The sequence below is a fragment of the Psittacula echo genome (genome assembly GCF_963264785.1).
Source record: "Psittacula echo genome assembly, chromosome: 5".
NCBI classification, from domain to species: domain Eukaryota; kingdom Metazoa; phylum Chordata; class Aves; order Psittaciformes; family Psittacidae; genus Psittacula; species Psittacula echo.
The window spans coordinates 5,672,159-5,813,042 of NC_137739.1; the positions used below are offsets into that span (position 1 = coordinate 5,672,159).

The 140,884-nt window shown below is 48.9% G+C and overlaps 3 protein-coding genes across 7 annotated transcripts; all 3 read left to right on the forward strand.

Annotated features, from left to right (window-relative positions):
• Positions 1-2,982: 2,982 nt before the first annotated feature.
• LOC308221719 (lysosomal alpha-glucosidase-like) lies at positions 2,983-13,140 on the forward strand (the record flags this gene model as incomplete). The annotated part of the gene is made up of 20 exons (XM_080618905.1): positions 2,983-3,005; positions 4,094-4,619; positions 4,795-4,940; positions 6,056-6,221; positions 6,671-6,767; positions 7,722-7,841; positions 8,046-8,164; positions 8,235-8,366; positions 9,074-9,184; positions 9,993-10,106; positions 10,249-10,333; positions 10,687-10,804; positions 11,148-11,281; positions 11,385-11,536; positions 11,662-11,810; positions 11,895-12,036; positions 12,238-12,336; positions 12,463-12,627; positions 12,701-12,847; positions 13,078-13,140. The coding sequence occupies 20 exons, from the start codon at positions 2,983-2,985 to the stop codon at positions 13,138-13,140; spliced, it is 2,808 nt and encodes a 935-aa protein (XP_080475031.1).
• Positions 13,141-13,774: 634 nt separating this feature from the next.
• On the forward strand, positions 13,775-52,889 carry INTS1 (integrator complex subunit 1). 5 transcript variants are annotated; one of them, XR_013956778.1, is made up of 50 exons: positions 13,775-13,909; positions 14,007-14,297; positions 14,873-15,069; positions 15,272-15,409; positions 15,862-16,021; positions 16,394-16,499; positions 16,779-16,965; positions 17,107-17,252; positions 17,553-17,694; positions 18,039-18,215; positions 18,497-18,605; positions 19,180-19,300; positions 19,965-20,042; positions 20,571-20,728; positions 21,879-21,975; positions 22,343-22,434; positions 22,761-22,821; positions 23,205-23,402; positions 23,640-23,769; positions 23,945-24,124; positions 24,216-24,365; positions 26,480-26,659; positions 26,839-26,943; positions 27,795-27,962; positions 28,305-28,416; positions 28,857-29,018; positions 30,203-30,349; positions 30,754-30,852; positions 31,225-31,349; positions 32,039-32,293; positions 32,947-33,106; positions 33,700-33,840; positions 34,246-34,420; positions 34,507-34,630; positions 35,156-35,274; positions 36,309-36,396; positions 37,025-37,251; positions 38,242-38,365; positions 38,855-38,988; positions 39,372-39,564; positions 39,827-39,954; positions 40,450-40,562; positions 41,113-41,226; positions 42,100-42,170; positions 43,280-43,371; positions 43,488-43,597; positions 44,004-44,190; positions 49,801-49,853; positions 52,617-52,674; positions 52,875-52,889. XR_013956778.1 is itself a non-coding variant. In XM_080617263.1 (47 exons), the coding sequence occupies exons 1-47, from the start codon at positions 13,852-13,854 to the stop codon at positions 44,117-44,119; spliced, it is 6,558 nt and encodes a 2,185-aa protein (XP_080473389.1). In that variant the 5' UTR covers positions 13,775-13,851; the 3' UTR covers positions 44,120-44,577. The 5 variants fall into 5 exon arrangements, 4 of the variants coding, with proteins under 4 accessions (XP_080473389.1, XP_080473390.1, XP_080473391.1 ...); XM_080617263.1 differs by lacking the exons at positions 49,801-49,853; positions 52,617-52,674; positions 52,875-52,889 and having other exon boundaries at positions 44,004-44,577; XM_080617264.1 differs by lacking the exons at positions 49,801-49,853; positions 52,617-52,674; positions 52,875-52,889 and having other exon boundaries at positions 28,860-29,018; positions 44,004-44,577.
• Positions 52,890-53,204: 315 nt separating this feature from the next.
• Positions 53,205-77,373, forward strand: MICALL2 (MICAL like 2). The gene is made up of 17 exons (XM_080617267.1): positions 53,205-53,418; positions 59,388-59,436; positions 62,936-63,077; positions 65,901-66,061; positions 66,705-66,826; positions 67,192-67,860; positions 68,068-68,246; positions 68,733-68,808; positions 69,123-69,238; positions 69,735-69,884; positions 72,603-72,658; positions 73,065-73,188; positions 73,780-73,870; positions 74,237-74,310; positions 74,643-74,757; positions 75,697-75,743; positions 75,841-77,373. The coding sequence occupies exons 1-17, from the start codon at positions 53,276-53,278 to the stop codon at positions 75,933-75,935; spliced, it is 2,409 nt and encodes an 802-aa protein (XP_080473393.1). The 5' UTR covers positions 53,205-53,275; the 3' UTR covers positions 75,936-77,373.
• The last annotated feature ends 63,511 nt before the right edge of the window (positions 77,374-140,884 follow it).

The window sequence follows — 140,884 nt, forward strand, 5'->3', positions numbered from 1 at the left end:
TATGTATATGTATGTATATGTGTGCATGTATGTATGTATATGTGTGTATATGTGTGCATGTATGTATATGTATGTATGTATATGTATGTATGTATATGTGTGCATGTATGTATGTATATGTATGTGTGTATATGTATATGTGTGCATGTATGTATGTATATGTGTGTGTATGTATATGTATGTATGTATATGTGTGCATGTATGTATGTATGTGTATGTCTGTATGTGTGTTGCTACAACCGGGGTGTGCAGGGCCGAGCACTGTGACCCGGTGTTTTTTGTGCGTGTGTGTGTATGTATATACGCATGTATGTATTTGTGCGTGTGTGAGATGGTGTGTCTCCCTACAACCAGGGTGTGCAGCACCAAGCATATGTATGTTTATATGTATGTGTGTGTGTGTCCCTGCAACCAGGGTGTGCAGCGCCAAGCACCATGACCATGTGTGTGTATATGTATGTATGTATGTATATGTGTGTGTGTGTGTCCCCATAACCTAGGTGTGCAGCGCCAAGCACTGCACCCCGGTGTGTGTGTCCTCATCCACTTGCCCCCCCTCAGCCTCCAGGCTCCCTCTGGCCCAGACCAGCCCCGGAGCGTTCTGCTCCCTCACACCAGAGGGCTCATCCTCCCCTGGTTCGGTCCTAGAGCCTGTGAGCACTGCAGCAGGGCCAGATCCTGACCTGGAGCCAGATTCCACACCCAGCTCTTGCTCTTTCCCTGCGCAATTGCACAAGCTGTTAAGACAGCACCTTGACCCCAGCGATCCCAGGCCTGTTGGATCCTGGGAGCATCCAATAATGATGAAAACACATCCAAAACCACGTAATAACCCAGCGGTTGCCCAAACCCAGCTGTCTCCATCGAAACTGGGCTCCCTTTCATTTTTCCATGCTCATAACTCTATTAGAAGGTCTGCGTCTGCCCCATGCAATTTGTGCTTTCCAGCCTCAGGGACAAATAACTTTGTTTGAGGAGATCTAAGGGCCATACTTGAGGCTTTGAGTAAGATCCTCTCTTTCACTGCTCCCTTTGCACAACCCTAGCTGCAAAACATGGGCAGCTCTACATCTGGCACAGCCCCATGGCTGCATGTGGCAGATACACCTCCCTGCTGTTAAGAAACCCCATTTCTTATTGGAACTGGAGTAATGAGGGTGGTTAAAGCTCCCGGGTGGTGGCAGGAAGCTTCCACCCAGTGTGCCTACAACAGCGTGGGCCTCCACCTCTCCTGGAGCTGCAGACTCTGGCTGAAAACCTGCCCTGGGTGCTGCAACAGGGTGAGCTTGGGGTTGGAGGGCAGATTTCAGCCATCCCCATGGTCTCCATTGTTGCCTCTGAGGTTTGTCTCCAGATCTCGTTTATGTCCTGGTGGCTCAGAGAGTCAAGACAAGCAAGCAGCAGGATGCTGGTGGCGGGAGATTTGGGCCACTGATGTCCCCAGCATGGCCTCCTGGCCCTGTGGTGGGCATAACCAGGAGTGGCTGAAGCCATCCTGCATCATCCAAGGCTTTTCCCTGAGAGATCCATGCAATGATGGTCTCCAAGAGCAGGAGGGATGGGCTGGCTGTATCCTGGGTGGGGTGTCACCTTCTGTGGTGACAGACCCATGCATGGGGCTCACCACAACTGAGGTGTTTTCTGCGGTCTTTGCAACAACATGGGTTTGCCAGGTCGCATATAGCATGGGGGGGGTGATGTGTAGCCTGAAATCCTGTTTCTGGGTGAATCGCTCTGTTCTCAACAGCTCTCACTTTCCGTTTTAATTCCCTGTGGAAAGCAACTCTGCTCCAAACGTCTGTTGTCCTTTGCTGCTGACCTTTAGACTGCAATGGCCTTTATAGTAAACAACGAAGAGCTCTCCAGTCCCCTGAGAGTGCGAGAGCCTGGGCTTTCCTGCAGTTATGGATGCTTAAGGATGAACAGGGGTGCATAGGAGAAAGGACATCCTGTGGAAACCTGGATGGCCAAATGGCTTTGTTTTGGGTCTAGCCCACCTGTGTGCTCAAAACACACCCAGCATCACAGTTCCCTGAAACCATGGTGCTGGATTCAGCACAGGCACCTCTTTCAGGCCGTTTTGAGCGAAGTGCTCTTACCCTGAAAGGGGACATTTATACTCTGAGTTTTGAGACCCTGAGGTACTGCATGCAGCTCTGGAGTCCTCAGTACAGGAAGATACGGACCTGTTGGAATGGGTCCAGAGGAGGGCCACAGAAATGATCAGAGGAATGGAGCACCTCTCCTATGAGGAAAAGCTGAGAGAGATGGGGTTGTTCAGCCTGGAGAAGACTCCAGGGAGACTTTATTGCAGCCTTTCAGTTCTTAAATTGGGCCTATAAGGATGGGAGAGACATTTTAGCAGGTTCTGTTGCAATAGGATGAGGGGAGATGGTTTTAAACTAAAATGCTGGATGTGAGGAAAAAATTCTTTCTAATGAGTGTGTTAAAACACTAGCACAGGTTGTCCAGAGAGGTGGTGGATGCACCAGCCCTGCAGACATTCAAGACCAGGCTGGATTCGTTTCTGAGTAACCTGATCTATTTGAAGATGTCCCTGGTCATTGCAGGGGGTTGGGCCAGATGACCTTTGAATGTCCCTTCCAAACTAAGCTATTCTATGATTGTATGACCCTGAGTGCATCCAGGCTGGGAAAAATCTGAACAATCACTCATCTCCCATAATCTGCACCTCGTGGCGTTCGAGCAACATTGCGTGTATATATATATATATATATATATATTAAAACATACAAATACAAAGCACACAGACCAGAGGAGCAAGCAAGCGGCTGGCAAGTGTCCTAGGAGGCGTGTGTGGAGGCGCAGCTACTAGAGAGGAGCGGTAGGAGCGGGCGTCTCGTAGGGTTTTTACGGCGGAGCAGGCATTGCTGCGGCGGCTGAGAGCCCTGCCCGCTGCCTGCCCGCTGCCTGCCCTCTGCCTGCTGCCCGCTGCCCGCTGCCCGCCCGCCCGGAGCCACAATGTCAAGAGGAGACACGTGTATGTAAGAGCCTGGCGAGGCCGGAGCGGAGCCCGGGCATGCGGGGCAGGGGGGGCCCGGATCGCGGTGCCTTCCCCGGGCAGCGCTGGGGACCCCACAGCCGCAGGCGCTGGGTGTCCCGGTCCCCCCACTGCGTGCCACGGCTGCGGGGTGGCACCGCATGAGCATGGGGCCGTGGGCTGGTGCCACGCCGAGGACCCCGGGGGTCGCATGCAGGGTGGGTGCTCCTACCCCTGGGGACTCACGCGTGGGGAAGTGACCGGCGCTTGCATAAGGCTTCGGAGCCAGGCCGTGGCAGGTTGAGCCATACTGGGGTCGGGGAATAAAATCTGCCTTTTGGAGAGAGCCGTTTGGCTGAGCTTTTGCAGATTGCAGGGAGGAGGTGTGCAGGGTCTGAGTGCTTATGGCTTGGGAGGGAGATGGAGAGGAGAAAGTTGTGTCTCTTATTTAAGGTGCTGAGACTGCTCCCTGCACTCAGCAGGAGCGTGGGGGTCTCTTTTGCTTACGATCTAGGAGATGTTTGCCTAAGAGGTTGTAAAAACCAGGTCTGTCAGTGGGAGGCAAAGGCTGACTGCATATTCCTTGCCATCCCTCACCCAGCCCTTCCTGGGGCTAAAAGCTCTGACTCAGGGCTTTGGGCAATGGCAGAGGATGCTCTGTACCTCGGAGCCGCAGCTCCCAGCACCACAGCTCTGTTCCCATGTGCAGAGGGAGCTCGGTTTTGCTTGCAGCTTCCAGAAACGCTGCAGCCCATAAATTCAGACCTGGCGAAAACCTGAGGGGCCTCTTTGCCAGCCCCAGGAGCAGGCAGATGCTGCCTTGTTCCTTGGGGCTGTCAGAGGGTTGTAGGGCAGCATCTCCCCACACTCCAGAAGGGCCAGGCCCACCCGACCCTGGCAAAGCCATCCTTTGCCAAGTTTGCTGCATGTGTCTTAGCCAAGGGCACAGCCATCACAGTGCAGGGTGCCGAGGTGGGCAGGCTTTGCCTGACCCACAGGCACTGGTTACGGGAAAGCAAGCCATCCTTGAGGCTCGGTGAGCTCCCCTATTCCATCTCCTTCATGTTTGCCTCCTTCTCCCCCTCGCTCCAGCACCAGCACGATGAAGTCGTACCAGAAGCTGACGCAGCCATCAGCATGCCGGCTGGAGGAGGAAGGGGCTGCCCCAGTGCCCACCGGCCATGGGAAGCTGGCCCCGTGCTGGGTGGGCAGCGGGCTACTGGTGGCCGCCGTGCTGCTGAGTGCCGTCACCGTCTGGGTGCTGCAGCAGGTATCAGTGGGCTGGCCCCGACCCACGCTGCCCCCCAAGTGTCTCCTGGTACCCGAAAGCCACCGCTTTGACTGCTATCCGGAGCGGCGCGTGGTGGTGACGCAGCAGCTCTGTGAAAGCAGAGGGTGCTGCTTCATCGAGAGCCCACCGCCGGCGGGGGACAAGCGAGGGGTGCCCTGGTGCTTCTACCCCCCCGACTTCCCCAGCTACACCCTGGAGAGCCTCAATCAGACAGCGCTGGGCATGGTGGGGTTGCTGGTGCGGAGGGAGAAGGCCTATTACCCCCGGGACATCGAGATGCTGAGGCTGGATGTGGAGTTTGAGACGGACACGCGGCTGCACATCAAGGTGAGCCTCCCGCTGGCTGCTCTCCTGCATCCCTCCATCCCATAGGTGACCCTGCTGAGACAGAGTCTGCAAGATCCTGTGCTCCAGACATGGCTGTGTGTGGCCAATGAGCGTCTCCAGCCCTCTGCCCTCTTGCTTTGCTGGTCTTTTAAAGCGTTTTTTCTCCATTTTGCAGATAACGGATGCGACCAACCCACGGTACGAGGTTCCTCTCGAGGTTCCCCGAGCAGTGAAGAAAGCAGGAAATCCCATCTACAGCCTGGACTTCTCCTGGGATCCCTTTGGGGTGGTGCTGCGGCGCAGAGCAACAGGGATGGTGCTGTAAGAACCCACCTCCTCTGCGTCCTGCAATGGGTGGGGGGAAGCTCATCCCACCATAGGCATGCTTCAGCATCATTCCCAGAGGGAATTCCCACACTACAAGATCTCCAGCCGATAATCACTCTTTGTGTTCATCTTTCCATGGAGTATGTGGCTTCTGCCCCCACACTCTGGCCACGTTCTTGCTGTGGCTGTGGCAGGGCTGGGTGGGATCAGCACCCATCCAAAACCCTCCCAGTGCCCTAATTCCTCTCCATGTCCTACAGCAGCCCTTGTGCAGGTCACAGCACATCACCAATGAGGGACCTGGTGGCTCAGGGAAAGGGCCACAAGAGAGTTGTAGCTTTGCCTGTTTCACCCTGGTTTGGGGTTTCCCTGGCTGTCCAAGCAATAGGGACACACACAGCTCCAGGCTTTCTGTGGAAAGGGACTGCTTTGCTGCACTGCTCAGTCACCTCCAAAGCTTTGCCCACCCTGAGCTGTTGGTGAGCACTCACAGCTGGTCAATGTATGGCCAGGGTGTTTTGAGATCCTATCCTTTCCTCCTTCCTGTTTGCTGGTGCCTGTTGTCCATCCTTGAGAGGTGCTTATCAGTGACAGCAGACTGAGAAACCCCACCACCATTGATGGTTAATAATAACCTGGGTGGAAACTTCTGGTGTCAAAGGAAAGGCCGTGCCATGCTGGGTCAGGCTGGTTCAGCCTCGGGCTGTGCCTCATGTCCAGTCAGACCTGAATTTGCTGCCTAGGCCAGTGTGTTGGGGCTGGATGTGGTGTGGGACACATAAAGCTGCACTGACCCTTGAGATGCTTCAAGAGCGAAGGGGTCAATTGTTGATGGGCAAGTGGATCCCAGGATCCCTCTTAGAATCATAGAATCAACTAGGTTGGAAAAGACCTTAAAGATCATTGAGCCCAACCATTACCCCAGGACTGTCAAGCCCACCACTAAACCATGTCACTAAGAGCAAACTGATCTCTCCTCATGGCTGCCCCCTCACAATCAACAGTCACATCCATCCCTCATCTGCCTCCTCATAGTGGCCCACACTGTATAGCTGCCACCCCTCATCTCTCCTCTTGACCTTCTCTCTCTCTCCTTGTCACCCCGGCAGGCTCAACACCACTGTGGCCCCATTGATCTTCGCTGACCAGTTTCTTCAGATATCCACATTGCTCCCATCGAAGTTCCTCTACGGGCTGGGGGAGCACCGCGGACCCCTCCTGCACAGCATGGACTGGAGCACCCTCACGCTGTGGGCCCGCGATGTGTCTCCCACGGTACCATCTCCCCCCGTCCCCATGGGGATGCAGGGGGTGAGGAGAGGGGGTACCACTCTCTTACCACCCTGGGAAAGCACATCAGGGGGTGGACAGCAGGAGTGGGAGAAGCAGGGGGTGGTCGGGGCTGGCAGGCAGACACGTACCAGGAGGATTTCAGTGCAATTGCAAAATGCTCTTGGCACTTCAAGTGCTTTCTGCTCCACCCTGCTGCTCATGCAACGTGTTGTGATGAGGCAGGTTTCCCCCTCGCCCAGTCCAGCTCGCTCTCAGCCTCAAAGCTGTGAGGAAGAAGGAGCCTCCCAGCTCTGAAACCATCCTTATCCCTCGCCTTGTCCTCTATGGGCAGCAGATGCAACTTGGGGCCATTCATTCACCCCTGGTGACATGGGGGCTCTCCTGCTTTGCCCCGGAGCTGCTCTCTCTCACCCATCACCTCCTCTTCGCAGGAATCATTCAACCTGTACGGTGCTCACCCCTTCTACCTGCTGATGGAGGAAGGTGGAGATGCTCACGGGGTTTTCCTCCTCAACAGCAACGCGATGGGTAGGTGAGCTGGGACATCTCAGGCCAGCTTGTCCCTGGCAGGTAGGGCCACATGGGAGATGCTGGAGCAGCTGGTTTGGGAACTTGGGGCGAGAGGAAGCCATGAAAGGGAAAGATGTGGTTTGATAGCTCCATTATTGAGCATCGCCATCTGTTTCCTGGCTACGGCGAGGCTCTTTAGCAACTGCCGAGCAGTTTAACCACACACCCAGCTACCAAGCTGCCATCAGAAAAGGAAGTCCCTTGTGTGTGGGTCTGTGCCCGTTCCCCCTCCACCCATGACATCCTTGCCCCTAGGCCTGGCAGTGTGGCACAGGGCGCAGCCGGTGATGCCATCTGCCACCCGTGCTGTTCCCAGCTGTGGGATCTGCCAGCTGGTAACACAGCAGCTCCCGCGGGCTCCTGACGTGTTGGGAATGGCACCGGCAACCACCCGTGTCCCCCCCGGCAGCCGCCGCTTGCAGCCAGCTGGGTCGATGCTGTGACACTGCATCTCTCATAGCTCCAGCTGCGCTCGCTGTAGTGCAGGGATGCTCCACAGCAGGAGCTCCTGTGAGATGTAGCCTCATGAGCTGATGTTTGAGGGCCCTCTCCTTTTCCTTCTAGGAAAGCCCTTGCTCCCACCTGCTCACCTGTACAAGTAGCTCTTGATTCCCTAAGGAGGGGGTTTTGCAGGAGGATGTGAAAGTAAGCCCTGCATGTGCTTGGTCTTTAAGTGGAAGCTGGGAGAATGGTGCAGCTTTAGGCTTAAATAGCAGTTTTCTAAGATAGCAACCTCCCAATGTAAGCCAGTGATGATTTAAGCCTCCAGATGCCCATTTAGCATCCACTAAGCACAAGGCAGGGATTTCTGTGTTCCACTGCCTGTGGTGCTGCCTGATCCCTGCCATGGGAGTTGGGATCTAGGAGTTGCTCCCCAGTTACCACTGTCTTCTTCTCTTCCCCTCACCAAAGAGGTGGCTCTGCAACCCGCTCCAGGCCTGACCTGGAGGACCATCGGGGGGGTGCTGGATTTTTACATCTTCCTGGGGCCCGATCCCAACATGGTCATCCAGCAGTACCAGCAGGTGATAGGTAAGTGCCTGCATCCAATGGGGCCATTTGCTGGCACATTCCCCACACCCCATTTCCATCTCAACCCAGCTTCACCACTGCCCCCAGCCCTCCCAGTTAGGGAGGGGTCAGCAATCACCCCCTTTCCCCCTTCCCTTCCCATCCTTTTGAGATGCTGCTGTTATCTTGGGACACCCCATCCATGCTCCTGCTTTCCCGCTGCAGGTTTCCCGGCCATGCCACCCTTTTGGGCTCTCGGCTTCCACCTCTGCCGCTGGGGTTATGGATCCAGCAATGAGACCTGGCAGACCGTGAGAGCCATGAGGAACTACCAGATCCCTCAGGTAGCTCCTCAGACCTATGCAGGGGGGGGTTCCAGGCTCCATGACCCATCCCTGAGCCTCTGTCCCACAGGATGCGCAGTGGAATGACATCGATTACATGGATGGGTACCGGGACTTCACCTTTGATTCCCAGAAATTTGCCTCCCTCCCGTCGCTGGTGGAAGACCTGCACAAGCATGGGCAGCGCTATGTTATGATCTTGGTACTCCTCCTCCTCTCCCCCTGTGCTGTTTTGGCTGCAGAGCCAGGATGTGATACAGAGGCATAAGGGAGGCTTGTGGTCATCTGCAGCCCCAGGGATTTTTATCCAAGACTGATCCCCACTGGAACTGCCACTGGAAATCCCCTCAGTGTAGGGACCATGGAGGCATGGGTCAGGTTATTGTGTTGTGCTCCTTTCTGCTACGGGAGCACAGGGATGCCCCTATCCCCATGGCTAAAAGGATGGAGGAACTGCGGGTCAGGCTGTTCAACTCGTGGTGCTCACATCCGCATGAGTGCTGGGATCTCATGACCTGGCTGTGGTCTCCCTTCTTCCCTCCACAAGGAAAGGGGGTACTGCTTCTGCTTGCTGGGGGTCCTGGGGAGGGAAAGGTTGTGTTCCCTCCCTGTTGAACTCCCCCTTGTATCCCAAGCCCACCTGTGACCTGACATTTCTTGCATAAGCACAAGACTTCTTGCATTTGTTCCCCCCTTCCTAAAACACCCTGGTGGGTCCTGGGGACTTGCAGAAGTGGTGCTTTAGAAGTGTTGAAGCAAGTTTCTGTTCCCCTTGGGGGAAACAGCCACCATGTGTGAGCTCTGGCTGACTCTGTCTGGGTTGTCCCCTTCTCTGAATCACACCATTCTGGCACGAGGAAGAGGCTATGGCCTGCCAGGAATGGCACTAACGCTCTGCTCCATCCCCAGGATCCTGGCATCAGCAGCACCAACCCCAATGGCTCCTACTGGCCATTTGATGAAGGCTTGCGACGGGGCTTGTTCCTCAACACCACCCAAGGGCAGACGCTCATCGGGCAGGTGAGGAGCTCTGGAGGGAAATCCCAGCCCTGTGGCATTAAGCAATAGCAGGGCTGGGGTTTCATCCCTCACGCTGGAGGGAAAGACAAGTGGCCAAGGGACCTCTCCGGGATGATTGCCAGGGCTTGGCTCAGCTCTCACCCCTGTGTGTCACCTCCTGGCATCTCCAGCACCCTCAGGAGCCAGCCCCTGCCCCAGCAGAGGAGCCCGTGGATGTCATATGAGCTTAATGGAGTTGGCAGTTCTGCCCAGTCTGGTCATCTGATTTCTGTCCCTTCCTGTTTCTGGGCTAAGGGGAGGTTGTCTGTGATGGACACGTGCCTTTGGATCTGCTCCGCAGTGATTCCCTCACAATTTGTCCCCTTTGGCCATTTGCTCCCACCAGTTTTCCCTTGCTGTCTACAAGGAGGAGGCTTTTAACGTAGCCTGAAAACGTGGAGAGAAATGAATCCACTAAAATTCCTGGAGTGAGGAAAAGTGTGAAGAAATCATGGCCTCTCCATGGCATGCCCTGGGCTAAGTGGTGTCAGGGCTTGTGCAAGAGGAGGCAGAGCAGCTGCTCTATCAGTTGCCACTGCCCACCAGACATTGGGGTGTCCTCAGCATCCCGATGCTCCTGGGTACCATGGAGGCAGGAGGGATGCTGTGTGTGCAGCATCCAGGACTCAAAGCAGTCAGCCTGGGTTTATTGCCTGTTTCACCCCTGGTTCTTCCAGCATGCTCACACCCCTGCAGTACCCCGTTCCGTGTGGTGGTACCCCACAGACCACTTGCTCATTGAAGCCATCATTTTGTGATGTCCCCACAGGTCTGGCCTGGCTTCACTGCCTTTGCAGACTTCTCCAACCCTGACACGCACCAGTGGTGGCTGGAAAACCTGCAGCGCTTCCATGCCCATGTACCCTTCGACGGCCTCTGGATCGTAAGTCCCTCCTTGCCCCCGTGTCACTCCCTGCCAGCAGCTCTGCTCACACCGTCTGTTCCTTTCAAATGCGTTTTTCCACTCTATCCATGAATCCCCAAAACTTTCCCCTTGAAATTGCTCCACTGTTTTCTTTGCTTAGGACATGAATGAGCCGTCCAACTTCATGGATGGGTCTGAAGAAGGCTGCCCACAGGGAGAGCTTGACAGCCCACCCTACACACCGGGTAAGGAAGGAGATGAAATATAAGGCTGTGCTGGTAGGTACTGTGTGCTTGGAGATCACTGGCAACTGCGTGTGATAGGGAAAAACCATTTTTAAGAGACATCACGTCTCTGTTTCACACACTGAATGTCTCCATCCCTACTTCCGTGTGCCAGTATCCACACCAACCCTTCTACACTTGTCAGGCCATATCAGGGACCAGGATAGGACCATCTGCATGAGCTTTTGGTGCCGGTTTGGCAGTGGTTGGCAGCGGTGGGAAGGATGCCCCAAAGCCAGTAAGCAGAGCAGGGGGATCTGCATCCCCTGCAGCCCTCCCCACCATGTGCTGACAGCACCTCTCCCTCCTGACAGCCGTGCTGGGCGATTCCCTCTCTGCAAAGACAGTGTGTGCCTCGGCGAAGCAGAAAGCCTCGGTGCACTACAACCTCCACAACCTCTATGGGCTGATGGAAGCCAAAGCCACAGCGAGGTACCCAAGCATCCCGCTTCCTGCCGGCCTGGGGATGGGATGAAATCCTACTGCTCACAGCTGTGTAGGGAAAAGATGGGGATTTGAGTGCCTGACCCAAAGGGCAAATGCTGTGGCTGCTGACAGCCTTTGGGATGGGATAACCCAGCAGAGGAGGGAAGCTGACACTGCATATGGGGGATGAAGCCGGTCCTGGCGCTGAGCCTTCACTGTATTCTGGCCAACCCTCTAGCACTGCAGGGCTGCCATGGTGCTGACCCCTACCTCCTCTATTGTGGGTTAAGGTAAATTCTTGGGGGGCTGCTCTCACCTCCTGCCTCTGTCCCTTCCTGTGGTTTTCCAGTGCCTTGATCCAGATCCAGGGGAAGCGCCCATTCGTCATCTCCCGCTCCACCTTCCCCAGCCAGGGCCGGTATTCGGGGCACTGGCTGGGTGACAATCGGAGCCAGTGGAAGGACATGTATTACTCCATCCCAGGTGGGTGGCACGGCATGCAGGTCCTCCCTACCAGCACCCCCAGCTCCATCGAGCCTCCTGTTTGCTCAGAGACATCTCGGAAACTCCCTGTCCCTGCCCTCAGGGCTGCTGAGCTTCAGCCTCTTCGGCATCCCGCTGATCGGGGCAGACATCTGCGGCTTCTCCGGCAGCACCTCGGAGGAGCTGTGCACTCGCTGGATGCAGCTCGGTGCCTTCTACCCCTTCGCTCGCAACCACAACACCCAGAACGAGAAGGTCAGTGGGAGGCATTCCATGGGTGAGATGCGGGATGTGGGATGGGGGATGTGGGATGCAGGTCAGGGGCAATGGGGATGCCTGGAGAGGCTGGGGATGGGGATGACTCTCCTTGTCTCCCCCAGGCCCAGGACCCAACGGTGTTCAGCCCTGCTGCAAGGACGGCCATGAAGGATGTGCTGCTGACCCGCTACTCCCTCCTGCCCTTCCTCTACACCCTTTTCCACCGTGCCCACCTGCAAGGGGACACCGTCGCCCGGCCCTTGTTCTTTGAGTAAGAGCATCCCTACCAGGAGCTGTGGAGACACTGGATCACGGAGAAGTGGCTGATCCGAGTGGCATCTCCATCCTGCCGCAGGTTCCCCCAGGATGTGACCACCTTCGGGCTGGACAGGCAGTTCCTGTGGGGCCGGAGCCTGCTGGTGACACCAGTGCTGGATCCTGGGGTGGACTCAGTCACGGGTTATGTCCCCCGAGGCACGTGGTACGACTTCTACACGGTGAGGAGCACCGCGGCGCATGGCTGGGGTTGGATGGTCCCTGCTTGACCATCTCGGGCTGTTGATGGGAAGCCACAGCTGAGCCCAGCAGGCCCTGATGGAGGAAGGGGTGGGGATGGCTGGTCCATCCCAGACCTATGCCCAAAGCCCTGTGTTGTGCCCCTGACCCCCTCGTACCTGTATCTCTTGCTGCCTGCCCAGGGCTCCTCAATGAACAGCAGTGGGGAGATGGTGAAGATGTCAGCCCCCTTGGATCACCTCAACCTGCACATCCGGGAGGGTGCCATCCTGCCCACCCAGGTAAGCACGCATCCATCACCTCCCCAGAGCTGTCCACAGCATGTGTGTGTCCCCCCTGCACCTCAGCTCCCAGACCCCCATCCCTTGTGCTCACAGCCCTACAGCACTCATGCCTTTGAACCCCAGAAACCAGGGACCACCAGCAAGGCAACCCGAAGGAACCCCCTGTGCCTCATTGTGGCCTTGTCTTCGAGTGACACTGCTTGGGGGGACCTCTTCTGGGATGATGGAGAGAGCCTGGACACCTTCGAGCGGGGCAGCTACTCCTATGTGGTGTTCAATGTCACGCAGGTGGGATGCAGTGTAGGGTAGGGGGGTCTGATGGTACCCAGCCACCCTGAGCTTATGCTGTCCCCTCCTGCAGAACATCTTCACCTCCACTGTCCTCCATGCCAGCGCTGAGGCCACTGAAGTCACCATTGGCACACTGAGCATCTTTGGGGTGCGAGAACCACCCAGCAAGGTCCTCCTGAATGGTCAGGAGAAGCCCTTCTCCTACCTGGACAACCAGGTATGGCCGCATCTCGGGTGCCCTCTCCTGGGGAAGCCCCATCCTTGGAGGTCTCCATCCCTCCTCTCCTAGCCGTAAGGGCCACAGGCACGGTTGATGGCTGAGGAGGTGGCTGTCCTGCCGTGTCAGTGTTCAGGGGGAGTGGAGCTCAGGCAGGCTGGGAAGGGGACAGGATGCTCCACGTCCCCAGGCTGAGGCTGTACCCCAAAATGTTTCCTCTCCTCCCACAGGTTCTCACTGTGAGTGACCTCGGCCTTAGCCTCAACCAGGGCTTCTCCCTGCAGTGGCTGTGAGCAGGGGGCTGGGTGGTCACCCCCACCTAGCCATCACTGCCTGGAAGCTGCTGGGTGCTTCAGCCCTTGAAGCTGGGATGCTGCTACGGAGGAGGTGGTGGGGACTGTTACCTCCTGCCAGTGGATGGGGAGCCTTGGAGGGGAGGCTTGGCCACCATGTCCCCCCCTCCTGGTTCCCCTGTGTGGTGTGTGTGCCTGCGGTCCCTGCTGCAATAAAGACACGTGGAGAACTTGTCCTGGGAGCATGACATGGGGATGGGATGAGGGCATGGGGGGGATGAGGGTGGGGGGCAGCCGGTTGCTTTGATCACCCCCAGTTTTATCTGATCTCAGTCCTCCCATCCCCTCAATCTCAGCTGCTCAATCTCAGCAGCTCAATCTCAGCCCTAATCTAAGCCCCCCAGTTCCAACTCCACATCCCACTCCCCCACCTCCAGCCCCTGATTCCAGCCCCTTGGTCAGTGTCACCAAACCACCCCCCACCCTCACCCCCAATCCCTGTCCCTCCCCTAAACCCCCCCCCGAGACCCCAGCGCTCTCCCATCTCCCTCACCCCTGGGTGCAGGTCCCCCTCCAGCCCGCTTGGCGGCGCTGTCCCGCGGGGCGGGGCGGGAGCGCGCGTCTTTCGCCTCCACCCCCGGGGCGGGGGCCGGATGGGAAGTTCCGCTTCCGAGAGTGGCGGCCGGGTCGCGGCCCGTCGGCGGTGCCGTCATGAACCGGCCCAAGGCGGCTGCCGTGCGGCGGCCCAGCACCGTGCCCAAGCCCTCCGGTGAGTCCTGCCGGGCCGGGGAGGAGGGCGGCGGGAGGGAGGCACCGGTGTTCTGCGGTGTCCGGCGCTGTCACGTCTGCTCCCTGTCCCCTTGCAGCGCACCCGCCGCCGGGAGACTTCATCGCGCTGGGCTCCAAGGGGCAGAGCAGCGAGGGCAAAGCCGCCGTCACCCTGCTGAAGTCGGCGCCCCCCGGGCTGCCCTCCGAGCGCAAGCGGGACGCGGCCGCCGCCTTAGCGGGCCCGGCGGGGCTGACCGGCTTGACCAAGCGGCCCAAGCTGTCCTCCACGCCGCCCCTCAGCGCCCTGGGACGCCTGGCAGAGGCGGCCGTGGCGGAGAAGAGAGCCATTTCACCCTCCATCAAGGAGCCCTCTGTCATCCCGATTGAAGGTGAGGCCTCAGAGTTCTGCCGGCACAGGCAGGTTGGGGATGCGATTTTCCCTTTCCCTACTGCTTCAGCCCAGGAGCCTTTCTTGAAGCCCACACACTGGCTTTGTGTGCTGCACTTAAGGGTTTCCCGTGCTGGATGTAGGGCTGAAGTCGCAGTTTTGTCTCCTCTCCTGGTGGCATTCAGTTGTGCTCACTGTCCTGCCTGACAGGTGTATAATAGCAGTATCAAAAGGCTCTCTGAGGACGTCTTTGAGTGTGGAGTGTGGTGTTTTATTGATATATTTCTTTAGCAGAGTCTGGATCTGCATGGGGCTTGCTTTTAGAATTGTCATTCCATTTTCTGTTGTTTGATACATTTGCAGAGGAGCGTGCTAGTATGAACCAACTAAATAATAACCAAGGGGCATTGTCAGGTGTGAATCAGGGCTTTTCATAGCAATTGGGTTTGGGAAGAGCCATTGCAGGGGCTAAAGGTGAGCTGGTGCGTGCTCTGCTTTCCTGGTGACTGGCCCTGCCAGCATCTTAGGGCAAGTTATTGAAGGTAAATGCTGATGCCTGTGTGTTGGTGATTGCAGTTGTCCCCACTGTGCTGCTGGATGAAATTGAGGCAGCAGAGGCAGAAGGCAATGATGACCGTATTGAGGGAGTGCTGTGCGGAGCGGTGAAGCAGCTGAAGATGAACAGAGCCAAACCTGATACCACGCTGTACCTGAGCCTCATGTACCTGGCCAAAATCAAGCCAAACATCTTTGCCACTGAAGGGGTTATTGAGGTGAGGGCTGTGCCTCTAAGTTTGGCGTATCATTGCAGCATAGTTCAGTATCCCTCAGGTGAAAGCTTAATCTGCGTGTCTTTAAAATACTGTATATCTGTGGCGAGCTACTGCAATTTGTATTTCTTTTTGTAAAGCTTTTCTGTATGCTTTCTTGCTAGAGGGCTTGATTATCACTTTAACTTTGTGGATGGTATTCCAGGCACTGTGCAGTCTGCTCCGAAGAGATGCTTCCATCAACTTCAAAGCCAAAGGGAATAGCCTCGTGTCTGTCTTGGCCTGCAACCTTCTGATGGCAGCTTACGAAGAGGATGAGAACTGGCCGGAGATCTTTGTCAAGGTTATTGAACCAAGGGTGCTTCTGCTGGGCTGAGGCAGTGGTGGGCAGACTGGGTAAAACCAGCCAGGGTTGGGAAATAAAAGTGTCGCAGGATCTTCTAATTTGTCTGCAGGGATTAAACCAGCCCATTAATTTAAAAGGCTAAGCTTTTGAAGGACCAGCTTCTATATTTTGGCTGTAGAAGCTGTAAAATCTTTGCTAAGGATTAATCAGCTGTGTTGCTTGAGAGAGTCGGTGCCTGGTAGTTTGGATTGTGATGGTTGGGATCTTTTTGCTCTAGTGTGGCTTTCCTGCAGTCGTCTGATCTGTTTTCCATCCATGTAGGTTATGCTGATTTCCTAATTTGCAGCTGTATATTGAAAGTAAATAAAAACTGGGGAAGCTTACAAGTACCCCTTTGATTAATCAGTAAAAATAACAGGCTTGAGCGTGGTTTGTGCTCTCTTCTGCAGGTTTACATTGAGGACTCCCTTGGTGAGCGCATCTGGGTGGACAGCCCTCACTGCAAGACATTTGTGGATAACATCCAAACAGCTTTTAACACAAAGATGCCTCCTAAGAGCATGCTCTTGCATGGAGAAGTTGGACGTAGCGGAGGGGACCTTAGTGCTGGTAAGAAGGTGTTTGGGAAGCAAGAACAGAGAGGGGTGGGGAGAGTATGAAGCTTGGTGAGCTCATTGACTGGTGGAATAGTTTGTTACTTGATGGTGTCACATAAAGCAGACTTTGAGTTCCAGGCATTGCTTTTCCTCTCTTTGGGGCTCTTTCATTTCCTGGGGACGTTTGAGGGCAGGCAGTGAAAGAGGTTTGGGGAATGTGCCTCTGTGTGTGTGTGGTACAGTGTGAGGAAGCGACTAGTTGTGGCTTCCTTCAGTGCTGCTGAAGGGAATCCTTGAAAGAAGCTAATCACATGAGAGTATGAGTGAGTGCTCTGTAGAAAAAGGAGTTGTCTTATGAAGCATGCTGTGTGCTGGTCTCTCTTAGGAAGCAGCCCACACCCTTCCATGACTGAGGAGGAAGACAGCCAGAGTGAGCTGCTGATTGCAGAGGAGAAAATGAGTCCAGAGCAGGCGGGCCAGCTCATGCCCAGGTACAGTGCTTCTTGCTCTGCTGATGTAGCTGTGTGGCAGATCTGTCTTTGCTCTCCCACTCCTGCAGTGCTGCAGTAGGGAGCTCCTCTGCACTATCTGTCCTGAGGCACTTGCTAGAGGTTGTTGAGCATCAGATAAAACTGGTTGTAGGAGGAAAGAGTAGACTTTGTTTGTAATGCGTACCACAAACAAGAAAGGATGCTGATCTCTGAACACAGCAAAGTGGCCACAGCATTGACTTGTGTGGAAGTGAATAAAATGCAGTTTGTGCGGCCCAGGTATGAAGACCTTGCAGAGAGTGTGGAGGAATATGTCCTAGACATGCTGCGGGACCAACTCAACCGGCGCCAGCCAATGGACAATGTCTCCAGGAACCTCCTTCGGCTGCTAACAGCAACCTGTGGCTACAAAGAGGTGCGGCAGACGGCTGTGCAGAGGCTGGAGATGTGGCTGCAGAATCCGAAGGTAAGGATAGAAGTTGTTGAAGCAGCACAACTCTTCTGGACCTGGTCTGGAATCCGGCCAGGAGGGCAGCATACTGTACACTGCGTAAGTTTCTGAGCTGTGATGGTAAGTGACAATAGCCTTTCTGCTCTTCCTTTGCAGTTGACCAAGCCAGCTCAGGACTTGCTGATGTCAGTCTGTATGAACTGCAACACTCACAGCTCAGAGGACATGGATGTTATCTCCAACCTGATCAAAATTCGTCTCAAGCCGAAAGTCCTTCTCAACCACTACATGCTGTGTGTCAGGTGAGTGACTGGGACTGCGACAGGAAGGGGAAGCACTCTGGAAGATGTGTCCAGGGCCCTGATGGACTCAGTGTCTCTGTAGAGTGTTTTTAAATGCCAGCTTGGACCCTAGGGTGTTGTGTGTGACATTTAGATGGATTTCAACGGCCTGGAAATCTTTGTAATCCTTTAATATTGCTGGACATATGTGCTGCTCCATCCTTTTCACTTTCATGTGCTAAATACTTCAAAGAGAAATCGAAACAGTGGGTCTAGCTGCAATGAAACATCAGCTCTGATACCTCTGGTCTTCCCTTGCAGAGAGCTTTTGAATGCACACAGGGATAACCTGGGCACCACAATCAAGTTTGTGATTTTCAATGAGCTGTCAAATGCAAGAAATCCCAACAATATGCAGATCCTGTACACTGTGCTTCAGCATAGCTCAGAGCAAGCTCCGAAGGTAGGTGTAGTGTCTTATATGACTGATGGTATTCCCAGAGCCCCACCGGAGAGATTAATTGATTTGAGGCTCAAATGAAATCTTTTCACATACAGCTGTGAGATCTGTATCATACTGGTTTGAAATTACATTATTACACTTGTCAGGAATAAATGTACATGGGTATTTTCTAACTCCCACATTCTGAGTGACCAAACTTGTGGTAATGAAGTTTCATGAGAGAAGGGTTATTACAGTTCCCTAGGGGGTCTCGAGGACAGGCACTGTTTCCTTGTGTCTTTTAATTTTGTGGATGAAGATACCTTACAATACACTGAAAGTTTTCTCTTTCTGTATGGCCTTAGTACCTAGCAATGGTGTTCCAGGATCTTTTGACCACTAAGGATGATTACCTGCGGGCTTCACGGGCTCTGCTGCGAGAGATCATCAAACAGACAAAACACGAGATCAACTTCCAGGCCTTCTGTCTGGGTCTTATGCAGGAACGCAAAGAGGCCCAGTATGCAGAAATGGAGTTTAAGGTACCACTGTTTGACCCTAGTGCTGCTGGGTGTACCAGTGATGTACTGACTCTTGTGCTGCTGGGTGCACCAGTGGTGTACTGGGCTCTTCTGTAGCTGCTTTTCTGGCTGCTCTTTCTTTTGTTCTTTGTTACCTGAGTGAGTCAATATTTGTGTGTCTCATAGCATTGCTTCCGTATCCCATTTCCAAACATCCATGATCATAATCTTCCATGACAAAACACTTTTTAAAAAGGCAGCTTTAGGTATTACTGATTCAATTCACCTTTTGCTTTTTTAAGGAGCGGTTTGTCATCCACATAACTGATCTGCTAGCTGTCTCCATGATGCTTGGTATTACAGCCCAGGTGAAGGAGGCTGGAATTGCTTGGGACAAAGGAGAAAAAAAGAGTAAGTAGAACAACTCTGAAGATGGGCAGCTTGATAGATACCTCCCCCTGAGGTTGGGGGAACATTGCAACTAGGGTTAGGAAGAGGTATAAGTCTCCATTCTGAACAGAGGCATGTGGGTGCTCGCTATCATCCTGAGATTGACTGAGCTGGGAGATGTGGCATTTGTATGGCTGGGTGCTTCCTGTATCTATGGAAGCAGTGGTTGAGAGGCTGGGAAAAGAGAACTGTGTATGGAGAGGCCTCAAGCCTGGAGGGGCAGCCATTAGGATTACTGAGTACCTAATGCTGAGAAGACAGACCTTTGGGGTGGCACTGCCCAGGTATCTTCTTCTCACAACACTAATTTATCCATGCTACATCTTGTGGTTTTGCTGCAGCACGCATCAGAAAGCAAAGTGTGTGTGGTGTCCGTGCTGGGATACTCAAGGCTGTCCACTGTACCTCTCCCCAGTTTACTGTTGATGCTTCAGAGCCCTGGTTACTATCTGCTCCTAAAACAGCCCCCCAGTCCTGCTTGGCTCTTGAAGGGGCTCTTCATACATGTGTAGTTTGTAACCTGGCTGTTTTTCAGACCTGGAAGTGCTGCGCTCTTTCCAGAACCAGATTGCTGCTATCCAGCGAGATGCTGTCTGGTGGCTTCATACGGTTGTTCCATCTATCAGCAAGCTGGCTCCAAAGGACTATGTGCACTGGTAAGAGACACAGCTTGGTAATCTGCAATGCATAGGCAGTTCCTTTCCCAACAGTGTATGACATTTTGTGAAAAGCCATGTGTATGCCAGGGTTTGGTTGGATTTCTCTCCTCCTGTCAGACAGAGAGCAGAAACTGTTTTAGCAGTGTTTAGGCTGGGACTGTCTCCCTCTCTGCAGATCCATCCTCTTACCAGAAATATATGATGGAAAATATTCCTGATTTGAATTATTTGGGTCCACCCAATAGGGAATTTCCAGTTTCCTGACTAAGCATGATCCCTGTGGACTCCTTGTTGTTCTTTTGTCTGCTATAATTTTTCAGGCTGTATGATTGTGGGCTCCATAGGTAGTGATGTCTTCTCTGCCTGCTTCTGGCAAACAGCTTGTGTCCTGGGCTCTTGGCACAAGGCGTTACAGTAGTAGGTCAAGCCAGAATTAATAGAAAGTGGGATATGTTATTGAAAGTATAAAAGCTGAATGCCCATACTGTGCAGTTCTCTCTGTTATGATTCATGTCGTTAACTTTTGCTAGACTAGCTTATCTTGGGAGGCTCCTTCATGTGTAGGATGGGAAGCATTAGCAGGAGTCTGGGGAGACTGGGCTGTTGAATGTGTTCTTGAGCCTCACATAGATTATGTTTACTGCCCTCTTCGTCTCTACAGCCTCCACAAGGTGCTCTTCACAGAACAGCCAGAAACTTACTACAAATGGGACAACTGGCCCCCTGAGAGTGACCGCAAGTGAGTGCTTTCTCCACCCATAGCTGGGTACTGGCATGGAGCTGCTGTAGCTGGAGGCAGAGGAATGGGTGTTTTCTGGCGTTCCTTATATAGCTCTGTGTTGGCAAGACTTGGAACTGTGCTTAGATTTTCTTCATCTGTTACATTGCCTTAAGATTGAGGGATGTTGCTCCATTCTCCACCTGATCCTCTTCCTCCTTTATTCCTGTTCCCTGTGCCAAGCTGTTCTGTATCTTGATGCTGTAATTGTAAGAAGGGCAGTCCTGTGCTGTCTGCTTTACTGGGGTAATGTTAGAGAGCTCAAACTCAAGCAGGCTGAAATGTAGAGGTACAAGGCAATGTGAGCAATATTCCATAAAGCAGGTTGTTTCAGGTAACTGCATTTGGAGCTGGAGACTTGGGAAGGGAATGTGAACAAAGCTGTGATTTCTCTTCTGCTCAGATGAGCTGTAGGGTCTGTGGGAGGTTTCAGGAACCCTCATACTGCTGTCAAAATAAACCTGATTGATGTCTTAACGTCTCATGCAGCTTCTTCCTTCGCCTCTGCTCCGAGGTGCCCATCCTTGAAGACACTCTGATGCGGATCCTTGTGATCGGTTTGTCGCGGGACCTTCCTCTTGGCCCTGCGGATGCCATGGAGCTCGCTGACCACTTGGTGAAGCGGGCTGCGGCTGTGCAAGCAGATGGTAAGACTGCATAAATCTCCAGTCAGCAAGTGGTTCCTCCTGTCTGCATGTCCTGTTATTGCCACAGCTGGCTGTGGCAGCTCCTACCACATACCGGAGAGCCTTTGCACCATTTAAAGCATGTTTGAGTCGGGATAGCTAAGCATTTGGCTCAAAGCCAGGCACATGTTGCTGTAGCTTTCTCACTAGAGAATCTTCTTATTTTCTCCTACTGTCTCTCTCTGTTTCTAATTTTCTGTCATGGAGTGTTGGGGAAATTACTGGTTGTGTTGAGGATGAAGGACTGTGAATAACCAACCAAAGCTTGGAGTTAGCATCTTAAAATGCAGTTTAGTCCTTTATACATACTGTAAAATGAGTAGAAATTTTTAGACCGTACAAAAATGAAAGGGTTGGATGTCAAGGTAATTAACCTATGTATAGCATGCTCCTCATAAGTCCATTCAAACACTGTTACAGAATAGCAGTTACAAAAGCAACCTTAACTCTTAACCCCTGTTATGAATTCATTCAGCATTTGTCCTGTCATCCTTGGAGCTAATTCAGTTGAGTTATATGGGTTTGTGTCAGAGTTGAGGGGGTTGTCAGAGTTTGATTCTAAAGCATCTTATGTGCTTTTAGTGCTCACTGGTTAATAGCAAAGTCTAATCCAGTGCAAGTGGAATGAACTAGACTTTGCTGTGAAAACATGTCCAGTCTCTCAGCATAGCATATTAAATGCTGCACCATTTCAGGTACTGGAAGAATTGGAGTTAGAGTCAGTCTGAAAACTTGCAACAAAGTTGAATAGCATTTTTAGTTCCTCTGAGCCCCAGAAGTTCTGAGCAGATTTACTGCTTACGTGAAGAAGTTTATCTGAGTTCTGAAACAGGTATCATATTGGATGCATTTGGGGAAAAAAACCTGCCCTTAAGAATTTAAACCAAATTGGAGCTGAAAAGCTCGATATCCTTATATATTGACTTACAACTTTAAGTGTTGCTGCTTTTTAAAGTGTTGTTGGGTTTTGTTCCTGTAATATCATGAGAACAAGCCCACAATAACCTAGTTGCTTGAAGTGAAATTTTTCTTATACTGTAAGGCTTTTCTTGAAGGACTTTCAGCCAGGTAGACAGGTCAATAACTTGCTTAGTCTTTTCTTCTCCTCCAGATGTCGAGGTCCTGAGGGTAGAAAGAATCCAGCTGATCGATGCAGTCTTAAATCTGTGCACTTATCACCACCCAGAGAATATCCAGCTACCCCCAGGGTAAGGCTTATCACATAGACAATCTTGTTGCTCTTTTTCACTTGGTGACTAACAGTCCTAACTCACAGATTTTGAGATGCTTTTCCCTACTACAGTTTGTAATAACAGAATCATGAGGAAACCTTTCAATGTTCAGGTGGGGATTTCTCTAGAGCAATTAAGACCTAATTAAGACCTGATTCATGGAATGGGCTTTCCTCTGCAAGAACTCTGACCTTTCTGCTTGTGATACTTTCAGTTGAATCTATCTATCCCTCCTGAAAGAGGCTGAATCTTTAGATCAGTGCATGATTAAGGAGAAAAGCAACCTTGAGACAGGCTTAAGTAACCAGATCTGACAGCTTGTATTTGTTGATGGCTTTTGCAGGTACCAGCCTCCAAATCTAGCTATTTCTACCCTCTACTGGAAGGCCTGGCCTCTCCTGCTGGTAGTGGCTGCATTCAATCCTGAAAACATTGGTGAGTGTGGACATCTCTCAGGATACTGGTTCTGCTGCAGAAGTTGTGCTTTGTGCTGAAGTCTGGATGCGTGTGTTCAAGGCATGTGCTGGGTTGGTGAGACAGCCACAGTTAACTAACTGTCTGTTCCCTGTGTGTGCAAAAATACACAGTGTGGAGGTTTAGACCAGCTTGTGGCTGGAATTGTGTGGTGTGTGCTCTGAAGTGTGGTGGGCTGTTCTGAAGTGAGTTTGTTGTGTGTCTCCCCATTTTGGAGTGTGTTAGAATATATATAAAGACCCTCACTTTTTTCCTTGTATTCCTGATTGCTGTTTTCTCTGCTGCAGGTCTGGCTGCTTGGGAGGAGTACCCTTCTCTAAAGATGCTCATGGAAATGGTCATGACCAAGTTAGTATGGTTAAATCTCTACATAAGTCAAATAGACCACTGAAAACATTTATGTCTGAATGAAGTTTGTGTCACCTGGCTCATTCCTTTCCAGTAGGACTGATGTAAAATAATTTGGCTGGCAGCAACACTACAGTTTAAGTAGGAAAGGTACTTTCCTCCAACAGAAATACCAGAAGTAAGGAATAAAGCTTAAAAAAGGGAGGGATAACTGTGGTGTGCATTGCTGAAAAGGTTTCAGTCTCCCTGGCCCCGTTGGGAAGCTGTCTTGTTTCTTTCTATGTTGCCTAATGGAAGCTGAGGTTCTGGGGACTTTCTGCCTGTGGTTCATGAGTTTTGAATAAGCCAAGATAACAATTTTCTTTTCTAACTTATTTTCTCAGTAATTATTCCTATCCTCAATGTACCTTGACGGATGAGGAGACACGCACAGAGATGATCAATCGTGAACTCCAAATCTCACAGAGAGAAAAACAGGAGATTCTTGCATTTGAGGGTCATCTGGCTGCTGCATCCACAAAACAAACCATTACAGAGAGCAGCAGCCTCTTGCTGTCCCAGTTGACAAGTCTGGACCCTCAGTAAGTAACCTTCTGCAGGCTGGTGCCATCATGAAATCCCAGTTAATGCTCATCAGGAAACTGCTGCTCATAGGGTGGTTGATGTGGGCAAGAGGAGCCCTGAGATTTGGTAGCCTGGGGTCCTTGTCCTGTTGCCACCTCCATGTCCCACTCATATACTACTGGATTGACTGATCCTCATCAACACCAGAGTGAAGGTAAGTCTGCCTGGTGGATAACTTCTTGTTTCTCTGGCAGGGGCCCTCCACGGAGACCACCACCACATGTCCTGGAGCAGGTGAAAAGCCTGAACCAGTCGCTTCGCTTGGGCCACCTCCTGTGCCGCAGTCGGCATCCTGACTTCCTTCTCAACATCATCCAAAGACAGGTGGGCTGCCTCGATGGCTTGGCTGTGTTGGGATCTGGTCCCTTGTCTCAAACTTGAGCAGAGTGAAGGGCAAAAGGAAGCTAAGGGGAAGGTGGTTTACTGCTCTGGAATAAAATGGTCAGTGTGCTACATCTATGTTCTGCTGCTGTTGCATTGTTATTCTCCTGCTTCCTAGGCCTCATCACAGTCAATGCCATGGCTGGCAGATCTGGTTCAGTCCAGCGAGGGTTCCTTGGATGTCCTACCCGTGCAGTGCCTTTGTGAGTTCCTGCTGCATGATGCTGCTGATGAGTCAACCTCAGGTGAAGAAGAGGAGGAGGGCGAGAGTAAGGACCAGCGTGCCAAGAAACGCCAGGTGAGTATTCTCTTAGGGATTACTTCTGTTACCTACTTTCTGTGCCTCCCTGATTTGACTTTACTGGAAAGGCCAACTTCTTGTTCCACAGAGACAACAGAAACAAAGGCAGCTGCTTGGACGCTTGCAAGACTTGCTTTTGGGTCCCAAAGCAGATGAGCAGACAACTTGTGAGGTGCTTGACTATTTCCTACGACGCTTGAGTTCCTCCCAGGTGGCCTCACGGGTCCTGGCCATGAAGGTGAGCAGAATGAAAATCTTCTTGACTAAAGTTTGTCCAAAGCTGAGGGCAGAGGCTCTTATGAGTTAGGAGCCAGCACAGTGTAATTCTTTCATAGAATCATAGAATCACAGAATAATCAGGGTTGGAAAGGACCTTAAGATCATCCAGTTCCAACCCCCGTGCCATGGGCAGGGACACCCCACACTAAACCATATCACCCAAGGCCTCATCCAACCTGGCCTTGAGCACTGCCAAGGATGGAGCATTCACAACCTCCCTGGGCAACCCATTCCAGTGCCTCACCACCCTCACAGTAAAGAATTTCTTCCTTATATCCAGTCTAAACTTTCCCTGTTTAAGTTTGAACCCATTACCCCTTGTCCTATCACTACAGTCCCTGACGAAGAGTCCCTCCCCAGCATGCTTGTGGGCCCCCTTCAGATACTGGAAGGCTGCTAAGAGGTCTCCACGCAGCCTTCTCTTCTCCAGGCTGAACAGCCCCAACTTTCTCAGCCTGTCTCCATGCAGGAGGTGCTCCAGTCCCCTGATCATCCTCGTGGCTCTCCTCTGGCCTTGTTCCAAGAGTTCCATGTCCTTTTTATGTTGAGGACACCAGAACTGCACACAATACTCCAAGTGAGGTCTCACGAGAGCAGAGTAGAGAGGCAGGATCACCTCCTTCGACCTGCTGGTCACGCTCCTTTTGATGCAGCCCAGGATACGGTTGGCTTTCTGGGCTGCGAGCGCACACTGAAGCCGGCTCATGTTCATTTTCTCATCAACCAACACCCCCAAGTCCTCCTCTGCAGGGCTGCTCTGAATCTCTTCTCTGCCCAACTTGTAGCTGTGCCTGGGATTGCTCCGACCCAGGTGTAGGACCTTGCTCTTGGCATGGTTAAACTTCATCAGGTTGGCATCAGCCCACCTCACAAGTGTGTCGAGGTCCCTCTGGATGGCATCCCTTCCCTCCAGCGTATCAACCGAACCACACAGCTTGGTGTCATCGGCAAACTTGCTGGGGGCGCACTCAATCCCACTGTCCATGTCACCGACAAAGATGTTGAACAAGACCGGTCCCAACGCCGATCCCTGAGGGACACCACTCATTACCGGTCTCCAGCCGGACATCGAGCCATTGACCACAACTCTTTGCGTGCGGCCATCCAGCCAGTTCTTTATCCACCAAGTGGTCCACCCATCAAATTGATGTCTCTCCAATTTAGAGACAAGGATGTCAATGCGGGACAGTGTCGAACGCTTTGCACAAGTCCAGGTAGATGACGTCAACTGCTCTGCCCCTGTCCATCAGTTTCGTAGCTCCATCATAGAAGGCCACCAAATTGGTCAGGCAGGATTCCCCTTAGTGAAGCCATGCTGGCTGTCACCAACCACCTCCTTGTTTTTCATGTGCCTTAGCATGTCTTCTAGGAGAATCTGCTCCAAGATTTTGCCAGGCACAGAGATGAGACTGACTGGTCTGTAATTCCCCGGGTCATCCATTTTCCCCTTCTTGAAAATGGGGGTTATATTTCCCTTCTTCCAGTCGTCAGGAACTTCACCTGACTGCCATGATTTTTCAAATATGATGGCCAGTGGCTTAGCAACTTCATTCGCCAGCTCCTTCAGGACCCGCGGATGGATTTCGTCAGGTCCCATTCGTCATGTTGCCCTTCTTCATAACTTGTCTTAGTCTTCAGACCCCATGAAATGCACTCTACTGCCTACTGCTCAGAAACCTTCTCTGTTCAACAGCCAAGTAGTACTTTTCTTAAGATTAGATTTTGCTGTTTCCTGTGAAGTTCAGGTGTAGATTCAGCAGATCTTGTGTTCCATGGAATAATTGGCAGGAGCTGTTGCCTGTGGGCAGTGTAAATGGGTGACTGCTTGGTGCACTAGAGCATAGTCAAGACAAGTACAATTGCATAGAGCTCAAAAAGAATATGCTTAGAGAAGACTGAAACTTCAAGTAGAGTAGCTGTCAAACAAAGACATTATTTGAGATATGAAACCTGCTATGTGCTGCATTTGGATTGCTCCGTGATGTTTGAATCTTGTTTCTATTGTATTAGTATGAAGGTAGCAGTCCAGCTGTGGCTTCAAATGCAACCATTGTGTCCATGTGACTTCTGCAGGGCCTGTCCTTGGTGCTGTCAGAAGGGGGACTGCGTGATGGAGAGGAGAAAGATCACCCCATGGAAGAAGACTCTGGTGATTCTGAACTGCTGCAGGGATATCAGTGGCTGCTGAGAGACCTCCCCAGGCTGCCTCTGTTTGACAGTGTTAGAACAACAACAGCTCTTGCCTTGCAGCAGGTAGGTGTTAGTAGCTGGAAAGGATAAGTGACCAGCTTTCTCTTTGTCCTACTCATGCTAAAATGAATCAGAGCAAACATGCGATATCAACATGTTTATATGCTCACAAAGAATTTTTCTTATGTTGATGCTTGTTTTGATTAAATCTTGATTTCTAACGAGAGGATTTCTCATTCTAGGCCATCCACATGGAGACAGATCCCCAGACCATCAGTGCTTACCTGGTGTACCTCTCGCAGCATGCCCCTGTGGAGGAGCAGGGACAGCACAATGATCTGGCGCTGGTGAGAGGCCCGGTTGTTGGGGCAGAGGGGTTGCATGAGGGAGACCTGGCCTGTCTCAGGACAGTGGTGGCTTGCTGTACCAGCAGGATGAGTGGTTTGGGAGCATGTGAATCTGATAACTGCATGTTTGCGTTTCTGTGTACATGTTGGAAAGTAACCTGTGGCTTTGATTTCATATCGTGAAATGATATCGGAGCAAAGACCTCCAGTCCAGCTGCCCATCAGATGGGGATTGCAAGAGTGAATAGTGGTTTGAAAGAAATCCCACCACTTGGCAGTGTTTCACGAGTAAGCAGGTGCTAAACCTTCAGTCCCATGTATCTGGGGAGAGAATGGGAAGTCAGAACCTTAGTGGTGGGCTGTGCATTTCCCTGTCACCAAAATTCGATCTTTTTCTTCTTTTAAAAGGTTTTGGTGATTTATTCTTTTTATCAGTTTATTTTTTTTTCCGTTGTTCTATCTCCAGGTGCTTTTTTTTCATTGCTTTTAAGGCTCATGTACTCTTTCCCCCTCCATAGAACTGTTTGGATACATGGAGAAGGTTAACTGATAAGAGTCAATAGGTCAGTTTCTTTAGAGAAATGCAGGTTTTTACTGGGTAATGCTCACTTTGTTATGGGATGCATCAGAATGCAGCTGTGCTACAGCTGGGACACTGCAGTGTTATCACAAGATGCATGCAAAGCACTGGCGTTTTCCCTGTTGTGACAGTTCTGCTCTTGCCTTTACACGTTGATCTTCGGAGTGGTATTAACTGGGATGATGATGGAAACTGGAGGATGTGATGCAATGAACAGGAGAACCTGGCTGTGTTGTTCAGTAAAGACCTCAGGGATCTTTTCTCCTTGCAGGATGTAGCCCGACTCATCGTGGAGCGCTCTACTATCATGTCTCACCTCTTCTCCAAGCTCTCATACTGTGCTGAGTCAGATGCAGTGCTTGTTGCTCTTCTCTCCATCTTTTCTCGCTACATCAAACGCATGCGCCAGAGTAAGGAGGGCGAGGAGGTGTACAGCTGGGTGAGTGCCTTCCTGCCTATCTCTAAGCAGGTAAAAGAAACCAGACAAGTTAACAAAAGAGAAGCCCTTTGTGGGTATAAACCGTGTCTAGTTCAGTTCCCTCAACTAAAGGTAATTGGATGTTGGGATAATATCAGAGCCAGTCATATGTGTACATAAAAAGCTTTTTTAACTTCCTTGAGTAAATTTTGTAGCCACTGTTGGAGATACTGTGCTGGGGGGGAACTTTGATCCAACTAAATCTGTCCAGTATCATGTTCTCCTTTCATCTGTATGTCACATATCCCATTCTCCTTTCTTTCCCCACCTTTGTTCATCCTCATTTTTTCTGCTTTTTCCCAGTCAGAGTCCCAGGATCAGGTGTTCCTTCGTTGGACTAGTGGGGAAACAGCCACTATGCACATCCTGGTGGTTCATGCCATGGTTATTCTCCTGACACTAGGGCCACCTCAAGGTTAGTGAAATGTGCTCAGATATATTCAAGGGGCCATGGACAATACAGAGACTTCTCTATCTGCCGTCTCCTAATAGGTCATGGTGTTAATCCTTCTACTCAGGGGCTTGTCCCTTGCAGTTCTTGTTTGTAGCTGTAAAAGGTATTGGAATATTGCTGCACAGAGTGATTTTCAGGCTTATTATTTTTGCCTTCTGCAGACAGGAAATATTAAAATGCTGTTTCCCGCTGTACTAAACAAGAGGGACTCCGAGACTTACTATAGTATGAGAACTGGGCGCTCAGATTTGTAGTTCATATTTCCACTTGATATTGCTTACTGTCAAGTTGTTTCTGACAGCTGAACAAAGAAGTGTTCTGGTGTATTGATCTGTACAGAGAAGGGCAGGCTGTTCTAGGTGCTTATGAACATGGGAGATAATTTTGTATCCACTCTTAAGCAGGGGATGGTGATTTTTACACCTTACTGGATATATGGTTCCCGGAAAAGAAGCCCCTTCCTACTGCTTTCCTGGTTGACACCTCAGAGGAGGCTCTGCTGCTGCCTGACTGGCTAAAGCTACGTATGATCCGCTCAGAGGTCCCACGTCTTGTGGATGCAGGTGAGCCTGTGAGATGTTTGTTGGTGGTTCAGACCCTCCTGAAAGGAAAACGAGAGGCTTCCCTGCTCCAATACTCTGTGCACCCAGCCATCATACTTGCATGCCTTTGGATGGGGCCATCAGTCACTGCAGACATTGCAGCTGATCAGGGAGCTTGGATTTAGCAAGCAGTGTGTTTAAATGCAATCTAACGTACAACAGATTCTTTGCTACATCCCTTAGGGCTGCCAAACAGACATACAGAATATGAGCTGGTTGTGGGCACGGAATGTTAAGGGATGTCCCAAGGTGACTCCGTGCTCGGCCATGATGTGCAGTTCATGTACAAGGGTTTGAGAACAGGTACACTCTCATTAAGCATCAGACCCTGCAGGTTAATCCTTACAGTATTAACAGCAGAACTCAGGGAAATCTGAGACTAAAGGGGAGGTCAGTGCCTTTGGTAGGGCTCCTTACTGCAGTATGGAGGGCAGTTCCTCCCACTCTGATCCAAGTGCTGAATCTTGCTGGCTTTTATGTACAGTCACTATTACTTTTAGAATAAGGGAGGGAGTCTATATGGATGTTACACTTTCCGAATATTTTAGAGGAAATGGGGACTATGAATTGGAGTCCCATCTTTGTTACAATTCAGATTGAGCTAAGCTATGCAGTCACCAGACAACAAACAACACTGCTTCCATAGGGCATGCTGTGCTTGCGATGTGTAAAGCAGTGTTTGAAGGATGTAAGCTGTGCCTCTAGTTACTTTTGTCCTTGCACGGCTCATCTGTGCTCTATTTCTTCTTAGTATTCAGAGCTTTCGTCCCTTTCTTACTAATTAAATGACAGCTGTCTATAGACAGTGATTGAATTATTCAATAATTCCTGCCTGCAGCCATCAACAGATAGGGTGGAAGTTATTTTTTAATATGAATGATTGGGTTACTGAGGTTTTGATCAAGTTAAACAGAAGATCAGATTAAACAGTGAGTGAATTAACTGCAAGATGCAATAGGAAGGCAATGATATGCAGAGGAAAGAAGGCACAGTAGGCAGCTGTCAGACTTCTGGCTTTAGGCTCTCTGCAGTCCTGTCATTAAAGTGTCACTTTTGGTCCAGCCAAAACCACGAAGATCAGGTAATAGAGATGACCCTCTGTGGGCAATTCAGAGGTCTGAGGACTCAGTGGTTGTGTATTTCAGCCCTGCAGGACCTGGAGCCACAGCAGCTGCTTCTCTTTGTTCAGTCGTTTGGAATCCCAGTTTCCAGCATGAGCAAACTTCTGCAGTACCTGGATCAGGCAGTATCTCATGATCCACAGACACTGGAGCAGAACATCATGGACAAGAGTAAGAGCTTCAGATAAGGCTGGCAAAGCATTTTACTTGAACAGTTTTCACAAGTATCTCATATGACTTCTTTGGGAAAATCAAAACTAATTCAGCAAAGTGTCTGCCCAGGCTGCTTTGGCACTGTGTTGTCACTGTAAATATCTCCCTAGAGCTTGTCTGGATGGCCTTTGGCTGTATTTCCTGAAATAGAAGGATTTTGTAGGTTGGATTGTAAAGAGTCCAAAAAGTAATGTGGAAGCTATCTTGTAAAAGAAACAAGGTTTAAAAGCATTGTGTTCACAAAGTCCACAGGAGCAGCAAATTCTCCTCAGTGTGGGAGCTGTACAAACAGCAAACAGTTCTGTCCTGGTTTACTAAAGAGGGCAACATGATGATGTGTTCATGGTTTTTTGCTTTTTCAGACTACATGGCTCACCTTGTAGAGGTTCAGCATGAGAGAGGAGCAACAGGAGGCCAGACTTTCCATTCCCTGCTCACTGCCTCCTTACCAGCCCGCCGAGGTACTGCCTGGGATGGCCTGAACGGCCAGATATCAAAGTCGTCTTCCAAACTTCCTTGCTGTTGAGAGGGACAGGAAGAGCTGTCTTCAAAAGGGGTTGTGTGGCAATATATCAGCAAGCTACAGTTAGACACGAGTCCTTGTTAGAGGTTTTTGCTTCTGGCAAAGGGAGAAATTGCAGTATTTTTGGAGTTTACTACAATGAGTTGTTGTGAGTGATATGGAATAATAGGTCTTGCTCGGCCTCAAGAGAAAAGCTACTAAATTCCTCACTAGTTAGAGACTGTAAAGTTGAAGGTGATCCAGTGTTGGGCCTCCAAGTGCTAGCTATTATAACAACATTTATCTTTGTTTTCTTTTATTCCTCTTGCAGACAGCGCTGAGACTGCAAGGTCAAAATCCAGTCCTGAGAACTCTCAAGGCCAGAGCCGGATCCGGGCCTTAAGCCAAGTGCGAGTTCTGGGCCCAGAAGATGATCTGGCAGGCATCTTCCTGCAGGTACTTGTATAACCTCTAGCTGATAAACTGCTTCCCTGCAGGAGCTTTACAAAATCTGCTTCTCTTATTCTTGTGTCTTCTGACCCCTTCCTACTGCACTGTTTGCAGGCAATAAGTATGAAAGCCCTGCATGCAGTGAGGCTGCACCATTACAGCCGGGTGGGATTGATACTGGAAGGATTTTTTCCTTTTAGTTTGGACATTATGTGGCTTTTGATCATGCCTAATGCTGTCAGTGCCTCTTGGCATGTTACTGTCTCTGTACCTTGTTTGTCTGTGTATAATGCCTTTCCTCTCAGCACTGGATGGAGGATTTGTGAAATGCTCTCAAGGCCTAGGCAGCAAAGCAGTGTGCAGATAGCGTTTGTACTGTCTTGCCTGCTTGCAGAGCCTCCCTCTCTCCATTGACTCCAGAAGGAGTCTACAGGGAATTAATTGGCCAAGTTAGTTGCCAGTATTTGGGTGGTATGGTGATTCCCCCACAGTGTCAATGTTGATAGTCATGTTGGGGTTGCATAGATGCTGTGTATATTACTGTACCAGGAACTAAAACATTAAATAAGCTGTATCAGAAGGTTCCAGTTAGACCACAGTCAGTATAATTGTACAAGTTAAATCAGTCCTCTGCTTCAGGATGTTCATGGTATAGCAAATTCTTTCATTTCTTATTCCTTTCTGTATCCTACCAGCTTTTCCCACTAAATCCAGACCCACGATGGCAGAACTCAAACCTGCGCCCGCTTGCCCTGTCACTACAGCAGGCCCTGGGGCAGGAACTGGCTCGCATCCGCCAAGGGAACACGCAGGTGACCGGAATCACAGCACGACTTCTCCAGGCAGTAGCTGCACTCATGAACTCACCGCACAGTGGAGCGTTGGTGATGGCGATGCATCGCAACCACTTCATCTCCTGCCCCCTCTTGCGCCAGTTGTACCAGTATCAGGTGAGTGGTGTTAAGATGAGGATCTTTGTAGTATCTAACAAAGAGGGGTGAAGAGGAAGCAGTCTGCAGTTCATCTGCTCTGCTAGGTGCAGACTGTCTACCTCTGTAATGCTGAGCATGACACAGAGGGAGTTAAGTTGCCTGGACATACACATCTGGATGCAGGCTTGCCACATTAGTCTAGCACTGCTGGGAACTGGGGCTTGCATGCAGGGTTAGGTGTATCTTACCTAGGCTGGCAACTGTGCAGCATGGTGGATTAGCAGCTGGTTGGTTTTGGGATCTCTAGTCTATGCTGTTTCAGAGCAAGGATGTGTCTTGCAAGCCAGGGCATTTGCAAGCAACTTCAGAGCTGAAGTCTGTTCCTTAAAGAAGTCTTTAGAGCAGGCTGAGATTTATTCAATGAAATAACTAATTTCTTTTGTCATGATGAAAGAAGGCACAAAGTTACTCTTGGTATTGTGTGTGTGACTGAGTCTTCTGCTTTGCATTTGTACACTAGAAACCACTGTCTTATGAGTGAGCTATGATGCAACAGCGTAGGTGTGCTCTATGTATTCTTGGCAGTACGTGCCACTATCTGCATCTTTCCTGCTATTTTTGTTGTATTCTTGAAGTGTGTATAAGCAAGTGTCTTTTGCTGTACTCCCCAGCGCTGCATGCCACAAGATACTGCTTTCTCCTCGCTCTTCTTCAAAGTCCTTATGCAGATGCTACAGTGGTTGGAGAACCCTGCGGTGGAAGATGGTCCTCTGCGTGCTCAGCTGAAGGCCTTTGCTGTGCAGTACTCCTCAAGGCACAGGATCAGTGATGGTACTGGCATTGTGCAGCTTATGGGACTTGGAGTGGACAAGAAAGGGACAGAAACAAAACTGCCCCCAGGGTAGAAAGTGTAGTGGGCTGCCTTTTAGAGAGATATGCTTAAGAATAGTGAAGGGAGGTTTTGTCACATGCTGTACGAACTCCATGGGGATGCAGACAAGTGACTTAGCTCTAGGGGCTTGCAGTAGACAACTGGCAGCATGTCACCAAGCACAGCAAATCTTTCAGGGAAAATTTCCAATTGCTCAGGCTGGGAATTCTGTGCTAGCTGTAGTCCTGAAAGATGAGCCTGCCTCTAGAACAGGGTCGCATCATGACTTGTTTTACCATCTGCCATCTCATGGGAGGAAGAGTATATAACCAATGGGAAATGGGTTTGTGGTTCTAGAGTTTTCTCTTAGCCACATGTCCCTGTAACATGCAGAGGAGCTGTCAAGAGTTTTGGTGGGAGTAAAAAGGCAGTAGTGGAGTGTGTTTGTATTCTTGAGTAGTTGTGCCCTGGAGCTTCATGGGCATCTGGAGAAGAGAAGCCTGACCTGAGGCTGGCTTGGCCCTGTGATGCCAATGCTGTGATTTCTTTGCAGTTCGAGGTGGCTTCTTGCACCTCACAGAAGCTCTGACTTTCCGTCGTGACCCTGATCTGGTCAGCTCCACGGTACGTGCCATCATTGCAACCCTCAAATCAGGAGAGAAGTGTAATGTGGAGCCGGAGCTCATCAGCAAAGGTATGGCTGTCCTTCTGCTCTGCTTCCCTGTTGCAGCAGCAGGTTGAACTTCCAGTCCAGCAAGGGAGTGCCTACTGTGCAGGCTGTGGGAAGCTGCCTTCTGCCTGGATCAGAAAATGTGAACTGATCTAAACTTGGTCCTATCTTGTATCACCTGCTTACCATGCACTGGTATGTGGGTTTGTAACCTGTGATCTGGGGCTGGGATTAAGTCTCTCAGCAAACTGTTTCTACTAACAAAATGAGACATAGAAGTTGTCTATCCCAGATAAAAATAGGATTCCCTTTTTACTGAGCCAGGCGCTCAGGAATGCTGGGCTGATTGCTTTTGTGATACTCTTATAAGATTCTTCAGCTTTCAGCACATCCTGAAGTTAATGAGTGACATTTTTCTTCCTCTGCTAGTCCTTCAAGGTCTGATTGAAACTCACTCTCCATACTTGGAGGAACTCCTGACTGTCCTCTTCTCAGCTAATGTTGAGACCAGGTTTCCTGCCATGAAACCAATTGCTGTGGTGAGCTCCTTGTTGCTCCAGGACAAAGAAGAAACACCAGTGAAGAAGGAGATGGACAGTTGCAGGTGAGCCTAAGACAATGATGGGGAGATTCCCTGATAGGTCTGGGTTCAGAACATCACTCCTGATACTGACTTTGTTTTCTCCTCAGTACTGAAGCAGCTTGGCTAGGGCCCTCCTCTGGCCTTCTTAATGACTGGCTGGAGATGTTGGACCCAGAGGTGATCAGCAGTTGCCCTGACCTCCAGCAGAAGCTATTATTCTCCTGGAACAAAGTAAGAGTTCTTGGATAGAGGGACTACTGTGCCAAAACCACCTTCCTGGGGTGCTGACCTGCACCTAGGAACAGGGCAAGGGGTAGTTTTGTGGTTTTCCACATATTGGTATATCAGTTCCAAAGCAGTACAAGATGGCTAGGAGGAGGAGTCTGATGTGTCCTTCTTGGTGCAAGGCTTATGTTTCATCTTATATTACCTCAGCTGTGTTCTTTTCAGGACCTCGGAATGCATTACAGGCACAACATAGTCCCCTAACAACCCAGCCAGCTGTGTTTTCATTGGTATTTTTGCAGACAGATCAATAGTTTCCCCAAAAGTGCTATGTCAAGGTTAAGATTAAAACCAAATCTCATGGCCAATGCCATGTTCTATTAGAAAGTACAGCAGAAAAAGCCCGAAATCCACCTGTTGTCTTCTGTGCTGCCTGGATTATCATCCTTCTGTAGTATACATAGTATTTCCTACATCCACCTTGCAGCAAGGATCCATTTCTTACATCTTTGCCTTGTTTGGTCCTTTCAGGCAGGGTCCCAGGTACCCTCCTTCCGCCCGTATCTCTTGGCTCTTCTGACTCACCAGTCCAGTTGGACCACACTGCACCAGTGCATCAGGCTTCTGCTCTGCAGAAACAGGGAGCAAAGGTGAGCCTTGTTTTTTTCAGGCCTAGCAAGGAGTTTTGAGTTGGGTGACTCATTGCTTTGGGAGAGAACAAACAGGAGTTGAGAACAAGAGCTGCCACATTCCACTGTGCATCTGCCAGGAGATGTAACCCAGCCAAAAACAGGCTTTGTGAGAGGGATGTTGATTTCAGTCATGCTGATTCGTGTACCTTTATATAAATATTGCCTGCTGTTTGATAGAAGCAGCACATAAAGATTTAGCTGTGTTCTAAACAGGAAGTGCTAATCACTGGGTAATCCATCTAGCATTGCCCTTGTTGATAATCTTTATGAATATGGGGTTTGTGAGATGCCTTGGATAGCGAAATCACAGCAGTCACTACCTGGGCAGGCTCTTTGAATCCTTTAGTTGTACTAAACTCAGTTACCAGTCTTTCTTTAACCGCCTTCCTTGCATCAGTCTCCCAGTTCTGATCTCTAAAGCAGCCCTAGCTCTCAGCTTCTTATACCATTGCTCTCAAATACTTGAGTGCCACTATAGTAGTATCTTGCTTAAACTTGTTACACTTACGGACCAGATAATGTTAACACCTAATAGCAGTAATTCAGGACATGAACAAATGAGCAGGACTTCTAAAGCTGGTAGTATTTCAGTTTGCTAATTACTCTGTTACTGATCTCTTCCTCACTAACAATTTCATTCATTTCTGCAGTCCAGGATAACAGCCAGGATAAGGATGTTCTGTTCACTGGGACAGTGCTAATTGTGTTGATGACCAACTTGTGGTGCAAGACTCCATGTAGCTGCACACTTGCTGAATGTCATTTGTTCAGCTCTGTACCCTGTGCTGTGCTTATTGAAACAAATATTTAGTCATAATCTGGGAACAGAACCAAACCCCTCCTTGGGACTTAATGGATCCTATTTTTACATTTGCAGATGTTTCTTTCTTCACAGCGCTCAGGATGTTTAGAGACGCTACCATGTGTTTGTGTGCTGCCTGAGGGCTGTGTTGTCTCTAATGGCAAATCTGTCTTCTTTTGTCTTCTGGCAGGTTTGACCCAACTGCATCCTTGGATTTCTTGTGGGCCTGTATTCACATTCCTCGGATCTGGCAGGGCAGGGACCAAAGAACTCCTCAGGTAGTGGTTCACTTCTTCCAAGATTCCTCTCTGGATGGAGTTAGAGACAATGCTTTGACAATGCCTGATTTTCCCATGGCCCAGAGATGGCTGGAGTGGTAGAGGTGCAGCGTGCCAAGTTTGCTGCCTGTACCTCAGCTGGTTATTTAGCTGCTCTGTTATGTTACATATTACAGTGGCAGTTTTGAGTCCAAAAAGCTGATATGAACACACATAAATTTGCCCACTTGGCATGTCCCCTACAGCAATTGCCACAGTGTCTGTTAAAGATCTAGGAACAAGGATACAGTGGTGAGCAAGCTAAAACCCAGGGTGGGGTAATTCCCATTTTACAAAGGAAAGGGGTTTGCATCTCTTTGCCACAGAATTTCTTTGGTTTGGTGACTGAATTATGGTTTCTGACCCATCACAGATGCTGGGATGGAAGTAAATGAGTTCAGAAGTAGAAGACGGGTAAAGACATTTCATTTGGGGCTGTGAAGCGTGCTTTCAGAGCTCTAGATATGAGGCAGTTCTTAAGTCTAGTTCTAAGAGATGTTCCATTTCAGTTGGGTAAGGTGTGACCAGAAGGAATTAAGGATCTAGGGATTTACTGTGGATTCATTTTGGGTTTTCTCTTGCATTACAGAAGCGCCGTGAGGAATTTGTGCTCCACCTGAAGGCATCAGAATTGATCAGCATGGTGGAGCTGATCCTGGCTGAAGCAGAAACCAGATACCAGAACACTGAAGAGGCCTCCTGCACACTCATCCAGTCTCGACTGCCGTTGTTGCTCAGTTGTTCTCATGGGGACCTTGAGAGCATCAAGAAAGTAACGGAGTATCTGACCAGCTGCATCCAGCAATGGGGAAGCAGGTGGGGTTGCAAATGGGGAGCACTGTCTATTGTAATTCTAGTTACTTGAGCATGGGCAGCCAGGTAATGATGAAACTTGCTAGCATGTCTTCATGAAGAATATTGTGTTCCAGAGTCCATATGAAAAGTCTGTGCTGTCCTCCCAGATGTTTTTCTGGGGAATAATAAGTAATTTTAAGTGGTACTTGGACCAGGAAGGTGACTTTAAAAGTGAAGTCTAAGGGCCCTTTTAGGACATCAGGATGAAATGCTTGCTATGCTTGTTTTTGTTTTTTCTTATAAGACAATGGTTATTTTTAATTACTGCTTCCTTATGTGGGATTTCTTGTCTACTCATCCCTTGAATCACTGCTCATAATGCATCCTGCTTCTGCACCATTATGATTGCTTTCTGAATGGAGACTAGATTGCTTCCTAACAGCTATGTTAGCACTGTGGGAAGAACAGGAAGATGCTGTGTTTGTGGCAGTGAAACAGACTGACCTAATTCTAACCTCATTGATGGTGGTGTTAGAAAAGATACTGAGTAATCTCAGTTGCCACTGCATTGTACTGCCTCCCAGTACAGCCTGTGCCAGGATTTTATGGAGGGCAGGTGTGTAGAGAAGATGCTGGCTAGTCTGAATAGTTCTAATTCTGACTACTCTTCCAGTTGGGATGGGAGTGACCATGAGTACCATGTGCAGGAACTCTTCACTCGAGATGTAAGCAGAGCTTTCTTGTCCTGTGCCCCTTTGTAACTGCAGTGTTCTAACTCCAGATGGTCTAATGATGCATCCCCATAGCGTGTGGATGGATCCCTGTAGACTCTGAATGATTTGAGTAGGTCAGAAGAAGCAAGAGCTGAAAAAGCACTGGTCCGCATTATCAGTGGCTGCTCTTTTACATGGTCTGCCGGCCATATGCAGGAAGGCTGTTACTAATCTGATGGGTCTGAGATGTCAGAACTAATATAGTAACCAGTTGCTGACCTCTCCCTTTTTTCTTCAGCTCTGTGGGAAAATGCTGCCAGGACCTTCTTCTTCAGATATACCTGCAACTACCTGAGCTCCTTGTGCCTTTGCCTGAGATGCTTCTCACCAGTGAAGGAGCCAGAGACAGCAGCACTTGCAAGGTAAAGTTAGAGATACAGGAAGGCCCCTTTCTAGTTGTATACCCAGAGTGGATGCTATCTTGATGCCCAGAACTGACATCAAGGACTGGCAAAGGACAGTCCTGGCAAAAAAGATAGGATTGGCAAAAGCTTCCTGGGTCACTTGGTTTCTTTACCTTGCTCTTCTGTTGCTCCCTCCCTGCATGCACTCTTAGGAGCGGAGGGTTCAGGTCTGGTTCATTTTGCAATGTCTTTCCATGAAATAGTTTAAGCTCCACAAGCTTCTGTAAAGCACAAGTGTGCAGGCACTGGATCCTGCTTTGATGTCTGTAGGGACTGTGGACTTCAGATCTTGTGCCAGCTGGTACGTTGCATCTGCTCGCAGATTCTACTTGAAACTGATTTCTGTTACCCCCCTCTGTAGTTGGAAAGGAATTGGGAAATGCTGCTGAAGAGCCAGGGGCTTGTGCTTTAAACTTCTTAACTGTGTACTCACTGCTTTTCTTCTAGCTCGATGCCCTGGTTCACAGATTCATTAACCTCCTTGCAGACACCAATGACTCCAAGTCATCAGAAAGCCGCGTGTGGGATGCCAATATGGCCTGCAGGAAGCTAGCTGTGGCTCATCCCATCCTACTTCTCAGGTACTGCTCTTCCCTTTCATCCTCTGTGTAGCTGGAGTTCATTGAGAAGTATTCACCCATGTCCTAGAAGGGGAACAACCTTGCTGCAATCATCGTGATTGTGATAGAATCCATGTTCAAGGGCAGCAAAGTGGTACCTCTTACAATGAGGCAGCACCTATTTTGGCTCCATGTCTGTCCAGGAGCAGTCCTCTTGGAATTGGAAACTAGAGAACAGAATGTGAGTGGGAAATAGGGCTTGCTGATTCTATGGATACGGGGATGAAATCCAGAACCCTGGGAAGAGGATAAGGGACGCTTCCTTCCAGGAACTGAGGTGTAACAATATGTAATTGTTTCTAGAAAGAGGCTAGATCAGGATTTTCTTGTGTTTGGTGTTTCAGGCACTTGCCAATGATTGCAGCACTGCTGCACGGCCGTGTTCACCTCAATTTCCAGGAGTTCAGGCAGCAGAACCACTTGACCTTCTTCATCCACGTCCTGGGGATCCTGGAGCTGCTCCAGCCGCAGGTCTTCCAGAACGAGCACCAGGCGGCACTATGGGACTGTCTCCTGTCCTTCATTCGTCTGCTGCTGGTAGGAAAGTCCCTGCTCCCCTTCCACGTTCGGGCTGCCAGCCACTAGATGGAGAAGCTCCTGTAACACAGGGCAAGCCCAGCTCTCTCCTGTTTGGAGGGAAAACTTTCATATACCTAAGAACAAGAAAGTACTTTGGAGAGCTTAAAGAGGAGGCAGGAGATAACGAAGCTACCCCCTGGTACCTCAGAGGTGTAGGATGGGGCAGTGCCTCACTGTTGTTTTTCTTTTGTTAACTCTCATCTTCTCAATCCTTCCTCAGAACTACAGAAAGTCCTCACGGCACCTGGCTGCCTTCATCAGCAAGTTTGTGCAGTTTATCCACAAGTACATCACATGCAATGCCCAGGCAGCTGTCTCCTTCTTGCAGAAGCACTCGGATCCACTCCAGTAAGCTTCCTTACTCCAGTAGCCCGTGGTTTATCTGGTGGAGAACTTGCACAGTCAGGCTGCCATGAGCTAATGGGACAGAAGACAGCATATGAATGTGACAAAGTAGCTATTAATATGGCACTTTTCACCCTTAGCTCCCTGATGCCTCTACTGAGATGAGCAGCATATCCCTTCTTATTGGTGAAAGCTTAGTCCAAGGAGGTCAGATAATGATTTCAACTCACATAATGGCATAAACCTCCTAATGAGGCCCTATAGTGCCCTGGAGTCATTTCCAGAGGGCCAGCAGGAGGGTCTTTTCCCTCAGTGGTGGCTGCAGGGTCCCACCTGCAGGTATGGGGGGAAAATACATTTGAGTTCCAGTTATGACAAAAGGAAAAGTCTTGTTGCTGTTTCTGAGAAATGATTCATTTTAGTGTACATACATGTGCTGTTACTTTTCCTTGTGCCCTTACTGCTGTTGAAAGCTAAACATGACATCTCTTCCCCCAGTGACCTGTCATCGGACAACAGTGACCTCGCAATGTTGAAGTCCCTCCTGGCTGGGCTGAGTCTGCCTAGTAAGAGTGGTGTCTTGGATAGGGGCTCTGATGAAGAGAAGGATGGTGAGTCTGAGTGGGGGGAATGTTATTCCAGCTGAACTTGCAATATGTTTTGGAGCACAGATGCTTTTATGCGCTGTATGCTGTGCTTGTTCTTCTCGTACCAGCCTAATGAAAGGGTATTTAGAGTGGAGGATGTCACCTGTATACTCATACAGTTTGGAACCGGTATCTGGGATGGGTCAGTGGTATGATTACTGGAGCAGGAAAACAGCTCTTAACAAAGGCAAATTTCATTGTTGTGGGTTTTGCCTTCCTTAGCTACACTTAAGGATTTACCTATCAGGAGATTCTAAGGGTAAATCCACTTCTCCACTGTTTACAACTTGCATGGGAAAAACACTCCGTATTGAAACAGCTTGGGAAGGTTCCTTTGTGTCAGCTGAGGGGTACCATAAGGTGCAGTGATGCAGTGTGAAAGCCAGGAACTGTATTACAGTATTGCTGATTGGCTTGTGATACACTGCTGTACTGGTAGGGAATACTGGACCTGTCTCACTGTTAAAGCTACCTGGACTCTGGGGAGTGACCTGTTCTCTCTCTTTTCCCCCAGATGAAGCAGCAGCTGGCTCTCTCCCCCTGGTCAGTGTGTCTCTCTTCACTCCTCTCACGCCAGCTGAAATGGCCCCATACATGAAGAGGCTCTCTAGAGGCCAAACAGTTGAGGGTAAGTGAGGACCTGCAGAACTGTACAAAGATGCAGGGCAAATGCAGGCATATGCCAACCCTGTGACTTACCTGTCAGCTACAGGCTAGCTTCCTTGTGTTTGGAAGTCTCCAGCAGTTAGGATGTGGTTTTGTTTCGTTAGAACTTGTCCATAACTTGCTGTGACAGAGGCTTATGATGATGCTGTTATCACTTAGCAGTGCTGCTCTGTTTTGGGGCTCTTCAAGCATCTTGTAAGTGCTCTGGGAGATAGAAGTAATTCAAGCAGTTCATTTAGAGCCAGATCTGCAGTGCTAATAGGAATGCCATTTTTTTTAGTGATATGAAAATACCAAACTGATGAGAAGCAGGATTTTGTTAGAAATCCCCAAAGGGCCTTCATGGAAGAGAACGGTGTTAACCTGACATATGGGAACAACGTGCTTTTTCTCCAAAGGTCTCTGAAATTGCAGGTGTCCAGTGTTCAGACCTAAGTTGTAGTATTGGGGTGACAGTTTTCTTTCCACACTAGAAGTAAGGGGAAGAAATCCTGCTTGGACGTGTTTTTGAAAGAACCTTTCTGTAAAGATCCTTCAGTTAACTTCAGAAGAGGGTGTTTTGGAATTGAAACCTCACACCCCACTCCTTCTCTTGCCTGTGGCATGACAGTGCTGGTGACTTCTGGCTGTGCAGGTTGGGATGTGCTGATCTGGCACGTGACCTACCTGTTCTCATGCTTTTTGAAGAGCTGTCTGTATTACATTAGTTCTGTGTCATAAAGACAGGTGGGAAAACTTGACTGCTTGGGAGACTGGATTTGTAGGGAAAACGAAAAAGATCCTGTGCTGGATCAGTGAATTTCAGGCACCTCTTTCAACCTGTGTCTTCCACCAGACATCCTGGAGGTGCTGACAGACATTGATGAGATGTCCAGACGGAGGCCAGAAATTCTGTCCTTTTTTGCTGTGAGTATTATAGAATCACAGAATAGTTAGGGTTGGAAAGGACCTTAAGATCATCCAGTTCCAACCCCCTGCCATGGGCAGGGACACCTCACACTAAACCATGGCACCCAAGGCTCTGTCCAACCTGGCCTTGAACACTGGCAGGGATGGAGCATTCACAACTTCCTTGGGCAACCTGTTCCAGTGCCTCACCACCCTTACAGTAAAGAACTTCTTCCTTATATCCAATCTAAACTTCCCCCCTGTTTAAGTTTTAACCCATTTCCCCTTGTCCTGTCACTACAGTCCCTAATGCAGAGTCCCTCCCCAGCATCCTTATACGCCTCATTCAGATACTGGAAGGCTGCTATGAGGTCTCCACGCAGCCTTCTCTTCTCCAGGCTGAACAGCCCCAACTTTCTCAGCCTGTCTCCATACAGGAGGTGCTCCAGTCCCCTGATCATCCTCGTGGCTCTCCTCTGGCCTTGTTCCAAGAGTTCCATGTCCTTTTTATGTTGAGGACACCAGAACTGAACACAATACTCCAAGTGGGGTCTCATGGGAGCAGAGTAGAGGGGCAGGATCACCTCCTTCGACCTGCTGGTCACACTGCTTTTGATGCAGTGTCTCAAACTGCCACTGGAAGGAAGAGGTTCTTCTCACCAGAGTCTGTGTTGCACAGCCAGCTCAAGTACTACCCTTCCTCTGCTTTTTGGGTGGTGGTTGGAGCATCACTTCAGTTAGGCCTTCTGACAGCAGGCAGTATTTACTTCCTACCCTCTTCTCTCCGTTGCATACTGGGTCTGCCATCATCCACTTTAACTTTTCTTTGTCAGAGGAAGAATTAACCCTCTGTCTTCTTCCTGGTACTGGGGAGACAGCAAAACAGCTCTGTTGAAAACACTGCAGCCAGGGGAAAACTCAGCTAACCCACGTGGAATAAGATTACAGAAAGATGCTTTAAAGTGTTCAAAAACAGGATAATCCTTCTTACAAAGAGGGATTTTCTGGCTCAGCCAGTACCTGCTGGATGTGTGTTGGGCTGGATTGGTGCTGGAGGGGTAGTAATGCAAGTGTGAGGCCAGCTTTCTGGCTGGCCCTGTGGTCCTGATTTGTGCATCTTCTTTCAGACAAACCTACAGAAGCTGATGAGTTCATCAGAGGAGTCCTGCCGAAATCTGGCCTTCAGCCTGGCTTTGCGCTCCATTCAGAACAACCCTAGGTGAGGCCCACTGGAACTCAAGCTGTCTCGAGTCACTGATGGGCCCTAGCTGCTCATCTTGAATGCCTGTTGATGGTGATCTGGACTGTACTGACACTGTCATGTTTTACTCCCAGCATTGCTGCAGACTTCCTTCCCACCTTCATGTATTGCCTTGGCAGCCGAGACTTTGAGGTGGTGCAGACAGCACTGAGAAATCTGCCTGAATACACACTTCTTTGCCAAGGTAAGTTGATATCTGTCACCTTTGGTGCATGCTTGGCCTCACAAGGGTCAAAGCTGGGCTCCTGTGCTGGGAACAGCCTCCCTGGGAAGTTGCCAAGGGTCAGGGTTGCCTAGACCAGGCCATCAAATATGCAGGTGATTATATCAATAATAGCTTTGATCTGAGCATCACAGGGGAGATTTGTCATAGAGGCAAGAAAGGCTTCCTTGGAGTAGATTTGATCCCTTATAACCTTCTCCGAGTTGTGATCCCTCGTGTGATCACATAACCACAGAGCTGTTAAATGGTGGATTGTGCCACCTTCTTATGGCACAGCTGCATTCATCCCCATGTTTGTTGGTGGATTGCTCTTGCTGGCACGTTGGAGCTCTTGGGTCAGTCCTCACGCTCTCTTTCCCTTTCACAGAGCATGCCGCAGTGTTACTGCACAGGGCCTTCCTGGTGGGGATGTATGGCCAGATTGACACCAGCTCTCAGATTTCAGAGGCCTTGAAGGTTCTGCACATGGAGGCCATGATATGAACATGTGGTTCTGGGACCTCCAGTTCCAGAGGAATTAATTGAACTGGACTCAGCAGCTGCGTTGAAGTCCTGTAAGAAGACAGTGTATTTCAGCCCATGTGCTGGAGATGTAAAGAGGTGATGTAGCAAGCCAGACTGCTGGAAAAGGAGAGTGTGCTGATGAAGAGCAGAAAGGGGCAGTCTGTCTGGCTAAGACATTATTGCTTATCTCCTGAACATTGTGCCAAACAGGGACCACTTCCTTCATGGGGTCTTGGGGCAGTGGCCGTTGGTTGGTTGTTTTGTTGTGTCTCCAAGAAGGAGAGCTGCTGGAAGAGCAGAAGGGAGCGCTGGCCCTTGCACTTGAAGTCTGCATTCTCTTTGTTGGAGGGAACATGCAGATCTGTGCAGGGGGAGAAACTATTTTGTTTTCTGGGGATGGGTGTTTGGTTTTTTAATTAAAATTCTCTTTGTTTCCATTGTGCCTTGCTCTGCTTTGTGCTGCCTTGGGTGTAGCTTCACATCCCTCTCTCTGTGTTCTTCCACCTCTTGTTATTCTAGACAAAGCATCTCTGGAAGACCTGTCTCCATGGACAAATGCTCACAGAGCTGTCTTGGCCTTTTACAGAATGTGTGGCAAAGAGGTTTAGAAAGGTCAGTGAGGTGTCATAGGTGAGTTTAGTCAGCACCAGCTGCTGACAGGATGACTTTTAAGAGGTTAAAAACAACTGCAGAAAACTTCTTGGTACCTCTGCAAACATCCCAGCAACTGGCTGCTATCACAGTGGAGTCTTCAGACAAGCAGTCGGATTTCCTCTTTGGGATCCACCACTTCCTCCCTGTGACTCTTCTGACCACTGCTCTCTGGTCCTTGTGTGCTGATAGGGATGGTGGCTTACTTGCCAGCTGTCATTTGAGAACAGAAGAGGAGGTGTCTTCCTTCCCTCTGCTCCAGAGAAATAACTGCCATGTATGTTTGTTCTCCAGTCTTGCTTAAGTCTAGTCACCAGTTTGCTTTCATGTTTGTCTCTATTTCTCTGGCACTCCACTTTGTTAGTAGAGAATTTGTGTAGTATTCTGGATAGATGGTTGTAGACAAGTGTGTCTCCTTGCTGGTAGCAGGAGTTGTGTCCTGATGGGTGGAGAAATACCATCCATCCTTGCAAATGAGGAGCACCACAGCTGAGCCCTTGTGCTGATCTGTCAAAATAGGAATGAATGTCCAGCAGGCTTTGCAGAGAGGTGGAGAAGAAGAGGGAGAGATCTGAACCTCTCATCAAACGTAAGATGCCTTGCCTTTAAATAAAGACTAGAGCCATCACTTAAGGATGCAACATGCTTCCTTTCCTCAGCAGCATCTGCTTCACATCCAGAGCCACTACTGTGGCAATTAGCTACATATAAATTATGTGGAGAAACAGCTGAAGATCGAGTAATTGAAACGGTTTTCCTGAGGGGCTCAGTGACAGCAGGATTAATGCCTGTCCAAAGGGTTCCCAGTGAGATTACCGACTTCTCTTACCTCAGTCCCTTATCAGACATCATTAAGGCACTGCTCTGTCAGAGCAGGGAAGTGGTTCTTTTGGTGCTGCTGTGGGCCTAGAGCAACTGGGAATTTGGGGGACTGGCTGGAAAAGGGCTTTTCACAGGACTTTGAATAAAGGAGCAAGAATGATGTCTCAAGGCTTACCGCACAAAGATGATGAGTCAAAGTAGTGGTGCTTCAGTGAAGATCCTTCCTGTAATGGGGCTTTCTAGAAATCAAGCTCCAGGGCTACAACTAGAAACACTTACGTGTAAAAACAAATTGTGTGGCTGGCCCCATATTCTACTCTGGTGATGCCTGCTGTGAGCTGACCAGCTCCAGGATGCCAGGTTTGGAGGAGCAGGGCATGCTTGGATGTTGGCAGAACTACTTGATGATCAGGACAGCCAGGCTTTGTAGGGCAGTGTGGAGAGAGATGTCTGAGAAGAAGGTGGAAGGAGGATCTCTATCAGCAGCAGCAGACATCATCTTTTGGGAGATCAGGAATCAAATTCAAAGAGAAGGAACATGGGAAGAAGTTACTCTGCAGAACTGTGCCTTCCTGTAGATCTCCCAGTACAGAAGCATTGTCTATAACTTCTTGATCTCTCTCCTTTTTGCTGTATTCAATGTTCCTATGATGAGTTTGCTCTGCTGCCACCCTCTGCTTGGATGCAGTGGAGCTGAGCGGGTTGCCCTGGCTTGAAGCACATCACCAAAACCAGATGAGTGCTGAGAACAGAGCTGTCAAGGGGTGCCCGGCTGTGCAGACAGCTCAGGGCAGGAGCTCTTTCCTCCTGTCTGAGAAGGCAGCTGTGACAGCTCTAAAACCCTTAGCGACGGCGTTACTGATGCCCTGACACTCGCCCGCCTTCTAATCTGTGCTGTGTAACTTTCATCTCCGCCTGGCTGAGCGCTTTGTCTCCTCCCATCCCTGCTGAGCTGACAGGGGGTATCCTTCATGGGTCTGCCGGGCTCCTCCTGGGAGCTGGAGCCATCTCAGTCTTCAAGGAGAGCTGGTGGAGAGGAGTGGTGAGCAGGTTTGCAGGGCTGTTCCTGGCCCAGCCTGTGGAGGTGGTGGCATGGTGCAGGCAGGCTGCAGCACAAGAGCCAAGGCTTGAGAGGAGGGGGATATGACGTCTCCTCGCCCATGTTGTGATGGCATTCAGGTCAGGTCCTCTTGAAGCCCAGCTGCTTCCTCACAGAGGTGACCAGGTCCCACCTCCTGGTGCGGGAATCAAGGGATCACAAATCCCCTACAAACACCAGGCACCTTTTGTGATGGTTTCCTGATGCAAATCATTCCTCTCTGCTGCAAAGATAAAATGTTTTTCTGACCCAGATGTGGCAGCCTTTGAAGGGAGATGGACACTTGTCCAGCATGCACATGATGGATCTTCACTGCACCGGCTGGAGGCATCTCTAACCTGACCATACCATGTTCTGCCAGGTCTGGTGCAGGGCATAGAATCAGAATGGTTTGAGTTGGAAAGGAGCTTAAGATCACCCAGTTCCAACCCTCTGCCATGGGCAGGGACACCTCACACTAGACCATGTTGCCCAATGCTCTGTCCAACCTGGCCTTGAACACTGCCAGGGATGGGGCATTTACCACTTCTTTGGGCAACCTGTTCCAGTGCCTCACCACCCTCACAGTAAAGAACTTCTTCCTTATATCCAACCTGAACTTCCCCTGTTTAAGTTTGAACCCATCACCCCTTGTCCTATCACTATAATCTCCTTCAGATACTGGAAGCTGCTCTGAGGTCATGACTAATGCATGCTCCTGACTCAGTGGCAGCTGCCTCTGGGGCACGCTTGGTGCTGGGGAGCTGGAAGAGTCCCAGCACTGAGCTCAGAGGCAAATCTGCCCAACCTGCTACATCAACGGCGGAAATACAGGGAGAGGTGTACAGGTTACAGCAGCAACTGGGATTTTGTGGTTTCAGCATTTTGCCAGCCATTGAAAAAGAGGAACAAAAGAGAAAGAGAACCTCATTCTGCAAGTAACAGCATGCAAGAAATCTCATGGGGGAAAAAAAAGAAGAGGAAAGCCACCTCCACTACTAGCTGCCTGTGTGTAAATGTGGGCTGTGGTGTCTATTCCTGGGCCCCCGCCATCCTCTTCCTCCAGCCAATCTCATCCGTGACCTCCGTCAGTGACAAACGCCATCCCTGCCTGCCCTCAGTTAACTTCCTTCTGACCACGCCACAGTTCAGGGTGGTGTGATTCATGCTTAACTCGAGCAATTGTTCACCAAAAGCTGAAAATGGCTAGAGTTGTTTTAGCTTTGGGGATGTCAAAGCCAGCCCCACACCAGCTGAGTAGCCTGGCTTCTCTAGCGATAGTATTTACCTAAGGGGGGCTGAATTTTAAATCTCTGCATTGCCTCTCTGTGTATTTAGCTAATTTGGCCCTAAAGCAGCAGAATATAGAGCTTGTGTTTTCCCCTCCTTTCAAATTCAAGAGACCTTTATAATACTGTAGCTGCCTGCCCTGTGTAGCTGGTGCTGTATTGCCTTTGGCATTACCCTGTTTGCATGAACAGCATCTCTAACACAAGAAGAAATTGGGCAAAAAACCATCAAGACCCCCAGCAACAATTAAAAAATTCATTAAGCTACAACAGGCCCGCCACTGCTGGGTAATTATTAAGCTGTAAGAATTGCTAATTGTCTTATTAGCATTAAACAATTATGCAAATAATGGAAAACATACCATAAGAGTAATAAAATTACCTCCCTTTCTCTCCTTTTTTTTTTAACCAATAATGAGATTTAAAACCTAAAGTGATGCTTATGGTTTTACTTGGAACGTCTTCAGAGAGGAGTGACACCTGTAAAGGCACTCAGCACCGGGTGAGTAGGACACCTTGAACTGCAGCTACCATGAGGTGCCTTGTAGAGCTTGTAGTGCTTCCCTGTTCTACATCAGTTCAACATAGGGACACACACATGGCCTTGAAGGACCGTGCAGTGGTCACACTGCTAGGCCAGGACCAAAGAGTTTGAATAGACTTCTCATGGGTGCCCCTGTTTTCCTCCACATAAAGCACATGATGCTTCAGGTTTTCTTCCTGGGTGGAAATAATGAAATTTGTAAGTTTTCTCATCAATTCAGGACAAAAGTGCAAAGTTCTGGCCTTTAAAGTTATCTCAAGGACATCATTACTATGAAGTTAGTAACCTGAGGTAAGCGCTGGACTCTCTTCCAAAGTGAGGTTCCAGCTGGATTTTGGAGGTCAGCAGTAAGTTGAATGATGAGTGGTCTTTGTCTTCTTGCGAAACGAGAACGAGTTCTTGTTTATCCCCACCACTAGCAAAAGGAGACCTCACTTATTCATGTCCACAGTGAGCTTGGAAGAGACAAAGTGCTTCTTTGTTTCACCATGTTAATGCTGTTAATCTCTAACAAATGTTATTGGTTTGCAGGCTGTAAACTCTGCTCTGCTGATAAGGCACAGCATTTCAAAGCAGCCAGGGTGGGTCCTGCTCCCATGGTGATGCAATGATAAATACAGGTCACCTCACTCAGTCTTGTATTCAAACAGGTTTTCATTGCCAAAACACACCTTCACTTTCGCTTTCTGATAAGAACAGTGAAGCGGATGGGGAGGGCATTCTGCAATGGCAGTGCATTGATTGGGGATCAGCACCACGCACTTCAGCCTTCTTGGAAGAGGAGGGGAGGTCACCTAAAACAAACACCAATCCCCAGTGTTCTTGAAGAGCTGCTTCTAACTCCCTGGGATACTCTGGTACCCCACCAAGCAGCTGTTTGCGGCCTTTTCCTTCTCACTTGGTGTGTAAGATGCAGCACGTGAGGAGCAGTTTCTCATCCTTGTTGCCTGGGAATCACTTCCTGACATTGACCTCACCTCGCTGTTTTGGAGAACAGGAAAGCCAGTGGGCAGGAGGGAAAACGTGACATTTTTTCCACGTGGCATTGTGTTGTACCTGGGCGACAGGACACAGTGAGCTCTGGCGCTCACTGATTTTGAGGTTCTAGGGTTACGGATTTACCATTGATGAGCTTCTGAGAGGTACGTGTCATGGAGAGATTCACTGAAGGGCCAGTTCCCATAAATTCACGTTTCACTTTCACATTATTTGAGTGGGAATTCGTGTTCAGACTTGAATTTCGTAATAGCTTTGTTTATTCTGGGCTACTTTGCAGGTCAAACTACCAGACTCGGAGGAGAGGCGGGTGTCGTGGGGAAGCATTTCTGTGTGAGTAGCTGTGAAACTGTTGGGGCTTTCTTTTCTCTGGCTTAGGCCTTTCCGTCTCTCTGGAGTCAGCCTGGCTGCCTTCTGGGAAGGGAGAGCTGATGAGGCATGTTACTGATGAGATGCATACTTTTTCCTTCTCGTTTTGAATCCCTCAATTTATTACAGGTCATTGGCATGGGAATGTATGGGAGCTTTTGGCTACAACACACAATTCCTGTTGTTGGGAGTGAACAGCCCTGTGTACAGCCTGCAGCACAACGACAAAGTAGCTCAGTTTGATCAGCTGATTTCCCACAGTAGTTAAAAGATGTGGTTTTTCTGTAACGTTTCATTCTCTTATGAGAAAAACTCCTTCATTTTCAGCTTCATGAGGCCCCACATTGCCTGGTATAAGGAATCCACCCTTTCCCTCTAACTGAAGTCCTCAAACAAACATTGGTTGTTTTTCTTTGGGCTTTAGAGTGGTCCTAGTCATATAGTTAAGTTTTTCTCTCTACTAACACTAAAGTCCAGTCTGCTGCATATAGGAACCAGGATAAATTTAAGAGGCAATGGCAGAGGGTGGTCCCCATCACTCATAGTCAAAACAACCATCAGGAAGCACTCAGCATTTCTCTATTGCAGTTTGGTATCTAGGAAGAGAACTGAAAAGGAAGAGAAAGAAAAGGAGATGTATCTCCTTTAGTAGAAAAGAATAAATCAGTCCATGTCTGTGGACTGCTACTCTCCCACAAGCTTCCAAACATGCCTTAGGAAGGGATCTAGGGGATCCTGTGCTTGCAGGACACGCTCTGCTCCATGAGCTGGCAGTGAGCTGGTAGGAAATCTCACCCAGCAGCACTAGGAACAGCTCAATGGGTGTGGGTAAGGTCCACGAAACAGAGGAGGATATATAAGGCTCCTACAAGGAAAAGTTGTAGAAGGGAAAAGTACAAAACAGAGAAGGGATTTGTAAGCATCATCCCACGAGGAATATCCTAGGAGAAGAGTGGTTGTGGGTAATAGTAGGCAGCTGCACAGGCAGCTCTGCTCCCTTCCTGCCCTGTTCCTCCCTCGAGTGCTTGTTAGTTTACCTGTTGGTACATTAAAGACTCATCATTGCTATAAACTCCCGCAGAGCTTCCCTTAATCACCAACTAAGAACACTGCACCAAGTCGCTGATGCCTGTGTTTTGAAAAGCCATTATTGGGCCAGTAGTAATACTATTACTGCCTTAGCTAACTCCTTCAGCAATGTCATTTTAATCACCTTAGTGCATAATGCAGACCTGATTCTTCTGGTGTACCAAGGGCTGTACCTTCAACCTAACCCTCTGTGGGATGCACAGCTTGGAGCCAGCAGCTAATAGTTTCTTCTGGTGTTTGCAAGCCTGGATGCCTTCCTGATACAACTGTTGTGGCCAAACACAGATGACCAAGCTCAGTGCAGGGAGGGATGAGGTGAAATGCAGTGGCCTGTGATGCACAGAACATCACAGCTGGTCTCAGAGTCCAGCCTGGCTTTCTGCTCCATGGGTCTGTGTCTCCTGCTACCCAGCCCCAGCTGCCCCTTCCCAAAGCACAGGGTAATGAGAAGGGAGCAACCACATCGACTCATTAAGCTGGGTTTGTGAGAAGACAGATTGTCATGTTAAACAAATATAGTTTTTAAAAAGCTCAATATCATTCCCTGGGCCGTGCCCCATCTGGGCCATTAAATCTGAAAGGGGTAACTACAGCTGTGTCAAAGCTGAGCTCTGAAGCTGCTTCTCACTGTTTGTACTACCAGCGATTGGCAACAACTCCCATTTTCAAACATCATTTTCTTCTCCTCATTTCCCAGCGCTGCACTGTATAGATTGCAAGCACGGCGGGGGGCTGTGCGCTGCTAAACAAAACAGTCTTTGAGACTTACAAAAAGAAACCCCACCAAATGCATTTCCTAACCCCTTTGCATCCTCCTTATTTCAAGCCCTAAGCTACCTGAGGACAGAGGATGGGAAGGGCTGCCCATCATTAGCCAGTTGGCTTTCTGTTATCAATCTAATGAAAAGGTGGTGTGGAAATGAAGCAGGACAGCTCAGCTTCCAGGGCTCCAGCGCTGCAAGTTTCCAAGAAAGCAAGCATCTTTTCCAAGGGAGTGGGTAAAAAAAAGCCTTTTGAGTTAATCCAGCATTTCTTTTGATTGGTCCCTTGGTAGTCTGATTAATTTTGAGTGCAGATGTTCATGCTTTCCTTCACAGAATACACCCAGTGCTCTGGAGCAGGCTCACTGTGCTGTGCTTCCTCCTTGCCACACCGTTCTTGTTACGGTTGTGCAGCAACATATGCTAAGGCCTTATTACAAGGGATTCCTATAAATGGCATAAAGGATTAATAATGTATTTATAACACAGCTTTGTTTTAGTATAAAGTGATCTATAAATTTGTAATAAATGTTTTATAATGTTTTTGTAGCCTGTTATAAATGATAAATGGGAGACTATAGATGCCGCATCAAATATTCATGCCGCATTGTGTGCATTATTATGCTGTTACTGTTCAGGAAACCATTAATAATAAAGTGAATGGAGATGTAAAAGTTGCTGACATGCCCAGCAAGCCATTTATAATGAAATGTATAATCCTTACCATAAAGTAAATACATTGGCCGGTGATTGTTGATGAAATGGGAACACACTGAATTATTTGTGAGGTATTTATATATTAATGTATATTATCCATATCATGTCATAGAAACCCCATTAATGTATGTATTATTAATTATTTTAATCTAATTTATAGGCAGCTCTTCAAGCGTTACCTTGTCTCTTCTGCCGTTTTGTCAGCCGCGTGAGGCCGGGTGAGTTACGGTGCGTGATGTGCATGTCATGGGGCAGCCGTTGTGTGTTGGTGATTGTGATGCTGGCCATGGCCTGGACAGCACCAAGGCGGGTGGTTGCCTCACCCGCCATCCCCATCCATCCCCTTCTGCAGGGACAGGGGCCGAATGTGGCCGCAGGTGATGGTAACAGCCCATGGCCGGCTCCCCTCGTTCCTTAGCCACGACGAGGCCACAGGGCAGCCGTGCTTCATCCTCCCTCCTCCTCCTCCTCCTCACACCTCCCTGAAGGACACTGGGTTCTCTGTGTGTGGGTGTGAAGGAAACCTCCATTGTCCACACGGCAGAAGCCCAACGTGTGGGACCCCCATGTCGCGACAGGAGAACGGAGGGGCGCAGCCGCGGTGCCGCCGTTCCCGGCCGCTTCTCCCCCGGCCCCTCCAAGCTCGGCCCCGGGGCGAGGCCCTGTGGGGCCGCCGCTGCCCGCCCCTCGCCCGCCCCTTCCCCGCCTCCTGCGCGGCGCGGCGCGGGCGGACGCCACACACCGGCAGGCTGCGGCCGGGCTGGGCACGGCGAGGGGCTCCCTCAGCACTGCCGCCGGCTCCCGCGGCCCGTCGAGGCCATGGCGGCCATCCAGAACCTGCACCTGTGGTGCAAGCAGCAGTGTGAGGGCTACCGCGATGTGAACATCACCAACATGACCACCTCCTTCCGCGACGGCCTCGCCTTCTGCGCCATCCTCCACCGGCACCGGCCCGACCTCATGTGAGTACCCGCGATGGGCATCGAGGACAAGGCCTGGGCTGCCGGCTCGCCGGGGCTGGGACCCTCGATGGGCTGCCGTCGAGCCGTGGGCCATAGCCCACCATGGGCCCTCGCCTTCCCTCAGCCCAGCCGAGATGCCATCTCCTCATGGGGAGATGCTGTGGGTTGGCGGCTGGCGCCAGGAGCTCTGCTATAGCACCCACGCTGAGGCTGTCCAGGTGGAGAGCTGTGCTCTCACTACCCACACGCATTCCTTCTCTCCCCTAGATTCTCCCTTTTTTCTTCCCTCCGTGTATGGATTATACATGCTTTAAAAGCATCTTTTCCCATTGCAAAACAAGTTCAGGCATTGGTTTTGAGGGAAGCATTTCCTCCTTTGCTTAGGCTGGGCTTTCCTTGCGCAGCCCCATGGCAAGCTCAGCTGTGAGTGGGGAGGCAAGGGCTATTTAACCAAAGTACAATAGAAGGGCAGGGCTCAGATTCCTGCACATCACTCCATTTTCCCATCCATTGCTCCGTCTGTGGGAAGCAAAGTGTTTGCCACCCCTTCCTGGTGCCATTGCTGGTGCCCTGCGGGTTTTGACCTGTTGCTGCCTAAGTGTTAACATCTGGGAAGGTGAAGAGCCAAAGGGAGACGTAGATCCTGCTTCCTAGGTGGTTTGGGTTTGTTTTGTTTTGTTACTTCTGGGCTCTTTGGACTTTGAGTTGGGGGAGTTGAGAGGGGAGGTCAAGGCAAGGGAGCTGCACAAAGATTGCCCAGGATTATCGATTTAAGCCTAGGTCTCTCCCAGTCAGATGTGTTCACAAGGCAGGGGACCACATTGGGTTGTCTGTCCTGCGGTTTTCATCCTATTCCTTGAATTCTGCCTTTTAACTTGTGCTCCCAGACCAGCCAGACGCTTGAGTTTGTGTGTAGAGATCTCTTAGAGGTCTGTTGCTTCTGGTGGAATCCCAAGAAGAAGATCTCCTCTTGCTCCTCTCTCCTCTTGAATCTTGGAAGAGGCACTTAAGACACACCTTCTGTAGTCCCGGTGCTTGGGCAGTCACCATGGCGTTGCTGTGTATGGCTTCCTGCCATGCCGTCATGTCCACATGACTCCAGATATTTCCTTTCCTTCCTTTGATTCACAGTCCCAAAGATACAGAATACCAGAGCAGAAGGGTTGATGTGACCAGGAGGTGCTCCTAGAGGGATCATGACTGCTTCCTGGCCAACTCTGCAGCTGGTCTATCCGGAGCATGGGTGTACACAGGGGCTCAGCAGCTGAAGAGCTGGAATAATGCTGTTGATCAGTTTAGTGCGTTGTTTATAATCCTTGAACTGTGGATACACATATCTTAAATAAATCCTCCTGTGCTGAAGAGGGAAGATGTGCCTTGTGGTGTCTCCCTGTTCCCATTCATTTTCTTTTATGATGGAAATTCTGCCTGGCTTTATTCAGGACCCTACAGAAGTGCTTCCGACTTGGGCCAGCTCAGCAAAGACTGCCTGGAGGTTAAAGTAGGAGAAGCTTTTATCAGCGGCCTCCCTCATCAGTGTCAGTGGTGCAATGCAGGAAAACACCAGGTGTATCCTTGGCTGGGCAAAGTCCTGCTGGAAGGAAATTATGCTCTCAAGTGGCTGGGGCTGCTGGGTGTCGTGTGTTGGATCCTGGGAATGAATACTTGTGCCATTCTCCGTCTAGCTGTAAAAGCTTCTCAGTGTTGATAGTACAGGAGCCACAGGCAGAGAAGTGCACCCATGTGGCTGTGACCCCCTGCTTCCCAAGGGCTTGGAAGTGGTTTGCCCTGAGCTTCTCCCCTTTGCTTCTAGTAAAGATCCTGGTTGAAGATTAAAAGCATCGTACTGCAAATAAAACAAGGAAAGGATAAACTGGTGTTTGCAGCAGCCCTGCTGTATTAATCGCTTGCAGGACATGATTCAGTCACGGCAGCAGTTTTGCAACAGTGCGTTTTCTTTCGTGGTTTACACAAATGCCGTTCTTGGGCTGAGGAGTGCAGGGGATTTCTCCTTGCAGAAGTTCCCAGGAAAACTTCAAGCAATTAAAAAACGTGGTCATAATCACAGGCTTCTCTTGTGGGGCTGCTGGGGGTCTCTCCTCCCCCTTCCTGTTTTCTTACTGGAAAACTTATGGAAAGTATGATAACTTCCCTCAGACTTGCCTGAGGTTGGTTTGTATGTTACCAGTGAGCAGGCAGGCTCTATAAAATCAGAAATGCATTTCCCACTCTCTTCCCACTCACCTAAGGATGCTGTGGGGGAGTGAAGATGAATGTTGAATTACCATGGAAATTCATTTCTCTTTTGTCCCAGCTAAAGAGTGCTTCAGAGCCAGCCCCAGCCAGGCATGCACGTGTGTCAGGCAGGTCTCAGCCCATTCTCTAGGGTGACTGCAGAGCCCTGAGGCTCCTGTCATCAGGGGGATGTGCAGCCTCGCAGCAGCGTGGTAAGAGGCTGAGATCAGAGCTGCTGCATGTGATGGCCATGGCTGTGCAAGTTTTAGTGGCCTTGGCTGATAAGTGAGTTAGAAGAAGCTGGGGAGCTGTGTGCCCTCAGTCCAATATTAATGCCAGATGTCAAGGAAAGGTTTTGATTAAGCTGCTTCTCCCTGGGATCTTGCTCTTTCCCAGCCTGTGAGCTGGTGTTCAGCTCCACATTCTGGGAATGGACTGGTTGTGAAATCCCCCTTGACAGCTCAGCAGCGCGGGGTGCCTATTCCAGCAGTGTTTCCTGGGCTGCTGTCAGCAGGGCAGGATGAGGCCAACAGTCATCAATACAGGCAGGGAGGGCCCTGGCTGTGCTGAGGATGGGTTGCACTCTCCATCCCCTCAGCAAAAGGCTGGGGTGGAGCAGAGCTGCTGCCTGCTTGGCCTCCATGAGGTTGTGGGTTGTGTGATGGGCATAGATGAGGAGGATGGTGCTGGGGTCAGTTGTTAGTTACCCCCAGGAGCACACTGAACAGACCAGAGCAGTGTGGAGCAGGTGCTTCTGAGAGGAGGATGAGCACATTGGGGCATCTTCCAATTGGGATTCCCAGCTCTGTCCTCTCTGCACAGGTTGTTTGGACCTCCAGGAAGAGCACAGCTGAAAGGTCCTATTCCCAGCAGAGCATCCTGGATTTGAACCCTGTGTTCCAGAACTGGGAGCTGGCAAAGGGTGTTTCACTCTTTTCCAGTGAAATATCGTATTATCTAGAGAGAAGATAGTACAAAAGTGCTGCGGAGCAGCAGCTTTTGGTACCGTCATGGCGCTGGGATTTCCCCCCATCCTCAGTCTGCTCCAAGGTCAAGTTTACAACCAAGTTAGTACTTGCAGCAGCAGCGATTCCTCCTGTGGAAGCACATGTGCTTTGCGAGCACTGGGTCTGTGCAGCCGGAGCTGTGGGTGGTCAAGGAGATTTGTGGTCAGAAGAAGCACTGGGCCACTTATTTTTGCTAAGAGAAGGATTATTTTGGGAGCTAAAAGCTTCACTTGTATTCCTGTGCTGGTGATCTCCACTCTGATTTGTTTCCAGCACTGGAGGCCCTCTCTTGGGTCAGATTATATTTCTCACCTCTTCCAATTAATTCAGTTGCCTGTGTTTTCTCAGTGGAGAACTCCCTCTCTGTTTGTATTATCTTTGCTTTCTTAGGATTACATTGGTCCAGAGAGCTTTGATATTCCAAGATAGGAGTTGCACCAGCACGATCAATTTCCAAAAGAAATATTATATGCAAGCAGTTCACCTGACTAGCCAGGGAAGAAGTGATGCTGAGCGGGCAGGAGGCTCTTGAAATGACCAAGTAACCTGGTTGTTTGCACTCTCCTTCGGGGTTTCAGACATTCACCATCAAGAGATCTGGGTTTTAGGTCTCTTACATGCCGTGCAGTGTGAAGCTGCATGCACACTAGCAGAGTAAACAGCATTCAGCGTGGCGGAAGGCCACTGACCAACAATGAGTAGTACGTTATGTCTTACGTGTCAGCATGACCGAGTGACCCGGAGCTCCCTTTTGCTATTGCAGGTGTTTTCCTGCATTTCCCTGTTACAGAGACTATTTGGGAGCAGAACGCGGAGTGAGGCAGAGTGCTGCAATCATCTCGTTCAGCTGGCTCTTAAAGCAAGCCGATTTTCTTGTCTGGCACAACCACGATGATTGTATTGTACCACTGAAACTTTCTGTGATTGTTTTTGTTGCTCTTTTTAATCCATTGTCTCAGGGAAGGGAAATCTCCGGGCAGGAGCACTGCTTGAAGGAAAAAACTCTACAAGTCCCATTGATTTTGCACAGGAAAGAGTATATGATTTAGAGGTGGGATGTGCCTTGTTTTTATGTGCTTCTTGGGGGAGTTTGACCTTTGGGTCTTATCTGTCATTCATTCTCTCCTTATCCCACATAGCAATTCCAGATGCAGGCAGCAAGGGAGGAGGCACAGGCTGTGGCATGATGGACAAACCTGGTTGAAGGCGCCTCTCTTATGTATAATGTAATGCTCCACTTTCTGTAATAAGCAGATAAAGGACTTGGCTTGCTCCTTGCTGATACAAGTCATGGAAAAACTTCCCCTGCTGCGCTCCAGATCATGTGTTTGTCTCATGAATAGGTTGCTGTGAGCCAGCTTTGCCCTGGCTTTCACACTGTTATCCTGGCTCCTCTTAGAGCTGAGGGGCTGGCTAACAAGGGTAGGTCCACATGGGTTATAAAGGTGCTACATTCAAAAATGCAAAGTTGGTCTGTAGCCTTTTCTGCTTATCAGTGACAATTTCCTCCCTGATACCAGTCGTTTGCTTCAGCTCTGTGCTAGTAGGTACAAGGATTGTAAAGTGAAACTGGGCTATCAGAAAGGAATTGACCCTGCCTGCTTGCCTGGGCAGAAGGAAGCGGTGTTGGAGAGCAGGGCTAGCAGCCAACAGGCAGTTTTGTATTCCCAATTTAGCAAGTGACAGTCACTTTAAAACAAAGCTGACGGTGGCTGTTTCCTAGGCGAGGGACGAGCTCTGCTATGGGTGAGAAAGCACATTGTGTTGTGGCTCTACTTCCAATAGCACAAACTCATTCTTCCCAGTGCTTTCTTGCCTGTCTTGCCAGGTCCCCACTTTCTGAGTTGCCAGCACAGCGCAGAGAGAGGTGGCATCTGGGTTGGACCAGAGAGGGGGAGAGCAAATCTGTGATAGGGGAGGAGGGAGGTGATGTCTGGGGACAGCAGAAAGGAAGAAGGACTGCTGACTTTGGCTTGTAGATTGCAAACAGTAATTGTCTCTTCCTTTCCAGTTACTGGTTCTGATTACAAATCAAAGGAGACAGCCCTAGGGAAAGAAGAACATTTCTACAGGCACCTTTGGTGTTATCAGCCACAGTGTTGTGTTGTGGGCAGAGGTATTTCCCAGGCACGTTCCTAGTGCAGGTTTTGTGGAGCTCTGCCAGAGGACAAACGAGGATTTGAAACCAGAACTTGGAGCTGAGGTCTGTCTGTGTGGAGACAGCTTGCAAGATGGGAAAAGAGCATGGATGTGACGGTTTGGAAAGTGCTTCCGGGGAGAGAGTGTTGTAAATCTGGCTGGCAGGCACCAGTGTACCTTTTTGAGGGGGGAGAGGAGCTAGTTTTTCCATGAGTTAGAGGTTGCTCCTGTCTGTCTCAGCAAAAGCTCTGAATTTGCATGGGATGTCTTGGCATCAGCACGTCCTGACTGCAGGAGGCAGCCCTGCAAGGGTAGACGTGCCAGAAATGTGTTGTGCTGCCTGTGGGCAGATGGCTGTGCCTGCTGAGTCTCCTGCACCTCTCTGTCCTGGGAGGTACGGCAGGTCTGTGAGTGTCTTGGATGGGATCTGACACACTGCTCCCTCCAGAGCGTCTCTGAGAGTGCAGGGTGGGAGGAGGTGCTCTGTCCCCTGCACCAGTGAGGCTTGGAGAGGCTTGAGAAGCTGGAGGAGAAGCAGCCTGCTCTGCATCACCAACCTGAGATTTTTCTCTTGTTCCTGTATTTCAGAAACTTCAACTCCCTCAGTAAAGAAAATGTGTACGAGAACAACAAGTTGGTAAGTGACTTTTAATGTTTTACTTGTGGTCTAGTCCATGACCTGGCACCTTGCTTATGTGCTTTAGCAGATGCAGTGTGCTGAGTGTGCTAGACTCAAGTCCTTTGCCTTATTCTGCATGTTTACAGCCTTCTGATTTAGATGGCAATATCTAGGTTTGCTGACTGCTTGTAAGCACCATCAGACCATCCACACTTCTTCACTGGCCTCACAGTGATGCCTGTGTCCAGTGTGTCCTGTGACAGCAGGGACCAGAGATGCTGGAGTATGTGATGCTCCTGAGGGGTGAAGCAGGAGCTGGGAGGTAGCTGGTGTGAGAGGGGAAGTGCCAGGAGTCTTCCCCCAGTTCTCATTACTGGTGCAGGGAATGAAAGCTGCTAGAAGGTGGAGACATCCTAAAACCTCATCCTGCTTGGACGCTTCACTCCAGGATGGGATTTGAGTTTCTCTTGTTCTCTTCATGAAGAAAGTAGGAGTTGAGCAGGCCAGCCCCCCTCCTGCACTGGATTCAAGCATGGGCTTAGTGCTCCAAGGAGGGAATTTTTTTCCTCCCTCTCTCCCTCACAAAGAGAGAGGCAGTGCATTGAAATGCTTGTCTTCCCTTGGCATCGCTCCACACAGCTTCGTGGCTGCTTGGCAGGAGCTTGGGATGTGAATGAACCGCGGCAGCTTACTCTTGTCTGGACTGGAGGAATGACATCCTCTGACGCAGTGAACTGTCTGAGGTGGTCCTTGCCTCTGGGAGAGCTAAACTCACCCTCCACATTCCTTAGCTTCCACTCCCCTTCAGCCCCAGCCATGTTCGCAGTGCCTGTGGCAGACCCCTCTCTCCCCAGCCTGAGGCTGCAGGCTGTGAGCAGTTACTCACACCCTCTGGGCTTCAGCCCTGCATGTTCCCCTCCTCTAGGTGAGAGTCAGAGCAAGTGTTTCTGCCCTTGAGGTTTGGTATTTGGCAGGCATCAGGGCCTCTTTGCCCTGGATGGTCATCCTGCCCAGAGTGCTGTGGAGTGCTGAGTGTTCCTCCTTCCCCAGCTGGGCTGATGGTGTCTCCTCTGCTGGCAGCTTCGCTTGTCTCTGGGAAATGAGCTGTATGAGCTGCCTCCAGTGCTTTTATTAATGAAAAGCTGCCTTGTGCCTCTCATATAAAGAGTTGCTGCCTCCTTTGTTGCAGCCTGTGTTTCCCCCACCCCTTCATTTCTTAGTTTCTTCTATGTCCTTTATTTTGGTCTCTCTTCCTTATTCCCCCTGCTGTAAGATGACTTGTCTGTGTTACTCTTTCACTGCTGATATCCTGCTGCCTCAGCTTTTGCCTCTCCATCTCCCTGTGGGCTCCTGGGCTGGCCTTCTCTCAGTCTCCTCTCCATCCTAGCTCTTACACTTGCTCTGGCTGCTCTTGGGATATGACTGGGTCTGATTTCTCTCAGTGCTATTCCTCTGCTATTGTTCAGGCCCTTCTTGATGCCTTACTGTTCAATAACTTCTTAGAAGCTGCATTATTCAACTAAAAACTCTTGTTTGAGCTGCAGTTTGCCGTATAAGGTCTTCTGCTGAGGAGGAATTTGTCACTTCTCGAGTGCCAAAAAACCAACCCACAAGCCCTAGAAGAATTTCAGTTGGTGGCATTTTCTTGCCTAAGATTTCAAATATGTGTAAAGAGGAGAAAGGCTTCTCTCAGCCTTAGGTCCAGTTTTTTCAGTGGTAATGGGTGGTGGCATGGTGCAGCAGATACGGTGGTGATCTGTGTCAGAGGACGCTGTGCCTGACAGACTCAAATGGCCTCGAGTGTATCACTTTGTCTCCCCTATGCACAGTGGAAGCAGTGGCATTTACCTCCTTGTAAAGCACTTGGAGCTGCAGTGATGAAAAATGCTGTACAGAAATAACATGTTGCTGCTTTAAAGGCCAGCCTAGGCAGGCAGGTAGAGGAGAAGGGCAACTGGGCCATGTTAGGTGATGATCTTGGATCTCCAGGCAAGAGCAGTTCGCAGGAGCACAAGGATGCTGCAGGCATAGGGGACACTATATGTAATGCTGCTCTCTGCAGTGCTCACCTGATTCTGGCCAAACCAGTTGTGTGCATGGAGCGTCCTCCTCTTTGAGATCCAGGCAGCCCCTCACACTTACTCTGTGCCCGTTGCACTGTCACCCATGGCACTGTGTGGCAGGAGGTGGCGTGATCTGCGTTGCTGCTAGGCTGCACACTGGGAATGTCCAGCAAGAAAACTCCACTGGTCGGACCAGTTGTGCAGCTAGTGCAGAGGGGAACACTCCAAAGAATATATGGAGTACCAGGTTATGAGGCAGGCGAGTGCCAGGCTGGCCTGGCAGCACAACACAACCAGAGCTAACTGGCTGAAAGCGTTTTTAATGTCAGCTCAGTTACATTTTTACTGGGCTACCCAATGGAAAAAAATGGTAATTATCTTGCTGTAAAAGAGTGGCTGTTTGTTTCTTCTGAGCAGGAATGGTTGGCTTGTACACCAACACTGTGGTGTGTCTGTGCCAGAGGTCAGATGCGGAGGGTTTTAATATGTTCAAGTCTTTTCTTTAACCCTTTCACTGTGGGCTTCAGCAGTAGCCATCCTCTGGTTCTGTAAGGGCTGCTTTGCTTTGTTGTGTTGGCGTTTCAAATGGGATGCTCCAAAGGGGGAGGGAGGAGATTTTTTTCCGATAAGCTAGGAAGGAAGAAGGCTGAAGAAAGTCCCTAATAAAGCCCTGCAGTGATTTGAGCAAGGGCAAAGCTGCTTTATGGATGTTGCAATATTTTTTTTCCTCTAGTAAAGGCTCTTGCTCAGAGGCAAAAAGGAAATAGCTTTTGCCTCCTTTATCTGACTTTGATCCTGCAGTTTCAAAGCGGAGGGCAACACAATAGAGGAATATTGGCCCCAAATACTGGCAGCATGGAGATGGTTAAGCTGGAAGGGAGATAAGTATCAGGAATTGTGCATTATTCCTCTCTTCCCCCTCTCTGCAGTCTGGGGGGTTCCCCCTTTGTTAGATAGGGAACAGCAGGCAGTAGTAGGCAGGAAGCTTTAACCTTTGCACAGCACATGGAGGTAGAGAGCTGCCTGCAAACACCTACCAGCACACCGTTAACTGGGGAGTGCTCCAGGTTGGGCTGGAAGCCTGGAAGCGAGTCTGCCAGCCTGGACTGACACATCCCCTTCTGCCAGGCCTCACTCTCAGCAGCTGTGCATACCCAGCTAGAGGCAGGCTGGAGGCAAGCAGGGGAAGCCCAGGTGAGTTCCTGTGCAGTGAGCTATGGCCAGCTTGCCGGGCCAGATTTTTGGCTCCCTGCCTGAGTTTCTCAATGCGGTGGCTGGAAGCCATGACTCCGCTGGTTTCTGCATGATGTAGGAGTTAAACTGGTGCAGCTGTTCCTCAGTAGAGTTATTATTCAAGTGGGACTGTTTGCAGTGATGTTTCCTACTTCTGATGAGGACCAGTTCTGTTGCCTGGGCTGGACAAGACCCCTTTTGTTTTCTCCTTCCTTCTCTAGGCATTTCAAGTGGCAGAGGAGGAGCTGGGGATCCCAGCCTTACTGGATGCAGAGGATATGGTTGCTCTGAGGGTGCCAGACAGGCTGAGCATCCTCACCTATGTTTCCCAGTATTATAACTACTTCCATGGACGGTCTCCTAGTAAGTACCATATTCCCCGGAGGGGTGGGAAGGATCAGAGCTTAATTCTGTGCTTTTCTTTGCCTCTTAACAGCTTGGAAAAGCAAATTAGACTGCACAGAGGCCTTTTGGTACCAAAACTATTCCAGTGGAGGATTTGAACACCAGACTACAATAGCACCAGCGGAAGGACACAGGGCCATGCAGTGTCTTTAAACTAGTGCCTTAAAACATAAAATGCAATCTAAAACTTCTTATGGTCCAGCCACTCAGGAACACTGAAGGTTTCTCTCCATGTTCTCTACCTCAGCATTCCTTTCTTGAGCACCTCCATCCCTGCTTCAGTCTTTGCCACACCACAGAGTCTAACAAGGCTGAGCTTGTCTGTGAGCCTGTGCCAATGGAACAGCATCAATGGTAGGGCTTGTACAACAAAAGCAACAGTGATAGAAGGAAGTAGAAGAAAATGGCTCCTTGCCAAGCTGGGGTAGATGGCTTTATGTCAATGACCAGCTGAGTGTATGGAGCTGCTCCTGGGGATAGGTGAGGAGCCAACTGAGAACTTATGGATCAGGATTAAAGGGAGGACATGGACAGGTAACATTATAGTGGGGGTCTGCTACAGGTTGCCTGACCTTGGAGCAGCTTCTAGTGCCTAAAGGGGCTGACAAGGTAACTAGAGAGGGGCTTTTTATAAGGGCAGGTAGTGACAGGACAAGGGGAAATGGCTTTAAACTGACAGAGGGGAGACTGAGATGAGATCTTTGGATGAAGTTCTTTCCTGTGAGGGTGCTGAGGCACTGGCACAGGTTGCCCAGAGAAGCTGTGGCTGCCCCATCCCTGGCAGTGTTCAAGGCCAGCTTGGAGCATCATAGCCTAGTGGGAGGTGTCCCTGCCTGTGGCAGGGGGTTGGAACGGGATGAGCTTTGAGGTCCCTTCCAGCCCAAACCAGTCTGTGATGATTCTCTGATTAACTGGTGTAATTGTGATAACAATTCTTTCAGACATGAAACAGAGCTGTCAAGGCGTTATATTCACGTACTGGAGAGTTTATGTGGGCTCACAGAAGTGTTGTTGTAGACTTGGTTTATATTTGGCTCTAAGCTCACACAAAATCAAATAATATGATAAGCCAATTTCACAGGTTCCTCCAGAGGAAACTTTAGAAAGTGGGCCATGAATGACTTAACTGGTTAAGGTGAATCTAGATGGAGAAGACAGATATGTATTGAAAATGTCCTGTATCTTGGAAAAATAGCACAATTCACTCTGAGAGCTGCTTTTAATGCCTAAATTCTTCCCCCTTCTCAACCTCTTTACACGTTTAAGCATGCCTTTTCCTTCACAACCTCTTCCTCCCCCTTCATTACTTTTGTTTCTTGTCTTAAACCCATTCTGATTGAAGTCAAACAAATTCCATCGTGTTTGTGCCAAGTGATGAGAATCTGGGTCAGTTTGAGGCCTTTACCCCTTTCCCTCTAGCATCTTACATACTGTGTCATCAAGCACAGCGCATTTTTATACTCTCTAGTGTCCCACAAAACACTCTGGTTGCATTCCTGTTGCTGGGGTGAATGTACATGTCTGAAAATGAGCCCAGCCAGGAATGTGCCCTCTGACACTAAGCAGACTCCTAATACCATAGTCATGCCCTTCAAATGGGCTCCAGCAAGACCATGAAATAAGCAGGACACAGGAGGCCAGAGAGGGTGAGCAGCCAATATTTTATTGAGGTCATGCATTTATGGAAGAGTAGAGCCGAAGCCACCAATCTTTGTGCTGGGCTTTGGGAATTCAGTGAATGGCACATGTGGGAAATGAAGAGGCAGCATGAGACTAAACCCTTTGCTGGGTGCTGGTTGCTGCTGTAAGGGAGCCTTGGGTGTTTATTTGGATAGCTGGCTTTCTTGAGGGAAGGCTGCTGGAGCTGGGCTTCCTCTCTGCTCTCTGCCCAGACTCTCCCTGTCTTTACTGAGAAGGGTATAAATCTCCTTTTAGATGGGTGGTCATTTAACTGGACGCTCTGAAAGTGAAGCTGTGACTCAGATATCCCACAAGGAAAACAGACATCTCATTCAGAATAAAACGTGGAGCAAAAATAACATCCCCATGAGAGGGATGAGGGGTCTTGTCTGTAAAAGCTGTGCCTGAAGCCTTATTTCCCAGGGAAATCTCCCTGCACTTTCCAGGGCACAGGGTGTCATTCCTTGCTCGACTGAAGTGTGTTGGAGGTTCTTTTTCCTTCACTTTGTGTGAATTTAGAGGGTTTTCTCTTTCACCTGTGAAAAAAATAGGATTGGGTGGAATTACCCTTTTTTTTTGGTGGTCATTTCTGTATTTAACCTGTTTGCTCCATCAGAGTCCCAGCTGGGATGTGGGATGGACATCCACAGCAGCGAAGGCTCGGGGTAGGTAGGCAGTCTGAAGCACAGCAGCTTAAACAAAGCAAGCTCTCCGTGCTTCAGTTCCTCAGCTGTAATACCCAACAGCAGTGCCTGTTTCACTGGCAATCAATTCCAGCCATACTGTCGTCGAGGTACAAACCCAAGGTGTTGTCCACACCGTTGATGGATGGTGTTTTGTACTTTTCCACTTTCTACATCCCCCTCCATGGAATTCCCTGAAAAATAAAAAATCAGCAGTTTCAGCTGAATGTTGCTAAAATTCACTTGTTGCCTCTTGTCCCTTACTCCACAACAGAACTGCTTGTGAAGGAAGCCTGTGTCTCCTTGTATGCTTTGCTTGTTACCCATCAGGCACCTCTGGATCTCCTTATATTGTAAATTACATCTAAGCCCATGGGTTTGCCTTATGTTTCCTTCAAATCTTTCTTCTTCCTTCCAGTTGGAGGCATGGCTGGAATCAAGCGTCCTTCCTCTGAGCCTCAGGAGCAGCCTCTTGGGAAGAAAGCTGTTTCCGAGCCTCCTAAGCCAGTACCACCAAAGCTGCCTCCTGCCCACCCACCAGCCAGAGCTAAGCCAAAAGAAACTTCCCCAGTCATCACGGTAAGAAATGTGTTTTGGGGTGTTCTTTATAGCTTAAGTCTGCTCAGTGCGCTAGGATATTGGGCTAGTTCAGTGCTCCTGGTGGTAAGGACTTGGTCTCTAAGTTTTCTGCTCACTATGGGGGATTTAATCCAGAGGCCTGGTTACTGCACAGATTCAGGTGGGGGTCACTGGAAAGCCATCAGAGAGCTGGGATTCATCTCGTGGTGAACAGCTATGCTGCTCCTAGATCTTGGGGATGGAGATTTTTAACAGAATGTGTTATATTGATTAAGTTCTTGAAAACAGTTTCAAAACAAAGCAGGGAAGAAAACAGGGTGGAAGAAGGGAAGATCCGCTCTCAAAATGGTAAGGCCCTTTCCCAGCTGATTGAAATCGGAGACTTCTGCACTTCAGTTTCCCGCAGGCAGACAAAGCACCCTGGTCCTCTGATTTTGTGGGAACCAGTCCCCCTTACTCTGCCTTCTTGAGGGCTGTTCCTCTTTGTATGAGCAAGGGTTTAGTGGGAGCAGGGCTTTTCTGGGTATCCCTTCTCTATCCTAGCCAGCTGACTATCATGCCAAACATTCGCCTGACTATGGGAGCTCCGTAGCTGTATGCAGGGCCACAGTGCTGCCTGCTCACCCACTGCTTCTCCCCACAGAAAGGGGTCCTGGCAGACAGCGGGAATATCCCAAGCAGCAGCTGTGGGGTCTGTGGGAGCCATGTGCATCTGGTGCAGCGCTACTTGGTCGATGGGAAGCTCTATCACAGGAACTGCTTCAGGTACAGCTCTTCAGATTTGGGACCTGTGAGTTGCAGAGGGGCAGCCTGGTTCCTTTGGGACTGGAGAGAGGGTGGTGTGGGGCAGAGTGTCAGAGTGGAGGCAAGCTAGACCTGCTCTTGACCTGTCCATAGGGGAAACCCTTTGCACAGGCCTGTTTTCATCCACACGTTTCCCACTTCAGACCTTGCTATCAGCAGCTCCTGGTTTTGGTGCCTGAGGAATGTGCACGCGGGGCCTGCTCACTGCCAGTGTGGTACCTTCACCCTCCCTGTGCTGACGGTGGAATCATGCCTGCACTCTCAGCTGCATGTCAATGGCTTCCCAGTGCTCTGGAGAATGTTTGCTGAGATTTTTGTATCCACAGGTGCAGACAGTGTTGGAACGTGCTTCTTCCTGGAAGCTACAAACCTGGGCCTGAACCCAACACGTTCATCTGTATCAGCCACCAACAGCCAGACAGTGTCCAGATCTCTGGTCTCCGCAGCACCGGGACCAAACCTGAGAGTACCCCAGCCGCTTCTGCTGCCAGGGCTTTCCAGAAAGCAGCAGAACCCAAGAAACCAGAGCAGGTGTTGAAGAAACCCAGCCAGGAAGGCCTTGCTAATTCAACCAAGCCATCTGTTTCATCTTCTGGAAGCTCTGGCTTCAAAAGTGTAAATACTCCATGGTCCTCGTCAGCTGTAAATAAATCAGATGACTGCAAAGGTACCCCATTGGGAAATAAACCAGATCATCGTGGAGGTGCCCCCCCAAGGCCTCCTTGGACAACCTCCACAACAAAAACACAGCAAGCCCGAGAACATTTCTTTCAGTCATTAGAGTCTTCTAGCAATAAACCCTCTGACACTAAAACCCAAGTCCCTTCTCATGGCCCTGCTAAAACTGCCTCTGCCAAAACCACTACTGAGGTCCGTCCAGTGAATGCTGCGAAGGATCAGGCACGTAACCATATTATACAGGCTCTGACTGGATCAAACACCTCTCCAAACAAGCCAGGAGGACTCAGTTCCGCTGGCTCCTCAGCATCCGGCAGGTGAGTACTATTTCTCTTTCCCTTCGTACTCCCGAGATGATCATTGGGCTAACTTGGAGAAGTCCTGATCTTTCTTCTCTTTTCCCTGACTGCTTTTGTGGCTGAGATTTAAAGACATGTAGAGGAACTAATCCAAGTCTTTGGAACAGAGGCCAACAAAAAGGTCCATCCTTTCAAAAAGACTGACTAGGTTGTTCTTTCTTGCAGTGGCAAATTTTCTCCCACCAGTTCTCAGTGGCAGAGTCCAGCTCCAAAAGCACAGCCCAGCAAAATAGGGTACACAGCACTAAAACAGGAAAAGATTACAGACCCTCTGCCCAAGAGCCAAGCTGTCAGCAGCAAACCTGTTAACTCTGTGCACAAGCCAGAGTCAAAAGGCATCAAAGGTGAGGATGACTGATTCACATACAGCTCTGTCTGGACACAGCACACCATCTCTGCACCTTTCTCCTGGACCAGTACAATGAATGTGTCAGTAAATCCTATGCTTTCTAACTGTACCACCACATAAGAGTTTTCTGAGTTCTGGGGCTCCATATCCCTGTGCAGTTGCTCCCTCCAGCATGGTGAGTTTTTCTTCTCTGATGACTTCCAGGTATTTGAATTTGTACTAGCTGTCACCAAACGTTGGGATCATGGTGGATTCCAGAGGCGCAAGTACACTTTCCCAGATGGGAGAACTTGCTGGAACTTTAGGATGATTCCATGACTGCAGCTAGGGCTCACCCAGCTTCCTTGTCTCTGGTTTGCTGCAGTAACATCAAAGTATCTGCCTCAGTGCATGGCTTACCTCCTAAGATCCTCCTGAGACTTAAATCTCCTTGTTTCTTTTGGTTGGATCTGCTGTTATCTTGCTATGTTCCTTTCTTTAGGAAGCACGAGTGCTGGTGAAGACAAGCCTGAGAGCCCAGCGGACTGGAGATCTCGATTGAAGCCTGTAGCAAACAAGTGAGTGTCTTGGAGCTGGTGGTTCTCCATGACAAGCGAATGGGGATGTCCAGGCTTGCATCTGTGTTTGTTGCTGCAGGTCTGCACGCACATAGGAGGAAAGAGCTCCTGTGTTTTAATGCTTCAGTTTTCAGCAATCTGATGGAAAAGGGAAAGGCTTTCATTCCTGGGGGAGGGAAAGCATGTTTCAAATTGCTGGACTCTGATTAGAAAAGTGAGACCAGTTGGAGATCCAGCCTAGGATGTCCAGAACTCTTCCTGAAGACCATTCTGCAAGAGGGATGGTTTCCTACCTTTGTCTTTCTTCTTTGCAGAGACCAAAGTGGCACTAAGAAGCCTCCTGGTAATTCCCAGGTGGGAACACAGAGTCCAGAACACAAGGAGACGAAGCCAAGCCCGTTAGTTGTCCCATCAGCAAAGCAGGACTCTGGTATGAAGGACATAAGCTTTGCCTTCATTTTGCTAGTTAGGCAGGGGACAGACATTGGGTGCTGCAAGGCACAGGTAACGTTGGTTGAAATAGTGCCTTGCTTTCAGGGACGTTTGTTCTTTGCACCTCCTTTTGCCCTGTGGTGGAGACCACAGGGAGACATGTTTGCCCAGAGAAGACTCTGTCTTCACAGGGTGCCCTTCTTCTAGCAAGATTTCACTTACTCTCTCTTGCATAAATGTATAATGGTGAGAAAACCCCATGATGGTTCCAAGCCATTTATTCTTCTCCTCCACCCATCTCCTACTCTGGCCTTGTAATTGGTGGTTTCTCCCTGTTTCTTTTGGGCTTGTGCCCCTCCCTGTCATCTAGGGCTAGTAATGAAGGTGGCTAGTGATGAGTGGCAGAGATGCTGGGCAATAAAGGGATTTTTGGGAGATGAGGGTTGAAATTTCTTACCCAAAACCTATCTGTGCTTCTGTCCTTCTTAATCCAGCTTCATCTGGTGGATTCATGAAGAAGAAGTTGATCCCCAGCTCAGATCTTGTCAGGAGCTGTCAGAATTCAAAGCAAGGCTGGGAAGACCCTGGGGGCTCAGCCAAGAAGGAGGAAGAGGGCAACCAGTTGAAGAAAAGCACTATCACAGGTAAGGTCTCAACTGCCTGCTTAAAGGCACTCTTTCCTTTGCACTGTCAGGGAACAGCCTGACTGGTCAGTATGGGAGATGTGTCCCTGAGTTTCCTGTGGCTGTAGTCATGGGGTAAAAATCTGTGTCCTTAATTCATATTAGCCAGCTTGGCCTAAGAAGGAACCATCCAGGCCAGAGAATTCAGTGGGAAGGGAAGAAATGAAAACAGGGATTTGTCAAGGTCACTGCCCTGTCATTCTTTAGACTCAAAGCTATGAAGAGGACCATCTCCTCATTCAGAGAACTGGGATCTAGTTGATATCTGTTCCCTTCAGTTGAGTGGCTTTGGAAAATGAAAGGAATGCAGGGAACTATCAGCCAGAGTCTCCAGCTGGTGGGAGCATGGTAGCCGCAGCCTTGGCTGCTTTCCTTCTTGGACATTCAAAGATGTCCTGACCGGTTCTGACCAGTTTGTTCCTACCCTTAATCCAGTTTCTTCTGTATGTTCAACCAGAGCTTTACTGTGTGCCTCTGTTCCTTTGCCCAGTTGTTTTTGCTCCTACGTATCCCTTCAGAATGTAAATGAAACTTCCTGGAACTTACCTGATGTTTGCTGCGGTCCTGTTTGCTCAGCTTGTTTGATCTCCCCTTTTCTTACCCCATTTAGCTCTGTTTTATCTGTTTATCAGGGCTCAGCCTTTGCTCAGGTGTTTGTCTTGGAGCAAGCAGGATTGGTCCCAGTGGCACTGTGGCCTCAAGCTATAGTATTTGTCAGCTGGTTCCAGCATTGTCCTTAGCCTGCTCCTCTGATAGCTACAGAGCATTCAAAGTCCAGTTTTGTTGTCTGTTTTAAAAGTTTACCATGGCTCCACTTCCCAAAACTTTCCATCTCCTTTTTCCGCAGACTCAGCCCCAAGGATCAGCATTACATCCTTCCCAGGAAGTGAGCTGTTAAGATAAGGGAGGCTGGGTTATATCTGTCTTTCTAATGCTTACTGATTGCTGTTGGGGAGTGTCTGCTATGGGAAACTTTTCCCAGCAGTCTCCCCCTGTTTTATCACGTGTGTCCAAGGCTGCCATCCCAAAGGCTGTTCTCTTGCTGCTGTCGCTTGACAGCCTGTGGATTAAGGACAGACTTGTTGCTCCTCTGTATAGGTCTTTACCTCAACATTCAGAGACAATCAGCTACCATTCCTGCACTTAATCCTCTGTGTGTTGTGTGGGGCTGTGGATGGTGAGCATTTCTGTAGATCATTCATTTTCTTTGGGATAAGTAGAGTTTTCTTTTGAAAGGGTTTTTTTTGAGTCATTTTGCTAGCTATTCCTCTCCAGTGACCTTGGTCTTCTTGTGATCAGTGGTGCAGCTTTCTGCCTTGGTTGGAGGTGCTATAGAGATCACTCAGAAGCCTGGAGATGCAAGGCTGAGCTGGGAGAGGGAGGTTGCTCAGGCAGTAGCAGCAAACTGCTCATGGCAGGCCAGGTCCCTCTTGGAGGAACCTTTAGGAGAGGTTAGAAAAGAAGCCAGGTTGGACGGGGCTTGGAGCAGCCTGGTCTAGTGGAAGGTGTCCCCGCCCGTGGCAGGGGGTTGGAAGTGGATGAGCTTTAAGGTCCCTTCCAACCCAAACCATTCTGGGATTCTGTAAGTGCAAGTCACAGGTAGCGTACAGGGCAGCAAAACAGCAGCATCCAGAAGGAAGAGTACCCTGACAAAGGCCTGCAGTGCAGGGACAACACAGCTCATTGCTATGTGCAGCAGCATCTCCTTTTGCACTCTTCCTAAAGAACACAGTAGAGCAAGGCCTGGGCAATTGGAGAGGTGTCCTTGAGTGCTTCCTCGAGTCAACACCAATTGCCAGAGACTCTCAAGAGGCTTCCCTAGTCTGTCCTGTCTTTCTCCTTGTGTATGCTGAGCCTGCACTGCTGCTGCTTTTCTTACAGCTACGCTCTTTTGGTACTAGAGTTTTCCTTCCTTACCACATCATCCACGTACGCCTCTGTTCTCTCTCTGTAGTAATTATCCAGCCCAGCCCCTCGGGTATCCGAATACCTCACACTCTTCTGTAGTTATCCTTGCAGCACAGTTGGGCAGAGGAAGCTGAGGCACAGTGGAACAAATACACATTGCAAAAAGAATTGATTTTAATAGGTGTCCAGGGCCTAAATAATGCTGTGTAGTGGGGCCTTGGGGACTTCTCACCTAGGAAGTGTTTTGTGGAAGGAATTGAACCTTCGTTTCCTGAGACCTGTGATAAGGTCCCCTAGACCATCTTTATTTCATGAGTATTTACTGATACTTCTTTTTAAAAGACCACTAGAGGGGTGTTTTCAAGTATATCTTAGTGTTTCCTCTGACAGTAATCCAGTATTTCTGTTCTATCCTTTGGAAGCTGTGACTTTTGCCACAATAAGTATCTTTGAGTTGTAACAAGGTAAAGAATGGATGTGGAAGTCAATATTCTTGGGTGGAAGATTGAAAGTCACAGCTGAGTTAAGGTGACTGGCTATGCCCTGGGGATGAAAGTAGCACCCTGTGACCAGAGGGTATCTGAGTAAATCAGGCCGTGCTGTTTCCTATGGACGCATCTCCCACCTTAGTCAAGGGTGCCGATGCATGCCTGTTATCAGTGGCATGGCAGGGATCTGTTGTGCTCTGGTGGTGTAGGCACTGTCCCACACCACAAAACTGTGTAAAGTGTTTTGTGGAATTCTTTGGTTTTATGGTTTTTTCCCTTCTAGTTAAACCCTCTGCTCCGAAAAGTACCCAGAGCCCTGAAGCAGTGTCCCCAACCAAGGTATGGCTGGAAACCAGGTGTAAGTGGAACAGGCTGGGGTTGTTGGGTGTCCTGTTGGAGTGCTTGCCCACTTATATCTCAGTTTGTCTTATTGGGACGTAATAAGACAGTAAGGCAGCTTGTCTTACTGTTTGAATTCCCAAGGAATGGATAACACAGAGCCAAACAAAATTCTGGTGGACATTGTGACTCCCAACAAAGGAGGGAGGATGTCTCTGGACTGACAAGTGTGGGTAAATCTTACCCTGTAACGTGTCAGTGGCCACCACGCTGATGACTTGGCCCTTCCAGGACATGGCTCTGCAGTTGGGCTCCTGATGTCATTTCCCATCTTGGTTGGAGCTGTGACCTCAGTGGGAAGCCTGAGGGCACTGAGCTGTATTTGGTCCTACATTTGATTTTGTAGCTGCACCCAGACTACCTCCCTGAAGAGGAAATCCAGGACAAGGTGCGTGACATTGAGAAGCAGCTGGATGAGCTGGAATTGAAAGGAGTGGATCTGGAGAAGCAGCTGCGTGGCTGCGAGGGAGGTAAAGGAGACTCTGGGCCAGCTCTGATACAGTCGGAGGTGTGAAGCTCGTGTCTTACCCCATGGCATTCTTGGCTCCGTTTCTAGTAGCTCTTGCTACGTGTGAGACACCAGGTTGCCAAAAGTGCCTGATATAGCAAGATAAAGCCCTGGGAATTTCAAACCCTGTCTGGCTGTTTCCTAACCTATTGTTTGAGCAAGGAGTTCTGTTTATTTGGCTGAGGATCAGGGAGTTTGGGAGTGGAAGGCTGCTATTGATCTGACTGATCTGATCTCAAGCCAGACTGGTTGTCATGGCTGGCTCCAGTTTCACAGGGGTTAGTGGGTTCATTCAGAATAGCAGAGTTGAGCTGGCCACTTGGGAGATGAGCTGGGTGCAGAGTATCTTTGAGCATCTTCCTTGGATCTGCAGGGAGTGATCTGCATCCTGTACTCCTTTGTACTCAGGAGTACCAGAATGAACTGTAGCTCGTCACTGCCTGTAGCTCATATTAGTCATCCTGGGCTCTCCCTCAAGTATTGTTTGTTTGAGCCAAGGAGACTGAACTGATGCATCTTCTGAAGGAATCTTTCCCTTTGTCTCCTCTTGCAGATGAGTCTGAGGATGCTCTCATGGTGGATTGGTTCAAACTGATCCATGAGAAACAGCTGCTCCTCAGACAGGAATCAGAGCTGATGTACAAGTAAGTACAACCAGAAATTTACCCATCTGCTTGAGCGCTTCACCTGGGAGCAGTAAGCAGTGAACGGAGAGGGAGTGTGGCAGCCCCAAAAAATAATGTGCCAATTGGTGGGAGGAGGGAGACTTGAGGATGTCTCTGGGAGAGCTGCCAGCATCCTGATGGGCCTTTGAACACTGGTGATCACCCAGGGTCTGTGACGAGCTCATGGGAGGGAGACTTCACAGATGTGATGGAGGAAGATTTCCCCTGACCCACCAGCCCCTGCCAGGTAGTGGGCAATGCAGAGGGAAGGCTTTAGCGTGATGAGAAGGGTGCAGCCCTGGGCATGGAGGGGCAGTTACTCACCACATCCGTGCTTCCTTCCAGGATGAAACAGCAGAAGCTGGAGGAGCAGCAGTGGAACATTGAGATGGAGCTGCGACACCTCATGAACAAGCCAGGTAAGGACCGGCTGCACTGCAAGTCCTGCTGGCCCCAGGCTGTGTGTAGCCCTCCACTTTGTGTGCCAGCCCTGGGATGCCCTTCAGATCCAAATGACACTGCCAGGGATTGCAGTTTCACTGTGGGGTGTCTCCTGACTGCACTGTTGAGCTGTCAGTTGCAGACTCCCTGTCACATCCAACCCACCTGCACTGGATTTGAGTTGTGCCCATGAGCATGAGGATAATTTGGGCCTGTGACAGGGACTTGCTGGAGTAGGGTGGAGGCAGGAGCCACAACAGAGAGGTAACTAACCTATAGCTGTGAGATGGGCTTTCTTTGTCTTGTGCAGAGGAACTGAAGACACACAGGGAGAAGGAGCGAGAGAAGGAGCTGCTGGAGTCGTACCTAAACACGGTCAATGATCGGAATAGCATTGTGGAGTGCCTGGATGAGGACAGGCTCAGGTGAGGACCTCCAGATGGTGGGAGATGAGCCAACACCAGGGATGATTTCCACTGTACTTCTTCCACTGCCCAGGCTGCAGGGCTGGAGGAATGGCTATAATCCAGATTTCTGCTCCATGCGAGATAGGCAGTGACCTGTCACCAAGCATCTCATCCTAAATGCTGCTGCCATTGCTTCCTTGGCAGCTGTTAGAAACTGAAATCAGGACCACAGCCATATTCAATGCTCTTTCAAGCTAATGCTGCTTTGAACTGTGAAAAGAAGGCAGGGGGAGAGAGGCTAGAGATGGGGAAGATGGAGGCAGTATGGGAGCTGCAGGAGAACTCTGGGAATATGAAGGCAGGAATGTGTTCGTCTGCTGTAGCAAGTAAAAGAACTGTAGCTGCAAGTTGGATCCTCCCCAAGCTCAAAGAAAGACTGCTGTGTCAAGTAGCTGGATTTGTGCCTCCTGTTGCTGACAGCAACCTCTGTTTCTTGACCTCCGGGCACCCACTCCAGCTCAAGTAGAGTAATGCCTCAGCTTTTGGCTCTGGCTTTGCCCAGGCCCATGGAGATAGCATTGCATTGGTCCCTGGTTGTGATGAGCACCCTTGCAGCACCCCAGGCCACTGATGTCTCATCTCCTAGGGTGTGGTGTTGCTTCACAAGTGGTGAACTCAGATGATTCATAGACCAGGAAGGACCTCTCTGCTCCAGTGCTGGATATCCAGGGTCTGGAAATCCCCACACAGGCCCTTGCTCTCAAGGGAACCAGATGCAATTTGCTAATATCTAGGACTCCTCTAACTGCTTGTTTGGCTGTTTTTTTCCTGCACCCTTCTCAGAGTGTGCTCTGGAGGTTAGCATTTCTGATGGGGGAGTTGTCTTTGCATGGGTTTTGGTGTCTACCACCTTGTCATGAAACACAGCAAGTTTTCTAATGCCGTGTTCTGTTACAGAGAGCGAGAGGAGGACCAGATGTTGGCAGACATGATCCAGAAGTTGGGTAAGGGCCCACTGTACCCTATGGAGCAGCACTGGGTGGCTCTGTGGCTGTCTGGGGTGGGTCTTAACCTGCCCTGTGTCTGCACCCTCTCCTGCAGATGGATCTCTGGCTCCTGGCTCTCGAGAGAAGAAGAACAAGTTCCGCTTATCCAGAATATGGAAGTCGAAAAATAAGAGTAAAGCTCAGGAGTGATGTTCCTTTGCCCAGTGGCTCAGCAAGGGCTATCATAAGTATGTTTCTTCCTCGCTGCTGCTTTCCTGGAGTCCTGCAGGACTGTGATGAGGTTCTTCTGCTCCCTGACATGGAGAGTGCAGGTTTGTCGACCAAAGGGACAGTGCGAATCCCCTCTGGCCCTGGTATGGGGGTCAAGGATACCTTTCCCAGAAGGTGGACTTTAAAGAGTGTTTTCCTTCTTTGGATCTAGCTCAGAGCTGGCTTCAGCCCTGTTGTCAGCTCAGGAGGGCAGAGCTCAATTTGCCCATCCACTGCTCAGGTCACTGCATTCTTGAATGCAGGAGCATGGCGCTGCATGTCACACCACAGTGCCCCACTCGTGTCAGCCAGGGCTGCACTAAGGGCACTGCACTGGTCTGCAAAAGGGCCACACTCCCTCTCTTCCTCTCTGCGTGTGCTGTGGCTCCTTGGCCAGGATCAGAGACACAGAGAGGGAGGTTCTGTGGGGTGAGAGAGATTGAGGGTCTTCCCCGTGTAATCTGGAGCTGCAGGCCTCACAGCTGGGAGGAGGCAGAGAGTAGAACCCCCTCTGTATCTGTGGCATGGAATGTCCTAGAACCAGATTGTTTCAGCAATAACACTTCCGATTCCAGACCTCCTTTTGGGAGTCTCTGCAGGCTGGTTTCTCAAAGCTCATTGCTTCATTCCCTCTGTGGGGGAGATGCGTAGCTCCCTTATTTCTCTGGCTGCACAGTGAAGCAGGGTTTTCATTATGGCCCATTCTGCTGAAAATGAACAAAAATCTTCTTTTAATAACCTGGTGCTAACCGGGAGCAGAAGGACATTAATGGGTTTGCCTCATCCATGAGTCTTCTGCATGGGACCAATGCTTTAGTTCCTGAGGCTCCGTCCCTGGGCAGCCAGCGCCCTCAAGGGGTGCTGCGGTTCACATTGGTGAGACAAGGCAAGTACGAGCATGTCCTGGGCTGCTGGCAGTGAGTCTTTGTACTCTCCACTCCATCCAGTGACTGCAGCCAAACACCTGCCTGGTGTGGCAGCATCCTCTCTTCCCAGTCAACCTGGGGAGCAGGGATGGAGACAGGCAGGGAAAGGCCAGATTCATTCATGATGCCTCTAGCTCTGCTGTGTGTGGGCTTCCCTCCTTCCTCCCAGCCAGGTACTTTGAGGTTTCTCCGGGTCCTGTTCTCCAGCACGGCCTGGGGTTTTGCATAGAGGGGGTTTGCTGCCCGCCCTGCCCGATAGCAAAGCAGAGGCGATGCGTCCCTTACCCACGAGGTGGCAGTGGGACTCTCTGTCCCAGGAAGCCTGCCCTGGGCACCGCAGGGCTGTCTCGGTGAGGTACCAAGTGCCTGAGGGGTTCCTGGTGCCCACACTGTGTGTGCATGTGGTGGGGCACCCTGTACCTGCATATGCTTTTGTCCAATAAAGAACTGCTGGAGCACATCTCTGAGTCCCAGTGTGAGTTTGGATGTGGGATGTGAGCTGCCCTGATTGCTGTGAGCACTGATGATCCCTCACTGGAGCTGTGAGTGGTAGCAGGACCTTGGCATAGCTGTGATGGAGAGGCTCCCCTGCCCAGAGCTTGCAGCCTAACTGAAGGTCCTGGGAGAGCAGCAGTGTTAAGGAGTTTCTCAGTGATTTCAAACCCCCCCCAGCTCTCAAGTAAGTGCATTTTCCACCTTGCTGCTTTAGCATCACACACATCCTCAGACCTTGTGGGATACCAGCAGTCTGGGGGAGAAAATGAGAAGCAAACCCTCTTCTGCCATAGTTGTACTACGGCATTGGTGAATGGCTGAACTGTGGTTTCATCACGTAAAACACTTCTGGAAGTGCTGTCACCACACTCTTTGCTCCATGTTCTTCCAAAGGGGAAGACGAGCTGGTTTTGGGGTACATGCTAACCGCAGTGGCTGGCATGCTGTGCCTTGCGTCCTGGCCTGCTTATCAGGAAACTGTTTGCTTAGACTGTATGCAAACATGAGGGGAGGGAGGATAGAGGGAGACCCCTCTTCCAGGCCTGGGCATTAGCAGCAAATCCCCAGAATTAAACATGCCTGTGTGGGCTCTGTTAGCTGAGAGTGATGGAGATGAAAACACCTCTGCTAAAGGGAGAAATACCCTTCCCGATGAGTGGGTCCCCCTCCTACAGCTATGCCATGCTGTCGTTATTGCTGGGCTTTCATCTTCTCAGGCTTTGATTCTCCAACCTCGAGAAGTTTAGTTTGTGTGGGTCTGGGGGTGGCAGCATCATCCAAACTCATCCAGTCCTTCTCTCTCCAGGACACACGGAGCAGTTTAACCCATCTTGAAGGCAGGCAGGAGATGGGTCTACACAGGAACGTGATCACACAGCACTTAAACAACAACCCCCAGGGCTCTGCAGCAGCAGTAAGTGCATGGTTTGACCTGCTGCAGGGTTTGCTTCGTGAGGTCAGCTGCTACCAGAAAGCAGGCACTGGTTACACTTGCTAGCTATGTGCTTACTTGCCTCCTGGAAGAGGTTCTGAAGGGAAAACTGCTGCTTCTCCCATCTGGAGTCTGCTGGAGATGGTTACCCTGGTCTAAGGTGTAAGAGGCTCTCTTGGAAATGCTCTGTGGGTTTTCAAAGGTTTAAGAGTTTTTCTAGATACAGAAATATTGAGAACAGGAGTGGAGGCAGTGCCTCAGCCTTCCTCACCATGCCACTGACAGCAGGAGGTTATGGGCTGGTGCGAAGCTGACTTCAAGACTGACCTCAATTATTTCTATGCCAAAAAAGAGCAGATTAATAGTGGAGTAGTGATCCAAACGCATCCTGCCCACACAACCAAACTCCTGTCCATACTGATGCAGCACTCTCTGGTCACGGGCAGGGTCTAGTGGTCCCAAGCCCCGTACAGCCTCCTGCAGCCCCACAGCTCCTGTGCACCCAGACAACTGCTGGTTGTGAACATGAGGACAGCACAGCTTGCTCCTCCATCCTCTACCTTGAATTTGGGACTTAAGGGATTTGCACTTCCACCACTCTCCTAATCAAGACTTGAAACAGGCCCTACACAACTAAGCTGTTGGCTAAGGTGGAGAGAGAGAACGGCTTTTTTCCAGCTGGCTGCTTCCGGCTGAGCCAATTCTCCCTGCCCGACCCCTGTTTGCTCTCCTGGCACAAGCAGCTTTGCTCACCCTATGGAAGTGCTCCAGGAGGCAAAGCAGGAGGACTTGGCCTCAGGACTGAGTGGGGAGGGAGGTGTTGGGAAACCAGCCTCTCCATTGCAGTCACTCCTGAGTAATTAGGCAATGCAGGCACCCTCCTGTAACGGAGCAGGAGTCGAATTCCTCTCCATCCTCCATGGGCCTGTTTCTGCTCTACTCCAGCCTCATCAGATGCCAAACCCTGAGGTCAGGCTAGCAGGGGGTTGACAGATAACGTTGCTGTGTGCATGTGGGTGTCTGCATTTCAGTGATGACTGAGAGCTTAATTACTCTTCTAGGTCAGCTTCTCCACTTCCAAAATGGTTTGAAGGGGGCTGAGCTTCCTGCTCATTTCCTGATGGCCGCGGTCGGGTTCATGGCCTTGCCAGCTCCTGGATACCTGGAGTGCAGCCACTGCTTGCTTTGTAGCTGAAGAGGAGTGTGGGGGGACTATACGGAGGTTGGGGGCTGCACCCCTGAGCTCTGTTGTTTAGGAGGCTCTCGGGGGTCCTTCTGCAGGCTTGGGGTGATGGGGAGGCTGCTGGCTGCTCCAGCACTTCAAGACTTGCAGATGAAGCTGTGATTAGGCACTCTATGTGTGTGTGTGTCTGTGTCTCTCTTCTGTGGTTTTCTTTAATTACAATCTCGGAGGTAATTTCTGACGCATCATTAACAGTTCTGAGTAAACAAGGGGAATTCTCCGAATTATTCGCCATGAGCACAAAGGGAAATTGGCTTTCATCGTCTCCCTTTTCAGCCAAGGAAGAAGCTGATCTACAGGAGGCACTGGGAAGGAAGGGAGCATTGGGCTGCCCTCAGATGCCTTGAGTCAACTTGAGACGGAGCAGCAACCACTCCAGTTTATCCAGCTGACTGCAGGGCCAGCTCTGCCTGCAGCACTTTGTCCCTACCACTGACCTTAGTGCCTAGGACTCATTGCAGCTGTGACTGTAAATGCAAAGTGCCTCTTGCCTATGCTAGCTTTGGGTGCTGCTTTTGGGTATTCAGCTCCTGTTTCCTGCTGGGTGAATCGGTACCCATACTGCTCAGGATACAGGACAGACCAAAAGCATCCTCAGGGCTGTGTCTCATCATGGAAGGTGCCTCCCTGGTCCTTGGCTGTTGGGGTTAAAGGCAATGCCTGAGAACAGCGTGGAGTTGGGAAAGGAAGGAATAAGCACTGATATGGAGGGACTTGAGGCCTGGGAAGCTAGATTTGGTCCAAAGCAAGAACCGGGAGGGATGCTGATGCACCCTGTGAGAGCAGCAAATATGCCTGGGGTGTGAAGAGGTGACTGGAGAGGACCTCTTTTGTTGGGCACCCAAGATAGGGGGAGAGGCTTTGTTTGAGGGGCGGCACGTGAAGCTCAGACAAGGCAGTTGCACCCATTGGAGCATCCCCACCTCTCCCACCCCAGGTACCGTGTTGTCAGCCGCTTCACCTGCATCCCAGCATAGTGGCAAAGCGTGCACAGTGGCAAGGGAGGGAGCGCAGGTTCTTTATATTCACGCCGCAGCGCTGCCAGCCATGACTCTGTTATCTGCCATGCATGAATATTACTTGAATACGGAGTTTGTCGTGACTATTCTTCCGTGTGAAACAAGGGATTTGCTGCGGGATGGGAGCCCTCCCTCCGGCTGTCAGTCAGGAGGGGTTTCCTTTTCCTGTCTCACTGGAAGCCGCGGCCCCAGCAAGGTGAGACAGTGGACACTTTTTCTCTTGTTAATATCCATGTCTAATCTCCTCTCAGAGGGGCCCTTTGTCCTAGACTGTAGCCAAGATGAGTAATTCAGGGATAGATGAGACGCTATAATTGGTTTGTGACAAATTAAAGCGTTTTTCCTTGGGAGCTAAGAGCAGGACTGTGGTCTGGAGCTGTCAGCGTCACAGGGGAGGGCGATGTTTCGGAGTGAGCGCATTGCAAATTGGCTCCAGATACGCCTTGGAGTCTGAAATTAAACTCCAGCTGGTGCCTCTTCTCAGTTGGGGTTTTGTTTTAGGGGGGGACACAAAGGGAACATGTGCAGGGAAGGGACAGCCTGATCGATACAGAGAACGTGACTTCTTTTTGCATCATGCAATGAGCTGGGGGCCAGGGCGAGCCCATGGTGGGGATGCTGGGGAGCATCCAGAGGTGTGATGGAGTGAGCAAGCCAAGAGCTTTGCCTTCTTTTTCTCCATGCTGCTCTCAATTGTTCCTCTACCACATTCCAGGCAGGAAGCACCATGATGGGAAGTTGCAACTCACATCTCTTCCCTTGGTTGTGAGTAGATGCCAGATACAGAACCTCCTCAGGAGCTGCAGGCTGGTCCTTGTCCTGTCATACTTGTTTTCCTGGGCTAAGGAGAGTCCTTCACCTCCACTTGGAAAGCAGGGGACCAGCTAAAAGTCAGGAACACACAGGAAATCAGGACAGACACCTTTGGTGTTTGTGAGCTGGTTTAGAGCAAAGGGATGGAGGTGGAAGGAAAACAACTTCCTGATGCAACTGCTTGGCACTGCTTAATGGAGAATGCTGCAGCAGGAGCATCTCCACCTTGTGATGAAGGTGGATGGAGAATGAAGGAGTGCATAAAGAGCAGACTTAGAAAGGATGTGGGTCTATAAAGAGGGTTTAAAAGAGGCAAGAGGAGTCACCATGTGGGCTTGTTTGTGTGTAAATGGTGGTAGGGGAAACTCTGAGCTGGGAAGAGTGGACAAAGTCTGCAGGACAGGGGTGTTGGGGCTGGTTCAATATAGGAATGGGTCAGATGAGTGGAAACAAGGCCTTTAACTGTTTCCCCTAAGATTTTGTATCTGATACCAAAGAAAAAGGGGGCCCAAGGAAGGGGTTCCATGAGTTTTCAATGGGTTGTACCTGAAAGCAATGGAGATGGTTTGGAAAAGAGACTTGGGAAACACAAAGAAACAGGGAAAGCACAAAGGCTGTCAGCAAGGAGTTCTGACCCTGAAGGTGTTGGGTGAGGAAGGGAGGAGGAGATCTGGGCATCTCCTAGATATGAAGAGCATAACTAGCAGGCCACGGTGGCACGGTAGTGATGGGCAGCTGGAGGATGCGGAAGGAAAGATCACAGGATCTAGTTTAGCAATGGAAAGTGCACAGATGCAGCAAATCCTGACCGGCAGGATCAGATGGTGAGCTGTGACTGGTGTCACTGGCATTAAGACGTTAGCTAATCCGGTTTAAGGGGATAAGCCCAGGAAAAACTGTGGAGACCTAAATTGGAGCTTGTCAGTCTCCTGTGCAAAGCAGAAATGTGGAGGAGGAGGAGGACGATTTGCTGAAAGGGGCCCTGGATTGTTGGTCGGAAGCAGAGTGTTGCTGGAAGAGGGCTGTGAAGATGAAGGGTCAGGAGGTTCCGGTGGGAAGGAATGGCACGGGATAGAGAAACCATTCACTGTGGCAAAGAGAGACCATGGAATAGCTCCTTGAGGGGTGGCCAGGGCAGAAGATGATCTAGGGGGTATGGGAGGGGCATGCATAGGAGAAATCAGGGCAAACCTCCTTAAACAGAGATGCCTGAAGATGTGGCTTCATGCAGTGAAGGGTGTGCTGTATTTCAGCATTCACACTCAGTTTTACCATCTTCCCTTGCTGTAAGTGTGATGTTGCAATGGAATGGCAAAAGGATGGATTAAGTTCAGTGGTCTTGCTGGTGAGGGTAAAATAAATACTTAGCTGCATGATTTTTATCAGTATTGCTGGATATATTTCCAAAAGGAGTCAGGGAGGCACCAAGGGCTTGTGACTGGAAATTACAAGGTCTGGAAGAAATCACTGGTCTAGTTTCACTCCATACATAGCTTCCCCTGCCACAGTTTGTCCAGGAGCCTTCTGGGCTGCTCAGTCTGTCTTTTAATAGCTGACCTATAGCCCATCCTACTGGTGAAACTGGGAAGGTAGCAGCAAATCTACAGAAACCCCGTGATCATGGTCTGGGAAGCTTATACGATGCATATCAAAGCCAGTGTGTGAATTGCGTAAGTGTGGTGTAGGTCTGGTACTGAAGTGATAAGAGTCATATCAAGGGAATAACTTAATTAACTGGTCTTGATCAAAGAATTATATGAATTCAATAGCCCAGTTTTGAGCACTAAATGAAGTTTAGAGACACTGTACTTGACGCAATTATCAATTTTCCTGTCCGAGGAGCTTTGAAGTGGCATTAAGAAGGGACAGTCTGTTGTTCTGTTTAGGACAGCTTCCTCCCTCCCTCCAGTGATCAGGAGGCAGAGGGGCTCCCTCTTCTTTTCAAGTGCTCATTTGAAATGGTCTGAAGCATAATAAACAGTGGATGCCAAGGGGAACGGTATCTCGGCTTTCACAAGTTAATTGTTTCAGATGATGTAAATCAGGAACAAAGAGCTGTCCTTTCCATGTCAGCCAGACAAGAAAGTCCTTAATTTCCCTATAGCTTTCATTTTGCTTGGGAATTTGGGGGGTCCTAGACCTTTGTCCCTCTGGTACATCTGCCTGGCTGCATGCTACTCAAACAATATGATGGGTATGAGAGCAAGATAGGAGTTAGGCTGTAGAAATGTAGAAATGGAAGTCTTTAAAATACCAAATGCCATGTGTGTTTATCCAATTTGGATGTATCCGTATGTACCACAGTGTTGGTGTCTATCCCACAAGTTGGGTTTCTTTGGGCCGGAGGGAGAGGGAAGTGTTTGACTGGCATGAACCGGAGTGGACAGACTCAAATGGTTTGTCCAGCTGAGTGAGCATCATCCTCTTGGTGGGCTCCTCAGCTGCTGGTACTTCACATCCAGCTGGTGTCCTGGAGACTCACCCTTCTGCTTCAGTAGAGTCAATACAGGAGATAGTTCCATACAGGAGATAGTTCCATTCTCTGCTGTTGCCTTGGAAGACCTCAATGAGGTCTTCCAGAGGGGCAGGCCAATGCGTTTGCATATGCCTCCTGGAAAAGCACACCTAAACCTCATTCATTCATCAGTGACAGTGATAGGACTAAAGCCCTACTGCTTCCAGCTGCTGTTACCTACCTACAGACTTCCCCACTTTTCTCCATCCCCTGGGCACCGTGTCCTTCCCACCCATGATACCTCCTTCCCAAGGCAAGGAGAACGGAACAGTTGTATCAGACAGATATGGTGTGAGGCTGCTGTGACAAGCTGAGAAGCCCCAGAAAAGCCTTTGGGAAGTTGAGGATTAATTCAATTTCCTTATGACTCCAGGCCTTCCTGCCACAGAGCACAGATGGACTTTGATTTTGCTCTCTGAAATGAGGTGGTTCCTTCTCCTGGGCAGAAAGAGGGAATGGTTTCCAAAGACAGCAAGCCCAAGGTCCATTCACTTGGATCTTCCCCAGAAGATGGAGGTGGGATGCTTCACTGTCGAAGCCACCGCACTGGTTTCTCTCTAGGAGATGGAAGCTGGGTGCTGGTAGCTGGGAGGCAAGGCTGCAGCTGGCCATGCTGGCTCTGAGCAGTGAGGGCAATTAGAGATCAGAAGAGCTGGGGTGGCTTCTTCACATTTCCTTGCTGCTGTTCTGGAGGTGATAATATAATTCATATCAGAAGAGTTAGTGGGCTGAAAATGAATTGGAGAAATCAATCCAGAGGGTATAAATGAATTAGCATGTAAATGAGGACACTTGCTCTACATAGTTTAATATTGCCTGCAGCTGTAAATAATTCCAGGGATGGAATCAAAGCAGCAAACAACTTCATTTTGGTGCTCCTCCTCCGTCCGAGAACACCTGCAGCTACGATCGACGCACCCTTGCTGAATCACTGCATTGCAAGGAAATTAAAGGAGGTGAGATGTATATACAGTTCTTATTATTATTTCCCTGATTGGCCATTATTTACGAGGCTGTTCCTTGGTTTTTGGCACCAAGTCACTGTTTGTGCACGCACACGGCAGTCCGAGCAGCAGGGAAGGGGTGGCGGGTACCAGCCTGTCGTGAGCTCATGCAGCGTATCATGAGCTATCCTGGTCACCCTAGTGGTGGGTTTATATATATGTGAAATAGCAATTTCTCACCAAGACCTGCAGCATGAAGGGCCTTGATCGGGGTGAAGGATTTACCCCTCCTGGGGTGTCTAAAGGTGGGTGCTTGGAGAATAGGAACCAGCCAGGAGGAGCGGCTGGTTAGATAAAGAGGTGCTTGGAGCTATCTGGAGAGATGGCTTTGCCAGGAGAGATGGAAAACTGTTTGCACCAGGTGCATGGTGGGACTTTGCTGTGTACAGTCTGGAAAACTGGAAATGATGCAGAGACAGGTCATCAGAGTGGGGAGGGTGTTGGGAAACCCCTCCATGAGAGGTGACTAAAACAAGCACAGCTTGTTTAGCCTAACACAATGAAGGCTGAGAGGAGATGTGATTGCCCAGGCAGATAAACACAAGGGAAGCAAAGGAGCTAGTTAAGCTAAAGGCCAATGTTGATACCAGGACGTGCAGGTACAAGCTACTTGTGAATAGATTTCAGAGGGAAATGAGACAGAAGTGTCTGAGCACCAGAGCAGAGGCTATGGATGAGTGCTGGAGAGTCCACGCAACCAGGCTGCTCTTGCACTGGCGTTTGACTGTAAAATAGGATTAGGGGAGCAGGTCCCTCAAGATCAAGCAACTGGGTTTTGTGATCTGGGAAGTCCTGCCTGTTGCCAAAAGCCCCTTTAATATTCTGGCAGGGGAAGGATGCAGATCTGAAGAGGACATATGTCTCGTCAAGTGACTCCAAGAGCAGTTGTTGAGAGCTTTTGGATGGTGCTGATGACAGGAGGTTAAAGATGATCCTCAACAGTCTTTTATCAGTGCTTCCCTCTTGGTTTTGACACTGATGGATCACTGAGTTCCCTCTTTCATCAGGTTGGAGTTTCAGGTTCTACACTAACTAGATCTCCCAGGTGGACTGGAAACACTGATTAAGATGGATAGAGTGAAAGCAAGTCCATTAAATTGTTAATAAAGAATATTACACACATACCTTAATCTGCAGCTAGCCTGACACTTTATAAAAGTACATTAGGATATAATCCAATTGAAGCCACAATATCGAGAACATCTTATCTCATCACAAATTGAAATTATATCATATTCCTCATTTCTTAAATTAAAAAGCTAAAACCTTTTAGTTTGCTCTCATATGCTTGTGTAAAACTTAATCAGTGGTTTTAACAACATTATTTTTCAATATGGGCCATTTCTGCTCTCATTTATTTACAAGAGAGAACTTCCTGGTAGGAGAAGTGATTCAATTTGCAGGAGGATACATCAAGCACTTAAGGATTTTCTAGGGATTGATTGATTATTTATCGTGTTATCTTGCCTGGAGACGTCTGATACGCCTGTGCTTTTGCTATCTCTCATTCCACCTAATGCTCTTCCTTTGAGTCTTGCTCTCCTCCAGTGCTAAGGGCTCTCTTCCCATGTGCATGCGTCTGCACAGGCGTGATGGAGGAAAAAGGGGTCAGGGAAGGCAAGGCTGAGGCTTTCTACATTGGTATGAAGATGCTGGACTGGGCAGATAGGAGAGATTCGTTTCACTGGAAGATAGCATAGAGGTAAGAGAGGTTAAAGGGTGGTTTGAAATTCGGGTGGGTTTTAACCGCAGGCTGCTGCACTGCTCGGATGTAGATCTCCAAGTGCATCAAACATGTCCTTCCTCAAGAGGAAGGAATTGTGGCCATCAGCCCTGGCTGGGAGCTGGTCACCTTGGGCTACTCTTCCCAGGGTAGCTTTAAACACCTTCAGGTTGCCCAGTGAAGCTTCCTGGTGCTTCCATGGGACAATGCTTCCTGATCAGCTAAGCTGTCACAGTGATCCACAGCCAATGGCTTGTCTAAGGCTCTTTGTAAAACCAACATTGTCCCTATATTTGTGATGAATCTGGTGAGTGTAAAACCAACATTGTCCCTATATTTGTGATGAATCTGGTGACCCAACAAGGCAAGGTTTGGGGTATGGAGAAGAAGGGGCCAATTCTTGATGCTTAAAGGAAGCCACTCCGGTAGTAATAGCCTCGCAGGGTGAGGGATGCGAACTGTCTCCCACTGCCTTTCTGCAGCAGAAGGACTCGTTAGCAATGGCAAGTCTTCCATGAGGTGTCAAGACTAAGGCCAAAGGGGAAACACTCAAGGTCTCCATTTGAGGAGGGATGACTCCCAGCAGCCTTGCAAGAGTCTGTGGCTTGAGCTTTGTCTTGAACGTTGGCTTCTCTTTGGTGCTGGGGCGTGAGAGAAGGAGGGATGCTGCCCATGGGGGCTCTTGGCCTCATGTTTCTGGTGGAGCTTTGGAGCACTGGATACAGGCAGAAAGAAAACTTTATTTCAAGTTAGAAAACAATGACAGCAGAAACTCCCAACCGAACCATCAACTGTTTGGACCGTGGTCATCTTTCTGGCAGGGAGAGGCACTGGGAACAAGGGCATTTGAGGTTTATTCTTTTCACTGCTGTGGATTGTGGCAAATTGCTCTCCTTGCTGTAGTTTTCCCTGAGCAGTTTGAGATCAGCTGGGTTTATTCTTTTATGAGTACTGGAGTGCAAGAATTGGTCTCTTCTGGTGAAAATAAATACAGAAATCCCGAAGCACAACCCCAAAGAGAGACGAGCCTGCGGAAAAGCACCACGCTGGAAAAGGGAGTACATTTGGGTTGTCTGGTTTTCCTTGTGATTTTTTGGCTTGTGTTGTAGGGATTGCACCAAGATGACAAACTAGGGAGGTCTGAAAAATGGGAACACAATCCCCTGACTCCAGGAGCTCAGGCTTAAATATCAACCAATACCTCAGGATGCACTTGCGAGCACTGATGGAGCAGCTGACTTAGTGAGCACGGAGGTGAACAACTCCAGAGCTCCCACAGAGCCCCATGGTCCTGATTTGCTGAACCCAGTGGAATAAATTCCTGTATAGGATGATCCATGTGCCTGTGCTCCTGAAGGATCAGGGCCAACATTGCAAAGTGCCGTGAGATGCTTGGATGAAAGGGACTACGGAAGCGCACAGTATTACTTTTTCATGATTACTGCAATTGCTATCCTTGGGGCTGTCCAAGTGTTGTTGTTCCAAGTGAAAATATAAAACCCTTTTGGCACGTTTCTTTTTTTGCGTTGTGATAAATAGAAATGCAGGAGGCAAGAAAAAAACACCCAAAATCTCTTCCTAACAGTGAGAGAAGGAAAGCAGCCCCTGTGCAGTTTGTTACACATCTCATATGTCTCTGACTGCTAGCAGTAGAGATGTTTAGAGGGAGTATTTAGCCAACCCAGCGCATAGCCTCTGGAGGACCGGCTTCTGCTTTGGTCCATGCTTGGTTGAACCTTTACAGCAGCTTTATGGGTTTTCGACACAGCATTTCAGGAGAGGTTTTGATTCTGAAGGATGCCAACTGCACCCAGTGGGGCTGAGATGATTAACCAAATTATTGGAAGGGTGCTCGCCAGCGCTGGGAAGTGACCAGTCTCTGTCCTAATCTCCGGATTGAGATGTCAAGGCGGCATCCAGCTCGGAGCGCTGAGCTCGCCAGGAGGCAGAGGAGGGAAAGAGATCTCCGGCAGCAAACAGCCTGGCAGGGCTGCCCATGATGGGAAGGGATGTTGGCCATCGGGGACCAGGGGTGGTGCTGCGAGGGGTTTGCACATCAGGAAAGCCAGACAAAGCTGTTCCAGCTGCTACAGAGAAGGAATAAGGTGATGGTTCTGCCTCAAACTGCCTTCTTCCCACTGTAGGGAGGGAGGGGGAATGGCCAGGATGTGCTGTGCTCCTGATCGGACACAGCGTATGGGCTCCTCTGCTTCCATCCCAGTTTTAGGTCTTTGCCAAGCAGAATAGAGGAACAAGTGGCCTGGCATGGAGGAGGCACAAGCACAAAGTCACTTTGAACACCAGTTTAAGGTGATTGGAGGAGTTGGGGCTTTGGTTGAAGTCTTGCAGGGGATGGCTTAGGGTGGATGGCGGTGAGGCCACCCTGATAGGGCTGGCAGAGGGCTCCACGAGACAAGAAACACAGTGGGGAGCAGGGACTTGGCTCCAATGATATGCTTTTCTCTTTGGGGACTAGATGGGTTCATTGCCCATCTGGTTTTTATTTCAGTGTTTGGATTTATCTGCTGTTAAAGATGAAGCCAGAGCATCCAAACAGGAGAAGGCATGTGCTGCAGCAGCACTGCATGGGGCAGCTTGGGCTGGGTTGAACACTGGGATTAAGAGGGAAGGCAGCCACATGGGGATGAGGGACTCCCTGCTGCCCTGGGGCTTGCAGGCAGATGGGCTTTCCCCAGAGCCAGGATGAGCACTTGGCACTGCTGTGTAGGGAATTGCAGATCTCAACTCTGCTCTCTGGCTGGCTGGTGTCCCTCCTTCTGTGTAAGCTCGAAGCGTGCTGGGATCCCTTGTGCAGCATGAGCTGGTGGCTCCTGGGGTGTTCATGGACCAATGACCTGAGCATCCTCCCTAGCTGCCCTCCCCACATAGAATCATAGAATACTTAGGGTTGGAAAGGACCTTAAGATCATCCAGTTCCAACCCCCTGCCATGGGCAGGGACACCTCACCCTGGACCATGTCACCCAAGGCCCTGTCCTACCTGGCCTTGAACACTGCCAGTGATGGAGCATTTACCCGTTCTTTGGGCAACCTGTTCCAGTGCCTCACCACCCTCACAGTAAAGAACTTCTTCCTTATATCCAACCTGAACTTTCTCTGTTTAAGTTTAAACCCACCACCCCTTGTCCTATCACTACCGTCCCTGACGAAGAGTCCCTCCCCAGCATCCTTGTAGCCCCCTTCAGATGCTGCTTCCCTGCCCACCATTCAGTTCTCTCCCCATCTCTCCACTTCACCTCCAGCCCCAAGCGGGGGGCACTGGCCCTTGGTCGGAGCAGCACCAGAGCCATGTGTATGCAGAGCCCCCAGTGGCCATCTGCACGCTCCCAGCCAGGCCCTGAAGGTTGAGCCACCTTCAGCCCCCAGCCCTTCGCCCATGGCACCCATGGCACTGCCATCAGCTGATGGGGAGGATGACTCAGCCGGCAGCTGTCGGGCCCCTAAAATAATGACAAAAACAATTAGCAGTCCAAGCAGTAGCCTCTCCTTAATTATCTCCTCCGAGTTTAATTAACTAGCTAAATTATCAGCAGTAATGTAGGCATTAATTATGTCAAATTACAGTGTAAAAATCACAAAGTGTGGAAAATGTCAATTCAGCTGCGCTCACCTGCCGGGCTGAGACAGCGCTGGGGACAGAGGCTCAGCCCAGCGCAGGGGAAGGGGCTGCTCATCCTCCCCAAGGGGTCGAGGCCCACCACGGCATCCTCAGCAGGACCAGGGGGACGCTGGTGCCTACAGGAGCCAGTGGCACAGTTTGGGTTGGGGAGCATTGGGGGCTGCCTGGGTGGGTGCAGGAGCAAGGAGGTGGGAAGCGTTTTGGCTCTGGCAGAGGGAGGCGAAGGAGCGTGGCTCCCCAAACCAGATGGCTTGGATGCTGAATTATTAAATTATGAATATTAATACAAATCAAGACACGGAAGAGGTAATAATTTTGCTGCCCTACAGAAATAATTAACATAATTTTGATAAATTACGTGATAAGAGAATCTCAAAATTGAGGTAGATTTATCTTAATTAATATCTTGGACTTGCTCCGAAAGGTAAATCGTTCTTCTGGGGACTGGGAAAGGGTGAAGAAGGGGCCCCTGGTTCTGTGAGCTGGACCTTTTCTGGGGTTGGGGTGGTGGAGATGGGGCAGCCCCCCCCGGCTGCACCCCAGCCTTAGTTCAGCCATACAGAGGGAAGCCCCTCAGGGACATCAAGTGACTCAGTTCAGGTTGCATGGGTCAGAGAGTAGAGGTTTGAGCTGGCAAACCCTGTGTACCCAGTGCCACCCTCCATGTTTTGCTCTCTCCACAGAGACAGTGCTGGGCAAACACTGAGGTCTGAGCCCATGGGGTTAATGGCTTCACCAGAAACTGCTGCACAAGTGCCCCTTTCCTCTGCCTGCATTCACATACATCACAACACATGCCTGCTGTATTCATCCATCTGTGCCACTCCATGCACACGAGGGTGGTTAGTGGCTTCTTGTTTTCACAGTTCATGCAAAGATCTGCGTGTCTGCTCTTGTCTGTGTCTAGCCAAGGGCTGGGCGTGAGAGTAAGACCTCATGCTTTCTGTGCTTGCACACTCATGGCTTTTATCCTTTCCAGTGCATCTTCAGCATCATCATCCAGTGACAAGCACGCTGCAGAAGCAGGTGGACACTGCTTACCAGGGCCTGCAGAGCAGTGTCGATACTGCACGTCTCTGACAGCATCACCACCAAGAGCTGTGTGTGTGGGGACATCCCAGGGTGGGAGTTAGCCTGGAAGGGAAGGGGACATTCAGTTATTGAATGATTTGCTTCACCATCCATCGCTGTGGTGTTGGGATGCTTTGCCACTGGCCGCATTGTTTTCTTTCAGTTTTCATGACTCCAGAGAAGCCTGTGTCCCTCTCTAAGCATGTGTGAAATGAAGTGGCGGTGCTCTTCCCTTTTGCCAAGCCATGGTTATTGCCATGGTCTTTGTCTTGGTGGTGCTGCTGATCATCAGCTCAGCACGAAAAGGTGCAAATCTGCCCTTAAAAGGGTGCACAGGTGGGACGTATAAATTGCTTTATGTTGCATAAAGTCTTGTATTTGAACCCTGAAGGCACAACCTCACACCTTCAGCAGAGGTGCAGCCCAGAAGCAACCCCCAGAGCAGTAGACATCCCCCAGGCACAGGCAGTGCATACTCTGGTATGGATATACATAGAGATCATCAATAGCTTGTGGCATCAAATCTCCAACTCAAATTACAGGGCTAATTGCAAAATTAAAGGAAATAATGCTTTATTATGACGGTTTTGCAATACCAGCTCAAGCAGTCGAGGAGAAAACGTTATCTGCACATTAATGGTGTCCATTTATATGTCCAGAGCAGTAGCTCTGCTGCAGTTCTGTCTGTAGCCTAGTTACGTTTCAAGTGTGTGTCTGCTTATAGCTTAGTTACTTGATGTATTTCTGACACGGGCGAGCAGGAGGAGTGCGAGGAGCAGCCCGGAGAGGCTGTTCTCAGGAGGCTCCAGTCTTGGTCTCGAGCTCAAGAGGTTTTCAGATTCACATCCATGTGTTTGGCAGCTTAATTGGCAAAGGTTTTAATTTTTCAGAAGGGTTAGAAATCTTGTTGATCTGTTCCCACTGGCAGCATTTAAAGCCTCAAACACTTTCCTTTTTCAAAGGGCTGTACAAATGTTAACTAACACAGCCCCCGTTAAATATAATCTCTAGATGGGGAAACAGAGTCACACACTGCACAAGTCCCTTAGCCTGCTCTGGGGAGTTGCTGGGTCCCTCGTCCCATGCTCCATCCAGAAGGCACTGTCATCTCTTCCAAGCCTTCCCCACTCTGCCTCGCTGCTGTAAAACCAAAGTGTATTTCGTGTTATTTGGCTGGGCAGAAAATAATGGGAATTACAAACCCAAAGCCAATGACTGCCATGATGCCAAGGCATAGGCTGAGAGCAGACTTGTGATGTGGCAGCCTTGTTTCATCCAGGTGAGACCAGAGATGGTGCTTGGGATATTAAGGGGTATTCCTGGGCACAAGGAGCAGTAGGAACCAGTACTGGGGATATCATTCACGGAAAAAACACAACGGGAGAGCTTTTGCCTTGCTTTCTGGTGTTGCAGGAATGCCCCATGTGCATCATGCCACATAGCCCCAGGAGCATTTTGCAGGAGGCAGGCCTCACGCTGTGTGTAGATATATGCATGCACACACACAAACGGATGGACAGGCACCAACGCTGCCCACTGCATCCAACAATTCAATTTGAGTCCAGCCTTAACCCCTTCACCACTGCAGGAGGCATGTTCTGCGGCTTGGTCACGTCAGGAGAGGGGATGTGTGCTGGTGGTACTTTGATGGAGCTGTTGAGATGCGAAGGATGTGGTTGGCCTTGGGGGGACCAAATTGTTCAGCTGTGTTTGAGGTCGGGGATGGAGAAATGTAACTGAAGCCCAGTGTAACGTAGGGCACAAAGGAGGGATATTAGGAGGTCTGGGTGGAAGGAGGGTTGGATGGAGAGTGGTGCTGGCAGTACTCCCCCATTTGGGCAGCAAACCCCAAGCTGTAGGAGGAAAGTGAGGGAAACTGAGGCAGGGAAACACATACAGAGAAGGATATTGTTAGTGTGACTGCCCTGCTTCTGCACAACAAGGATCGGGTGTGAGGATGAGGGACATTTGTTTGGAGTGAAGGAAACCAACCTAAGACAGCAGGAGAGCACAGGAGCCACCCCTATATGTGCACACAAATGGGTATGAGCAAGACATTCCCACCCGGGAGAGCACATCCATGATGTGGAGCTGGTGGAAACCTCATCCTTCCCCTCCTCTCGCAACCTCCCCTCTGCTGGGGCTGGAGGTGGGGAGACTGGCTCTGCTCCTGCCTTTTGTGGTTGCTACTTCCACTTTGTTCCAGGTCTCTCCTCTGTTGGGACTTTGGGCCTTCCCGTTCCTCAGTAATTGTATAATTACTTCACAACATGCTTCAGGAATAGTCGGGGAGACAGCTACAGCCTAGCACAACAATGGTGACAAGTAAAACGTTAATTTCTGGAGTTCTTTTAATTAATTCATCAGGAATCGTGCTGTGCGGGATGATTACGTTAAAGTGTTTAATTACAAATTTATATGTAATGATGCACTTTAATTACTTTGGACTGGTACAATATTATTGGGCCCTTTTCCCAAGATTCCTGGCACCGGGTTTGGGCTGCACAGAAACAGTGCCATGGATGCTTGTGCCTCTGAATTATTTACATGGCATGGGAGAAATCTGGTCCTGATTGATGAGGGCAAATTCTCCCCTTAGCTGAATGGGAGTGAGGGCCTTGGGGAATGAGGAGAAGGCAGGTCAGCGTTACGTGTGTGTGTCAGCCTCAACATCAGGGTGGGTTTTGTTGGAAGAATAGGGGTTAATCTGGTGGAAACTGGAGTGATAGAGAGCCAGGAGTGATAAATATTTATCAAAGGGACTGGTGTCAGGATTCTGGTTCACCAACATGGATGTGTCCCGAATGGATCTCACGAAGCAGCACGAGATGCTGCTGCAAACAGCTCTCACCAAGCATTTAGGATGCTTTTCTCCTGCTCTGCTCCTTTTGCTTGTCCTGCTTTCCTTTGTCTTGCCTGTCTTTGTGTGTGTGTGTGTGCACATGCTCATTTTCTTTCCCTTTAGGCTCCCATTCTCCCCTCATCCCATCTCTATTTGCCTCTGTGCACAGGGAGCATCTGTCATTCTTCTTTCTCCTTTGTCAGCATTCTCCCTAGCTCCCAGACCCCAGAGGGGCAGCCACACTGTTATAAAGCTCTGTGAGCTGAAGTGCTTCAAGTTAAGTTTGAGGTTGGCCTGTCTTTAAGATGCTCTATGTGCAAAATAACCAGTAGTGTGGTGAAGATGATATATATAAATGTATATATCTATGCTGCACAGAGTAATCGACAGGGCAGGCACTGCCTTGCTGTTGTGGGTTTGCGGTGTCTGGCACACAAGGGTCTGACAGAACTTGTTTTGTTTCACTTGAGTCTGGAGATCATGATCTGGAAAGGAAATCCAACAATATCCTCTTCAAGAGCAAGGGAAAGAGAAATCAGTTTTGGTTTGTTAGGGTCATAGATCCCCGCAGATGCACCGGTGAGGTTTGGAGTAGTGCCACCAACACTTGGCTTGCCATAGGCAGCCCAGGTTTGGGCTGGTTACTCTGGGGAGCTGCCGTAGGAGGAAGAACGTCAGGACATGGACCAGGAGCAGCTGAGGGGATTTAAAAGAGGGGACCAGAGCCCGGTCTGCTCAGCTCTAGACCCAGAACACCTCCTCCTCTGCAGAAACTGAGTGAAACCAGATCTTTTTGGTGATCTCTGGGTGACTGCTGCCTGGAGGATGTAGCTCAGGTGATGCCCAGTGGCAGCCCCAGAAATATTAGTTACAATTCGGTCTATGGCCATGGAGGGCTTCATAAGGAAAGAACAACACAGCTCCTGCAGGGTTTAGATGGGCAGGAGACCCCAGGACCAGGGTGGCTGGCATAAAACTGAATGGAGAAGGGTACAAGCTCCTGGCAGTCACTGCTTATTGAAAATAGAAAGGGGCATGATGGCTGTATCGTTCAAGAAGACAAAACACAGGGCACATTACTGCTGAGTGAGAGATGTCCTGGTAAAGCAAGGCCATTCACTTGGGTAAGTGAGAGGGAGTCCTTTTGGGAGCCAAACTATGCATCACCCTCCTGACTGCCAGCGGCTGCTGCTCCTGATGGTGCTGTAGCTGAGGTGAGGGAGGAAAACCCCTTTTCTTCCATGGGAAGACAGGGTGTTTGCAAGCCCAGAAAGTCTTGTCTCCTGATGGTCAGGCTTTGCAGAGGCTGTCCCAGCAGATGGAAATGGTCCCTCATTGCATGTGGAGGGCAGTGAAGAACTTCTCCCCTGCAGGCTTCCCCTGCCCCTTTCCTTTGCCTATGTGTTGAGAAGATGCAAGTGCACTTTGGCAGGGAGCAGGGAGCACTGGACATCTCAGTGAGTGCAGAAGTGCTTCTGGCTGTAGCTTGGGTGTTTCCAAGCCAGAGCTGATCTCAGTGTTTGGCACTGCACATGCTGGGTCATGCAAGCCCTTTCCTGGCAGTCTTCAGAGGGAAGGGTTTTATAAGCGATGATAGGAGCAGGGCTTTCCTGGAGGGTGAGTGGGAGAGAGGGGGCTGCAATCAAAGTGCAGACAGAATGTGTGGGCATCACGAAGATCAACCCCATCAACTCATGTTCAACCTGAAATCCCAGAGTGGGACATATCCTGCACGTGTTTGTAGTAGCAGTAGTCTGTGCCTGATGCAGTTGGCTGGACTGCAACATAGGCTTCAGATATCTTCTTTTTCTATTCATTTTGACATTACTCCAGACATCCAGAAACGGTTTTAGTGCTGGTACTTACTGTGGAGGAGGAGATGGGGTGTTGCACACATACCCCCCTCTCCTAAGTGCGCCGCATGAGTCAGAAGCACAGAGCAGCTCTCCAGGATAGACCCATCCTGAGCAGAGAGATTCATTCTGCCACAAATAATTCCTGGTTGTGGCTTTTCTCCTGCTGGTTCAGATGCTGGAGGTGATACCTCACTGTGATGACTTGGAGCCCTGCACGCCATGCTAGGGAGGGCTCCAGGTGGTGCCAAGGAGCCTCCTGGTGCCATCTCCCCACCGCCTGCTGCTCCTGGGGGATCACGGAGATAACGTAGCTGAAGGTTGCCAAAGGCTCCCATTTTCACCGGGGGATGAAGGCAAGAACCCCCCTTACCCCAAGTCGCTTCTCCAAGCCCTATTCCCAGCGGCATCGCGGCACCTTGGCCGTGCCGAGCGTGGCTGGCACCATCCATGTCCGTGCTGCCGGCGCAGGGCCGGCTCCGCGGGCAGCAGCCCTGCCAAGGCCAGATGGTGTTTGTGAGCATCGCCAGGTCCCAGCTGAGCGCTGCCCGGCGAGACGCGTGCGGGAGCCGCCGCCGCAGCCAGCGCTGCCAAGCCCACGGCATATGCTGCGCTCTGCCCTACACCTGCCCATGGGCAGCCTCGCGTGTGCCGGCGTGGAGGAAGCGGGGGAAGCCGCAGCCCCATCTGGAAGGGATCGAGAGGATCAGTGAGGGCGGTGAGACCCGGCAATGCGAAGAGGTGCTGCAGGGGGAGATGCAGCAACCCCGGTAAGGTCATGGGGCGCATGGGAAGGGGGTGGCCGGCACATGTCCCCTTTGCATGGGGACCCCCATCTGCACCAGGATCCCCCGCTGGGGGTTGGACCAGATGATATTTGAAGGTCCCTTCCAACCCAAGCCATTCTGCACAGCTCTGCCACATCCCCACCAGCCGCAGAAGAAGGTGCTGGGAAACTGCTAGGGGATATTTAACTTCTCAGGAGCAAACCCCAAGTGATCATGAGAAAAATGGATGGGAGGATATGCTTGCTGCCTGTTTTGAATTTACTTGGGTAAACTGTATGCAACAGGGGCTTGGGTCTATAATTTATTGAAAGGAACCAGACTGGAAACCAGCTTCATACTGTGAGTAATTTCTAGCATCGCTGTAATCTATCACTGGGAGGCAGGGCACTTTGTTCCTCTGAAAAATTGTTTTTTATAGTTGGCTTAGTAACAACAATTATTGTTATTAATATTAATAACTACTTGTGTAAGGCCTTTCTTGTGTGGTTTAGAAAGCATTTTGTACATGGGTCAATAGGTGTTAAGGGGCATCTCAAGGGAAGGGAAACCGAGGCACAGATTTGGCCGCTGCCTTGCTTAGGCTCACCCTGGCACACAGCATCCTCACTCTCAACATACAGCTTGGACCACTGGATGCTGCTGCCCTTTGTGTATATCTGAAATATTTGAGGATTTAGTAGTGATGAAGGAGCAGACCAGGGAATTATTTTGTTTTAAATTTACGTCTGCTCAGGTTCAAAAAGTTATTAAGAAAACTCCAGAAAGAAATAGCCCTCCCCATGCCATGGTAGCTGGAGCTGGTGTGCAGATTGCACACCCCCCCCCCCCCCCGTGCTGCAGCTCATCCCCTGGGAGAGCACAGAAACAAGCACATCTGAACTCAGAAACTGTGGCTCAAACGTTTCCTCCATTTAGTTTTAAGGTAAGGGAAGCACAAAGTTCTAGAAGCCTTTGATTTCCCCCTGACTGGCTCCCTGGTGTCTGCCCTGTGGCCACAGGACACCCATCCTTAACTCCATGCAGCCAATTTTACCAGCTTGGCTTATTAGATAACACAGTGTTACCTCGCAGGGATCTCCCCAGTCTCACTTCCCAGAGCAGAAAAATGTCATTTCTGCATAGAAAGCAGCAAAGACCTACTGTTGAAAGCACACTGGGTGCTAGGGATGGGGGGAAAGCTCCCAGCCGGGCTCCGGTGGCAGACAGGTATGGATGGGGACACCTCAACATCATCTCCACTGCTTAGGCCACATGCAAATTAATGTGGTTGTTCTGGACATGTGTGAACTTACCATAATTTAGGGAGTGAAACTACTCCAGGTGATAATTGCATTCTTCTATGGAACTGGTGTAAACTTTCTATCCATGCATCATTCAAGATGCTATTTTATCTGTAATGAGAGAGTTCCTAAGCTGAACGTTACCCCTGTCTCTTTTCACTTCTTGCTTTGTAGCAATAACAATATTTAACCTTTATGGAACATTTTACATCTTCAAAGTCCATTTGCAGGTATTAACTAATGTACCCTTGGGTCACTCTCATGAGGGGGAGGAGAACAGCAGTGTTATCTGCATTTGCAGGTGGAAAAGTCAAGGCAGGACAGGAGGTAGGACAGGATCAGGACTGGAGCATAGGCTTCCTGACCGGCCTCAGGCAACATCCCTCAATGCCTTTTTTCGTGGCCCACCATCTCTGGGTTTGCTTGCAAATATTCACTTCCAGTAAGAAAAGTGGGTTAAAAAAGATAAATAAATTAGAAGAAATACTTTTTTTAATTAGGAATTTTAGCTTCCTTTTGGCATTTCCCAGTATTTCTTTACTGCAATGAAGAACGCTCAGAGCAGAGCCGTGTTCCTTAATCCTGCACAGCAGTAATATAATCTGCATTTGTTCGGAGCCATTCAACCTAAATCATCCCTGAGCACTGAAGCTGACGTGCGGGCAATGCACGGAGATAAATCCAGCCTCCACCTCAATGGAGGCACTTCAGCTAAAACACAGCGAGACAGCCCTGGCACCAGTGAGGCAGGGAGAGGACACTCATTCCCTTACCCAGCAGCACATGGAACTGAAGCCTTTGCAGAAGATGCCCATTTCTGCTTAGTTTGCTGTGCTGGAGTCAGATGTGTAGGTCCATGATCCCTGGACATGTGTTGCCGGTGCTGTCCATCTGCCCAGGGTTTCTGGACATTGGCAGTTCCATCAGGGTCATGCAACATCTGCATATCCCTGGAAAACCCCCCTTTTCCACCTGGATAAGAATTCCGGGAAGGTGTGTTGGAAGAGACACAGTGTGTGGTGGTGGTAGTTAATTATCCAGCATCCCAATGGGACTGAGCTGTCACTGTCATCGCTAAGGCTGGAGAAGCAGAACCATGCGGAGGGCAGCGCCACGGCCCCCCTCACACGCAACGCCAAGCATCAGATGGAAAGCGAAGTGTTTACGCTGCCAGACCCATCATCTCTGCCTGCAGAACCTAGAGAGGAGGCCAGGCAGCAGCCTGGGGAAACCCGGGGCACAGGTAATGGTTTCCCCCCCCCCCGTTTTCTCCTGTTTCCCAGGACTTTCGCGGGTTTTGCTCCATCGCGGGTGAGGAAGCCAACAGATGGCACTGTGCTGTTTCTGGAGGAGCTCAGCCTTGCTGGAGGCCAGGCAGGGGTTCCAGAATGCTGGAAAAGCATTGCACTGCAGGGAAGTTTCCCCGTGCAGGGGCACAGGAAAAGTCTCCCCGTGGTCCTGCATCCACCCTGAGCTGCTGCTTTGGCCCAAACCATGATGCAAAGCGTGTTTGTACGCAACCCCAGGACATTATCGGTTAACTGGAAATAGGATGCAAACCCTTCTGCAAACCAGGTCAGTGTTAGAAAAGCTCAAACTCCCATCAAGAACATTCTGCCTGCATTCCCAGCTGCAGGCACCCCCCGACGCTGTGCTGATACCCAGCTGAGGAATTCAATTGTGGGAAGCTGATTATTTTGGCAGGAGGCACAGGGCTCCCTGGGAGCGTGGCTGGGTCGGACAGTGGCCCTCATCTGGAGTTTGACTTTAGCCCCAGGGGCTGCCGCTGTTTGGGACCAGCAGAGCAGAGGTGAGGGATGGGGTGATGCTGGGGTTCATTCCTGGCAGAAAAGCCCTGCCTGCTCTTTCCATCAAGCCTCCCCTGTGCCAGAGCACCCTTTAGTTTACATGTCCTGCAGGTTTGCACTCGTTGCTCTAGAAGCAGATGGCTCCAGGCATAGGTTTGTGCCTTGTAGCAGTGTTAGATGGGTGATTTGGGATGAGCTATCCCCACTGCTCCAAATGTGCCTGTTTTCCAAGCTGAATCTCTAACTCTTTTCCAGAACAGTATTAGGAAGTCCTGCGGAGCCGTTCCCCAGTGTTCCCAGTCCTACCTGGTGGGTATCGCTGTCATCACTGACATGTTGTTTCCACCTCCTTAACAAGCTTCTATACCCTGAGATCTTCCTGTATTGATATCGCGTCCTCCAACCTGTGATGGGGAAAACTGGGCTCCAAACCCAGCATCGGGAACTGCTCTAACCTGGTAGCTACATCTGAGCGGACACAGATGTCAAGATGGGGGAAACTCAGACATATAGCACTATTTCTTTGCTTGCAAGACCTTTTCTAGCAAGCAGGACCAGCAGTGAGTGCACACCACAGCTCCGCACCCTGCCGTGCCGTCTCTCCGCCTTCTCCTTCCTACAATTTGCCATTCTTTCTTTCCTCCCTCCCTCTTCTAAAAGCCCTCTCAAGGTCCAATCCAGTGGATGGAAGCAGTGTTTTCTGCCAGGTCCTGAGCATCCCTGTCTCTCATGGAACCCCTGGACACCCTCCAAGGACGTGTTCAGCATCGCTGCTGTAGCCAGCCACCCCCTGCACGTGATGGGCTTGACCCCGCTGCCGTCCGATGCCGCCTTTCAAATCGCTGAGGCCAAATTAGGGTAAGTAGTTATATTAGGCTGACCTATGCCTTGTCAATCTTTACATCATTCAAAGGCAATTTAGCCTATTCATTCATAACAAGAGGCTATTGATTGAATAATCTCTGTTATTAGCGTTTGTGTAGAACTTGCTCTCAGTTTTATTTTATTATTAGCTTGGTGTGTTTACCTTAAACCCGTTTCTGTTTTGCCCTGCTGTAACTGCAATTATTGTAAAGAGTGTGAGCAGATACTTGATTAAGCTTTGCAGAGATTATTACAAAGCAAGGCCTCTATCCTAATGCACATATTTCAGGAGAAATAGCATAAAGAAGAAGCATGCATGTGTGAATTCCTAGAATCTGCAAGCACCATTTATCCTTGCAGGTCAATAGCTCATATTGTCTGCGCTGCGAAATTGTTCAAACATATACAATGCTCTCAACACATTGCTTAATTAGATTCTAGAGAACATTGACACACAAACAAAAGATATTAATATCAAGGATTTCAGCATCAAATGTGGTTTACACAGATCAAAGAACGTTTTTGGTCCAAAGAGGTTATGAATGTGACAGGTTGTTACTCCACAAGTGAAGAATATGATAAGAGGAGGAAGCAGTGATCAGAGAGCGGAGCACAAAGAGGAACGAGTATGGGCTCGTGAGGGACATGGGGAAGATGAAGCTGCAGAAACATTAAAAGGAAGATTACTGGAGAGGCAGGGGAAACACCTTACAGAAAACAGTGACAGATTCTGTGGCAATGCCCCCTAAAAGGGACATGATGCTTTTGGGGGGTACAGGGTTGTGAATTGCTTGTTGCAGGGTAGAATAAGACTTGTCCTCTTTCATAGGGATGGCATATTAAGAGTAACAACCAAAACTCCAAAATGTGTTTCTGGACAAAATCTTTCTCAAAATTGGTGGCTGAGGTCTGAATGGAGACTTGGTCCTTAGCTGGGAGCCTGTTATTGCTTAGCCATTTGGTGTGATCCGTGTTGCTTGAAACTGGGATGAGGCAGTGAAGAGAGGAAGGAAGGGGTTGTGGAGATGAGCTGGGAGAGCCATGAAGTGACAGGTATAAATCAGAGGTGAGTTATCAGAAGATGTGCAATCCTAGCCAGGCCCGGGATCTTGGGTGACAATAAGATAGGAAAGGGGACAAACAGAGTTAAGAATTGTTTGTCTTCATTTTTACAAATGCTGCTGAGAACAAGTGACATATCTGCATGTGCCCAGCATGGGGGAGGTTGATGATCTCCTTGGGATGTGGGTATCCTGTCCCCATCACCTTGAAATAGCTGCAGGGCCTGGGAGCAGCTTCCTGGAGACTTGGTTATCCTGGAACAAGCAGGATTGTCCCAGACTTGCAGCCTGAACTGGGAAAATGCTCAGTCTGGTCAATGGGATCTTAATTCAGCTCATTCAGCACACCTGGGACAGGAAATTACTCTCTGGTAGCTACCTGGAACAGAAGCAAGGACCTGGAATGAAAACATAGGAAATGGATATAAGGGCAGGCACAGAGTAGCTGTCCAGGAAAACAAGCAAACAGCTAAAAGAGCAAGCCAAGGGAAATCAATGAAATCGACTTAAAATACATATGACTGAGAAAAAAATTAATAAGCCATAGCTGTATTTAATGTCAATATTGTTGTAGTAGTCTGAGAAATCATGAATAAATAAAAACAGATGGTGGATTGATCATACAACACCAAGAAAGGCACTTGCGAAGAATATTTTCTTCTCAAGGCACACAGACTCATATGTGCGTTTCTGGTTTACTTTAATGGGAGTCATGTTTGCAAACTCCTGTGTTTTGAGAAACTGGAAAACCTCAGTGGTTAAGGCTTGTTTTGACACCACTGTTTTCTTTTTCCCCTGGAAAGTATTAACTTCTGTTTCAGAAGTGTTCCACCTGCATATTGCACTATGTATCGCAGCCACCTGCCAAACCCAAAAATACACTGACAAATCAAGGACTGGCATTTTAAACCATAGCTAACTTGTAGCATTACTGAGGAGCACCCTCTCCCTTCAACTTTTACCAACAAGCACTAAAAGCAAACTGTCCCTGTTGCTTCTGACAAAGAGATTGCCCTCATCCGAATGCTGGCGGAGCTACTGGGACCTACATCTTGGTCCTAAGAGTGCTCTCAGAGCCAACCACATTGGAGAAGCTCAGCTTCTTGCCCGACTTTGCATCTGTTGATTTTTCTATGTGGATAACACATCATGACATCCCACTTCAAAATTTGGGAAGAGAAAAAACTGCATCACGATGAGCTACATATTCCTGGCACAGAGGGCACACTACTAGGCCCTATTCCAGAAGATCATTTAAGCATGCACTTCCTGAAGAATCTTATTTTTAATAGGCTTTTTCATTAGGAAGGTCCTTAGCTATACTGTGGGTACAGAGACAGGCAATTTGTCTATCACTAATTCTCATTGCTGTGGTATGTAGCCTTCAGAGACTGAACTGACATCCTTAATGTCCCCATGAAAATGAATTATTTGTCTTAAAATGTATATCCTATTATTGAAATCAAAGTGGGAACAATAAAGAAGTGGCCAAATTCAAAATCATCAGAGTATGTTCAATTATGTGCCACTTTTATCCCAACTTCAGCTCACATCCTCAACAGGAAACATAAAAACTTCTTGTTTCTTCTCAGAGAGCACATGGGATGACATGTTCCATCTCTCTGGAGCAATGGCAGGATGCTTCATCCATGCCATGCTTTGGCACAACTGTATGTTCAACAGGAAACAGCCTCAAGTTGCTCCAGGGAAGGTTTGGGTTGGAAATTAGGAAACATTTCTTCACGTGAAGGGTAGTCAGGCATTGCAACAGGCTGCCCAGGGAAGTGATGGAGTCACCATCCCTCGAGGTATTCAAAAAATGTGCAGATGTGGTGCTTAAGGACATGGTTTAGTGGTGGACTTGGCAATGCTGGGTTAATGGCTGGACTGGATGATCTTAAAGGTGTTCTCCAACTGAAATTATCCTATGATTCTATGAATCAAAATGCTGCTAAGTGTTGTCTATTTATGGCTATGAGCACCCTGAGCTGGGGAGCATCAGCAGAGTAGGGACAGGAGACTCTCGTGTTCAATCAACAGGTAAGGAGATCCAGTCTTTCAATGAAAAAGGTGGACCAGTCACTTGTGAGGAGATGCAGACACAAAACAAGGGCAGGGAACGGCACTGCCTGCCAGGCAGAGGTGGAAAAGACTGAGGGATATTTGGCTGAGGGTTGCAAAATCCTGAAGGCAACTTATAAGCCAAACGGTCATTCACCAAATCCTGTAATAGTAGAACGGGGGCACTCAATTGAAAACAGTAAGAGATTAAGTTTGAGATAGATAAAAGAAAGCACTTCTGGACACGGCAGGTAGTGAACTTTGGGAACTTGCTGCCACAGGAGGAAAACGGGATTAGACAAACTCACGGAAACAGCTTTATAAATGACATCTAAAATCCCTGGGCAGAGACACCTCAGGGAGCTGGGAAGCACAACAGGGATGGAAAGTGGCCCAGGTAGCAGGCTCTCCTGAAATACCATCTCCTGCTGTGCCCATCAGAGACAGTATGCCAGACTGGATATCCTGCTGCATGGGGCCAGCCAGGGCATCCTCTTCACTCAGCTTTCTGGATGAGCATTTGTGCTGCAGTACATGCCAGATTGCGTGGGATTGGCATTCTTCTCATGCCAGGCATGCAAAGGATATCACCCCACAGCTTATTCTCCGTCAAGGAGCAAAGCTGGTGGTGGTGGAGTTCACCCCCCCATCCTTGGGGTAGGGGCTCTGCTGTCCCCCTGCTCTCCATCCTTCCCATACTGAGCCTAAGCGATGGCAGCTGCTGGGAGAGTACCTCACCGCTACAACATAAGACACATGGATCAATTAACTCAGTTGCTGGGTTTCACTTTTGAATCAATTAACTGGAACTGAAATTAACTAAAAATATCCTTTGCTTATTAAAACACTGAGCTAATTGCTATAAAAGGTGGGGGAAAAAAGAGAAACACAGAGATGCTATTTGTCACTGTGAATCTCTGCCCTCATCTTTATTGCAAATATCCCTCATTTACTGGGCAGACTAATGACTCTACAACCTCCAAATTGGTAGTGTCATCCCATGAGGCAGCTGTGCTTCCCACCATCCCCAGCTCATCCTGGCTCTGCAGGGCTGGGATGTGACCTGATCAGGACCTGCTCTCATCTCCCAGCCCTCCTGCCCTATCTGCTCCATGGGGCCTGGCAGCGTTCAGCCCTCTTTGTCTCGCCTTCCTTTCCTTTGTTTCTGGCTCCAGTTCTTTGTTTGCCTGGTTTTAACCTTTTTTGCTGTTTGCATCTATCGGTCCTCTGTTGGCTTCTCCCTTCTCTTTCCTTCTTTGTGCATGCCCCAACCCCGTCCCAGGGATTTCCATTCCCCAGCCTTTTCCTTCTCCCCTTTCCCTTCCTTCCATCCACAGTGCTATCCACTCCTTCCCTCTGTCTTCCCAGCTGCAATTAGAGCTAATCAGATACCTGAGCAGCTCTGCAAAGCTATTAGTGGCTTCCCACTCATCTCAGGGGAGGTGAGCAGAGCTGGACAATTAGGCTTTTCCATGCAGCCCCCAGTCTGATAAACACAATAAACAACACAGGGTGATGGGCACATCTCTGCCACCAATGGGACCGCACTGGCGAGCATCCCTGGCCAAGCTGGTTGTCCCATAGTGGGATCCAGCATTTGGGATGCTCCCGGGGAGCACACCCGGACGCCCTGCTCCTGCCCTCACTCCGAATCACCCCATTGTAGGAACCCAAGGGGTGATTTTGGTGGGGGACACGGCCTCTCCTCGCAGGGCTGATGCGTGGTGTTTGTTGCAGAGAATCTCCCCGCTCGCTCCGCAGCTCAGCGCACCCCTCCTGCTGCTGGATCTATGAGCTGTGTGTGTGTTTTGTAATTAAGCAGTTAATTGCACTGGAGTTCCTGATTAGCTTTGGGGGATGGTAATGTTCTAGCAGGATGAGATGTTGTGTACAGTTCAGAATCATTTACAGAAATTGGAGCTAATTTTGCTGTCTGTGCTTATTACTGCATTAATTTAATTTGGGTTGCTTTTAGCTCATTAACACATCTAATTAATTCGTTGACATCACTATTAAGATGTCTCTTTGAAATTGGCGTCTCCAGATAATCAGGATGGAAGAGGCTGACAGATCAGGCGCGAAGCTGACTGGGAAAATGGGGAAGGGAGAAAAAAAAGGGGACGACTAATGAATTTTCCATCAGAACCGCACAGTTTGTCAGAGTTGGTATCAGAGAGGCAGAGACAGAGCTAGTGAGACGGAAGGAGGGCATGAGAGAGACAGCAGTGGTAAAGGAAGACTAGCTCTTTCAAAAACATTATATTTGTTAGCAGAGCAAGCAAGACACAAGAGGACAATAAATATTCTTTAGCAAATTGACATCAAGGCTGCATATTTCTTTGTTAATTTTCCTCTCTCCCTGGTTTTCCATTGTGGCCTTTTGGCTGATTTCATTTTTTTGCCATGCCACAAATGATTTTGTAACACCCGTGCTGTGGGTTTTGATGGACTGAGTGTGATGCCCCTTCTGATGCTGTGGGTCCCGCTCTGCTGTGGATGGGGGAAGGCTACAGGGATGGGAGACCATCCGTATCCTGTGCTGCTGCGAGTGCCAAGTTCAGGGGATGGACAGACAATTGAAAGCAATTAAATTGTGGTTGTTTAATGAGTTAGCACTTATCAGCAGAGCCTCAGTATCTGGCTGTGTGTTGCAATTGTGAAAGAAAACAGCTTAGCTTAAGCCTGCCTTCACAGCTAGCAGAAGATGTCTTACATGTTTGTGGCCCACTGGTCTGGGTGGAAAGTCACAGCAAGATCATGCAGTGGTCCAGGAGCTGCTGGTCCCATACGTGGGCAGAAGACCCAAAGCTGGAAAATAATCTTCATGGGAGCAAATATGAGCAAACCCAGCAAAATGAGGCTGGCAGCAAAGAGGCAAAAAACACCTTCCATCAGGCAAGGGCTGGTGCTCTTGTCTAGGGCATAAACTCACAGCCCATTTTTGGGTGCAGCCATGAAGATGATGCTGTGTCCTGAGGCTGGGTAGTAGAATGGCTCAAGGATTGTCCTTTGGCAGAGGCTGGAGTTAGGTGTGCTTCTAGAGAGCAGGGAGAGAAGAGAAGGTGACATGGCCCCTACTCCATGACATAGGCTGATAAGAATACAGTCCATGCTTAAAATGACCCAAAAGAGCTGCTTTTCTGGCTCTGGGACCCAAATTTGGAGGGCTGATGTGCTCCCCAAGGACAAGCACAAATTTGGAGCAGAACTGGCTAAAGACGTACAAGAGCGGTGGAGGATTTGCACAAAGGGCAGAAATATCACAGGCAGAATAAAAGCAGAAGGGCACGGGGGGGGGTCTTGTGGGAGAGGTGAGAACTGGGGGAGTCCTAGTGTTAGAAGTATTTACTAGAAGGAGAAGCAACGCTTGAGCAGGTGGGGAAACACTGGACAGGGACCCTTCCCTTTCTCTTCAGCCCCTCCAATGTCCACCTCTTCAAGGCGCAGCCCTGAGCACACAGCCGAGCTCTCCAACCTTTTGGCTTTTCACTGTTCTCATATTATTTCCCTGTTTCCCCCAGATTTGTGCTGAAGCCCCTGGTCAGCACAGTGCAGAGCCGGGAGCCTGAGTGTGACCATGCTGCCATAGCGGGAAGCTCTTCCCTCCTCTAGCTCCAGACAACTTCTTCCCAAAACCATGGAAGTCCCAGGCATGAGGGGAAGGGAGAGCAGACACAGGTACGTTTGGAGGTTGATCATGGTTTTCTCACATCGATAACACCATTCGGTTGCAGAAGACACAGCCTCTTTCTGTTCCACATTCCCTGTGATAAGTGGGATAGAAACAGGAGAAATAGCCCCCAGAAAACCACTTCATCCATGGTTTTATCCTTTTTGGATTCACAGAACCCCCAGGTTTCCACAGTGCATGTGCAGATCCCTCCATGTACTTAAAATTGACAGCAAACCAGCTTTTCTCAGTTACCTTCCACAACCCCTGATGGGTCCCCCTGGAGTCCGTAGGCAACACATTGAAACCACCAATCTAGTTAACTCAGCACACTTCCAACCGCATACTGGATGCGCCAGTCAGCATGCTTGTCTCTAGAAGCATTTTCAATAGAGATAGTAACATTATCTGGCCTACAAACATAATGTTCTCTTCCCACCATCCCTTTTCCCCTCTCTAGGGAGATGCAATGTGTATGGAGGCAATAGAAGGAGCATTTTCACTGGGAATAGCTATCCTGCAGAAAGGCTTTTGTAAAATGGATTGAAACTGATTGATTTTAAAAGAGAAGAAGATCTCAAGTTGCAGTAGGAAGGCTGCTGTGGAGGGAGAGGATGATTTTAAAGGATCTGTGCATTGCATCTGATTCCATGGGTGGACCTTGAAGGCTCTGAGATCAGTATGTGCCTTGCTCTCTGAACCTGGGCAGGCCAGTCCTGTGCTTCTTGCTCCAGGGACACCCCTGTCCTCATCAGATTCATTGTCTGTGTGCCCTCTCAGGCTTGAAAAGCCAAATGGAGAAAGCAGTTTCTTCCTCACAGCAATTACAAGCCTTGCTGAGAGTGAGAGGCTGGGGAAGATCGTAGGCAGGAGGGTTTGACTGTGGGAGAAGAGGCTCCAAGTCAGGGTCTAGGTGGTGGTGAGGGATTGCAGAGGTGAAATCCCCATCATTGCTTTTGCTCCTTGGCTCAGACCTCACCTGGGAGAAGCTTGTGTTGGTGGATAGAGATGAAAGGGAGTCAAGATGTTCTCGTTACAGAGATTAAGGGAGTTGAGCTTTGTGTTGTGCACTGTAGGATGGGTAGGGGAAGGCTGTGCACTTTGGCCAGGGTTGTCAGTCTTGGAAGCATGTGTCATGTGTAAGTATCTACCTGGTTTTCAAAGGTGCTAAACCGGACTGGGGCCAAATTATAAAAGAAGACTGGTTTTAAGAGCCCCTTTTCTGTCAGTCCTGGTTTGCCGTCAAGCTAAAACACTTAGGCTGGTGGCATCACTGGTGCTGTTATCTATTCTCCTTCCCAAACAGAGATCAAACCCTCATTTCAGCCCACCTGAAAAGAGAGAACCACAGTATCATACTGAATGCACAGTCAGTCTGAAAACCCACAGAAGTGAACTGCATTGGCTTCCTGGGACTCCTTGCCCAACAGCAGTGCTAAAATGGAGCATGTTTGCAGGTTTCTCCTCCTACCTGTGGTTTAGGAGGAAAAAAACCCAAGAGTATCCCCACATCCTCAGTCTAATAAAGTAAAGCCAAGCAAATCTTTCTCCCCTGCATCACAAGGCTCTCCCTATGAGGAACACAAGGCAATTTACTCCAATGCTGAGCTGCAGTTTCCACCTGGAGAGGAGAAGTTTGCTCAGATTTCTATTCAGTTTCATTCAAGGGAAGAATATTAGAAACTCCACTCTTTAGCACTTCATTAAACACTTTAGTTTAATAGCATCCTCCAGGGAATCCCAATCCTGGGCCACGTGAGCCAGGAGTAAACAGCTGCATCAATTAACCCCATAATCTCAAGGGTGCTATTAGAAGGTGAGATACCCTTAGAAAGTGCATATGCCTGCAATTAGCCTTAAAATACTTATGTGTCAATAGCATTAGTTATTTGTGCTCTGTGCTATTGATCTTGCTTATGTTTTGCACATTAAACAGTCTTTCTTACTTCATCAATAAATTAAGTGCTGCTTAGATTTACTCACTTTTTCTATTAGGTGGTGCAGACTCCCAAGCTCCCAACCCTGGCCTGGCTCTATCTGAGATGAGGGGCTCCAAACCGCTTCACCAGCAGCTCCATCTTGCTTTCGTTTCAGGAGCTGGGAAAAGCAGCAGTGGGAAAAGAAATGCAGGAGCTGCTGGCCTGGATTGACCATTAGAAGAGCTCAGGCAGGGCAGAGAAAGTGTTTGGGTAGACTGGATATATGACTTTATATGTTTGGTTTCCTGCCTAGGTCAGATTTGGAGAAGATCTTAGAGGTCAGCTTTCAACACCACGAACATAATAGAAAAGATTGGGTTTCTGCCACACAGGGACTTTGTGAAGGGGCAGGATCTACAAGACCAGGGAGATGAGGTTCTCCCTGGCTTTTCTTCTCAGTAAAAGGCTTTGGGAAGGCCTTCCAGTCCTCTGAAGTGGCAGCTGAGCAGGCAGGGAGCAGTGCTGCCAGGTGAGATGAAGTCCTCTCCTTTTACTCCTCATACTTTCCGTCAGCTTCATTACTGATTACAGCCTCCTCTTTCAGATGATGTGGCCCAAAGCCACGTGTGTGCATAGACAGAGACGGGAGAGTGCTCAGTGTTCCAGGCTGGAAGCTGGGACTGCTCTGGGACAATCAGGTATTCCTGGGTATCAGAAAGATGTGAAATGGTGGAGAGATGTTTGGCTGCAGAGCTGGTTGAGAAGAGGGCTTGAGGAGGGAGGAGGTTTTATGACTGTTCCTTATATGTAGCCTGACTTTGAAGTCCTAATTCTTACTCATAGAGAAGTGGACCAAGGCTGGGGTCCTGCTGCAGGATAACTGTTGTGCTGAGGGTTAAGTACACTGAGCAAAACAGCAGCTCTTGCCAAGGGCTGGTGGCATCATATGCTGAAAATACCCACTGTGCTTTTCATTCCTTAAGTTCTCCAAGAGTCTTTGCTTGTTTCCACCAGCCCCCCTTGAAGGCCTGTTGGCTTTCCATAAGGAAATTGCACAACTGTTTTCATGGAAAATAATTCTGGAGGTTATTTTTTGTTTCCCTTGGTCATCCTGGCTTTTCTGTGCTATGCTTAATGGGGTTTCATGAGGAGCATGCGTGAAGCAAGGAAAACTTAGGGCATTTAAAAGAACAGTCTTCAAGATTGATTGAATTGTTTGGTTTGGTGCTCCCCTGCCCATCTGGTCTGTATTGGTGCATGGAAAACGGTATCTTTGACCAGGCTCTCCTGACCAAACACAGTCCAGCAGGCCCTTGTTGCTACAACTAAGCCACATGCTACTTTCCATAACTCATTAGCCTGTTAGTTTCTGGATTAATTCAATGTGCAAATAATGTCACAAATTGAATATTAGTAGACTTCTATAGAGGATTAAGCGACAGTAAAAGCATATCACTGTGTCTTCATTTTGCTTTGCACGACTGTGGTTTGTCCACCGTAGCAAGTGGTTAGTTAACTACCTGATAGCTCAATGCCTTCTTTTCCATACTGGTTTTTCATGCAATAGCCCAGGTATTAGAAGAAAAAACTCTCGTGCTTGTAAAAGTGGGGATACACAGAATGAGCCTCCCTGTTAACACTGCATAGTGCCCAGCCTCTCTTTTAAAGAAGATCTGGGTGGCCTTAGCTCTTCTACAGTTGCTCCCACAACAGCCCATGGTTAGCTGAAGGGCTCAGACTTAAACACTTCACCTGCATCACCGCATGGATTTTGCAATGCATTTTATCACCTCTCATTCTCTGCAGATACAAAATCTGGATGGGATTGCTTAAACCAGCCTGAGCGTCCCTATTGCTGCAGAGATGAAGCAGAAATGTAGCCTTTGGAAGGGGTACAATGTCCCATCCCAGCCAAAGATCTCCATGAGGACCCCAGAACCTGCCCGCAAAGGTCTAGTTGTGAGTTTGGGACCCATGGTGGTCACTGCAATGCAAACACAAGACCAAAGCTTTTAACTTCAGATGTGTTGACGGTTTCAGCATGGGGAGGATGGCTCCATGCCATGAGAACTTTCAGGGCATTGCTGAGCAAAATGGGTGCAGCTTTCTTTTAATGCACTGAAGTGGAGGCAAATTTCAATCTAATAATGTAAAGAAGCAATAACCATTATAATTAATTTATATAAAAGACATTATAAAATTACACTTGATGCATTTAAATCCCATCCAGGAGCAGTGCTCGTTTTCCAGTTAAGCTATGGGCTGCGCTAAGGCAGACGGGGAAAGAGGTATTTCAATATTTCTTATAATTTTATATTCTTTCTAATATCTCTCATGCTAATTTCATTATACAACACAGTCAGCACAGTGATGTAATTATTGAAAAGTAATTTTGCAATAAATGGTTTTAAATGTGTTCGAGTCCATTGTAAATTCAATCTCTTGGTAAAGGTGGATTGAACAGGCAGGAGAAAGGGAGCAGGGACGTTGCTGGGTGAAAACTGAGAAGTCCTGAGCGTCCCACGTCGAGCATCTGCTTACACCAGCTAATAACATCCACTTCAGATGGAAACCGCTCGTGGAGCCAGCCCTCCCTCCCTTTGAGCTCCCAAAGCTGCTGCTTGCAGCAGAACTTCCAATCTTCACCGTGGGGGGAATTTTGGATCAGTTAAGTCTCCTTCCAGAGCCAAGGCACTGCCGTTGCTGGGTGTCTGTGCCACTCTTAGCTAACTGGGTCCTGTGTGGGTGTCTTAGTCTGGATTAAGGGCTCAGTTACTGGGCAGGGACATAAAGATATTCTCTGCATAAGACACGGGAGATGTGATTTCTATTCCTGGCTCTGTCAGAAACTTCCTGTGTGATACTGGGCAAGTGGTATATCATCTCTGCGCTTCCATTTCCTCATGTGCACAATAGGGATAAAGAGTGCTTCCCCAGCTCATCGGTGAAATTAATGTAACATATGTAAAGTGCATGTATATCCCCAGATGAAAGGTGCCATTGTAATAATATTCAAATTATTATGGAAAATAGATAAAGCGACCAACCCCTGCTAAATGATCATCTAGCTTTTCACCAGATTCATGAGATCCACGCAAAACGTGATAAGGAAACTTCAGATGTCAAGTGGTTTAGAGTCAGACTCTGCTCATGAAAGGGAGCTGGCTCTGCCTTTTAAGTGGAGGATGAGATAGTGCAGAATTTGGGGCTTGGAAAGTTGTTGCCGTGGTGAAGCTGCCCTGTTTTGCTGGATGTCACCGTTCATCTAGAGGGGAAGCCTAAGGAATACATCACCTGATGATCCAGGAAGCCTTCAGTGACACTGAAATTAAAGAGATAAAGCAAGGCTGTTTGTTTTCTTTGACTCTAGTGACTGCATACGGATTGGGATATCTAAGGAAGGTCACAGGTGGATGGAGGTGACAAAGCAGAGACTGGGTGAATTGGATTAGTCAGAATACTTAACCCGCATGGCTTATGTTAGACCTTTGACTAGAGGTAAAGGAAAGAGCTCTGGTGTCACTTGTAGAGCATTAGCAGATACTGCAATAGGAGGATGTTCGGGGCCAAGTACAGAGGTGATGATATCTCTTCTCTGATGTCCTTTGTGCATCTCCCCTTTTCCCCAGCATCACTGCAGGGTATGTTGGAACAGGATAGAGACCTCTGCCATATAAGCAGTATCCATGTTCTCGGGAATAGGGTTGTATCTGAGCAAGGCTGGTAGCAGGTAGACATTTGTATGTTTTCTCTGAAGCAAACGTACCTCCTTCCATTGTGAAGGAGGTGCTGGCATGGCCTGTGAGAGAGCCATATTGAGTTCACTTGAAACCTGAACTCAATGGAGGTTTGACTCCAAAAGTGCTGTGCAGGTCTCTTCTGGCACCGTTGTACAGTTGCCCAGCACCAAATGCTCAATTATAGACAAAATTGAATTTACAATTTGCTTTTGGGCAATGTGTAAATTGGCCCTTCATTGATTATTAATGAAGTGCTAATTGCTCTTTGCAACCAATTTTTATGCAAATGCTATTAGGGCTATTTGCACAATCCTGCAATTTACAGTTTTACATTTGCAATGGCCTGGTGAAAAGATGTGAAAAGATGACAGCTTGTCCTAAAAGAAAACAAGAAGGGGAGGGGGGAGGATATTGCAAAACTTGCAAAACTTGGCATAGCAAAATAACACAATTAGGAAGGAGAAAACATTTAAAACCCCCAAACGAACAAACAAACTCTCCCTCTTTATTGATTGTTACAGATTCAGCGTTGACAGGGGTTGTTCTGAATGTAACAGGATCCCATGGCAGATGTAAACCAGACTCCAGGCATTTGCTGTGTGTTTCACCAAGGAGGTCAGTGTATGAATTTGCCTGTGAAAACATTGATGCTGGCTGCCAGCATTACCCATTCAAGAGCCGGGTGCCTTTCTCGGTGACAAATGACGTGGTGTTAGTTTGTGAATCAAGTGTGGGCAGCTGATGAACTGCTCTGGCACAGAGCTCCTCTCCGAGATAACACCTCTCCCCTGCATGGGGCTAAGAGCTGAGCCCTCACGGTCATCTGCCCATGGCTGGCGTAAATCCACAGCCCTCCTTTGCCACTGCACCGGGCTTCTTTAGTCCTCCTTCTGCATCACAGCAACACCTTGTAGATGGTTCAGGGGGTTGTATTTTGGCTGGGTCCTGCAATACGGGAGTGCCATGAGTCTCACTTCACTAGTGGGGAATGGGGGTTTAGTGTGGGCTTGTTTGCAGGTCCGGTTTCCTTAGAGGCTCTGGGTGTTGCTACCTTCTCTGAGGCTTCACAGGAAGCCTTTGGTGGAGTAAGAAATCAGATTCAGCTGCAAGCTATCCCCCAGATGCTTCTCCTCTCTCAGACTTTTCGGTGAGCTCCACTGAAGGCGTTTGGGGCCTCACCTGCTGCTGGGTGACATGTTGCTGGTGGAACAGGGCTTGCTGAGTCCCTAACAGACATGGGTAGGGGCAGACTGTCATCTTTAGGACCCAAGGAAGCCACAGATAGTCCTTGTGTGATGGGATAACAGGAAACAGCTCATACGAGTGCCTGTGTGGACAGCACAAGACAGGCATCTTGAAAATAAGCATGATTTTGAGAGCCTCAAGCAGGGCACAGTAAAAGTGGATGTCAGCTTGAAGTTACCTGTGTTGGGAAGGATGAGACAACAGGAGAGTTTATTGTTAATCCACAGCCTCTCTTCTTTATTCTATTATTCATTTTATTGCTTATACCATTGATCAGAAAGATGCTGCTTTTACACACAGCCCCTATATTCATACATCCAAGGATCATGTTAATACTTTGGCTAGAGAAGCACATCGGGATCTGGTGCTGAGCTGCTTGTTCACAACAGGTCCTGGTCCCTCTCAAGGTGCCCCTTTCCCGGTGTGTCCCTCTGTGCTTCAGAAGTTCACTGTGCCCTTCCTCCTGACATACATGACCTACCCTTAGCCATAGTAATGTCTTTTGCTGGGTGGGATGAGTCCAGGCAGCCAAGAGACCCCAACTGCACTTGTTTCCACTCTGGTTTTGTGTCATGCCCAGCTTTCCCAGCAGTGATTTAAAGTTTTCTTTCCAGAGCCTTATGAGCTAGATCTCGTGCCATTCTTGTCTTCAGCTTTCAAAGGGTGAGGAAGCAAGTGGATCACTGCCCAGGTGTGTTACCCCCATCCAGACCTCACTAAAGGCAATGTCTCAGGTCCATGGCAGAGCGTTTGATGCAAGTCAAGGTCCCTTTGCTGCCCTATTGTGAGGAGCAGGTGCTGCTGGCAGGGCTTTCCCATGGTTCATGGCCACTGCCGGCTCTCCCTCCTTGGTCAGCAGCGCAGGAATTCTGCTGCAGCCGCAGGGATCACTGCTGGCTGCATCGCTCCCTCCGGCAGCACGGGGACATTTCCTCTTGCTTTATTGCAGCACGGGTGTTTTCCTCCATGGAACGCTGCTCCTGGCTGTTCCTGGCATGGTTACTGATGGTGCAGGAAGCACAAGGATAGCAGGAAGCACAATGATACCAGGAAGCGGCAGGCACGGAGGATGGCTGGAGCTGCGGGTCTCTCCCCGGAGGAGCTGCGTGCTGTAAGGCTCTGCACAGACACAGCGTGGCACTCTTTGCCACGGCACAATGGCTGGTGCCTATGGGAGCCTGTCCCCATGCCTGACCCCATTCCTGACCTCCCCATCCCTGTCTGCCCACCCTCCAATCCAAAGCCGGTGCTTTGCTGGGCATCACAGCTCAGAGACCTGAGCACTGCAGGGCTCAGCCTCAGGAAAGCACTCAGAGATGCTCAGAGCATACATCAGGATATATGTACCTATAAACCACAAATATTACATGAATAGACCATGAAATAGTTTCCAGGGGACTAAAATCTTCATTTTTAATCCTGGCAGAAACTGTTCAGATGTGGTTTGGAGGTACCATTGGTTTGCCTTGGTTTTGGGGCATATAATCTGCTTTTTAAGGGTGGATGTGGCCCTAATCTGGATGAGGACACAGATGTGACAGCTGAGGTTTCAGGAGATGGGAATGCAACCAAAGCACCCCTGAGATAAGAGGTACCCACACAGCTCCCCCAGTAATGCCCTGCTTGGTGCCTGGAGTAAAACACGCATTGTACCCAGGAGGAAGAGCTTAGCCTAGATTAAATCAAGGAGTTGAGCTTGGCCTTGACGTGAGTGGCTGATGACTTTGGACAAGTCTCCTGGTACTTTAAGGTGAGCGTAACAGCACTCACAGACCCTCAGGAGCACTGCCCTGGGTGCACAAGGCCTGCAGCCCTGCCGGGACCCCCTCAAAAGGCAGACATCAGTGCCACGTTCCTGATCCCATCAGTGCTGTGCTCCTGGTCCTGGAGGAAGAGGGTTGCAGCTTCCATTTAAATAACTGTTGCCAGGGTTTCGGCAGTGAATTGTTCCGTCTCTCAGATAGGATCCCTTGTTAGCAGGGGGCTATCTGGGGAACATCCCCCCCCCTCCTTGTTGCCAGGGCATCTCGACCAGGAGGACTTTCTGCATCTCATTCTGCCTTTTGTTTCCCAATACACTGACCCAAACTTGGCAGAGCATCTCCATGCACCTCAGCTTGCTGACAGGGTGCGTATGTACATACACAGGGGTGTTTAACCCAAAAGAGCTCTGCTCTGCCACTGCAGCCAGGTTCTCATGTCTTTGCCCTTTGTTTTCACAGAGGTGGGGGAGAGGTTGTTTTGCTGGACCACTGAGCATCTTGTGGGTCAGTCTGCATCGCTTTGCCACTAGGATGTCGTATGTATCCTGAGGTCTCAGCACAGCAGATCAGTGTTGGGCTTCCCTTAGCCAGGTGGGCACCTTGAGGAAAGGCAAACTTGGGATGGTGAGACAGGAGGGGAATAAACTTGCTTAAGCCGTTTTGGCTTTCAGATTCCCTCCAGGTTTAAAGCATGCTTTAACTTCCAGCATTTTTTTCTGTTTTCTTTGCAGTATCTGGCTTGGAAGGCTATTCTACCAATGAAATAGGAACAAAGTTGTGTTTCCCTCACTCCTCAGCAGTGGCTGCCATCAGCAGTGGTGGTCTGGGGTAGGCTTGTTCAATTCACCCTTAGTCTTCAGACAGCACAGGGAGGTCCAGAAGATGGAGAAGGAAACCTCTCCTCCACCCCATACAGGAACACTTCCCTCCATGTGCTGCTGGGGTTTGGTGTGCATACAAAGTCCCTCCTCCCCATGGAAAAAAAACCCAAGAAGAAGCTGTGGTCCATTCTTTTTTGGGAAGCAGCAGGACCTCAATCCCGCAGATTTGAGGGACGTGTATTTTAAATATGATGTTATAAAAATGTAGTAAATATTTAATTTTATTTTTATTAAACACTAAATTGGTGACGCCTGACACTTCATTAAAGTGTCAAAGTGAGTGTTCCTACATTCTAATTACTTATTCTAACAAGGAGGCAGCCTCGTCAGGAGCTGCGTGCGCAGGCGAGGGGCGCTCCCGTTAAGTAACACCTATTAAACTATCATTTGCACCTAGAGGCATCTCATTAATATCTCAACTGGTGCGACTGCGCTGCCAGTGCCTACCTGACCCGGGGCGTTGACAGAAGAAATGGCTCCAGGAGGCCTTTCCTCTCTGCAGGCTCTCCTGTACAAATAATTCCTATAAAATTAATAACGACTATTCCACTTAATTGAATTCCTGATAAATGAAGATTCTTCCAGGCCCCTCTTAAATGCATCCAAGAGATGCAGGAGGAGTGCTGCATCGCAGTCTGGCAAAGTTTTGTTCTTCTCCTCCCTCCCCTCCCTGCTTCCTTCATCTCTCCAAGCCTCTTCCCACTGTATACATCCCTCCTGCTGCTCCCTTCTTATCACTTCTCCTTCCCATCCTGACCATGCCTTCTCTATTCTGCAGCAGTTTCCTTTCTGATCTCCCATTTGAGTCCCTCCAACTCTCTGCCTCTGCCTGGATCTTCCTTTATGACTATCTCAATTATTTATTTTCTGTCTGGAGCTGCCTCCTTCTTTCCTCTCTTCCCCTTCCATCTTTCCTTCCCTTTCTTCCGTCTTCCATTTGGCTCTTCATCTCACCAATAAAAGCCATTTTTCTCAGGCTTCCTCTCAGGCCCTGAAATAGTTGACTTAAAGGAAACTCCTCTCCACTGTGAGATCTCTGTTGGATGAGGTCGTGGCATTGCACTTTCAGAGCTGTCCAGACAAAGAGAGGATATGTCCTTCCCAAAACACTTACGGAACATGCAAGTCTTCTTTTATCCCACCTTCGCCGTGGATGGAGAGGCTCCTGTGTAAGAAGAAGAGATGGTCCAAGACAGAGTTTATACGGTCCCCACTTGGATGCCCCATCATTACAGGAGAGGTAATTGGCTTCTGTGAGGGACACTTTGGAGCTTGAGGGCTTTTTGTTGCACTGCAGGGCTGTCTTTAATGTCGTTTGTTCTGCTCCTGGCAGTAAAGAGGCTACCTTTTGCCCTTATCTTGTGCAGTGCCCTACTGGCATGAGCTTTGGCCATCAGTTGGGGTTTGCTTTTTGTCTTTCTTTTAATAAATATAAAAATACCCAATAAAAGATTCCATTCTAATTTTATTTCGTTCCAATTAGGAAAACAAGCTAGAAACTGCACTTAATATTAAAAACACCAACTCGAGATTCAAAGCAAGCAACTTAAAAATAAATAAATACATAATGGAAAAAAAATATCATTAAATAACACATGAATAGCAAGTAATGGGATTTTAATCTTCTTGCTAGGAGAGGCTACATCTGCGCTCTAAAGGTGACTCACGAGCAGCATCACTCTGGGAAAGTTAAAAGGGGTAATTTGGTGAGACTCAATGATGGTGTGGGATGTTTTTCACATTTTACTCTAAAAGAGGTGACCACCAAAGTTGTGGAAGCTCTAAGAGGATGATCCTACTGGTGTGCTTCCTTCCTATGTGGAGAGGACGGGCAGGTATGGCAGGAGCAGGGACTTCAACATGCTGCCTTCCCCATTGCGTGGCTAGTCGCTTCCAGGGGTATAATTTAAGGCAGAACTTGGCTTTCCTTACATATTTCACTTACTCCCTTGATTTTAATCGATCCCGTCGTGTGCATTTCAACCATTTCATCAGCCTGCGGTGCCTGGTTTCCCAGGTCAGAGGGAGGTGAGCACTGTTCCTCTGGGGAAGGGAGTGCTGTCTGTGCATAAGCTTTGGGATGGAGAGAGGGCTGCAAATTGGTGTTGAACATGAGTACACCTTGTAATATTTCTGTATCTGCTTCGCCTGCCTCGGCTCACCCTCCTTTTCCCTCCACCCTCCCTCTGTCTTTTCTCTGCTTAGAGTCTGTTTCTCTATACTCACAGCCTTTGTGGGGGCTCACCCCACTCTCATTCGAGGTTAGCTTTGCCACCCTCACATCCAGGAGGCTAACAGGGAGTTCAGCATGTCCCTTGGCTGGATATCTGGGCATAGGGTGGCTCGGGACACTGGGTCTCCCTGTCTCCATGGGTTGGCACACACAGTTTGGGCAGCGGCACTGCAGGGTGCTGTGGGTAGGGATGCAGGACAAGGGTACCATGCCACCCCTCCAGTGAACAGTCTGTGCCCTGCTCCTTGCACGGCAGTGGATGGAGCAGGCTGGCCAGAGGTACAGCTGCCTGGCTTCAGATTAGTGTTTATTTTCCAGGCTGAAAGGGAGCTTGTGATGCCAAAGCCCTTCTGTGTTTAGCCAGACCTCTCATTCACTTGCAGAGGAAACCCATGTCAGCCGCTCCCCTTTGTCTCCCCTGAGCTATTGCTTTGAATCTGAAAGGATTGGGTGCAGATTTCAAGGGATGTTCAGACAAAGGCTGTTTGAACAGCACTTGTGTAAATAATCCATGAAAAACTCTTTGAATAACCTCAATGAAATTTCCTCTGAATTTGCTATTCTTTTTCTCCAGCGGCAGAAAGAAGTGGAAGTCGGGAAAGGGAGGAGAGTCGGAGGAAGGGAGGGAGAGAGGGAGGAAAGGGGTGGGAGAAGGACCCACACTTTTTTCTCTCTGCCAACTTCTCTGAATGCCAAGAAGTAGCTTGGCTTAGAAAAAAATCTCTTTGTTATTTTCACAGCTTTAGGAATAATCTCATACGGGACCTCCACGTCCTCAAACTTCTCCATACATAAAATGCACGGGGACACCCTCGTATTTAAAGCAGCAAGGGTAATGTGGAGCCAGTTAATTATTAGCCGTACGGTTTAATGTTCACTAGCTGTACATATGTACGAAACAATTCCCCTTTAGCATGTCGTTTAGTTTGCATTAAAATGGACATAATTGTTTTGATGCCAAATGTTCCCGTCCCTGTTTCCCCCCGCATCCCTCTTCATACAATTTATACAAATTACATCCTGAAACAAGAGGGACAAAAAGTCCTTTGATTTGGTTTCTTTTGAAGATACCCAAATTGAATCCCTCGCTGTGGCTGGGGACACCTCACCCCAGGCTGGGCAAAGCTGGTTTTGCCCTTGGGCAGCGCAGGGATTTGAGGGGGACCTGCAGCCTGCAGTGTCTCCCCGTGGAGCATCCGAGGTTGGAGGCAGGGAGGCTGCACCCACATGGGGAAGGGGCTTTGGGGGCGCTCCCAGCTTTTCCTGGAGCCGGTTCAGTGGATGTCCAGGAGATGGAGCAATGTTTCTGTGGCCTCTGCAGCCGGTGCCCCTAACGAGCCAGTCTGTCTGAACTCGGAATGAATTTTGTTCCCTTTTCATCACTCTCTGATGTCCAGCTGCTCCTGTCAACACCTTCTTATAGCATGTAATTCATCGCTCAGACTGACAGCTGGGGCCGTGGGCCTGGGACCAGCTCCTCCTGCCATCGGCTGCACCCACAGAGGGTCCCTGGCCGGAGCAAGGGCTTCCCTCGCTCCCTTCCTGCACCTGAGGCTCTCCAACTCTCCAAAGGATTCCGCAGACAAAACCAGGAGCAGCACGGCTCTGGATGGGTAACCTCTGGTAGGGGCTTTGTGGGGGGCATCTCCCTTGCAGACCCCTCCCCAGTGGGTGCTGCAGGGCTGGGGGAAGCTAATGAGAAGGGAACGAGGAGGGGAGGATGGCCAAGGCTCCCACAGGATGCGATATCATCTGGGCTGTGGCCACACAGTCCTTTTATTCCTGGGTTTTATTTTGGCTGTAGGTCAAAGCAGGAGCGACCTTGTCCCTAGGTTTATGGGCTTGCACCCAAATAACGTATACTGGCCGTCACCCCATGCCATCCCCAAGGCGTATCTAACAGGGAGATGCTTTGCTGATGCCACCGTGCACAAAACCAGCTCCCTTTTGTACCAGCCCTCCTCCCCATATGCCCTCTTCCCTTCCTCTACCAGCCAGTTTCTAATAATTATCCTTTAACTCAGCACTTCTGTCTTCAATTCTCCTCCTGCACCTTCCTGTCTTCCCATAATTTATTCTGTATTTCACCCATTTCTTGTCCTCATTTATAATTCTTCTTTATTTTATTACTTTGCATAATTTCCTTTTAGGATTTGTCATAAAATAAATTCTGCCACTTCTGTCTTCTCATATCTGCTCCCAAGTGTCAGTGTGCGCTCTCCAGCAGTGGTTCCTGATGCTTTCCAAGCCACTGTGCTGGAGCTACCCCCAGCCTTGTAGGACCTGGGGAGCCGTTGGAAGTGACCTCAGTTTCAGAAGGGGCTTTCTAAATGAATCAGCACCCTGAGTGACATCTGAAGAAGACCCTGAGTGTGAATTCAGGGTGAGCCTCCAGCCAGGGCTTTTTTGTCATGGTGGAATGCTGACATGGGCAGGATCATCATCACTTGATTGCCCAAATCTCAGTTAAAAACGCTGATGGCTCAGTGAATGAGGAAGCTGAGGAGAAAAGCTGCTGACGTAGTAATGCCCGGTCAGTGCTGGAAGGTAGGAAATCACATGGGGAAACTGAGGCACGGCGCTCTAATCCAGATCCTCCAAGGTGTTTAGATGCTTGGCTCTCTTTGAAACCAATGGGGAGGAGGTGTATGACGTTTTGGATGGTTTGTGTCTGATTGACCTGTTCAAGGTCTCACAGAACACTTGTAGGAAGGTGATACAGAAAACTAAATGCAGATTTTCTGTGGTTCGTCCCGGAATCTGAATCTTTGAGCTGAAAGGTGGCACAGCGTGAGGAAGAGCAGATTTGAATGGGCTGGTCTATGTTCCAGTGCACTCCATCTCCAAGGAAAATAGAAACAACTTATGTGGAGTTGGAGTCCAAACGCTGTTGTCTGATGGTACATCTCCTGGAGGAGAAAGTGGAGCTATCGCATCCGTTGAGCAGCCCCAGAAACACAGATTTCCAGTTACTTCCATGGAGTGCAAATTGTAAATTTGCTCAACAACTTTAATGCAGGGTAGAGGATTTGGGAAAACTACAGGAATCCTGATTCATGAATGGTCCTTGCTGCTCAGACACAGGGAGCTGCGGGAACATGAGCTTGTGACAAGGCTCCCTTATCCTTGGAAAGTCCTTTGCAAGAGAAGAGCATCCAGGAAGGACCAGCTCTGTGAAAGGCAGCAGAACCTTACTGCAGAAATGAGAAGTTGCATTCAGAGGAGGTAAGAAACAATCAAACCCTAGCCCTGGTAATGTGGCCTCCTCCTTGAAAGCACCTTTTCTCCTGCAGACACAAAGAGGTCCCATTCCAGCACACACTTGGAGCAGAGTTTGGGGCCATCCATGGAGGTGGCTATGCAGGGAACCGGGAGTCTGGGGTCATATAATTTCTAAGTGAGAAAACCCTGATAGGAGAATATGCAAACAAATGAAAGCACCCTCTCAGTGCCCAGAATCTGTAGTGGTTTCTGCAGACATCTCTCCTGCCTTGAAAAGTTGGAAGTTGTGACACAATACACGAAGATTCGTGAACCCTTTTGAAGGCTCTGTTTGAATGAACCCGGGCCAAAAGATGGCTCTGTGTGTGAGAACCACATGGTCTCATTTGCTGTTCTTTTGATTTTTAAGTTCTGCTTGGATTTGAAGCTCAAAGTGAAACCCATGAGAACAAAACCTCAAGGGATCAGACGGAAAACGTCCTCCTGGTTCCCTATGCTGGAATAAAACCACCAGCTTCATCTCCCTAATGCATTTTGGTTTGTTTTGGGGTTGTTTCTTTTCCCTAGGACGGAGAAATCCCTCTGTGGTTTGGGTTTGCGAGAAGGATTTTCCCTTCATGCGCTGCCACAACAACTGAGATCAGCTGAGGCACTCAAGTGCACGGATCCTAGATGCAATTGTCTGAGGGCTGATGGCCAGCTTGTTTCAGAAGAGGGTCCGACTGGCTGAGTTTCAGTTCCACCTCTGCCTCGACAGAGCCTGTCTCCTTGAATCATTAGAGTTCAGTGCACGGCGTTTGCCTGGCACGAGCTGGAATTTCATTTGTTTTGGAGGAAGATTGCTTCTTTTGTTAGTTTAGGTCTTTTGGTTCCAGTTGTGTGAACTGGGACAAGCCGATCCCATCGGCTCCAAGGAGCTGACGGCCAGCAGAAGGCTGCTCTGCTGTTCATTTTAGGGGGTTGGCATTAAATCTTTAAAGCACCATCCTTGTGTCTACAGAACCATTCTAGCTGCTATAATGAGGCATGTTTTACCAAATGTGAACAACACGGATGTTTTTCCCAAACTCAGGGCTGTCAACACAAACTCAGCACCATAAACTGGGTTTCCTGAGTAAACTGAGTTTTGAATTTATTCACATGAAAGGGGATGTGTTGTTATTACAGCCTTGCAAAACCCCAGTTAATTTATGGTAGTACAAAATCCATTTTTTGTAACGATTCTGACACCACCAAAATCTTTGCAGATGCAGAAGCAGCTTTGCAGGAGAATTTCAATCTAACATCAACAGCAGATTTGGAAGATGAATTGTGCAAGGATCTCCTTCCTCCAAAAAATGCTGCTTTGTTTTGCTCTTTAGCATTTGGTTTGGCTCTAACATTGTCTGGTTTATGATGTTTTAATTATTGTTGTTTATTTATTATAAGCATACTTTAATTGTTTGTGTAGTGCCTTGAGTGCCTTGGCAGGGGGGTATGTTATAAATTAAATTATTATTAAAAAGTTATTATTATGTGTACCTACTCCAAACTGAGCTAGAGCAGGGAACAGAAGCAACTGCCTGAGCAGGAAGGAGACAAAGGAAAAGGAAAGGGGGGAATTAATTCCAGGCGAGAGAAAATGATGTTTCGCTGTCTCCTCCTGGGGTGAGGCAAGGTGAGGAGAGCTCTGCTTTAGGCTCCCTCAGGGACCTGGTGCTGCCTCCCTTGGGTGCCAGAGATGAAGTTATGGAAAGGGTGTTCTCTGTGGGTTAGGCAGGGGCTGGAGTTATTCTTTAAAGCCTTTCTGCATCCTTGCTCCTGGAGGGTAGGTTGCTGAAAGAGGACAGTTGATGTTTGCTGCAGTACAACAGGATTTGCTAATTCCTAAGTTAAAAAGGAGCCTGTGATGTGCTTCTGGTGTGCTTAGAGGGAAGAAGGGGCTGCCACCTCTGGTGGCCAGGCAAGGATGGCAGGGGCTCGTGGCCCTGTCTGAATCTCACTTTTTGCCTCCTGACCTATCTGGTTTGTTGCAGATATCGCCATACCTACTATAAGGGTCCCTGCCAACCCCGAGGAATCCCACCTGGGGAGTGCACAAATCACAGCTAAGGTTTCAGCCTTCTATTCCTATCGCTAAAGCACAGGGTAGATGCTATGGTTCCTCCACTTCTGCTTTGACTTCCCTGGGGTTTCCATGTGCCAGGAGGCAGTGATCAGTGGTTGTCCCAAGGCTGGTGACGGGAAGGCCAAAGCAAAACACCCTCATCCCTGGCTTATCCCAAAGGCCAAATAGGACCACTCTGGGACAAAACTGGTAGAAAGACACATCCCTCAGTTTTCTTTTACTTTATCTCCTCACAGGTTTTCTCAGACCCCTCTGTTCCAACATGGTTTGCTGGTGGTGCTGCAGCATGAGCACAGATAACTCTCCCCTGCGACAGCCACTTTTGGTGGGTCTGGGATCCAGCTTGAAGGTCACCAAGCACTCAGATCAACTGATCCCATCCAGACTTGTCCCCCAGCATGGAAAAGAAGGATTTTCCTCTCCCTCAGACTTCCCCACCACTTGCTCAGAGGCTCAGGTATGGATTATTCAGGTTCTCCTGCTTCTCACAGGCATGCTGCAGGGATGCTACAGACACTTGGGTGTTACGGCAATGGGAGCTACACAAGTACCATTGATGGATTAATGATAATGTTACATTAGCTGTCAGTTTCCTAATGAATATTAAGAGACAGGTGTCATACGAGCATTTCTACACTTTGGAGCTGGTGGCAAACTTCGCACCTTCAGCTCTCCTAATAAGACAATATTTCATCCTACTCAAAATGCTTATTATAGCTAGTCTGATAGGTACTGTAAGCTTCCATTATTTATAGATATGATTTATTTTGGATAGATAATGGAAAAATTATCTAGAAGGGCAGCAATTTGTTTCTACCATTTAGGAATAAAACTGTGATTTTAACTTGCTCCAGTTTGTGGACTCCTGAATGAAGTTTTCCAGCAGAGGCACAAATCTCTGGGTGTTGCTCTAGAGCATAAAAGATCTTGCTTTATTTCATGGCCCTGCTACAGACCTCCATTCACAACCCATGGGAGTCTGGAGGCCATGAGGACAGTGAGGGAAATGGGTTTGGTGTCTCTGTAAGGCTCCTAATGCCTTAATAAACCCGCAGGGTTTCACTAATTGCTCTCCCATGGTGGCATCAGACAGGGTCAGCAAAAATAGCTGTTTCTGCAGATACTTGGTGTCAGTCCTAAAAGAAGTCATCTTTTCCATCTCCTTTATTCCTCCTGCTTAACCAGAGCAATGTGCCAGGCACCTTCTCCCTCCCTGACACACATCCATTTATTGATCCTGCTTTGGGCACTGCTATTCAGCCTCTGCTTTTCCAACCCCTCTCTGGCACATCCCTGGGGCCGGGGCTCAGCTGCTGCCCTTCTCCATATGCACTGCCTCTTCCTCGGGCCCTTTCTGCCTGGCTGTGATGGGAAGGGAGCTGCAATTCCCCACGCTGCCCCATCCTCCAGCAAAGCCCTGGTAATCCTGCACCCAGGGGCCGTTTAGCCCTGTCTGCCTGGTTTGTGGCTCTGCCACTGAAGGGTCCTAATTTGGTGTCATGTTGAGAGAGGACCAGGAGGCAGGGCAGGGCTCCCGAGGGTTGGGGTCTGCTCCTGATTTTACAGCCATGCATAGGCTGAGCTCGGTGAGCCTCTTCCCCTCCAGTCCTCACTGCAGGTGTCAACAAAGCCTGGGAAAGGGTGTTAGTTAAAATCAAGCACACACCAGCCATGTTGTTGCTCCACATCTGCTTTCCTCCTCCCAACATCCAGGCTTAAGGTTTAATTTCATTGTGTCTGTTGCTGGTCATTACTAAACTGATGCTGTTTTGGCATAAAGACTTTGAGCTTCTCTGGCTTTCTGAGTCTGTAGTAGGACAAGTAAGCCTGTACGTGGAAAAAAACCAGCTTTATACCCTCTGCACCATATATTATCCTACGTACTATGTATTTTTTATCTCCTGTGGCTGGTAAAGCCCTATTGTGTCTAAAAAGATCATGTGAATGTGTTTGGCTCTTCAGCGTCATGCTTATTCCCTTTCTTGCCCTTGTAACCAGCATTGCTATTGCTTGTGCTGGTGCAGAACATGGGCAAAGGAGAATCATGCCTCTCCCTCTGTTTTTACGGCTGTGTATGGCACCAGTTATCACTGCCTCAGGACTGGGAGATTTGTAGGCTGTGCATCTCGGTACAGAGGCTTTGTGGTGACGAGTGCTGCTGGTACTAATTGGATGCTGGGTGTCCCTTCTGCCTGAGCTTCCAATACTGGAGTAACATGAGCTAAATCTCACTTCTCAGCAAGTGTCTTTCCCAAGTAAGCTCTTAGATTGTGCTATCAAAAAGGAATACCAGAATGGCTATTTCCTTTACTTCCTTCACTGAAGAGCTTACACAAGAAATTCCAGGCTGGGCAAAACGCATCCATTACTCTATCCACCATCATCTTGCTGAGGTAACAAAAAGGGAAATACAGGGGTTTTGTATTGGGTCAGGAGGGCATAAGGAGGCAAACACACATGCCTCCCCTACATGCTGGTTATGGTGGATATAGCCATGGGATACGTGTAATATAATACACCACCCTGTGATAAACCACACTTAGCTCTGTTCTTCTCACTAATCCACCTCCAGTGGGACCTCTAATGCCACAGACCCCCACATGCTTTGGTAAGTGGTCTTTTTGAAAGCAAAATCAAACCAGCAACTTGCTGCCTGTCTAGGGGTTGGGTTCCACCCCAGAAATAGGTATTTGCTGCGCCCCACACAACCCATTCACTCTCCTGCCTCTATACTTAGCCCTGCTGCACTGAGGAGTCCACCTCCCATGTGCCATCAGGACTCAGACCTGGAGATTTACACCCCCAGCCCTTCCCACAGAGTTCTCCTGGATTTATAAGAGGGCAGGATTTGACCTGCAGAGTTTAACAATGGTTGTTAACCTTGGCTGTGATCAAATTAGGCTGGAGCACAACCTGGCTGTTGTATCGGGAGCTAAGTTGCAACCTGCCTAGAAAATAACGTGCATTCTCTTCCCTTACATTAACGTGGGGTTTTTCCAGTGGGCTGGGATACATTCTGGCTGTGTCTGTGCTAGGGAGGGACTAGAAGGATAACAGCAGGTTTTGACCCAGATGGGCTCCATCCTTTTCTATTATCTAGCTGGAGCCAGAGGAGCTTTTAACTGAGAACAAATGTTTTCAGGCCCTCTCCATGCTGCCACTCTTCAAATACGTTTGAAAGTGTTTTCCCCAATGCCTGATGTGCTTGTAGCATGTTTTAACTTCAATGTGACTAAATGCTCGGCTCTTGCAGGTCTGCAGCACAGCCTCTCATTTGCCTGGCTGCAAATCAGACCTGTATGTGCATTTGCATACTGGAGCTGGGCTACGATCCTGCCAGCCAGCTAGTTCATTCCCTGTGTAGACAGGTCCGTAGTGTCTCTGTTTCCAGACAAGAAAACCCTTGTGGTTGAGATGCTAAGAATAATGAGTGTCTCTTCATGCCTTGAGTAACATGGGCCCTGGATGGGCACAGCCTGGCTTTTGAAGGGTTAAGGAGGCTGTGTCCTTGGTGACATGCAATTTATGATCTTGTGAATCCTTTTTTAATTATTTTGCTGTGACAGAGGTGGAAATATCCAACTTCAAACGACTGGCTTTATTGATACGCTGCTATTTGTGCCTCTGTGGAGGAACAATCCCATAAAAGCAATAAATTAGAAAAACCCCCTTTTCTCATCAGAGAGAGAGGTACTTTCTGGCTGGGAGCGAGAGACCTGGTGCAAAGGCATTTCAGCTCCACGAAGGGGCTCCCTGTGATCTGTGGTGAGCAGCCCTTTCCTACTAACCAGGCACATCTATGGTGCACCCCGCTACTTGGCTGCACGCTCCCCTCTGAGCCAAGCCAGGCTCAGTGGAGTTTGGGAACGGAGGAAGAATTTTTGCCTGCATTCATGGATATTGGCTTAACAGCCGTAAAACATTTATGGCTTTGTGGCTGTTCGTATTGGTTGGTTATTTACCATATTTGCACTGAGAGGATGATCAGAAAGTGCATTTTAGGACAGAAAAAGGGATTTGAAAGTACAATTAACTGATGCTGCTGGAGATGAGCTGGTTGAGGCCAAAACGGCAGTGTTTATTTGCAGACACGAATGACTGGTTTTCACCACAGAGAACGTAACAAAATCCATCTCATGAATCCAGATGAGAGCAAATATGACATTGTATATTTCTTTTTAAGTGTAAATAGTTACCCGTAACAAAGATGTTCAGGCCTGGCCACAGGAGTACCCAGGCGCAGCCGTACAAACACCAGCAGTTATGAAGTGATTTGTGCTTCCAGCTGCATTTGGCAGGCGCTGGAGCTGAGCTGGGCTCTGCCAGTGTGTGCGGAGTGAGCATCGCTTAGGGTCTGACCCAGTTACAGCGTGTGAGCAAGCCTGTTCTCCTCTCTTTAGATAGGCACAGCTAGACATGGAGCAAAAGATAGATGGAGACTGACCCTGTGGCCCAAGGGACACCCACTGACCCTACCATCGGAGCCTCTACTAGCACAAAAGCTGCTCAGCTTTGCAGGGAGATTGCAAAAGGGCCTCGGTCCTGTGGCTGTTCCATTAATGACCCATGCACCTGAACAAGGGCTGAGCTTCTTGTCTACTTCTTTTTGCCATACATGTTACCTGGTCTAAGGTACTCAGAGGTGCTCAAGGGACTGGGATGCAGCACATCATGGGAGGCAGGTGGTAAATTCCAGTTCTGGTCCATGCCATGGGCTTTTGTGCTAGTGCAGGAGGATGGATGAGGCAGTAATTGCAAAGAAGTTATGACAGCTGGAATCAGTGTTCAACACAAAGTTCAGTGTGCTCACTCTATGCGCATGATGAAAAGTCATATAAATTACCCCAAATCTTTAAGGGATAGTCTTGAGGAGGGTGACGGTTCTGAAAGATGAAGGTCTGAGCTTGGGTTAAGTGCGGGCTCTGGCTGCTCTCCATCGGTACAGCCCAGGCCCTGGAAACCACCCCTTGGGTAGAAGAGGTTTAGCCTCTGTGTTGGCACACACCTCAGCTTCTCCCTCAAGGATCAAGTGAGACTGTCAGTTGAGGCCAACAGCGAAGATATTTAAGTCAGTGACGCAAAGGAGTTGTGAAGTTTGGGAAAAATTGATTCCATGTTCCTCCTGGCCAAAGTCCCTGTCTGTGACTGCAGCTGTGGACTCCACAGTACCAGCCCTAGAAGAGACTTCACCAGGGCTGAGCTCACGTTTTTCTAACAAAAGTCAACTGTCAGCCCCAAGTCTTGTCTTTACCGAAGGGAAGAGAGCAGCATACCGTGACCTGGAACCTGTAACTTGTTGCTGTTAAAAGGATGTATGACATACCTGCTGTGTTTAACAGTGGAAATCTTGGTCACACCTGAGACCTCCACTCATTTCATAGGCTGTCCCTTGGTAATGACTTTTGCTGGCAGCCAACCTGTCCCTGAATCAATGTTTTCAAGGTGAAATTGCTCCAAATATCATCATTACCCCCTGGAAGCACTCAGAAAGCAGAAGGTAGGGCCTGATTCTCTTTCGCACTCTGGCATAAATCAGGAATGCCTTCACTGAAGTCCCAGGCACTTCACACACTGTAGAGGTGGTACAAGAGTAAGATGATTCAGTCTCTGAATATTTACTTGCCATTGATCTAATCCTGAGATGCTGCAGTAAATGGGATATTGCTTTTGACTTACAGAGATGCTGGATCAAGCCTACAGCGATTAACATTCAACATCTGTGCTTCAATCAAGCTACTTTTCTGTAGTAATAACATTTATGCTGAAACTTCTTCTCCTTCAGTCACTGATCTTCAGGCTTATCTGCCTTAGCCTGGTGTAAATCCAGGGTAACCCTGTTCTTATTGGAGTTATTCCTGATCAGCACAGGTTTAAATGAAATCCGAATGTGACCCACAGATGACATCATTTCAGGCCCTGTAAAGATCAGAGCTGTAACACAAGCTCACTGGTATTGATCACCTCATCTATGCCGACAAGAGCAAACAAAGCAACGGGGCTGAGACACTATTGTGTTTTAATTCCTCAACATGGTATAATCTGTTGTGCAGCGGGGTCTTCAACAGTCTCTGTTTATAGGCATTGTTTTCATGGGGGTGGGAACTACCTACCTCTGCGCTGGTCCATCCTCAGGGTTTCTCCTCCAAATCCATAAAACATGCAGGCTTGGCACGTGCTGCACTGGGGGAGATTGATTGAAGCCAGCCTGAGGGATGGAGAACGTTTCACATCCAAGGAGAGAGTGACTGGTCAGGAAAACAATCCGAGCCTCGGGAAACCGTATCTGCTGACAGATGGAGCTGGTCATCTATGTGGACAGCCCATCTTCTAGACGGGGGGATTTTCCTGTGACACTCAGAAAACCCTGCTCATGAACTGCAGCTCAGCGCTACCCCAGGCTCACGTCCCACCAGGACTGGTACGTTCATGCTGGATTGGGCACCCAACACTGAGTTGCTGCCAGCTCAGAGCCCACCCGGGGTTTTCAGAGCCCATTTCTACCAGCACCTTGCCATGCCCATGAGAAAGATGAAGCACCACCAGTGATGAAGAGCATGGTACCAAACCGGATGCATCAGTGCAGAGCTGGAGCAAACTGGACCCTTATCCAAAACTGTCTTTTGCTGCTGCTTGATCACATCTTGAAGGTCACAGGTGAGGCCAGGCAAGGAGAAACCAACGCCTGCCACCTCACTGGCCCTCCTGGCCATGTTCACACCTCCAACCTTGTGACCCCTCAGGAAATCATCCCACTAGAGGGCACTGGGAGTCGATTTTCCATCCCCTCCTCTTAGTTTCTGCTCTTTCTTTGAGTTTCTCCTTGCTTAGTGTTCTCCCCACCTCTCCCTCCTCTTTGCTGGCCAGCTCAGACTGTTTAAATTGGAAATTATTTGTATTACTGTCTGTAAATAATAGATGAGGGAGTGAAGTGGAGTTGGTGTCCCTTCCATAAACTCCTCCTCACTTTAATTAGTGCGAAACAGCCTGGTGAGAATGCGAGCTGCCTTGATGCTGGTAATTAAAATTGAAACCACTGAAAAGCTGCTCTATTTTTTATCGGAGCCCGGGAGCCTGCGGACGGCTCTGCAGTAAAGAGTGATAATGAAGGTGTGAATTCCCGGGGGGAGGAGGGGCAGCTGTAGCGATGGCTGAACTTACACCAGATGAAAATGCAGGAGCAATTAGAGGTGGCTGTGTACAAGCTGGGCATCGGAGATTAGTTGGCACCTTGGGAACGTGGCGGGGAGGGACGGGGAAGGGGGAGGGATTGTTTTTATTCCTTTTTGGAAAATTTTAATAATAACAACAACAACAACAAAAAAGGGGGTGGGGGAAACGGTCCGTAACTTAAAATAAAGACAAACGTGCACAGTGTCCCTGCCTGGCTCTGCTGGTCTGCCTGAGCAAGGGGTGGTGGGAGATGGGGCTGCAGCACAGCATGTGGGGTGGGAGACAGCAGAGCCCCTTGCACTGGGGGAAATGGCCACTGGCCACACTGGGGTTTTTGGCAGTTCCATGGTTGCCCTTGCAGCAAAGGCACGGCCCGTGGGTGTGTTGCTCCTGAACATGGGCTCCATGCATCTGAATTTCTCTGTGTGTCCTCGCTCCTGCCCACGGGACTGATCCAAACCTAAGCAGTGTCCATTGAAGGCTTCCTCTTGTCTTCAATTAGGCTTTGGATCGGACCCCATCCCTTGAAAATAATCACTGTTAACTTTGGTATACGAGAGCGATGGCAGCAGTGACAGGAGATGGAAGAGCGCAGGCAGAGGCCTTTGTTATTGCAAGCCAAGGAGGAGTTTGGGAAGAGCTGCTCTAAGTAATCAGATGTTTTATTAATTGCTTCCTGCCCTGGCGTGTTCATCCTAGTGTGGGCTCCACTGAACAGCTGATAGTCTCTGCTCAGCAGCAGAGAAGATGTCAGATAATATAACGTACTCAGTCAGAGCTGCGAGCCTGCACTATCTTCTTCTGGCTACAGTCACCTTGCAAGGAAAACACTCCCTGTGAACAAAAAAAGCATGTGAGACAGCAGTGCTTTGGGGGAAAGAGGAGCTCCTCCATCCTCTGGGAACTAATGGGTGCCTCCACCCAAAGGGCACCTTGTTCCACCCTGGTTCATTGGCTGCTCAGCCACTGGGGATCTCCTGAAGGTGCCAGATTGTCTTAATTTAGATTGAAGTTTCGAGGAGAGGAAATTAAAGAGGCTGTAAATAACCCGCATGGAATCAGTTGTGGTTTCAGAGGGTCAGTTGTCGGATGCTGCCCGGATCATGAGTTGCTTCCAGAGGCTGGAGCTCCATGGCAGTTTGTAATGCCATTCCCGTTGTGAACTTGGATTTTGAAGTAAAAGCTTAGACTTTCTATAGGAAGTTTCAATATATGAATGAAAAGCCAAAATTTAAACATTGCTATGAAAGGAACAAACTTAGTGTATCCTGTAATATTGTAATCTTGGAAGAGGTTTGAAATAGCTTGTGTGTTAGTGTTCTTATGCACTGAAAAATGCAAACCAATTGCTTAATTTGAAACATACATTTGGACCTTACCAGAATGAAGGATTCTGATCAGTTTTCATTGAAATGTTCAGCACGAATTCCTAGCAAACTCCATGTCTTTGTGGAATTAGCATTTCCTTGCAAAAAGCTGCTCAGCTCTGGTATCTTATCTTTGTCATTGACTCGCAGTAACAAAATGTTTTCACACTTGAAATTTATCACTTGATCTCCTGACGGAAGAATCCGAGAGAAGATCGAGGGCAAAGGAAGGAGAGCTGAGATGCCCACGGGATGTGCTTTTGTGATTTTGTTTGTTTTCAGTTAATATGATATTCTCAGGAATATGCTGATCCGGGTGTAGGGGACTGTCCACAATGCTGACTAGTGCCTTAGCATATTAGTGAGATCTCAGTGATTCATATTTATTTCCTATTTCTTCTCTACCTATGAGTTTCTATGGCTTCTCTGTGACTTCCTTTGTATACGCATCCTTTAGAGGGACTTTGCTAAGCTCTCCAGAGTTCAGAAACTCTGGCAATTTATAAATCCTGGAGATGGGCAAGTTTAGATTCATGTGGGGCTTCGAGACTCTGAAGAATTGTGTTTTCACTTGTTTTCGGTTCATTGTAATGAGGCTGGCTTATTTTATTATAAAGCAGGCAGGCCTCACGGTTGGATTAAGGATTTGTTCACTATTGCATATTTTGTTCAACATTATCTTCTCAGTTAATAGGTTGCATTTTCCTACCTGCTAGGCATGATACAAAAATGTGATTGAGCAGATTTCAAAACTAGGAGGGCATTTCTGTTAGTCTATAGGACATATTTGTGTATCAACTTGTTTCATATGTTCGTTGGTGGCTATTGCTTTTTAAACCAAAATGAAAGAACAGATTTGTATTGAGACATCATTTGTGTACAAATATTTAGGACTCTGAATGTGTCTTCATGCTTTTCCAAAGAACTTCTTCAAGAAAACTGAGCTCTCAATATGTTAGAGAGGAAAAAATTACACTTTAGAAATGCTTATTTCCTTTACTGAATGTTAGGAAATTCCCAGGGAAAAAAAACTTATTAGGATAGAACTAAGTTAGAAGATAAATTGAAATCCTTTGATTGAAAGTAATGTTATTAAAAAGTTTTAATTATTGAGAAGAAAATGTAGGAAAGGCACTCAGAGCTAACATAAAAATGATTGGAAACTGGTAATTAAAACAAAATGCTTGAAAATTAAACATCACAAAATATGAAAATGCAAACTTGGCTCTGATTCATTACAATACTTAAAACCTGGGATTGCTATTGAATTCTAGGTGGCTGGTTTGAATTCTGCAGGCCTACGTTGATGCTGAAAGTTGGGCAAAGGCTGCAGTACTCTGCTGACCGAGGCCACCAGGTTCCAGACCCTTATTCTCCTCTTTCCCACCTCTTACCATCCCCCATTTAGATTTCTACTTTAAAGCAAAATTGTCGCTCTTGCAGAGAATATCATATCTGGATGCTACATTCCCTTGTTGTTTTTAAAGTTCATTAGTTTCACCCTTTCAGATATCTAGGGCTTTATTTTGCAATCCCTATACAATCCCTTCGAGGGGGGAGCCACTCTCTATAGACAGCATTCAGAGGTTGCTTTCCTCGAGTGACAGACTACATTTCTGCACAAACATCTCCAGAACAAACTTGGGATCTTCCAGGACTGGGTCTGTACTTCCTCAGGAACCTTCAATAAGGCAGTTGGCATCAGACAGTTGGTTCCTGTGGTCAGTGAGCTGTTTTGGAAGTCTGCATCTCCAAAATATAACAAGGAGTCATGCAATAGGTAGGAGATACCAGCACCCTTCTGTCAACCTTTTTTGTACCAGAAAAACCACCACCACTCTGATAGCCATAGCCACAAGACCCATCCGACATCTTTTCCTGTTAACCCATTGTGTTTTTCTCCGTGATCAGAGCAGTGAATGTCACCTTGTTGCCACCCTCTGATGGAAAGACTGCCTTGTTCCTGCTTCAAGGACATCTAGGAGAAACATCCCCAGCCCCACACAGGACAGCCATGGCTCCTTGCAACCGTCTTTGCCCACGGTGCTCTTTCCCAGGAGAGACCAAGAGAGAGCAATCTTGGACTCGGAAGAAGGTAATTTGAATTGGATGTGAAGTTGTTACTAATTTAATGTTTATCCAATAACAAGGACTTTGCAAAACCCCTTACCTTTTCATGAGCCTCAGGTAACACTGTCAATTCATAATTGCTATGATTCCTTTATCCCGTGGTTTAATAAATAATTTACCTAAATTATTAAAATGAAAATTTCAACATTATTAAAAATTAACCAGGTTAAATGAGCAAACAGTAAATAGTGCTGGGCTTGTCCTGCGTGACAAGAGTCCGCAGCTTTTATTGTCTTTTCCCAGGCACAGAGGGTACATTTCTCCCTCCTCCTCTCCCTCCCTCCTTGTCTCCACTTCCACTGCTCTACTCTTGTCTTTCACAAACTCCTTTCCTTGACACTAGTTTTCTTCCCAGCCTTTTCTTTCATCTGTGCCTCCTCTTCTCCACTGTTGGTTTACTCTTCCTTCCCATGAACCCTGTCCTTCCCTGCTGTAGCGCTAGGCATCCATCTCCTCTCTGCACATTATATTCTCCACACATATGTAGCACAAGATGCCTGGCAGGTCTTTTTGTGTTTTCTGTCTTTGATTCATGGCTGGCAACCCCATCTGATGCCAGAAAGACATAGATCCAGGAGAGCACATGCTATCCAAAGAACAGAGTTTGTCAGGTCTTCAGGATATGAGCTGCTTCCATTCATGAAAAATGTATTAAAATCTGACTGCTCTTAAAGGATCACAGTTCTGTCATTTTTAATTGAAACATTCAGTTTGCCCAAAATGAAGTGCTCCATCTTTCAGGCTCTATCTCTTGCCAGGTTTTTTTTTCACTCTCTGTAATTCCTGCTGAACTGCTCCTTCTGCTGCTTTCTGGCAGAATTCCTCATTAACCTAAAAGGGTTCTCCCCCTCCAGGCTTCGTCCTATCCATTTTCCCTTTCAACACATGGGAGTCCTGGAAATGGCCTTTCCTCCTGCCTGGTGTTTTTCACCCAGTGCAGACCTCAAGGCACACGGCTGATCTTTTCCTGCAGATATCTGGGAGAATTGGGCATCCAGCTCGTGTTCAGTTTTGGTAAGAGCATAGTGCCTACTGAAACACCAGCAAGCCTGTCCATCCTTTCTCTGGAGTGCCCATAACACCATTACCCTGCTGCTATCTGGGCACTGACAGGCAGATGTGGGCTTCTTAATGTGCTCTAATAACACTCTACTATTCTTTCTGCTGCTAAGAGACCATAAAGTGAGTAAGGCAACATTTGCAATCGAAATTAAGCTTTGTAGACTGGCTCCTTCCTATCCCTTTCTGAGCAGCTCTTGGGTAGTACCCAGCACTATTACACCTCTGCATAGGATGGAAAATGAACTGAAAATCCCACCTGCATGCAAAAGCAGAGGTGGTGTGAGCCAGAAGATAACTCAGCTGGAATGTGTCCTGGAGACTGTACCTCAAATGCCTGCTTGTACAGTACACCCTGCAAGGTGAAGGCCCAAGAGTATGGTCAAAGTGAAGGCAAATGGATGCGTTGAGACAGTGGTGAGACCTAGAGCATATAAAACATGGGAACTGTGTCCATGGAGAACGTGGCAGTTATTGACTGCACTGTCACATGGCATAGCCCTTTCCTTCCACAGTCAAAGCTGGTATCTGAATTACTTTGGATTTTAACCACAATTAAAGAGCTAATCAAGGTCAACAGCTCCTTTCAAATACAGTTTAGTACAAAATCCTAATGCAGGAATTACACAAATTGATATTGTCAATATAATGGATTCAAGCCAATTGTGCTAAACAAGGTTGTATCAAGTCTGCACTCTGTATTAGGTGAGGGCTAATTCTGTCTAGCAGCAGTGGAGGCAAACAGAAAAACAGATACATCAAGCCTTCACAGTCTCGATTTATCACTGAGGTGGTTTTTACCCCTCTCAAAGAATTCGTTAGTCTAAGAAAACTGTGCCATTCTGAATATTTGGTTCCATTCAGAAGGCAGAACACACGAAATTGAACACATGCGATATATTGGTCTAATATATGGGAGATAACAGAAGGACCAGTCAAGAATAAATCTAAGCAGCAGCCCTTGGTGAAAAAACACAATGGCAAAATGCTCAGGTACCCAAATGTACTGCACTACTTGAGACACCCTGAAGTATCCAAGACACCAGGCATAGCTGGGAGATGTGACAAGAGATCTGTAGAAAACCCATGTTCTGCCAGCATGGCAGATAGTCTAGAGCATTTCAAATGAACCCTAAGACATCTAACCCTCTCATATCAGGTGACATCTCAGCCTCTTATATGCTTTTCCTCTGAGGCACTTCAAAGTTTCACCAACTGCTTTGACATCCCAGGAGGTACCTCTTCAGTAGGTGTGAACCTTACTGCTCCCTGTTAGGCATGTGGATCTAGAGACACATCTGCAATCACTCAGTGAATTAGCAATGCTTTTTCCACTCCCCGTGTTGTTTCCCACCTCAATTCCAATATTTCTGCTGCGAAGCAGTTTATGGGAGGGCAGACTGGCCTTTTATTTTAATTGAAGCTAACGATATCCTCAAAATGGCAAAACTCAAGAAGAGAGGAGGACTTTCTCCAGGCAATGGGGGCCACCCAGGGCTGCAGATGGTGGAGCTTCTGGAGATGGGAAGCCCCCTGAGTCTATAGATGTGAGCTAGCTCTTTCCCTTCACCTCAGCATCCACTTTGTGACTCCTCTCCTCAAAGGAAATGTGTGGAGTGACCCCAGCCCTTGCTCCCATCCTCCAAACCGCTTTGGAAGGGTGGGAGACTGTCAACCTTTCTGGGGTCCGTGTGAAAGAAGCTAAATGGGACCATGAAGGTGGTAATGGAGTGGAAGCAGAGCAAGGAAAGTCTTGCTGATGGATTATTAGGCACTGTCAAAGTTTCAGCAGAGTGGAAAACTTGGAGGCTGGAGTGAGTAGTAACCCATGAAAAATCACCTCTTCCTTTTCCTGTTCATGGCAGGGCAGCGTGTCCAGATCAAAGCCACCCATCACCGCTTGGCCTCAGTCACACGATTTACGAGGCACTGGGGCACCAGCCCATTAACAGCCCGGTTAATTCATTGCAAGGGCAACAGGAGGTGTAAATCCCCTCCTCTCCAAACTTACACATTTACCTAATTGTCCCCTCAGTTGCTGGACCTGGACATCAGTGGGGCTGAAGCTATGAATGAGAAGGGCCACAAGAGGTGCAATGGGAAAGGAGACTGAGGAGAGAGTCTGGTGTGGTCTGTGCAGGTTGAGAGAAGCATGACCCAAGAGGCAAACCCTCTTTCGTTTGCACCCATTAAGTTGCACAAAATGTCATTGGTTTTAATTGCATTTTGACCTTCCAGAGCCCCTCTCGGCTGTTTCCCTTGGGATCGGTGTTGGAGAAAGAGCATGCTTCATGAACATGGGCAGCTGGAAGGCCTCCACGGTTTTTCAGGGCTTGTGAGACATTGTGTTCTACCACATATGGCAGTCCCTGCTGCCAGCAGCTGGTTCAGAGGCTCAGCATCACCACGATCACTGATGACAGCGGGTAACACCATCTAAGGGGACTTATGAGATCTCAAAGGGCTTTGGAACCTCAGCCTCTAGGTGGAGAACATCAATCTATGACTCCATCACTTTACTGGTAGCACTCAGACATACTGTCGTCTCTTCCAGTCTTCTGCAGCACGCCCACATTCAAAAACAGCTTTGCAGAAAACAAATTCGTTGTTGTTCTCCAAACAAAGACCTGATTTACTCTTTGTTTCCTTGTTTCTGTCTACTCAATGCATTCACTCTCATTCTCTAACTTTATCCTCCCTTTAGTCCACCAGGTCCCCCTTTCTCACATTGTCTTCTATTTTCCTTGCACTAGCATCTTTCTGCTAATTTGTGCTTGAGTCCGGTTGTTTCTGGCTTTCAAAAAGTCCCCTTCAGTTTGCTCTTCTCTGACTTTGCTCATTCTTTATATGTTCCCTGTGTAAATGCTCAATTCTGTAACATTAGCTAATATTTGATATCAGAAAACTTTCCCACAGCTGTATGAGTAAGTTTTAAACACATATTTACAAGAAAACTTGGAATGTGAGTTTTCCACTTTGACAATCTGTACTCTAGAATGAAATCCTCATCAGAAGTGGTTACCTGAAGAGCAGCAGTGGAGATAGATGAACAGACTGAGCAGGAAGAGGAGGCTCACCAGTAGAATTCAGTGAGATAAGATGTCCAGATCTCTGCAGTAGAGTGTTTTCTTGCAAATATTTTCCAAATTTCCCTTAAAAATGGCCTTTGAAAAATGAATTCCACTGCAGTTTCTTTTGTATCATTTTTAAGTTATCACTCATCATTTCTTTGTGAAGCAAAACTAGTAACAGATTTCCATGAGCAATTTCCCTCAGAAACCCACTTTCTTTTTCATACTATGAAGTTCAGAAAAATACACCTAATTTCCCAAGCACTTCTGCTTCCCAAGCACTTGCAGTGCACTTGACCCCATATTTGTGGGAACAGGAAGGTGCTCCTGCAGGACAGGAGAGCCCTGGTTTGGGTCAGTAGGGGACAGGGAAGTGGCCAGCTAAATGAGGATGAGGTCTGAATGTTTCCTGTTCCTCCTCCCACAGCAAATGTTCATCCTTAAAACATGCCCAAGAATGAGAGCTGGGCAATGATTTTTGGTTAAAAGATAACCAGAAAGGGGGGAAGTGGAGGAAAAATGCAAATAAGAGACTGGTCTGGCTGGGAGAAAAGGGCATTGTTAGGGTAACGATTTGTAAGGAGAATCTATGAAATTTGAGTCATAAATACTCGTGACTCTTGAAAATGTGATTTAGGCACTTTAGTGCTTCTTAGGTGCAAGAAATTAATTTCTGGTTAAGAGGAAGGAACACAGGCATGTAGTGATTCCATGAAGTACTTGTAGTAGAGCTAAGGAAAGTTAGGACACTTTGCCAGTTGTGACGTACTGGAAAGCAGATCTCAGCCACACATGCATCTTCTCCAGGGTCTGTAACCCTGGGAGGACACGAGAAGGAGATGAGGAAAGGTTTTGGTGCCTTGTCTGTGTTATTTTCCCAGAAATGAGCCTCATAAATGTTCTTGGATGTTGCCATGGGAGTTACAGCCAATTTAGGACTTGGGGTTATGGTTCATTCTGAGCTCTAAAGGCAGATGGCTCATCTTTGACAATAAGAAAGGAAGAGGAGGGATGAGATGAAGCCCTTCAGCAGAGAGGGGAAAATGAAACAGGGCCATGAGTTGCCAAAGCTTTGATACCGCATGGAAGAGAAGTCCAGCGTGTGAAAGGGCAGAGCTTCCAACAGGTCTTGCAACACATGTGAAATCCATCAGGGTCACTGTTCCCATGGTGTTCTGTTGTCTGAGCCATAACACGACACCCTACGGGGAGGGAAAGGCATCCTGTAGGCAGGGGGAAGAGCTATCTATGCTTTTAAGAGATTGGCTGGGAACTAAGAGAATACTTTATGGTGGTTACACTCTGAATTTATAGTTTCCTCCTCTTGCTTTTTAATGTTCTCCTGCCAAATTACCTACGGTTTGCCCCATAACTTC

Coding starts and splice junctions, on each gene's coding strand:
- INTS1 (XM_080617263.1), top strand. CDS start 13,852: ATGAACCGGCCCAAGGCGGCTGCCGTGCGGCGGCCCAGCACCGTGCCC. Junction 20,729..21,878: donor TGCGGCTGTGCAAGCAGATG/GTAAGACTGCAT, acceptor CTTCTCCTCCAG/ATGTCGAGGTCCTGAGGGTA. Junction 28,417..28,856: donor GACACTAGGGCCACCTCAAG/GTTAGTGAAATG, acceptor TCCACTCTTAAG/CAGGGGATGGTGATTTTTAC.
- MICALL2 (XM_080617267.1), top strand. CDS start 53,276: ATGGCGGCCATCCAGAACCTGCACCTGTGGTGCAAGCAGCAGTGTGAG. Junction 72,659..73,064: donor AAGCAGTGTCCCCAACCAAG/GTATGGCTGGAA, acceptor TTGATTTTGTAG/CTGCACCCAGACTACCTCCC. Junction 73,189..73,779: donor GCTGCGTGGCTGCGAGGGAG/GTAAAGGAGACT, acceptor CTCCTCTTGCAG/ATGAGTCTGAGGATGCTCTC.